The following is a 144,179-nucleotide window of genomic DNA, read 5'->3' on the forward strand; positions in this document are numbered from 1 at the left end:
ACAGCCACTAGAGGATAGTAGAACTGATCCTTTTATACCTGAACTGGCTCAATCTATAACTGATTCGGAAGGTGTTGTTCCCCAAAAATCAGTCGCTGCAGAATCTATACCTTCTTTGGCACCGGAAATATTTTACGGACCTGATGGTCTACCTCTTCCACCTGGTTTGATTGCTATAGAAGGGATTGTGGAGGATCCACCATCTAGTACTCCATCGCAATTCGAAGTTAGGATCACTCTATATCCTTCTTCATCAGAAATTACTCTACCGTTATCAGAAGTTCCTGTAGAATCGCTAGGAAATCTTTTGGATAGACTAGATATGTCTGAACAACCGTCGACATCTAGGACTGTGTCATCTGACATAGCAGCGGCAGAACTTCCTGCTGCCACTCCAACAATGTTCGTCGGCGTACCATTTGTCGCAACTAGCTCTCAATCACTGGATGGAATCCATCCAGGGGCTGTTTCAACGGTATGGTCTGTTCCCATTTGTTCATCCGGAATAATATCTGGAATCTCTTATGTTGAGTCTCAGCAAATTGATCCTTCGCAATGTCAATTTGGGCAGTCCGGTCCTCAAAGGCAAATAATTCCCTTAAGCACCGGATTACCGCCGTATGGAGGGCAATATGCCCTTTCATTGTCTCCTCCGGGAGGTCAAACATACAAGAGTTCGCAACAGAATTCAGGTTATGCTGGAATTACATCCAGTGGTTGGATACCAATACTGCCTCAACAACCAAGAGTTGTATACTCAATGCAACAAAGTATGCATATGTCAAACATCCCCACTACACCAACTATTGTGACGGTGTCGCAAGTACAAGCGTTACCTGTTGTATGCCAACCTCAAATCTCTCAGGTCGCAATCCAACAACCCCTTGTCCCTGCGACACTACCACAATCGTTGATTAGTGGCTCCTTGATTGGAGTGACCCAGGCTCAAATGGGTACCATTACCCCTCATCTTGGTCAAACAGCCAGTATTGGGCAACATCACATGGTCTCACAACCATGGTTGGTGCAATATCAACAACCACAATTCCAACAAGTTTACCAAGGATCTGAGCACCAAGTCTTTGCAAGTAATGGGTAGCCGTATATTCAAAATGGTCAACATCAACCATTTCACAATGGTTATGCCCAACAACCTTACCAAAGTTATCAGCATCAAATGCACTATGCTGGTATGCAAAGACCCACTGCTCAGGAAATCCCATCTTATCCTGGGTATGCTTCGCTGAACCTGAACCAACAGTTGCCCTTCGTGGCAACTTTAGAGTTACCAGATTTAAATCGGCTAACAAATGATCCAATCGCTTACGCCCCTTGGTGGCTAGCGATTCCTCATAAACTTCCGTTAGATATTCCTAAATTTAATGGAAATCCGGGTGAAGACCCATCGAAACATGTGATGACCTTTCATCTATGGTGTTCATCCAACACCCTAAATGATGATTCGATTAGGCTTCGCCTTTTTCAGCGAATGTTAACTGGTTCGGCAGCAAAATGGTATATCGAATTGCCTAGAGCTTCTTTTCATAACTTCAGTACCCTAGCCACAACCTTTTTAACCCATTTTTAGTTACCCATAAGGTACGAAACGAGAACAGAGCTTCTTACCAATTTCAAGCAAACGACGGCCACTCACATATCCGATCATATTCATGAGTGGCGACGTCGCCGTAGAATGGTAAAAACGTATGTTCCCGATCAGCTATTGGCTGAATGATTTATTAAGTCATTGTTACCTTCTATTATAGAAGATGTGGCAAAGGGAGGAGTCATCACTGAAGAGCAAGTCATTGCTCGTGCTTAATATCTAGACTTGATTTATACTCAGTCTGGCACGCTCTATGATAAAATCCTCGATGCTCCCAGACCAAAATTTTCCATTCCTCCTCCTCCTAAATCAAACAAAGACTCTCATGTCGGCGATGGTGTGATTGGTACGACAAGCACGAAATCGACAAAGGCTACATCTAAAAAATCCCGTAAGATTTCTAGTCAAAATGCAAGTGAAGAACTTCTCACCTCGGAAGTAAATGCCATATCGACTGACAAAGGCAAAGAAACCAAGCAACCAGGAGGCAAGAAGAAAAACAAAGGGAAGAAGAAGAAACAGGAAGAGTTATCCCTTGAAAAATCTTCTGCAAACCCTTCTGGAGATAAGAAACCAAATTGTCCATGTCTTATATGTGATGAGGATCATTGGACAAGAGAGTGTCCATATAAAGCTGAGCTTAGAAAATTCTTCAAGAATTCGAAAACCTCGGCCGTATTGACTGATCTGTTTCCAAATCCAGGAAAAAATCTGGTTGCTAATGACAATGCTTCCCCATCCCAAGTGCTAATGTTGTCGGTTTCGAAGCAACAAAATGATGCTTTGATATCAACAAGGAATAAAGATTACGGGAATCCACAGATGTCGAACAACAAGGATAAGGATCAACCTAGTAGTTTGACAACAACTTTGACCAAAGTTGTGCCACCCATCATTCCTGAACTAACGATAAAGCCGCCAAAGGGAGTAGTACACAAATCGACATTTAATCCTCGTGCCAGAGCAGCACAGCATTATAATATAGTGGAAGATATGGCTCAATCGCCATCCGCTATGTCGACACTTGAGGTACTACAGAATTGCCCCTCTCAAAAGCAGGCTTTATTATCAGCAATAGGTGGGATTGACCCAACGGATTCCAATCTTGTGTCCTTTAATCACAAAGGATATGACACTCAGTTACCAGCTCAACTAGCTTTCCTCATTCAAGTCAAAGCCCTCAACAAAACTGTTCATCGAACAACTATTGATGAGGGGGCATCTACATGTATTATGTCGATGAGTTGCTGGAAAACTTTAGGATCTCCACCCTTGTCACGATCCTCGACGACATTAAAAGCATTTGATGGATGAACATACACCCCATACGGGATTTTAAGTAACTTTCAAGTCGAACTGGGGGGCAAAACAGTAGAAATAGATGTTGAAGTAATCAATGGAAACCTCGATTACAACATCCTACTGGGAAGGCCCTGGATATATGCTATGGCTACCATTGTGTTGACCTACTTCAGGAAGATTGCATTTCCTTTTCAAGGAGGAATTACAATCGTCGACCAACAAACATTTCTTCCCAATAGTTCCCAAGTTACGGGAAGCATTCCGATGATCCATGGAAGCCCTCATTCGCTTCAAAATATTGGAGTAGGCCTACTAAAAGACCCTATATTAATGGGGACTTTTTCCCTACCGCCTCCAATCAATCTGGCGGAAGTGGCCACAGTGGGAACCTGCAATATGATATCTTCTATTCAAAAGATCTCTAAAAACGATATTAACATGGATCATCTGCAGGTGTTGCCTCCAAGCCCAATGGAAATATTGTAGCAATCAATGTTTTCTGCATGGGAGGCAAACCCAAATCAACGCTCATCAAGCGTTTGGATAGATAGGTCTAAAGAATATGGTACCCCTTCAGATCCTTGGTCGCAAGTACACTCTACAGACGAAGGAATTGTTCAGTCAATGATAATTGACGAGGCACCATGGGAAGATTACCACCATAGTTCCCATCTTCCGGATTACCAAGAAGATACTTCTAGTGACCTTCATCATCCCTCAATTTTTGATTTTCTATCGAATACTGTAAACACGGTGGATTCCAAGCGAACCTTGTCCAATATTGAAGAGACTATCACCATAAATATCTCAACCAAAACAGATGTTGTAGAGAATATTCATGTCGGCAAATCTTGTTCTCCTTCAGAACTGGAAATATACAATGCTTTTTTTCGCGAGTTCAGAGATGTCTTTGCTTGGTCGTATGATGAAATGCCAGGCATTGACTCAAGCATAGTTGAACACGAAATTAAGATGTATCCAGATGTCAAACTGGTAAGATAGCAGCTACGGTAGGTGCACCCCAAGAAAGTCGCTGCCATCAAGGTAGAAGTTGAAAAACTTCTCAATGCTGGTTTTATTTACCTAGTTCCTCTAACCGATTGGGTATCGAATATTGTTCCTGTAATGAAAAAACAAGGAACAATTAGAGTGTACATTGATAGGGATGTAAATCAAGCTTGTCCGAAAGACAACTACCCTACACCCTTCATCGACCAGATAATTGATGAATGCACCTGGTGTGAAATATTTTCGTTTATGGATGGATTTTCGAGGTATAATCAAATAAATATCCGCCCACAGGACCAGTCAAAGACTGCATTTATTTGTCCATGGGGTACATTTGCATATCGCAAGCTACCCTTTGGTTTAAAGAACGTAGGGGCAACATTTCAGAGGGCAATGAATTATGCCTTCCATGACATCAAAAACATCATTCAACCATATCTTGATGATCTTCTGGCTCATTCACAAAAGCGGACCAATCATCCGCAACATTTGAGAGCGATATTTCTACGTTGCCAACACTACAAGATACAACTAAATCCACACAAATGTGTGTTCTGTGTCAGTTCTGGTATTTTACGTGGCTTTGTGGTCTCAAAGGACGGGATTCGTCTCGACCCATGTAAGGTTCAGGCAATCATTAATTTGCCTCCACCTTCAAATTTGCTTCAGATTCAAAAACTCCAAGGGAAAGCAAACTTTCTGAGGAGGTCCATTCCAAATTACGCCGAACTTGCTAAAGGTTATACTCGGCTATTGAAAAAAGAAGTACCCTTCGTCTGGGATCAGGTCGCGCAAGCTTCCTTTGATGCTTTAAAGGAATCCCTAATAAAAGCATCATTAATGTACGCTCTTGATTATCAAAAAGACTTTAACCTGTACCTGGCTACAGCGGATAGAACCATCGTAATGGTTTTAGTTCAAGAAGACAACGGAATTGAACATGTAACTCCACCTCGGCCGAGGGGCATGGGTATATCATAGTCACAGTAGACTATTTTACCAAATGGGCCAAGGCGATGCCTACATTAAACAACAACGGCGAAATGGATGCCCTCTTCTTTTTCAATCATGTAGTCTCTAGATTCGGCATTCCACAGGCCACAATCACAGATCATGGATCGCATTTTCACAATCACATGATGGTTGAATTGGTTGCCAAATTAGGGTTGTCCCATGACAGCTCTACTCCATATTATCCGCAAGCCAACGGACAAGTTGAGGCAATCAACAAGGTCCTAAAGCAGATGCTGCAAAGGATGATTGGAGTCCACAAAAGGAGTTGACACCTGATCCTGTACTCAGCCTTGTGGGAATACCGGACATCGGTGAGGAATGTGACTGGGTTTACACCCTTTTAATTAGTGTATGGCCTGGAAGCAATCTTACCGATTCAATGTGAAATCTCGTCCCTCAAACTCTCGGTCGATCCTCTCCCCGGAACTTCAGAAGAGGAGGCTCATTTCTTGGAACTAATCCAATTGGATGAAACCTGCCGTGATTCCACTTTGGCTAATGAAGCCCATAAGAAACGAGTCAAGGCGCAGTTCGACAAGAATGTCAAACCCCGTGTCTTCTCAGAAGGTGACCTGGTCTTACTTTATGACCAGGAATCTGATAAATTGGGAGCAGGTAAGTTCAAGTCCTTATGGATGGGCCCCTATATTGTTAAACGTGTATTAGCAAAAGGAGCCTACGAGTTAGTAGATTATGATGGGATTCCACTGGTGCAACCTTGCAATGGGTTGTACCTTAAGCGTTACTATGCTTGACTCAAGATAGTAACCCCTATGCTTTTGTTACATTTTTGTTTTCGCTAAGGGTAATTGTTTTGGTTAAGTGATCTACTTTTACGTTGTTGCAGATGTCAGACCTATTGGAATCATTCATTGGATATGCTGACGGAGCAAGTCGTAGTTTGCGGAACCTATCTTCTGCGGCCTGGGCCATCTTCGATCCAAGTGGCGAGTTAGTAAGTTTCAGAGGGGTATGTATTGGTCGGTCAACGAACAATATTGCTGAATACAGCACGTTGATAGAACTCCTCTCTGATGCCATTACGCATGGCATATGCCGACTCATCGTCAGGCTAGACTCACAACTCGTCATACTACAGCTCACTGGTATCTACTCCGTACGGAATCCAACTATCTATCGCATGTTCCTAAGGGTCAAGATTTTGGAAAGGAAGTTTGTTTCTATTCAATATCAGCATATTTCCAGAAACTTAAACACATTAACAGACTCATTGGCAAATTATGTGTTAGATAGACATTGCAACATTTATAAAAGAAGCATTTCATCAATATTTGCATCAAGATCACGTAACTCAACCAAAATAAAGCTTCGAAAACAAAAAAAAAATATATATATATATATATAACTGTTTATGGTTTATACATAATGTTCTGTAACCAGGACAAAATCGGTCAAAAGACCCAAAACTCAAAATGCTAGGGGGCACCCTAGTCTAATGATGCTGGTGATAGCAAGTCACCGCCTGTGCAATCATGCGTAAAAGCCTAGTCCATCGACTCGGCACGCCAGAAGTATGTCGCTGCAACCTCAGAGGCAGCTCCTTGGTCCTCACGTCTGGAATACCAAGAGTGAGGCCCTCGACCTGATCCTACAATTCTGAAAGAGTCTTGGCCACATCAAGGTCGCGAAGGATAGCTCTTCCCACAGCCTCTCCTGCTGGAGCGGCAGCTGGTACTCTCAGATGTACTACTGGCAGAACTGGTCCAATATCTACATGAGCACATGAGTTTTGATTAGTCCTGATAGAAGAAAGCATGAGAACATTATAAAAAGAAATGATGAACAAAGATATGGTCAGAGAATTTACCGATAACTCCCCACTGCTCACCGGTCGGCAGCACCAAATTCGGGTCACCCCAGAAATCCATACCAGAATATGGATACTCAGAAAAAACCATCTCCTGATGGTTGAACCACTTGAAGAAGGTATCAGAAAAGGAAACCTGGGACTGACCAGCATGTCGGGCCATAAGGTCGACCCATCTCTGCATCCGTGGCTCAGTCGGTGGAGGTAAACCAAGTGAAATGTACTGCGGCTGCATCAGTGGGATCTTTTCCAAGGCAAAGGTGGTCAAAATAGAACCATAGCCGAAGTTCTTCAATTTTTCGTTCTTTACCTTGGTCAGTTGTTCTTTTATCACGGGGAGTACCGCGTCACACCAGTTGAACACCTTGGGTTCAAGACATTCTAAGGCGTATTGCATGTAGGACTTGTTAGCCACGTGAAGAGCCACACTATTAGCCAGTCTAGCAAAAGTGAACAGAATGGTCCTCAAGGACCGGTCAGTGACATCTCGGATGTTGATCTTGCCATCCCTACTCGGCTGAGATCCCTCTTTGCAATACCGGCGAATATAATCTCTCACAGATTCGCCCCCACGGGCGGAACCTGATAATGAAAGAGGGGCATCGCGCCTCGATAAACCGGTCAAAAAATAGATGTCCACGGCAGTCAAGGGGATGGATTTGCCTCTAATCTGAAACACCTGGTTGGTAGGATCCCATGCATCGAGAATATATTGCAACAAGTTTATTTGTTGCCTCATGCTAGAGATGCGGAAAAACTTGAACAGGCCACAATTCCGCAGTGCATTTACAGTAACCGGATCATGTAAAGCAAGCATGTCCTCTTCTTCATGCTCGCGTTCTCGCCATTTAACAACCATTTTTACTCCGATGAATCTCTGCAAAACAAACAAGAGAAGAGTCAGGGTCCTAATTTGGCAAAAAACAGGCAAAAATTCCATGAGAAAATAGTGCAAAATTTCCCCTCTCGCTCCCATCGCACCTACAACAGTGTATTGGGTGAGATGCATACTGACTGGCCAATGGACAAGCCAGTATGCATCACACCTTTTGATATAGAAAGGGAGCAATGGAGCTAGGGTGAATTTTTCAAACCCCAAAGGCTCAGCAAAATGGGGAAACATGCATAGAATTCAAAAAGGAAGGAATGCAACTGAAGAGCTCAGGTTTAGCTCCTACTTGGTCCAAACGGCGCCAAGAATCGTCCACAAAATCTCCCGGAATCAGCTGGTAAAAATCAAGGGGGAAAAGCACCTCCAGAGCTCCAACAAACCAAATTTCAAATGAAATGGTAAAATGAGGGGTAAAAACCACTTTTAAATTACTTTTCACGTAATTCAAGTAAAATATTAGTGTTTTAACTCATTTTTAGAACATATATTGTTCATTTCTAATCGGTTTGATGAAGCAATTGAACAGGCGATACAACCTTTGAAGGAACAAAGTGATTAGTGGTAAAATTAAATCAATGACCATTATCACGAGCAGTTTTTATGCAGAATTCAAGCTCATTAAAAATTAAACATAAGCAATGAGCAAGTGTTTCACCCAGAGTTTAAGCTCATTAAAAAATGAACCAATTTCCGGTAAATAACCATTGTGAATGCATTATCATCAGCTTTTGAGCCCTGGTCGTGTTCTCATCATCACCTCCACTCTATTTTAGCCGATCATTCACCTCCATTTGATTGTTTACCCCTTTTGAGGAACAACTTCGAAAAGTGATACAGTTAGCCATCCTTGTGACACTACCGTGATTGGAAAATTCCAAACCTTACCTGGAATCAGCTGCTAGCTGAAATTATCACTCGTTCCTAAAAAACGAGTCTCCTTTAAGCTCTTTTCAACTAACTCGTAAAATATGAAAAGATTGTCAAGCGATTGGCCTCTCCAGCTCGTTAAAGCGACCAGAAGTGTTATCCCTCCTCTAGATCTTAATCTTTTTGGACCTGAGGGATTATTACACAAAAAGATCGAGCGCTTGTTTTGTTCGGCTCGTTAAAATTACTAAAAATTCATCCCTTTCGTATTATTTTATACTTTTTTGGACTTAAGGGATTATATGACGAAAAAGGATTATTGGAGTTTCATTTACGTCCCTTTCAGACTCTCTAAAATTGAAAAGGACTGAGTTATCTTTGTCATTAAACTCGTTAAAACCTAATAGCGACAAACTTGTCCATACAGACAAGAACGAGTTTCACTGTCGCTAAGCTCGTTAAAACATAGCGACGGGTTTGCCCGAAGGGCAAATTATAGAACAAGCATATGTTATCCTCCTCAAGCTTGACAAAAATAAAGACATATTGGTCAGCAATGACTAGGGAAAAATTGGGAAGAAAACTTGAAGAAACTTTATTGGTAGCAAGTCGCTCTTTAACATGACACTTTCACTCCACATCCGAATTGGGTTGGGTTGTTCCGTTCACCGGTCATATCACCATTGGTCCATCACACTATCCATATTTGGGGTTAACGCTACCAATCAATGTCAGTGTCACCGGTATGTTCAAGAGAAGTCTCTCAGAGAATTCACCTATGTCTCATCCGCTGCAATACATTCACGCTCCATTCTTTCATGACCGCCACCTTGAACCCTGTATCATCAGATCGTTTTCACCTCCAAAATTATTTACTCCATTCCGTGTCGTAGATGTGGGATTCATTAAGGCCCTCCTATGGTAGGTCACTTCTTGTCGACATCAGCTCATTATCCAAGAAGCCGACCCAGGAACAACCCTTTCAATACTTTGAAGCTTGCATGCCTCAATGGCAAGTTTCTCACTTCCAGCGACAGGTTTACATCAATGGCCTTCGACCGAAATATTTTACGTGGTGTTCGACGCCAAGTCCCTTTTTCACACCACGTGAATTGTACTATCGTACCTTGAGGGTCATCATCATTATCGATGATTCCTCTCGCGCCTGTTAACAGCTTACATCATTGGCTGGTAATCAGGCGATGTCTTTCCATGTTCGACTCCGGAACATCTTTCACATGGATTGACTTGTACTCCGAGTGAAGATTGAACGAGTTTGAAGACCCCGCATCTAGTTTCATCCATCTGGGCTGTGATATATTTAGGAAAATAAAGACATCAAATGTACATCATTGTCGAACAGATGATCATCCAAATCAAGGGATGATGGCTCTACCAGAATCATCAGTCTGCACACAGACGGTTGTCTGTCTTATGTACATGAAAATGAATTTATAAAGCTGAGCATGGGAATTCCCACCTCAACTAGATCATGAAAAATATTATGAAGATAATGTATTGTATTGTATCTTATTACAGGTCGCCTTCCAACTCGAAAAAACTTCAGATCCTCATGATAAAGCATTTCACCCGACATCAAAAGATTAACGACCTCATGCTTTATGGGGCAACTGTTATAGACATTTTTGGGAACTGCAACCCCAATCATACATGTCCATAAACCAAGGGCTCCTAAGTCCCTAAAAGTCTTGTTTCATACCCTAAAGGAACAAGGTCAGTTGATTACATCATCTCCCAGAAGTTCTCCACAGAAAACTGCTCAGAACTGGTCAAAGCTGGACCATACAGACTGCCCAATGCAGAAGGTGCGATGCATCCCACCTGCTCAAGTGTAAAAGGTACGATGCATACTGGATAGCCCTTCTGTAGGGTCTGATGAGCGAGAGTGGACAAATGGCAGAGATAGTTTGCAAAGTGGATCGACATGGAATCTTCTAGAAACTTCTCCTATGACACTTGCCTCTCTGAATTCGCCCAGGTATGAGTAAGAGATCATCAATCTCCAAGTGGAATCAAGAACTATTAGAGAGAGGACACTAATCAAAAACCGAGAAGCTGACTCACGCCCTGCAATTATCTATATATGGATCCCTCATCCCAGAGATCCGGAGGCTGGAATTTTGTATCTTGTAAGGAAGTTCTGTTGGTTTCTTGTTGGAGCATCATAGTGTTGGGTGATCTAAGCTTTTCATGAGGTGAAAGAAGGGCTTTCATGCTGGAGGATGATGCTGGGTCAGAACAATTGGTTGTAATCCTCTTTGCTATTCTTGATATTAATAAAGCTATTCAAGTTTTCCTCCATATTCTTGTATGTTTGATGATATATGCATTTGTGTGGTCAATATATATCTGGTCCTATATTGTTTATGATTGTAGATCTCTGTTCTTCGATAGTATTATGCTTCTTTGATTCCACAGGTGATCTTTGAAGTTGTGTTGATGAGAGAGGAGCGGCAAGGATCTGTCAGAAGAAGGGAGAGGAACCAAGCGCAAGACTGAGGTTGGTGTCCTTCATTCCCCTCTTATCTACTTCTCATAAAGGAAAACAAAAGTAGTTTTAGTTTGTTTGTTTCTAAGACAGCTACCAATCTTAGTGGGACTAGCAGCTCCGAGTGGACACTAGATTTCCCGATAACAGTTATACCTAGGCATCATGCATACACCCAAACAAGTTCTTCTTTATCACTTATGAAAGCCCCACCAAACTCAGTAGTCGACTATTTCCCTTAGATTCAACAAAGTGGAGATTCATAAAATGCATGGGATTAGGATCCTATTTATCTAGAATGGGACTTATAGGCTCTAAAGATCTTAAAAGTGAATGGATGTTGTTAGGATTGAGCTCGAAGCATTTGATAGTCATAACATATTGTGCATTACATTATCAATTTACTCTTGGCACGAAGTATAAAATATCATTTCATGTATGCCTTACATGATTCTACCCTATATTTCATCCACTACAAGGTGGGTGTTTCATAAGATACACTAGTTCCCTTGCTTCCAAAATTCCCATAGTAGGAAACCTAGAAATTTTTTCCATGTGATCTCGAGACTAGGGTTTGATAAGACATAGTGCTTCTAGTGTATGATAGTTTCAAACCATGTGATCTCCACTTAGTAAACATATATCATGACACATTTTGTCATGGGACATTAAAGAATACCCCTATTCTCACTATACATTGATCAAAGGCTCTCAAGGTCATTTTGTTTAAACTCATCCAAATACATCTTTCTAATAAAAAGGACCCCTATTTTTTATAGATATCTGCTATTTTTATTGAAAACATTTTTTATACCCCCTACTGCCTATAATACCCCGTACCCCTACATCTCCCCACCCAAATACCTCTAATATTTTGACTATATTTTTCACAATTTAGAATCCCACTTTATGAATATAGTCTTCCTTCTTCCAATTCAGGACTGTCTTTTTTCGCGATGTATACATATCCATGTTGGATTCCTACGACTTGTTTTTCTTCTTTTCCACTGTATCCATATCCGTGATAGATTTTTGTTGGAAGAGTTAGAAGCAGTGATTTCTGAGGTTTGCCTCTTCAGATATCCTTATAACAAATTTCCATTTTTAGGTTCAAAAGTAGCGATTTCTATGGTTTGGGCTCTTCAGATACCCTTATACTTACAAATTTTTGTTTACAGGCTCACACTGCCTATATGTTAATGCCTCAATGTTTCTAAGATAGAGGTTAGATCTATCCACAATATAGACTCAATAAGTCCAAGAAACACTCTTATTATAAGTCAAAATCTCCTCTAATATGCTCATGGTTTTGCTAATGTCTCCTCCCTTTTGATCATAATAATTATCATTGAGAGTAGCATGACACCCTCACTAGTTGTATCTCAGATTTGTGTAAATTTCTTTTTCTATTCTATATACTTATGAAATTATGATTGTTTAGACTACACGATGAGATTTTGATTGCTCCATGAACGATCCTTGGTGCTAGATACCATGTATCGGGAAATCAACCACGTCTCACAACCAGTTGAACAAGATTACAAAATCAAATGTCAGTATCAATGAACATACTAATTCTACCAATCACACTTCGGTAACATTCATATTTTTTTATCTATTTCTGTTTTTTGGTCTGTTGACATCTATTTCAAGCAACTGTTTCATGTTTTCCTTTTACTGTTTGTTATGTTTCATGAATTATCAAACCTGACCCAAGGGAGTTGTATGCTTTCCATAGGTAGGTTAGTGGAATATGATAAACAAGGTAATGACTATCTTCTCTTAAAGGTAATTTCCCTATACGACATCGATATGTGTTCTTCAATAGGAAAATAGCCTATGCATAAACTTTGTAATATTGAAATCTTTTATTGTTTGTAATTTCTTAGCTAACATTTTCATAGCATGAGATGAAACATAAAATGGTCAATGGTGGCACAGTTAACCATTGCACTTGTATCGACTTCCCATGTGACATTCAAGAAAGTGTTTCTCTTGGATTTTGTCATGAGCTAGCTAAAATGTGGGAAATCTCTAGCATGGTAGGAATATGTCGGCCTAGTTGACCTTTCATATTCCTTTTAGAGGTTGTAACAAGAAATGCATTTTATCCTATGATGTATATAAAACCTAGGAAAAAATACTCCTAATATCTGTTATTGCTTTATTCCTTCTCCTGGTTGCAGGTATTCAATCTTGAACCTGTTATTTCGATCTACATGGCATGACCTGACCAGGTTGAAAGCTCTCAAAGTTGTATACAAATATGCAATGAAAAACTGAGAGGCAAGGAATTGGAGCTCCTCATAGTCATTCAAGTCGACAACAATGGATCTTTGTATGGTCAATATTTTATTCTTTCTCGAGGATTACGTAACTTTGATCATGTAGAAGTGGATTTTACATGGAATTCAATCATGTACAATTTATGTAATATCTGAGTATGTTATTCTATTAATATTTTTATCATTTTTATGAAACCTTGAGAGTCACCTTTAGTTATTACACTTACATTTATTTCTCTGGAAGGGTTGAGAAGCCTAAATTTGAGAGAAATTAACTCGGTGACATTATTGTTATTTATACCTAGGCATCATGCATTCACCCAAAGAAATTCTTTCTTATCCCTTATGAAAGCCCCACCAAAGTCAATAGTCTAGTATTTCCCTTAGATTCACCAAAGTGGAGATTCATAAAATGCATGGGATTAGGCTCCTCTTTATCTAGAATGGGACTTGTAGGCTCTAAATATCTTAGAAGTGAAAGGGTGTTGTTAGGCTTCAGCTCGAAGCATTCGATAGTTATAACATATTGTGCATTACATTATCAATTTACTCTTGGCACAAAGTGTAAAATATCATTTCATGTATGTCTTGCATGATCCTACCCTATATTCCATCCACTATAAGGTGGGTGTTTCATAAGATACGTTGGTTCCCTTGCTTCCAAAATTCCCATAGTAGGAAACATAGAAAAGTTTTCCATGTGATCTCGAGAATAGGGTTTAATAAGACATAATGCTTCTAGTTTACTATAGTTTCAAACCATGGGATCTCCACTTAGTAAACATATAACATGACACATTTTGTCACGGGACATTAAATAATACCCATATTCTCACTATATATTGATCAAGGGCTCTGAAGGTCATTTTGTTTAAAATCATCCAAATACATCTTTTTAATAAAAATAACCCCTATTTTTTTATAGATATATGCTATTTTTATTGAAAATATTTTTGTATACCCCCTAATACCTATAATACCCCCTCCCCCTACACCCCCGACCCAAATACCTCTAATATTTTGACTATATTTTTCACAATTTAGAATCCCACTTTATGAATATAGTCTTCCTTCTTCTAATTTAGGACTATCTTTTTTCGCGATGTATCCATATCCATGACAGATTCCTATGACTTCTTTTCCTACTTTTGTTCTGTATCCATCTCCGTGACAGATTTTCGTTGGAAGAGTCAGAACCAATGATTTTTGAGGTTTGCCTCTTTGGATACCCTTATAACAGATTTCTGTTTTCAGGGTCAAAAGCAGTGATTTCTAAGGTTTGGGCTCTTCAGATACCCCTATACTTACAAATTTATGTTTTCATGCTCACACTGCCTTTATGTCAATGCCTCAATGTTTCTAAGATAGAGGATAGATCTGTCCACAATATTGACTGAATAAGTCTCAGAAACACTCTTATTATAAGTCAAAATCTCCTCTAATATGTTCATGGTTTTGCTAGTGTCTCGATTTTCTCATAATAATTGTCATTAAAAGCAACATCACACGCTCTCTAGTTGTATCTTAGATTTGTGTAAAATTTTTCTCTTCTAGATACTTATGAAATTATGATTGTTCCATGAAAAACCCTGGATTGTTTATACGATGCAATGAAATTCTGATTGCTCCATGAATAGTCCATGGTGCTAGATACCATGTACCACGAAATTAACCATGTCTGGCAAGCAGTTGAACAAGATTACAAAATCAAATGTCAGTATCAATGCACATACTGATCCTACCAATCACACTTAGGTAACATTCATATTTTTTTATCTATTTCTGTTTTTTGGTCTATTGACATCTATTTCAAGTAATTGTTTCATGTTTTCCTTTTACTGTTTGTTATGTTTCATGAATTATCATACATGACCCAAGGGATTTGTGTGCTTGCCACAGGTAGGTTAGTGGAACATGATGAATAGGGTAATGACTATCTTCTCTTAAAGATAATTTCCCTATACAACATAAATTATATATGTTCTTCAATAGGAAAATAGCTTATGTATAAACTTTGTACTATTGAAATCTTTTATTGTTTGTAATTTTTTAGCTAACATTTGCATAGCATGAGATGAAACAGAAAATGGTCAATGGAGGCATAGTTAACCATTGGGCTTGTATCAAGTTCCCATGGGATGTTCAAGAAAGTGTTTCTCTTGGATTTTGTCATGATTTGGCTAAAATGTTCAAAATCTTTGGCATGGTAGGAACATGTGGGCTTGGTTGACCTTTCATATTCATTATAGAGGTAGTAACATGATATGCAGTTTATCCTGGTTGGAGGTATTCAATCTTGAACCTGTTATTCCAATCTACATGGCACGACCTGACTAGGTTGAAAGCTCTTAAAATTGTATACAAATATGCAATGAAAAAACTCAGAGGTAGGGAATTGGATCTCCTCATAGTCATTCTAGTCGACAACAATGGACCTTTGTATGATCAATATTTTATTCTTTCTTGAGGATTCAGTAACTTTGATCATGTAGAAGTGGATTTTACATGGAATTCAATCATGTAAAATTTATGGAATATCTGAGTGTGTTATTCTAGTAATATGTTTATCATTTGTATGAAACCTTGAGAGTCACATTCAGTTATTACACTTACATTTATTTCTGTGGAAGGGTTGAGAATCCTAAATATGAGAGAAATTGACTAGGTGACATTATTGCTATTGATACCTAGGCAACATGCATACACCCAAAGAACTTATTATTTATCACTTATGAAAGCCCCAACAAAGTCAGTAGTCTACTATTTCCCTTAGATTCACCAAAGTGGAGATTCATGAAATGCATGCTATTAGGTCCTATTTATCTAGAATGGGACTTATAGGCTCTAAAGATCTTAGAAGTGAATGGGTGTTGTTAGGCTTGAGCTGAAATCATTGGATAGTTATAACATATTGTGCATTACATGATCAATTTAGTCTTGGCACAAAGAATAAAATATCATTTCATGTATGTATTGCATGATCCTACCCTATATTCCATCTACTACAAGGTGGGTGTTTCATAAGATACATTGTTTCCATTGCTTCCAAAATTCCCATAGTAGAAAACCTAGAAACTTTTGCCATGTGATTTCGAGAATAGGGTTCAATAAGACATAATGCTTCTAGTTTAATATAGTTTCCAACAATGGGATCTCCACTTAGTAAACATATATCATGACACATTTTGTCATGGGACATTAAAGAATACCCCTATTCTCACAATATATTGATCAAAGGCTCTCAAAGTCATTTTGTTTAATCTCATCAAAATACGTCTTTATAATAAAAAGGACCCCTATTTTTTATAGATATCCTCTATTTTTGTTGAAATTTTTTTCTTATACCCCCCAATACCTATAATACCCCCTACCCGTCCATCTCCCCACCCAAATACCTCTAATATTTTGACCATAATTTTCACAATTTAGAATCCCACTTTATGAATATAGTCTTCCTTCTCCCAATATAGGACTATCTTTTTCTCCACTGGATGCATATCCGTGACAAATTCTTGCGACTTCTTTTTCTTCTTTTGTGTTGTATCCATATCCGTGAAAGATTTCTGTTGGCAGAGTCAGAAGCAGTTATTTCTGAGGTTTGGCTCTTTGGATGCCCTTATAATAAATTTTTGTCTTCAGGGTAAAAAACAGTGATTTCTAAGGTTTGGGCTCTTTGGATACCCTTATACTTACAAATTTATGTTTGTAGGCTCACAATAATATTTTGACTCTATTTTTCACAATTTAGAATCCCACTTTATCATTGAATGTGGTAAGATATTGGTAAACAAGTTGAAGTTTGTGTCTTTCATACAAGCTAGGTTTGATTATGCCAAGCTACTTGAAGAGATTGTCCCAATTATCACATAAGGATGTCTTAAATTTACAAGCGTTAATGAGACTATCTACAATTTCCACTTTTTTGTGACAATGATGGCAAAAGAAAGGCCCTTGAGATCCTCCTTTCACAAAGTTAGCCTAGAATAAAAAATTTCTTCGAGCTAATGCTGACAAAAAAAGAGAGGATTTTGGACAGAGGGTTCACTTCCAATTTTTTACCCAAATACCATGTGGGAATCTTGTAAGTCTATTATTAGCTTGTAAGATTATTTAATAGTAAAATACCCACCTAACAAATATTCCCATTGATGTTTATGCATGATGTTATGAATTTTTATTTTTGTTGATGACAACTATTTCCATAATCAATCCGAGTGAAATTCCATCCTAGCAGGTGGCCTTTGATCCTTAGGTATCCATGAGAACCATTTCTCAAGGCCAATTTCATTCTAATAATGGAATCATTGTTTTCTCATGTGCATCAACATAGTATTTTGAATTGCTTATATATTTTATTTGTCCGTCAATATTGGAAATTGCTGCTAGGCATAATCCCAAAATAATGTTGTTAGTCCATCCCTAACATTTTGAAATCATTGTTCCTCTATAAGGTGTCTATTTTCACAATCTAAATTCCAAATTGGATAACTAGGTCTATTTCAATCCATTCTTAAAAGACCATGTTATCTAAGCTCTAACACACACTTTTTCTTCCATATCCTTGTCTGTAAGGAACCATGACCTTGAAGTTATTTCCACCAAGTTTTTTCACCAAGAATTGAGATTAATAAGTCAATATATTTTTGACCCAATCCTTTTACTAATTTAGAAAGGAAAATTCCATGATCCCATATAACTATTTCCTGTATTTTACTTATTTTTCCCCATCCCATAGGAAGGCATGTTGCAGATTGCAAATAGACTTTACAATGTGATTGAGCAATTCAAGGGAAGAAACAAATAGCGAAACAATGCTTGAAGAATAGCTTTCAATAGAATTAGTTAAGCTATCAAGTTAATAGAAAAAATTTCCTAGTTAGCTAGTTTGTTTTCAAGCTTTATGATAATATACTCCGAAGTAGTGATGCAAAGATAATTATCTACTAAAGTGCCTCCTCAATATATGAAGAGAGGGAATCTCTAATGAAACCATTTCATTATAGAAATGTTTAATTATATACCATGTTGAGTACTAAATTGGTGCTTGTATGATTGAAGATTCATAGGATATCATAAATTTATTTTTAAATTGTTGGAAGGCATTGAATTCACAAATAATAGGAACATCCATAAGAATGATATCATTGAAAATGTATTGTTGCAAGTTTGGAAGATTCACATAGAAATCTATCGCTATAGAAATTTCTATCATTGAAGATAACTATTAACCTAGATTCACCTAAAGAATTATGTATATTGAAGATATTGATGCAAGTTTGGAAATTCACCTACATAATTAACCAAGAAATTTCTATCATTGAAGAATGATACCATTGAAATCATATTTATGGAAGTTACATCACTATAGAATTTTACATGATGGATTGCTTTATTCACCTACATAATTAACCCATATTTAGTAGGAAATTAATTGTTATTGTGTTTTTTGTTCTATTAATTATTTGGATTAATGATTTGTGTCCATGTACCTATATACTATCTCATCTAAGATGGAAGTACTAAATCATATCATCATGAGTATTCTTCAGGATGGTTCTAATTATTGGGCCAAGAATTCGTTATTGAAGGAGCGTGTGATCAATGTTGTGGCGACTTTGCAAGAGGCCAGAGAGCTTGCAAAGAGTTGCAGAGAGATTTCATTTAGTGGGAAGCTTATGATGCAGAGTGACCTAGATGTGCTCGTCAACAAACTCAATTGTCATCTGCGTGATTTGGATATTCTCATAAAGAGAAGACTATTGAGGGAATCTAGTGATGGCTTCAAGGTGTCAAGTCCAGATTCCAGTAGGGATGCCCTAGTTTTTTTTGTCAAGGGTTTGTTTGCAAGGCTTAAGATTGGTAATACTGAACTCAAAAAATAGGCCTTGATTTCTCTTGTATAGTTTTTGGAGGAGGATGACATGAATATTCTGTTTGTGGTAGATGGAGGAGTGGATATTCTTTACTTGGTGCATTTTCTTGATTCACATAATGTTGCTATCAGAGAATATGCAGTTGTTGCAGTGTTGATTTTGGCATAGTTTGATGTCTTCAAGGCTTGTGTTGCTACAAAAAGTGTTGTGCCACCGTTGATTAGGTTGTTGGAATCTAGAACTTCTTTCTGCAGGGAGAAAGAAGTTGAGGCTCTACAAGGATTGACTATTGACCTTGAGGAGGAGAGTATTAATGGTGAGATGAATGTAATCTTAGGGATCTGTCATTGTAATGATGGTACCTACATAGATAGGGAGTATGCCTCTACAATTTCTACATTTGGTGGAATCTCAACTCTGGTTGAATTCTGTAGAAATGGGTATCAAGGGCAGGGTATTGCGTCAGAAGTGTTGAGGAACTTGGCCTTTGTGGAGGAAATAAGAGGTCTCATGGTAGAGGAAGGAGAAATTCCTATGTTGATAAATCTTGTGAATTATGGTAAAACCCTTTCAGAAATGTTTTCTACAAAATGTTTGCATATGTTGGGTGCCCTTCATGAAAGCTTGAGGTAGAAGATCTACAGAGAAGGTGGGGTTGAATCACTTGTTCTGTTTTTGGAAAAAGTCGAGAGTACCGAGGTCTGAGGCATTGAGATTTCCTTCCTATCTACCAATACTACCCATCCCATACTTGGCTTAGATGAGCTGAGCCCTAGAAGAGAGAAAGGTCAATAGGAGAGATGAAAATAACTCGGAGCAACTTCATGACTTCCTCACCTACTGTACCACTCCCTGGGCTGAAGAAACAAATACTTAAAACACCCTAAAACAGAGAATAATATGGAATCTATTACTCAGTATATAATACTTATGTAAGGGTTAGCAACACTATAGAATAAAGGTAGACTCTATAAGGAAGATAGAACTAGATTAGGAATATAAGCATTAAGAATTCTCTTATTATATCTTATCCTATACTAAAACTTAACTAATAATATATCACACTAATTAAGGATTAATATTTTCAATTTTTCATTATTTCATAAAACGAGACTCTTCTTGAAAAAAAATGATATTAGACTTAAACTTCACTCAGACTCTCTCATACTCTCTCCAGAAAAATATGATAGGAATTAGGGTAATTACTACTTTATAGGCCTCAGAGGGAACCAAAACCCTTAAAACAAGAAATCACCAACCTTTCACTCTTCATATCCACCTAGTTACTCTGAGAGCCAATAGTAACTAGCTGCTAGTTAATCTGGAATCCTCTAGGCTATTTCGCTAATCCTATTAGAGAGGCTAATCCTATACAGTGATCCAATACTTACTGCTTAAGACTCAGCAGGCTATTACAAGGTTAGTTTCCATGGAGAACTTACTCTAATACAAAGGAAAGTACAAAAGAAAGTTGAAGGCTAGTAGTACCTATTTGGGGCATAGACAAACTTACTCTTGTTGGGTTGTGTTATATTCTTTCCACGTAGTTAACAGGGGGTTTGAAGGGCACCCGTAACCCCACTTTATGGGGTCCAAGGCAGCGCCCCGGAAAATTTTGGTTTTGGACCCTATGTTAGGTTGGGTGGACCCACCTATGGTTTTGTGCATGATTTTCACACATGCTTTTTGGACGCGATGGTTTTTTGGTCCATGTTATTGGGCACGATCGTTTTCGGTCCATTGTATTGGACGTGATGGTTTTTGGTCCATGGTATTGGATGCTTCGGCATGTATAAATATGTATTGTAACATTGAAAGGAACATAATGAAAAATCAAGCTGGTAGTCTTGGTTTTGGGATCCAGTGGGAAAATCTCTCTGTATATGTGTTTTATGTGTTATGCTCTCACATTGTTTATTTTTCTATGTTTTAGAATTTGTATGTAGGTAATATCTGTACGGGGTTAAAACCTGCATTTGGTATCAGAGCTATTTTTGGCTTCAAGGGGACGCCTTTGTTGCTGAGGGGTTTCACTCGGGTCTGTGGTAGACCCTATTCAGTGGGAGATCTGCGAGATCAATTCTGGTGGTGAAAGAAGATGGCGAGTGGTGGAAAGATAGAGATCGAGAAATTTAATGGTTAGAGTTTTGAGTTGTGGAAACTCAAGATGGAGGATCTGTTGGTGGATAAAGATCAGTGGATCGCGGTAGATCTAGGTACTAAACCAACGAGAGTGACCGATGAAGAATGGAAGAAGCTGGATCGGAAGGCAAAGAGCACAATACAATTGTGTGTCTCAGATTCAGTATTGCTGAATGTATCAAGGGAAGCTACAACAAAGGCTTTGTGGGACAAGTTAGGGACTTTGTACCAATCTAAGTCTCTGGTGAATAAACTGTTCCTACGGAAAAAGTTGTATAACCTGAGGATGAAAGATGGAGACTCAGTGATAGAGCATCTGAATGCGTTTAATACTGTGGTAATTCAGTTAGAATTTGTTGATATTAAAATTTCATATGAAGATAAGTGCATCAGTTTGTTGTGTTCTCTACCAGATTCGTGGGATAGTCTGGTTATTGCAATAGATAGCAATGCAACTGCCTTGCATTTTGATGAAATAGTCTCATCCTTGCTGATGGAGGAGATGAGACGGAAAAATATGGCGATGAATGGTGATGCCTTGTCTGTACGAGGATAGTCTGAGAACAGAAACAAAAATAAGTCATCGAGTGGGAGATTTAAATCTAGAGGAAGATCTAAATCTCCAGGAAAACCTGTAAAGGTGGTGTGCTGGAAATGTGGAAAGGAAGGGCACTTCAAAAGAGACTGTAAATCTAAAGATCCTTATAAAGGAAAGGGATCTGATGATGCTCCTTCTACAGAGGTGAAAACCACCTCAGATGAAGGTGGGGATGTGTACTTGGCTTCTTCAAGTACACATGTAGATCATGAGGCATGGTTGATTAACTCAGGTGCATCCTTTCACTTCACTCCCCATAGAGAGTGGTTCTACGAGTATGAGAAATATGATGGTGGTGATGTCTTCTTGGGGGATGACAGGAAGGCTAGAATCATTGGTCACGGAAAACTAAAGTTGAAGTTGCAAGGTGAAAGGGTTAGAACACTACTAGGTGTTCTACATATTCCTGCATTGGCCAGAAATATAATTTCTATAAGCAAGCTGGATGACACAGGTGTAAAAACAGTGTTTGAGAAGGATACCTGCAAGATGGTTCGGGGAGCACTGGTATTGATGCAAGGAGTTTGGAATAGAACTCTGTACAAGCTGCAAGGTAGCACTATTGTTGATGGGTGCAATAGTTTTGTGGTTCCTAAAAGTGGAGTAGAAAATCTAGTCGTCTCTGGAGAGAGGACCATGCTGTGGCATCAAAGGCTTGGACATATTGGAGAGAAGGGCCTTCGAATACTTCATGGTAAATGTATGGTAGAAGGTATGAGTAATATCTCTCTGGATTTTGATTTCTGTGAAAATTGTGTATATGGGAAGCAGAATCGGGTGAGTTTCCCTTCTGGTAGTAAGAGGGCGAAACAGATATTAGAACTTGTGCAGAGTGATGTGTTTGGGCCTGTGAAGGTTCCATCACTGGGTAAGTCTATGTACTATGTATCATTTATAGATGACTTCTCAAGGAATACATGGATATATTTCCTTAAGAAGAAATCTGAAGTCTTTGACAGGTTTAAGGAATTTAAGGCTCTGGTGGAAAACCAGACAGAGAAGAAGATAAAGGTGCTGAGGACAGATAATGGTGGAGAGTTTTGTAGTAAGGAATTTGAAGAATTCTGTAAGAAGTGTGGTATAGCATGACAGAAGACTACTCCATATACACCTCAGCAAAATGGAGTTGCAGAAAGAATGAATAAGACGTTGATGGAAAGGGCAAGAAGCATGCTCAATGGTGCTGGGTTAGGACAGGAATTCTGGGCAGAGGCGGTGGATACTGCATGTTACCTGGTCAACAGGTCACCTTCATCAGTGTTGGAGGATAAGACTCCACAAGAGGTATGGACTGGTAAGAAACCCTCTCTTTCACATCTGAGGGTATTTGGATGTGATGCATATGTACATGTTCCAAAGGAGAAACGAACCAAGTTTGATAGTAAATCTGAAAAGTGCATCTTTATTGGGTATAAGGATGGTTTAAAGGGTTATAAGCTTTGGAACCCAGTCACACGGAAGGTTGTGTACAGCCGAGATGTGGTGTTCAGAGAGGTGAAAGATGTTATTAAACATGAAGTCTAATGAAGGAACCTGAGAAGATGGAGTTTGAGCTAAAGGAGGAAGAATCAGACTCTACAGCAGAGGAGGAATCAGAAGATGAAGAGCCACAAACTCCGGCTGTGAGAAGATCAGTTCAAGAAAGAAGGTAGCCTGAAAGGTATAGTCCATCTGCTTTCTGTTCAAATTTTGCTTTATCTATTACTGACGATGATACCATAACTGTGAAGGAAGCAGTAGATTCAGAGGATGGAAAACTATGGAAAGAGGCCATGGTTGATGAAATGGCATCTTTGCACAAAAATGAGGCTTGGGATTTGGTGGAGTTGTCGGCTAGAAGGAAACCCGTTGGTAGTAAATGGGTGTTCAAAAAGAAGAAAAATGCAGAAGGAAAAGTGGAGAAATACAAAGCTCGGTTGGTACCGAAAGGTTATTCCCTGGTGCCAAGAATTGATTTTGGTGATTTTTTTTCTCCTATTGCTAAGGTAACTTCTATTAGATTACTTTTATCTGTTGCTGCTGCTTTTGATTTTGAGGTAGAATAGATGGATGTGAAGACATAATTTCTTCACGGGGATCTAGAAGAGGAAATCTACATGAAACAACCTGAAGGCTTTGCGGTGAAGGGTAAGAAAGAACTGGTATGCAAGTTAAAGAAGTCTCTGTATGGGTTAAAACAATCACCAAGGATGTGGTATCAGAAATTTGATAAATTTATACGGGGACTTGGCTTCACTAGAAGCAAAGCAGATCATTGTGTGTATTTTAAATTAATTGGTGACTGTGTTATTTATCTTGTCTTGTATGTGGATGATATGTTACTGGTTGGAAATGACAAAGGAATTATCCAGGATTTGAAGACCCAATTGTCCTCCAAATTCGACATGAAAGATCTTGGTGCTGCAAACTATATTTTGGGCATGGAAATTAAAAGAGATCGGGAAAAGAGGAAGCTCTGGTTAAACTAGAGGAAGTATGTCGAGACAATATTGCAGAGGTTTAATATGCAGGATTGTAAACCGATGAAGGTTCCTATTCCTGTAGGTGTAAAGTTATCTATTGAACAGTGTCCCAAGACATAAGAAGAGGAAGAGGATATGTCCTATGTTCCATATGCAAGTGCAGTAGGTAGCCTGATGTATGCAATGGTTTGTACTAGACTAGACATTGCACATACAGTGGGAGTATTGAGTAGGTTTATGTCAAAACCAGGAAAGGAGCATTGGATAGCAGTGAAGTGGGTTTTCAGGTATTTGTGTGGCACTAGTGGTTATGGTTTGTGCTACCAAGGAAGACCAGGACTAGACAGAGTGTTGGATATTCATGGCTTTTTTGATGCAGGCTGGGCTAGAGATCTGGATCAGAAAAGATCTACAAGTGGGTATGTGTTTAACCTATTTGGAGGTGCAGTCAGTTGGATGAGTAAAAAACAATCTGTAGTGGCACTATGAACTACAGAGGCAGAATACATGGTGTAGAGTACTAAAAAAGGTATGTTTCTGATGATTATTTCAGTATCTTTTCAGTAGAACTTGTAAACCTTTTTGCATCATGAACTTGGAAAACGATAAAAAATTATAACAAAACATGTGAGATTAATATGCAAGACTAAAATGCTGACAATTGTCATTTCCTTATGCAGGAAGGAGTGAAAACGAGAAGTTGCCGTTCCAAAGGAAAGGACAAGGATGGGTTAATCGTTGTCCCTTTAACGGGAGACCGAATGCAAACACGACAAAGAAAATCAAAGAAAATCTGCCCAGAAAAGGGGGTGGAGATATCAACTCGGCGCAGGAGAGAAAAAAATGATTGAGGATTAACGGTTCGGCGAATCCCTCAGGATTGTTAAATTGGAAACTAGGGCCAAACTCCATGTGGATCGGCTTATTTATGGCAGCTGATATTTTTATTGGATCCCTCTCGTCGAGAGGTGTAGGATTGATCCAAAGATCATCCGATTTCGATAAGTATTTATGGAGATATGAATTTATTTTTTTTATGTAATTATTATCAAGCCGACCAGCCCTTATGTAGGCTCTAGAAGGCCAACCGACGTGTCTATTCATCATCCTCGTTGTGGTATAAATAGATGAGGATTTGATATCATTTACACACTTATTCTTGATGTGATCTCCTCTCCACGTCTTAGGTTTTTGGAAAAGGAGAGTCACAAAAGGAATATGCTGGCCTAGTTTGATGATGCCCTAATCTAACACACTTAGCCGCAGTAAGGAAGTTATTATTTCGCTGTTCATGATGGAGACCATTACACTGTTAATAGAGACACATATACAATGGAAAACAATGAGGATATTACGCTGTCCAGGAAGCAGTTTATACGCATGTCATGAAGGTCCCCATCCGCTGTAAGTGGAGACACCTTATCCACCGTAAATGAAGACACCATATACGCAGAAAAATGGAGATGTATTAGTTGCAGTCATCTATGAATTGGGCCAAGGTAACAAAGCCACAGTCATGATAACCTAGCCGCAGTAAGCAGCAGGAAGATGATCTACATACGCTGTAATGGGAGTCAATCATACGCTGTAATAAAGACATCTAAACCCAGCATGAAGACTCTATACGTTCCTAGTGACACAGTCTATACGTAGCCATAGACTGATCTATACGCAGCCATGGAATATGCGGCCTTGGAAACACTAAATCACAATCATGAACCTACGCAGTCATGAAGATGGATCCAATGCAGTAAACACACTGATATGAAGACTCATTCGCAGGTCATACGTAGATATGGAGACACTATTATACATTGGAAGACCTTATACGCTGCAATGGAAACCAAACGCACAACAATGGAAACATTCCCTAATTCATTGTCAATGGAGTCATATATATGCAGTTATAGAATCTATACACACATCGTGGACAGAATATACGTTGTCATTACACACAGCAATGGAAGCTCTTTATTCACAGCCGCAGTGATGAAGAGGAATCACTGTAAAGGCATGAAGCCGCAGAGAGCCACAGTCAGGCAAAGTCAGGCAAAGTCATAGTCAAATGGAGTTACAATCAAAGTCATGGAGCCGTAGTTAGTTTAGTCTCCTCGAATGCATTAAGGATCTAAAGCCTATCCATTCTCGGCATGGCAATCTTGATATGAGAAGGAGCTGTTCTGATTTCGGTGGCAGTCGTATAGCAGACTTGTTACAGTCTTGCTATTAGAATTCAATGAGAAGATCCTTGGCATATGTATCATCACTGCAATCAGATCTAGCTCAACATGTTTCGAAGAAGTGGCAAGGACAACATGATGATGAATGAGATCATGATGTATGGGCAACATAATGTAGATCATGGGCAGCATGATGTATGGGCTGCACAGTGATGCATGAGATCAAGAGCAGCATGATGATGCATGATGCAGCATGATGCAGTATGCAGTGGTGCAGCTTGAGAACCTGATGTAGGATGATGATAGGTGAAGGAGTCACCTTGGAGGATCAGTTGAAGTAGAATATCTTCAACTGATCTCATTGTTATAGGAGATGATCTATTGTTACCGGGAAAAGTGTCTATTTAGAACTACTCTATCCCACTAAGGTGTGGCAGCTGCCTTAGAAACAAACAGAGAAAACTACTTTTGTATTTCCTTTATGAATTAAAGATAGAGGGGGATAGAAAGAACTGACCTGTGTCTTGCGCTAATCCTTTGATCCAATCCCTCTCTTCTTTGACAGCTTCCAGCTACCTGCTCCCTTACTTGCCCAGCTTCACCAAGTACCTGTAAGATCACAGAAGAAGAAAACTATACAAAGACATGGATCTTTATTCATAAATAGCTTAGGATCAGATTTAAGCTAACCATACAAATGTAACAAGCATCAATGATACAAAAGCATGGAGGAAAAACTCAAATAGTTTTTATTGATATACAAGAAGATCCAGGAGGAGTTACAACCGATGATTCCTGACCCAGCATCAACCTCCCAGCAAAGAAGCCCCTCTTCACCTCCAACAAAGCATAAATCACCCAATACTCTGATATCTATCTCAAAACCAACAGCAATTCCTTGCAATGTCCAAAATTCCAGCCTCTAGATCTCTGGGATGAGGGATCCATATATAGATGTATGCAAGGAGGATGAGTTAGCTTGTGATTTGATTAGTGCCTTCTCTCTGTCATTTCTTGCTTCCACTTGGAGACTGAGAGCCTCTTACTCATCCTTGGTCGAATTCAGTGAGGCAAGTGTCATAGGAGAAGATTCTGGAAGCTTCCATTGTCTTTCCACCTCGTGGAATGGCACTGCCATTTGTCATTTCCCGCTAAACGCACCCTCATAGTGCATTTAGGTGCGTTGCAACGCACCTAGCTAGTGTATTTAGGTGCTATGCAACGCAGCTAGCCAGTGGAGCAGCTGAAATGATCCTGTTTTGACTTATTCTGAGCAGTTTCTGGTGGAGAACTTCTGGGAGAAGCTGTAATTTGTTGACCTTGTTCCTTTAGGGGTTAGAACAACACTTTTAGGGACTTAGGAGCCCTTGGTTTATGGACATTTCATGCTTGGAGCTGCAAGGCACAAAAATGTCTATAACATCTATGCTCAGATCTAGTCAAGTCAAAGTGTTGACTTCTGTTGTAAATGTACTCTCTCTCTCTTTCTCTGCTGAGCTTTGAAGATAAAAGAAGATTTGATCAAAGGGTTTCCCCATACATTGTGGGGTTTGTCCCTGGCTCACGCCATATCTTGTGTCCTCTTGTCTTGGCTTGTCTTCTCCGTTTTATATTTATGTTCTATCTGCAGTTTATCGTAATGCTGATGTGATTGCTAACTGTGAAAATTTAAATAAATTGCTCTAGCATAGAACATACCCAAAACTTAACATGGTATCGGAGCCGAGGTGAAGACAATGCCCAAGCAAGAGTGAAAGAGCAATCACCGAAGGCAGTTGGGACAATATAGAAGGATCAATGGATTCCTCATAATTCACCTAGGGTGAAGTCAAAGCAGAGAATGTTATCAAAATGGCGTAGCGGAAGATTCTGATGGTCCATCTTAAGATCACTTCATTGGGAAGTTCGGATCTAAGGGTGGAAGGAAAGGCGGATGCCTTGTTGAAATAAGTTCGGCCGTTATGCGAAGGAGTGTCCGAATGGCAGAGACACATCTCTTGATGAAGATAACAATCATTCTTGGGACATCTTCAATGATCAAAAGAATGACTGGCAATGCAGGTCATCAAGGAAATAGTCGACTCTTCCACGAAAGCAAGGAACCCCAAAATCTCTTTTATGTACCTGATCGAACCTGATGTCCATCTCGGAAATGGAAGTCAAAGGTTACAGGGTGGCACTTATCGATGGAAAGGTACGTGTTTGAAAATAGATCTTTTAAAGATGTTTTTGAGTTCAGGGTTGTATCAAGTTGCAGGAAGTCCACTGGGGACCATGTCCATTGACTCAGCACCAGAGGTCTGTGAGTCAGATGGTGACTAGGATGCCTGAATTCAAAAAGAAGCATGAAGGTACATGTACCGAAGGAAAATATTATAAGGGGACCATTCCCCTCATGCAGTAGGTTCACAGGTTTGGAACAACTCGAGGAGTTTGAGAATCATGATCAAGGAATCTCATGTGTACAGGTGGAAGAAAGCCCTCTATGGCTTGAAGAAAAACAACTCGGGCATAGTATGAGAGGATTGATAGTTATCTAATGCAGCTGAGATTCACTAGGAGTGAAACCAATCCAAACCTTTACTCGAAGGTTGTGGATGATAAACCTCTCGTACTGACACCTATGTTTGACAGGTGCAGACCCTCTCATTTATAGGAGACAGAGGGAGTTGGATTCCAAATGTGGGAAGATAAGCTGCAAGCTTGTGACTGCCTCGAGGATCTTAACTTTCAGAAGTTATATGGTAATGATGTCGGACCAGATTTGGGAAATGCCTCTGAGTTTCATAAACTCATTCGCGTTGATGTTCTTGGAGAACCTCTGTCCGGACATCTGTGTTGCAGTTAGCATGGTGAGCTCATATTTGGTTGAGCCTCACTAGATTGGTGCCAAGAATCTTCTAAGATATCTTCAGGGCACAATCTCTCATGAATTGAGATACACTACCGGAAATATGAAACCACATGATTATTCGAATGATGAGTGGGTAGGCAGTATGGAGGATCACTAGAGCACTTCTCAGTGTTGTTTCTCTTTGGAATTTGCCTCGATATCCTGGATGAGCAGGAAGCAGAAGTCGGTGACTCTGAGCACCACCAAGGCACAATACATTGTTGATAGTATGGCCTTCTGTGAGGCAGTCTGGTTTCTTAAGCTCTTCAGTGAGCTGTTTGTACATATGATGAATACCACTGTGATTCTCTGTGACAACCAGAGATGGGATTCGATTATTGAGGAATCCCGTATTTGACAATTGCTCCAGCAGATAGACATCAAATACTGCCTTATTTGGGATATGGTAAGTCGATGATCAAGGAGGCTCCATCGCACTGAGATGATGTATAGGACAGAGCCCTGAGGAAAGACCAAATTTGTGATTTTCCCGAACGACTTGGAGTCGTCAAGAGACCTTTGTAAAAGGGTCCTACATGTTGCATACATTGAGCTCTGGGAGCTTTTGGGGGCTTGCAGTTCTAATGGAGCAACATACGACCACAGGGTGACTCACCCTCCCCTGGTGGTGCGCACTAGAACAAGATGATTCGCTTTCTTGTGGGACAAGATGATTCGCTCTCTTGTGGGGCAAGATGGTTAGTTCTCCTGTGAGGCCTGGATTGATGTGTTCTCCATGGTGATTGTAGCTGGATTGATGTGTTCTCTTGTGAGGCCTGGATTGATGTGTTCTCCATGGCAGCCTGGATTGATGTGTTCTCCATGGCGATTGTAGCAGGATTGATGTGTTCTCCTGTGAGGACAGGATTGATTAAGTTCTCCTATCGAGGCATCCTACCCATGCAGTCTGGGACTCATGGGAAGTACCTCTCATCTGATCAATGAGCAGGGAAATGAAGTTAGGGACCATAGTAGTACCGATGGACGCATCGTTGTATCTACCGTACTCCCTACGCTAGGATTTCCTCCATTGATCTGTGATCAATGATACTGGTCTGGGACCAGTGGTAGGAGTTGTACATACTATGACGCTAACTTCGGGTCAGTTGAGACTGGTCTGGGACCAGTAGTACACTCTCTGAGCCTGTGATACTAGTCTAGGACCAGTGGTAGGAGTTGTACATACTATGACGCTGACTTTGGGTCGGTTGAGACTGGTCTGGGACCAGTGGTACACACTCTGAGTTTGACTTCGAGTCAGTGGAGAATGGTATGAGACATTCTCGATCAATTCTTCTTCTTCATAGTTCTGCAGAGCAGAGCTAGAGGAGCCAGCAGCGCTGAGCAGAGCTGAGCAGAGTAGAGCTAGCAGAGCAGAGCCAGCAGAGCTAACAGAGCTACCTGAGCAGAGTGGTTATGGTTTGTGCTACCAAGGAAGACTAGGACTGGACAGAGTGTTGGATATTCATGGCTTTGTTGATGCAGGCTGGGCTGGAGATCTGGATGAGAAAAGATCTACAAGTGGGTATGTGATTAACCTATTTGGAGGTGCAGTCAGTTGGATGAGTAAAAAACAATCTGTAGTGGCACTATGAACTACAGAGGCAGAATACATGGTGTGGAGTACTAAAAAAGGTATGTTTTTGATGATTATTTCAGTATCTTTTCAGTAGAACTTGTAAAACGTTTTGCATCATGAACTTGGAAAACGATAAAAAATTATAACAAAACATGTGAGATTAATATGCAAGACTAAAACGCTGACAATTGTCATTTCCTTATGCAGGAAGGAGTGAAAACGAGAAGTTGCCGTTCCAAAGGAAAGGACAAGGATGGGTTAACCGTTGTCCCTTTAATGGGAGACCGAATGCAAACACGACAAAGAAAATCAAAGAAAATCGGCCCAGAAAAGGGGGTGGAGATATCAGCTCGGCGCAGGAGAGAAAAAAATGATTGAGGATTAACGGTTCAGCGAATCCCTCAGGATTGTTAAATTGGCAACTAGGGCCAAACTCCATGTGGGTCGGCTTATTTATGGCAGCTGATATTTTTATTGGATCCCTCTCATCGAGAGGTGTAGGATTGATCCAAAGATCATCCGATTCCGATAAGTATTTATGGAGATATGAATTTATTTTGTTTATGTAATTATTATCAAGCCGACCAGCCCTTATGTAGGCTCTAGAAGCCCAACCGACGTGTCTATTCATCATCCTCGTTGTGGTATAAATAGATGAGGATTTGATATCATTTACACACTTATTCTTGATGTGATCTCCTCTCCACGTCTTGGGTTTTTGGAAAAGGAGAGTCACAAAAGGAATATGCTGGCCTAGTTTGATGATGCCCTAATCCAACACACTTAGCCGCAGTAAGGAAGTTATTATTTCGCTGTTCATGATGGAGACTATTACACTATTAATAGAGACACATATACAGTGGCAAACAATGAGGATATTACGCTGTCTAGGAAGCAGTTTATACGCAGGTCATGAAGGTCCCCATCCGCTGTAAGTGGAGACACCTTATCCACCGTAAATGAAGACACCATATACGCAGACAAATGGAGATGTATTAGTTGCAGTCATCTATGAATTGGGCCAAGGTAACAAAGCCACAGTCATGATAACCTAGCCACAGTAAGCAGCAGGAAGATGATCTACATACGCTGTAATGGGAGTCAATCATACGCTATAATAAAGACATCTAAACACAGCATGAAGACTCTATACGTTCCTAGTGACACAGTCTATACGCAGCCATGGACTGATCTATACGCAGCCATGGAATATGCGGCCTTGGAAACACTGAATCGCAATCATGAACCAACGCAGTCATGAAGATGGATCCAACGCAGTAAACACGCTGTTATGAAGACTCATTCGCAGGTCATACGTAGATATGGAGACACTATTATACATTGGAAGACCTTATACGCTGCAATGGAAACCAAACACACAACAATGGAAACATTCCCTAATTCATTGTCAATGGAGTCATATATATGCAGTTATAGAATCTATACACACATCGTGGATAGACTATACGTTGTCATTACACTCAGCAATGGAAGCTCTTTATTCACAGCCGCAGTGATGAAGAGGAATCACTGTAAAGGCATGAAGCCGCAGAGAGCCGTAGTCAGGCAAAGTCAGGCAAAGTCATAGTCAAATGGAGTTACAATCAAAGTCATGGAGCCGTAGTGAGTTCAGTCTCCTCAAATGCATTAAGGATCTAAAGCCTATCCATTCTTGGCATGGCAATCTTGATATGAGAAGGAGCTGTTCTGATTTCGGTGGTAGTCATATAGTAGACTTGTTAATAGTCTTGTTATTAGAATTCAATGAGAAGATCCTTGGCATACGTATCATCACTGCAATTAGATCTAGCTCAACATGTTTCGAAGAAGTGGCAAGGACAACATGATGTATGGGCAACATAATGTAGATCATGGGCAGCATGATGTATGGGCTGCACAGCGATGCATGAGATCAAGAGCAGCATGATGATGCATGATGCAGCATGATGCAGTATGCAGTGGTGCAGCTTGATAACCTGATGGAGGATGATGATAGGTGAAGGAGTCACCTTAGAGGATCAGTTGAAGCAGAATGTCTTCAACTGATCTCATTGCTATAGGAGATGATCTATGCTCAGATCTAGTCAAGTCAAAGTGTTGACTTCTATTGTAAATGTACTCTCTCTCTCTTTCTCTGCTGAACTTTGAAGATAAAAGAAGATTTGATCAAAGGGTTTCCCCATACATTGTGGGGTTTGTCACTGGCTCACGCCATATCTTGTGTCCTCTTGTCTTGGCTTGTCTTCTGCGTTTTATATTTATGTTCTATCTGCAGTTTATCGTAATGCTGATGTGATTGATAACTGTGAAAATTTAAATAAATTGCTCTAGCATAGAACATACCCAAAACTTAACAAGGATACATGATCTTGAGGGATCATTGTTTAATCTATTTTTGCACTTAGAAATCTCTGCCGTCACCCTTATAAAAGGGACAGCACTGTTAGCTCAAAGAGAGAGTTAGACATGATTATGTTTTTATGTAATTTCTGTTAAGATCAAAACTTTGACCATCGAGTCTCGATAAGAACTGGTTTATTGTAATTTTGCTTTATGCATTAATACAAATTTGGTGATTACTTCATCTTTGAGTCTGGATTAACTTCAAGCGGTGTACCCCTGGAGGCTAAGGGCCCGGCCCTGGAGGACACTTGCTCCTATATTATTACGTTTGGTTTATGCGTGGTTTGCTTATCGACGTTATTTGGTAATCTGATGCGTTTTATAAGTTTACATCACAAGCTCTGTTATGTTTAATTCATTAAAGTTTCTACAGACAGAACTATTGTATTGACTCTGCATCATATTACTGTTCTTTTAAGAGTTGATCTAATATTGCTAGTCTTAAGAGAATACTGTCACTATTCCATTACAGAGCTTTTGTGCTGTGCACCTATTTATTAATGTTAACGAATTCATCTTGGGAATTATGTTCTTTACGATTGTTGGATTTATGAGCAATGCTGTTCTATTTTGAAACGCGGTCGTATTCTTTCTAACTGAGATTGATACTTGGATCAGATTACTATTTAAGTGTGTTGTGTGCGTATATGGTTTTCTAGCGTTGTTCCATAATTTATCCGTAATCAGTGTTGTTCCATTAGTGTGTGCTTTTTAATTCACCCTTAAGAGTGAAGATTACTATTTGATTACGATTAGTGCATTTGATCTGATAGATTAAGATTGTTGCTACTTGCGAGACTTAGTTGCTGTTCGATTTATTAGCTGTTGTTCCATTTCAGATTTGCTGTTCTATTTCAGACTTGTTGTTCGATTTCTTAATTTCTATTCCATTTCTCATCTTCCGTTCCATTTATTGGTGTTGGTGTGAAGAACGATCGCAAGCTGTAGTGAGCATTGGCATTTACTGTCCGGCTCCCAGACCTACGATCTGTTCTCTGATTTCCTTTTCCATCAGTTTCCAAAGGGATGGGTTATTGCTACTGAACCCTTGACTGATAAGTTACTTAGTCTTTTGAATGTGTGATTTGATCTTTTGAAGTAGTTAAGCTGTAGACAAGCATCCGTTTACTCTTGTATTTCTGAACCTATACTACCAGCATTACTCTGACAAATGATATCCTCAGACTGAGACACTCTTTGAAATAACCAAACGTTCTTGGATTGACATATTAATGTGAGGTACTTAGAGGTGAAAGAGACCCTTTTTATAGCTCTACATTTTGGTGCCGTTGCCGAGGAAAGAGTGTAGCCATTTGTTCTTTTTTTAGAGTAGTGTACGAACCTGCTAGGGAAGAGTTGGATTTTAAAAACGGAAGGTAAGAACCTACATACGGAGTATGTAAAAGCCCTGCTCCTCTGTCCGCTTTCCTGCAGATTTGCTGCTGTTTTGTTTGAATAGAATTTAGTAGTTAATTTGAGTGCATGACTAAGCAGAAAAAACACCAAACCTCTAACCAATCCAGAAAAAGCAAAGGGGCCAGTGACCCTTGGCCGAACGACCTTCATAGACGAAATATACAAGAAAGCAGAATCTCAGCCATTAGTAGGACCCAGGAAAATCATTTCTAAACAACCTACTAATTCCCTTCAGGCCACAGGATCACCATCTGTAGCCTTTGCTGAGGTGCATAGTCAAACTGAAGAGCAGGACTTTCAAGAAATTGAAAATTCTACTCCAGAACTATTGCAGGAAGGGAATTTCAGCAATCTTTGTGAAGGAGAAGGAGAGACAGGGGAAATTGAGGAACCAAGATCTCCTATTGGAAAAATTCAGCCATTAAACAGCCCAGACAAGGGAAGTGTTGCAAAAATCATTGTTGGAGAAACTCAATCTCCTCAGACATTAGGCATTCTCATTATCCCAGATAAAGGAAGTGATATTAAAACTGTCCTTGTTAAAGCCATTCCCTCTCAACCTAGGAATACCCTCCTAGATAACCCAGAAGGTTATTGGCATATATTCGACCCAATGGCTCAAAACCAGCCAAACACTCAAACCTCTACATTACAATACCCTATAGTGGATTCTGCAGCAAATGTGCCTATGAAAGCAATCCCTCTTCAACATATCCCTACATTCTATGGTCTTACATCAAAAGATCCGGATGCATTTTTATTTGAATTTGATGTATTGTGCAGGGGATATGATTACACCACCGACCCCCGGAAACTAAAACTATTTCCCTCTACATTAAAAGGGGTTGCTTTAAGATGGTTTATGGGATTAGGTGGTGGGGTTATAAATAGCTGGGATCAAATGAAAGAATCTTTTCTAAAAAAATATCAGGATTATTGCAGGTCTAGAGAACTGAAGGATGAAATATTCCAGATGACAGCTAGACCAAATGAAACATTAGAGGAGTATGTGGAACGTTTTCAGTATAATCATCAGAGATCTCCCTATGCATCACTACCTTTACCTGATAATGTGTTAAAAACAACATTAATAAGGGGCATGAAGGAACAATGGATTGAAACATTAAACATTATGGGAAATGGAGATATCTATCAAGAAAAATTTGCTGACATTATTGATTTATGTATCAGGAGCTCTAGAGGTAGCACAAGAGTAAACTGAGAGAACATGATTGGTTTGTAAGAGATAATAAAATGTCGATAGAAGGAGTAACACGTGTAGAAATTGGAAATTTATTGGAAAATTTTAAAACTGATATACTAGGGACACTAACTACACAGCTTGATATTTTGTAGGCCAAACATAAGCAAATGGAGGCAGAACAGAATTTGGCAATCTTCTGTCCCCGATGCAGGAAAAAGCATAGTCACAAGGAGTGTCCACTGGATACAGTCCAAACATGCGCCATCTGTACAAAAGATCACCTTACGGAGAGCTACCCCTCACTTCCTGGATTGAAAGCGGTATATAAGGAAGTGGAAGAAGAACCAGAATCGGTGTATTTGCTCAACCAGCGCCGTCAGTGGCAGCCGAGACAATCTGGTATGTTTCCAGACCCAACTTCTTCTTTTCAGCCTCCACAGTATAATGCTCAACAATATAATACGTGGAAAAGCCAATCCCAACCCTCGTTTCCAAACTGGTCACCACAGTTGTTTCCTTCTTCAAACCCGTGGTTGAATCAGGCAAGCCAATCTGGTTGGCCAAATTTTCCTTATACTCCACCATATTGGCAAGGTAGCTCATATCCTCCACAATGGACTCCTCCTACTTCACAAAGTTCAGCCTGGTAGAAAAACTAGCAGAGACCGATGCATCAGCCAGTAGGAACCATTCTGCTCCCTCAACATACACTACCAGCCTTATAACAAAATCCCCAGTCTAATCTGAGAACGCAACTCCCAGCCCAACCCAACCCCAATCCAAACAACAGACCGGTTCAATCTGTCCAAATCATAGAAACACCTGAGATAGGAACCGATCTGAGGGAGTGTAATGATCTTCAGTTAAGATTTGGGTGTGTTATTGAAACCGAGGGAGATAAGACAGTTCAGGTTGAAGATCAGTTACCCAGAGAGCATATGTCACAACAACAGGATGTGCATAAACAACAAGCTCACAATCAAACAACCACATCCTCTCCTCCGTTCCCAGAACGATTAGTCATACCTCGACCGATACAATATCCTGATTTTGACATTCTGGGAGAATTACAAAATCTGTACATAAAAATTCCATTCCTCCAAGCCATTCAAGACATCCCGATATACGCAAAAACTATCAAAGAATTGTGCATAAAGAAATCAAGGAGGAATATAACAAATAATCCAAGAGTCCAAGTAGTCGGCACTCTATCTGACTTATTATCAGGAAAAGAAACACCCATTAAATATGAAGACCCAGGAAATCCAATAGTCACTGTGAAAATTTATGATCAGACCCTTCCCAATGCCTTAATTGATCTAGGGGCTGCAATCAATATCTTAACAACCACTACTTGCCAAAAGCTAGGCATTACATCTGTAGAACCCACCTCTACCTTGCTAGAATTGGCTGACCGATCTGTGGTTAGGCCAGAGGGTACTCTACATGATGTCATGGTCTCTGTTGATTCCTGGGAATATCCAACCGATTTCCTGATAATAAATCCCAAAACTCGACTTGATGGACATCCATTGATTTTAGGAAGACCTTTGCTTGCCACTGTCGATGCTTATATCGGCTATCGGCAAGGAAATATGACCATAACCAAAGGACCAAATGTCAAGAACTTAGTTCTATATTCTCCAGTGCAGCCAAGTGTCACAATAATCAAAACTAATATACATCCTATATCATACCTTACTGATAACATTAGATCTCCATTAACTATACAAGAGGCACTTGATTTCAAAGATCAAACAGAAGACGATGCCATTAATAATTTCATTAGTCAAACAGAACTCACATCCAGCACACAATGTCATATGATAAGAGCAGCATTTGATAATGAATTAGAAGAAGATCTGCTGAAAGATACACATGATCAAACAATACATGTTACCTCTGTTGCAAACAGTAAAGTTGTGAAAATTGAACCGGGAAAAACCTTAAAATTTAATGCCAACCTCACACCCGAACAAGAAATGAAGCTCATCCATTTGTTAAGGAAATATAAAGAAGCATTTGCATGGGACTACCCTGATATGAAAGCAATTGACCCCCAATTATGTACACACCACACTTATACAGAAAAAGATGCGAGACCTGTTCGGCAACCTCAAAGAAGACTTAATCCTCATCTAAAAGATGTGGTAAACGCTGAACTTCAAAAACTTTTATATGTCAATTTCATCTATCCTATATCTGATAGTAAATGGGCCTCTCCGCTTGTGGTGGTACCAAAAAAGAATGGGAAATGGAGAATCTGTGTGGACTACAGAGAGATAAATAAAGCAACACAAAAAGACCACTTCCCTCTCCCGTTCATCGACCAAGTATTAGACACTTTGGCAGGAAAGAAATTCTTTTCTTTCCTGGATGGCTTCAGTGGATACAATCAGATTCAGATTGCCCCTGAAGACCAAGACAAAACTACTTTTACTTGTCCTTAGGGAACATTTTCCTACCAAGTCTTACCTTTTGGCTTATGTAATGCTCCTGCCACATTCCAAATGGCTATCCTTAGCATTTTCGCAGATTTAATAAATGAAGGAATCGAAGTATACATGGATGACTTTACACCATACGGAGATGATTTCGATCCTGCATTGGATACCCTAGAAAACGTTCTACAACGCTGCATTGCTACCAGGCTTTGTTTAAGCCATGAAAAATGCTATATGATGATGACTGAAGGACTTGTCCTAGGACATTATATTTCAAGAGCTGGCATTCAGGTAGACGCGGCCAAAATCCAAATAATTTTGCTTATTCCCACTCCTACCACTCAAACAGAGGTACACAGTTTTCTTGGATTTTTTGGTTATTACAAGAGGTTTATAGAACATTATTCGCATATTGCTGCACCTTTGTATGCACTAACTGGTAACTTTGATATTCTTTGGACAGAAAAGTGTGAACGTGCTTTCGAGGATCTAAAGAAACTTGTATCCACAGCCCCAGTCCTTCGAGGACCAAATTGGGATTTTCCATTTCAGATATCATCTGATGCCTCAGATACAACCATTGGAGAGGTCCTTGGGCAAGAAGAGGATAAAAAACCATGTGCAATTTATTACATCAACAAAAATTTATCCCCTGCTGAATTAAATTACATTGTTACTTAAAAAGAATTCCTAGCTGTAATACATGCTGTCAATAAGTTTAGACATTACATTACTGGATATCCTGTTATCTTGTATACAGATCATTCTGCCATAAAATATTTGGCAAAAAAGCATGTCACAAATGGCAGAATAACTAGATGACTGATTCTATTGCAGGAATTTGATATCACAATCAAGGATCGACCTGGCAAAGAAAATCCTGTAGCCGATTTTCTCTCAAGAATGCCAAAGCCAATCGATGCAGCAGCAGTTGAAGATCAATTTTTGGACGAGCATCTGTTTGCTGTTGCTATTCAAACACCCTGGTACGCTGATGTTGCCAATTACCTAGCAGTAGGTAAACTGCCGAAACATCTAACCCCTAATGAGTGGAAACAGATTGTTCAGAAGAGTGCTTGATTCTCGTGGATTGGGGGCTATTTGTTTCACACATGGGCAAACATGCATATCAGGAGATGCGTTCGAGAAGATGAAATCTTTGACATTTTAAAAGGTTGTCATGATGGACCATGTGGTGGACATTTCGCTGAGCGCAAAACTGGACATAAAGTGCTGCAGACAGGGTATTATTGGCCCACGATTTTCAAAGATGCAAAGAAATTTGTCCAAGCCTGTGACAGTTGCTAGCGAGCAGGACGCCCTGGTCAGTCTGATGAGATGCCTCTGAAACCACAGTTAGTCATTGAACCATTCGAGCGATGGGCTCTTGATTTTGTTGGACCTATTAACCCATCATCAAACCAGAAAACATATATTTTGGTGGCAATAGAATATGTCACCAAGTGGGTTGAAGCAGAAGCATTGCCTAGAGCTACAGAGGACTCTGTCATACAGTTCCTGTTCCATCTATTTGTACGTTATGGCCTTCCAAGAGAAATAATTATAGATGGTGGACCACAGTTTGCTGGGAACAGAATAGCTGCAACACTCAACAACTATCATGTCCAGCATAAAATCACTACTCCATACCACCCACAGGCAAATGGGCAGGTAGAAAGCAACAATAAGATAATAGAATAATTCCTAACAAAAACCATTGCGTCACATAGAGGTGATTGGGCTGCCAGACTACCTAAAGGAAATTGATCTTCAACTGCTACTGCATCGATTGGCTTTGGCATTCTTGAAATCCAAACATTATGGACAACACATGAAGTTGGCTTAGATCTAACCGAGGCACAGATTAATCGATTGCAGAAGATCAATGAGTTGGAAGAAATTAGGCTTTCTGCACTTCAAAATACTGCCCTGATCCAACAGTAGCGAGCTAAATGGCATGATGCTCTCATAAAAAATAAAGTCTTCGACGAGGGAGACTGGGCTCTTTTGTATGACTCCAGGTTTCAGGACTTCCCTGGGAAACTCCAGACTCGTTGGCTGGGACCATACGAAATCCAGAAGGTACATGACAATGGGACCCTTACTCTAATCACTATTGACGGTTCTGGATATACCTTCGAGGCAAATGGCCGCCGAGTTCGTCTCTATCGCAAACCACTCACTCGGGAGTCCTTCTGCCAGCAGCTACACCGAGATTCTGATATGGAGATTTTGGGGGAGGAAGAGAAGTCTTCCTCACCTATAATTTATTAAGGAATTCATTTCTTTTTACAGTTTGTACATAAGCTCTTTTTCTTTGAATCATTTGTACATATTTTTGAATTAATGTTTTGCTGTCATTTTTTTGCTGTTCCGTTTTCAAAAGAACAACATTTTCCTTCGGCTATTCCTTTTTCAAAAATAACAAATCCCGTTGGATCAGTCGTCATCTCGCTGTAATTTGGATCTTTTTCTTTATTTTTCTGTGTTCTGCTGTTCATTTTCCAAAGGAACAACATTTTCGATTTTTGCCATTCCTTCTCCAAAGGAATGGCATCTGTGTGTTCTGCTGTTCCTTTTCCAAAGGAACGGCATTTGCTTGTTCTGTTGTTCCTTTTCTAAAGGAACAGCATTTCGATTTCTGTTGTTCCTTTTTCAAAGGAACGGCATATTTGCTTGTTCTGCTGTTCCTTTTCCAAAGGAACAACATTTTCGATTTCTGCTATTCCTTTTCCAAAGGAATGGAATTTTTGCATGTTTTTATGTTCCTTTTCCAAAGGAACAACATTTTTTATTTCTGTTGTTCGTTTTCCAAAGGAAAGGCATTTTTGCGTCTTTTGCTGTTCCTTTTTCAAAGGAACAGCATTTTTGGTTGCTGCTGTTCCTTTTTCAAAAGGAACGGCATTTCCGTGTGTTTGCTATCCCTTTCCCAAAGGAACAACATTTTTCTTTGATTTCTATTGTTCCTTTTTCAAAGGAACGACATTGGAATGTTCTGCTATTCCTTTTCCAAAGGAACAACATCTGTGTGTTCTGTTGTTCCTTTTTCAAAGGAACGGCATTTTCTGCTATTTGTGGTCTTTTGTTGTTCCTTTTTCCAAAAGGAACACCACTAGCATGCTTTTGCTCTCCTTGAGAAATAGCTTGTTCCTTTTGCTGATCTAAATTGAGGATGCTTATTGCTTCTGTTCTTTCAAGTATTTTAGAATACAGCTATGCACTTATGCAATGGATACAAAATCACAACATACTGAAATCAGCAAATCATAAATCGCTATCTTTATAAGGCTCTGCATTGGTAAGAGGACAAAAGGAAGGACACACTTATTTATCATCCTTTGCTGTCATTATTTTACTAATTCTGCTCTGATTGGTTATCTTTATCATGCTGATCCCTTTTAATCCTCCTTGATTATTATTTAGGAATAAGAGCAAAGGGTTTATATCTTCCTATTGAGATGCTAAGACTTCTTCCACCATTCCTACTCTTAAGGAGTGTTGAACCACCCTTTGTGTATAAATAGGGAAAGTACTTTATGAAAAAGAAAGAAAAAAGAGCAAACATGACTTATAAGTTGTCAAATGCAGGATAGGGGGTCTCATTAAGAGCCAGCCTACCATGATCATGAGGACGAAAGTGAAGTGGCATTCCCACTATGGCCACCACACCAGGGATATGGTCCAAAAGGTATATCAAATGAACAACCCTTGGAACAGGAGGTCTCATCACGAGTCGGCCTGCCCACTTTTCGCTCCTTCCTCGTGAATGGCATTATGACTAACTGGTCACCAAGCCAGCATAATGGCCTACATTTTGACATCACACAACATTCCCTAAGCATACACAAAGGATCATGGTTCCATGGGTGAAATAAACAACTCTGCCAAGGTTATGGACACCTGTCGGCAGCAGAGCACTGTTAATGGTATTGAAGTCACATTATTTACACCAATAGATAGCTATTAACACCCTTCTGTTTCTTATACCTTAGTAATCAATCATATATTATTTCCCAAACTATATAATGCACGTACATATATTATCACCAATCATGACAGAACAGTTGACAATGACCGCATAAGCTTCCGTATCTACGGTAGATGTCCTATCCCCCAGTCTCACATCATATCACATCAGTTTCTCACGTAGAACTGGTTTAAAGTAATTTTGCTTTATGCATTAATACAAATTTGGCGATTACTTCATCTCTGAGTCTGGATTAACTTCAAGCAGTGTACCCCTAGAGGCTAAGGGCCTGGCCCTGGAGGACACTTGCTCCTATATTATTACGTTTGGTTTATGCGTGGTTTGCTTATTGACGTTATTTGGTAATCTGATGTGTTTTATAAGTTTACATCACAAGCTCTATTATGTTTAATTCATTAAAGTTTCTACAGATAGAACTATTGTATTGACTCTACATCATATTAATGTTCTTTTAAGAGTTGATCTAATATTGCTAGTCTTAACATAATACTGTTACTATTCCATTACAGAGCTTTTGTGCTGTGCACCTGTTTATTAATGTTACAGAATTCATCTTGGGAATTATGTTCTTTACGATTGTTGGATTTATGAGTAATGCTGTTCTATTTTGAAACGCAGTCGTATTCTTTCTAACTGAGATTGATACTTGGATCAGATTACCATTTAAGTGTGCTATGTGCGTATATGGTTTTCCAGCGCTGTTCCATAATTTATCTGTAATCAGTACTGTTCCATTAGTGTGTGCTGTTCAATTCGCCCTTAAGAGTGAAGATTACCATTTGATTACGATTAGTGCATTTGATCTGATAGATTAAGATTATTGCTGCTTGCAGGACTTAGTTGCTGTTGGATTTATTAGTCGTTGTTCCATTTCAGATTTGCTATTCTATTTTAGACTTGCTGTTCGATTTCTTAATTGCTGTTCCATTTCTCATCTGCCGTTCCATTTATTGGTGTTGGTGTGAAGAACGATTGCAAGCTATAGTGAGCATTGGCATTTATTTTCCGGCTCCCAGACCTACGATCTGTTCTCTGATTTCCTTTTCCATCAGTTTCCAAAGGGATGGGTTATTGCTACTGAACCCTTGACTATTAAGTTACTTAGTCTTTTGAATATGTGATTTGATCTTTTGAAGTAGTTAAGCTATAAACAAGCATCCGTTTACTCTTGTATTTCTGAACCTATACTACCAGCATTACTCTGACAAATGATATCCTCAAACTGAGACACTCTTTGAAATAACCAAACGTTCCTGGATTGACATATTAATGTGAGGTAATTAGAGGTGAAAGAGACCCTTTTTATAGCTCTACATTTTGGCGCCGTTGCCGGGGAAAGAGTGTAGCCATTTGTTCTTTTTTCAGAGTAGTGTACGAACCTGCTAGGGAAGAATTGGATTTTAAAAACGGAAGGTAAGAACCTATGTACGGAGCATGTAAAATCCCTGCTCCTCTGTCCGCTTTACTGCAGATTTGCTGTTGTTTTGTTTGAATAGAATTTAGTAGTTAATTTGAGTGCATGACTAAGCAGAAAAAACCAGAAAAAATACCAAACCTCTACCCAAGCCAGAAAAAGCTAAGGGGCCGGTGACCCTTGGCCGAACGACCTTCATAGACGAAATCTACAAGAAAGCAGAATCTCAGCCATCAGTAGGACCCAGGAAAATCATTTCTAAACAGCCTACTAATTCCCTTCAGGCTGAGGTGCATAATCAAACTGAAGAGCAGGACTTTCAGGAAATTGAAAATTCTACTCCAGAACTATTGCAGGAAGGGAATTTCAGCAATCTTTGTGAAGGAGAAGGAGAGACAGGGGAAACTGAGGAACCAAGATCTCCTATTGGAACAACTCAGCCATTAAACAACCTAGACAAGGGAAGTTTTGCAAAAATCATTGTTGGAGAAACTCAATCTCCTCAGACATCAAGCATTCTCATTATCCCAGATAAAGGAAGTGTTATTAAAACTGTCCCTGTTAAAGCCATTCCCTCTCAACCTAGGAATACCCTCCTAGATATCCCAGAAGGTTATTGGCATATATTCGACCCAATGGCTCAAAACCAGCCAAACACTCAAACCTCTACATTACAATACCCCATAGTGGATTCTGCAGCAAATGCGCCTATGAAAGCAATCCCTCTTCAACATATCCCTACATTCCACGGTCTTACATCAGAAGATCCGGATGCATTTTTATTTGAATTTGATGTACTGTGCAGGGGATATGATTACACCACCGACCCCCAGAAACTGAAACTATTTCCCTCTACATTAAAAGGGGCTGCTTTAAGATGGTTTATGGGATTAGGTGGCGGGGTTATAAATAACTAGGATCAAATGAAAGAATCTTTTCTAAAAAAATATCAAGATTATTACAGGTCTAGAGAGCTGAAGAATGAAATATTCCAGATGACAGCTAGACCAAATGAAACATTAGAGGAGTATGTGGAACGTTTTCAGTATAATCTTTAGAGATCTCCCTATGCATCACTACCTTTACCTGATAATGTGTTAAAAACAACATTAATAAGGGGCATGAAGGAACAATGGATTGACACATTAAACATTATGGGAAAATGAGATATCTATCAAGAAAATTTTGCTGACATTATTGATTTATGTATCAGGAGCTCGAGAGGCAGCACAAGAGTAAAACCGGTAGAACATGATCGGTTTGTAAGAGATAATAAAATGTCGACAAAAGGAGTAACACGTGTAGAAATTGGAAATTTATTGGAAAATTTTAAAACTGATATACTAGGGACACTAACTACATAGCTTGATATTTTGCAGGCCAAACAGAAGCAAATGGAGGCAGAACAGAATTTGGCAATCTTCTGTCCCCGATGCACGAAAAAGCATAGTCACAAGGAGTGTCCACTAGATACAGTCCAAACATGCGCCATCTGTACAAAAGATCACCTTACGGAGAGTTGCCCCTCACTTCCTAGATTGAAAGCGGTATATAAGGAAGCGGAAGAAGAACCAGAATCGGTGTATTTGCTCAACCAGTGCCGTCAGTGGCAGCCGAGACAATCTGGTATGTTTCCAGACCCAACTTCTTCTTTTCAGCCTCCACAGTATAATGCTCAACAATATAATACATGGCAAAGCCAATCCCAACCCCCATTTCCAAACTGGTCACCACAGTCGTTTCCTTCTTCAAACCCGTGGTTGAATCAGGCAAGCCAATCTGGTTGGCCGAATTTTCCTTATACTCCACCATATTGGCAAGGTAACTCATATCCTCCATAATGGACTCATCCTACTTCACAAAGTTCAGCATGGCAGACAAACTGGTAGAGACCGATGCATCAGCCAGTAGGAACCATTCCGCTCCCTCAACCTACACTGCCAGCCTTAGAAAAAAATCCCCAGTCTAATCTGAGAATGCAACTCCCAGCCCAACCCAACCCCAATCTAAACAACAGATTAGTTCAATATGTCCAAATCATAGAAACACCTGAGATAGGAACCAATCTGAGGGAGTGTAATGATCTTCAGTTAAGATCTGGGCGTGTTATTGAAACCGAGGGAGATAAGACAGTTCAGGTTGAAGATCAGTTACCCAGAGAACATCTGTCACAACAAGAGGATGTGCATAAACAACAAGCTCAAAATCAAATAACCACATCCTCTCCGTCGTTCCCAGAATGATTAGTCATACCTCAACCGATACAATATCTTGATTTTGACATTCTGGGAGAATTACAAAATCTGTACATAAAAATTCCATTCCTCCAAGCCATTCAAGACATCCCGATATATGCAAAAACTATCAAAGAATTGTGCATAAAGAAATCAAGGAGGAATATAACAAATAATCCAAGAGTCCAAGTAGTCGGCACTCTATCTGACTTATTATCAGGAAAAGAGACACCCATTAAATACGAAGACCCAGGAAATCCAATAGTCACTGTGAAAATTTATGATCAGACCCTTCCCAATGCCTTAGTTGATCTAGGGGCTGCAATCACTATCTTAACAACCACTACTTTCCAAAAGCTAGGCATTACATTTGTAGAACCCACCTCTACCTTGCTAGAATTGGCTGACCGATCTGTGGTTAGACCGAAGGGTACTCTACATGATGTCATGGTCTCTGTTGATTCCTGGGAATATCCAACTGATTTCCTGATAATAAATCCCGAAACCCGACTTGATGGACATTCATTGATTTTAGGAAGACCTTGGCTTGCCACTGCCGATGCTTATATCGGTTGCCGGCAAGGAAATATGACCATAACCAGAGGACCAAATATCAAGAACTTAGTTCTATATCCTCCAGCGCAGCCAAGTGTCACAATAATCAAAACTAATAGACACCATGTATCATACCTTACTAATAACATTAGATCTCCTTTAACTATACAAGAGGCACTTGATTTCAAAGATCAAACAGAAGATGATGCCATTAATAATTTCATTAGTCAAACAAAAATCATATCCCGCACACAATGTCATATGATAAAAGCAGCATTTGATAATGAATTAGAAGAAGATCCGCTGAAAGATGCACATGATCAAACAATACCTGTTACCTCTATTGCAAACAGTAAAGTTGTGGAAATTGAACCGGGCAAAACCTTAAAAATTAATGCCAACCTCACACCCAAACAAGAAATGAAGCTCATCCATTTGTCAAGGAAATATAAAGAAGCATTTGCATGGGACTACCCTGATATGAAAGGAATTGACCCCCAATTATGTACACACCACATTTATACAGAAAAAGATGCAAGACCTGTTTGGCAACCTCAAATAAGACTTAATTCTCATCTAAAAGATGTGGTAAAAGCTGAACTTCAAAAACTTTAAGATGTCAATTTCATCTATCCTATATCTGATAGTAAATGGGTCTCTCTGCTTGTGGTGGTACCAAAAAAGAATGGGAAATGAAGAATCTGTGTGGACTACAGAGAGCTAAATAAAGCAACACAAAAAGACCACTTCCCTCTCCCATTCATCGACCAAGTATTAGACACTTTGGCAGGAAAGAAATTCTTTTCTTTCCTGGATGGCTTCAGTGGATACAATCAGATTCAAATTACCTCTGAAGACCAAGACAAAGCTACTTTTACTTGTCCTTGGGGAACATTTGCCTACCGAGTCTTACCTTTTGGTTTATGTAATGCTCCTGCCACATTCCAAAGGGCTATCCTTAGCATTTTTGCAGATTTAATAAATGAAGGACTCGAAGTATACATGGATGACTTTACACCATACGGAGATGATTTCGATCCAGCATTGGATACCCTAGAAAAAGTTCTACAATGCTGCATTGTTACCAGGCTTTGTTTAAGCCATGAAAAATGCTATATGATGATGACTGAAGGACTTATCCTAGGACATTATATTTCAACAGCTGGCATTCAGGTAGACCTGGCCAAAATCCAAATAATTTTGCTTATTCCCACTCCTACCACTCAAACAGAGGTACGCAGTTTTCTTGGATTTTCTGGTTATTACAGGAGGTTTATAGAACATTATTCGCATATTGCTGCACCTTTGTACGCACTAACTGGTAACGTTGATTTTCTTTGGACCGAAAAGTGTGAACGTGCTTTCAAGGATCTGAAGAAACTCGTATCCACAGCCCTAGTCCTTCGAGGACCAAATTGGGATTTGCCATTTCAAATATCATTTGATGCCTCAGATACAGCCATTGGAGCAGTCCTTGGGCAGGAAGAGGATAAAAAACCATATGCAATTTATTACATCAGCAAAAATTTATCCCCTGCTGAATTAAATTACACTGTTACTTAAAAAGAATTCCTAGCTGTAATACATGCTGTCAATAAGTTTAGACATTACATTACTGGATATCCTGTTATCTTGTATACAGATCATTTTGCCATAAAATATTTAGCAAACAAGCCTGTCACAAATGGCAGAATAACTAGATGGCTGATTCTATTGCAGGAATTTGATATCACAATCAAGGATCGACCTGGCAAAGAAAATCCTGTAGCCGATTTTCTCTCAAGAATGCCAAAGCCAATCGATGCAGCAGCAGTTGAAGATCAATTTCTAGACGAGCATCTATTTGCTGTTGCTGTTCAAACACCTTGGTATGCTGATGTTGCCAATTACCTAGCAGTAGGTAAACTACCAAAACATCTAACCCCTAATGAGCGGAAACAGATTGTTCAGAAGAGTGCTCGATTCTCGTGGATTGGGGGCTATTTGTTTCACACAGGGGCAGACATGCATATCAGGAGATGCGTTCAAGAAGATGAAATCTTTGACATTTTAAAAGCCTGTCATGATGGACCATGTGGTGGACATTTCGCTGAGCGTAGAACTGGACATAAAGTGCTGCAGACAGGGTATTATTGGCCCACGATTTTCAAAGATGCAAAGAAATTTGTCCAAGCCTGTGACAGTTGCCAGCGAGCAGGACGCCCTGGTCAGTCTGATGAGATGCCTCTAAAACCATAGTTAGTCATTGAACCATTCAAGCGATGGGCTCTTGATTTCGTTGGACCTATTAACCCATCATCAAACTAGAAAACATATATTTTGGTGGCAACAGAATATGTCACCAAGTGGGTTGAAGCAGAAGCATTGCCTAGAGCTACAGAGGACTCTGTCATACAGTTCCTGTTCCATCTATTTGTACGTTATGGCCTTCCAAGAGAAATAATTACAGACGGTGGACCACAGTTTGCAAGGAACAGAATCTCTACAACACTCAACAATTATCATGTCCAGCATAAAATCACTACTCCATACCACCCACAGGCAAATGGGCAGGTAGAAAGCAACAATAAGATAATAGAATCAATCCTAACAAAAACCATTACGTCACATAGACGTGATTGGGCTGCCAGACTACCTGAAGCACTGTGGGCTTACAGAACAACATGGAGAAGCACCACTGGTTACTCACCTTATCAGTTAGTGTTTGGAAAACAACCCATTTTTCCCATAGAATTCGAAATCCAAACATTACGGACAGCACAGGAAGTTGGCTTAGATATAACCAAGGAACATATTAATCGATTGCAGCAGATCAATGAGTTGGATGAAATTAGGCTCTCTGCACTTCAAAATACTGCCCTGATCCAACAGCAGCGAGCTAAATGGGTGACACTATCATCAAAAATAAAGTCTTCCACGAGGGAGACTGGGCTCTTTTGTATGACTCCAGGTTTCAGGACTTCCCCGGGAAACTCCAGACTCGTTGTCTGGGACCATAAGAAATCCAGAAGGTACATGACAATGGGACCCTTACTCTAATCACTATTGACAGTTCTGGATATACCTTCAAGGCAAATGGCCACCGAGTTCGTCTCTATCGCAAACCACTCACTTGGGAGTCCTTCTACCAGCAGCTACGCCGAGATTCTGATATGGAGATTTTGGGGGAGGAAGAGAAGTCTTCCTCACCTGTAATTCATTAAGGAATTCATTTCTTTTTACAGTTTGTACATAAGTTCTTTTTCTTTGAATCATTTTTGTACATATTTTTGAATTAATGTTTTGCTGTCATTTTTTTGCTGTTCCTTTTTCAAAAGAACAACATTTTCTTCCGGCTGTTCCTTTTTCAAAGATAACAAATCCCGTTGGATCAGCCATCATCTCATTGTAATTTGGATCTTTTTCTTTATTTTTTTGTGTTCTGCTGTTCCTTTTCCAAAGGAACAACATTTTCGATTTTTGTTGTTCCTTCTCCAAAGGAATGGCATCTGTGTGTTCTGTTGTTCCTTTTCCAAAGGAACGACATTTGCTTGTTCTGCTGTTCCTTTTCTAAAGGAACAGCGTTTCGATTTCTGCTGTTCCTTTTTCAAAGGAACGCCATATTTGCTTGTTCTGCTGTTCCTTTTCCAAAGGAACATCATTTTCGATTTCTGTTGTTCCTTTTCCAAAGGAACGACATTTTTGCATGTTTTGTTGTTCCTTTTCCAAAGGAACAACATTTTTTATTTCTGCTGTTCCTTTTCCAAAGGAACGACATTTTTGCGTCTTTTGTTGTTCCTTTTTTAAAGGAACAGCATTTTTGGTTGCTGTTGTTCCTTTTTCAAAAGGAACGGCATTTCCGTGTGTTTGCTGTTCCTTTTCCAAAGGAACAACATTTTTTTTTTTTTTTCTGTTGTTCCTTTTTCAAAGGAACGGCATTGGAATGTTCTGTTGTTCCTTTTCCAAAGGAACAACATCTGTGTGTTCTGTTGTTCCTTTTTCAAAGGAACGACATTTTCTGCTATTTGTGGTCTTTTGTTGTTCCTTTTTCCAAAAGGAACACCACTTGCATGCTTTTGCTCTCCTTGTGAAACAGCTTGTTCCTTTTGCTGATCTAAATTGAGGATGCTTATTGCTCCTGTTCTTTCAAGTCTTTTAGAATACAGCTATGCACTTATGCAGTGGATACAAAATCACAACATACTGAAATCAGAAAATCATAAATCACTATCTTTATAAGGCTCTGCATTGGTAAGAGGACAAAAGGAAGGACACACTTATTTATCATCTTTTGCTATCATTATTTTACTAATTCTGCTCTGATTGGTTATCCTTATCATGTTGATCCCTTTTAATCGTCCTTGATTATTATTTAGGAATAAGAGCAAAGGGTCTATATCTTCCTATTGAGATGTTAAGACTTCTTCCACCATTCCTACTCTTAAGGAGTGTTGAACCACCCTTTGTGTATAAATAGGGAAAGTACTTTATGAAAAAGAAAGAAAAAAGAGCAAACATGACTTATAAGTTGTCAAATGCAAGATAGGGGGAGCCAGCCTACCATGATCATGAGGACGAAAGCGAAGTGGCATTCCCACTATGGCCAGCACACCAGGGATATGGTCCAAAAGGTATATCAAATGAACAACCCTTGGAACAGGAGGTCTCATCACGAGCTGGCCTGCCCACTTTTCGCTCCTTCCTCGTGAATGGCATTATGACTAACTGGTCACCAAGCCAGCATAATGGCCTACATTTTGACATCACACAACATTCCCTAAGCATACACAAAGGATCATGGATCCATGGGTGAAATAAACAACTCTGCCAAGGTTATGGACACCTGTCGGCAACAGAGCACTGTTAATGGTATTGAAGTCACATTATTTACACCAATAGGTAGCTATTAACACCCTTCTGTTTCTTATACCTTAGTAATCAATCATATATTATTTCCCGAACTATATAATGCATGTACATCTATTATCACCAATCATGACAGAACATTTGACAATAACCACATAAGATTCCGTATCTATGGCAGATGTCCTATCCCCCATCCTCGCATCATATCACAGCAGTTTCTCACATATTAAGCGATCCAACTCTACGCCTCGATTTCGGTAATTCGCTGCTTTTGTAAACATGGCATATTACCATATGCTGTTCCTTTATGACTCTGATTCAGAATGGGTGCTGCTCCTTTATTTGATGGCTGGGACAGCCTATCACATTGCGGGGGGGAGGATAATCTCATCATTCCCTGGATTACGTGTCAGCTCACTATTCGGGAAGTTGTGTACTGGGGTATAGCAAGGTTCAACCGTATATTGTTTTTTAACTTTTTCTGCACGACTTGCTGTTCATAAGCCATTTCTATTGTATACTCTGTAGCATTTGAACAAGTCTTGTGTCTGTTAGCCTCTCTGTGTTTCAAAAGCATGAACAACTGTCGTTCCATTAAGAGTTTACAGCGAAACTATGGGAGGAAGATCGATCTGGAGGGAACCGCAGGTGTTGACAGTCTTCGCTGCTGCCCGGGAAATCCTGGCAAGAGTAGGGTGGCTGACTTATCTCAACCGCTTGCAGGAGTCTAACGAGACGGTGGCAATTGAATTCTTGCAGAATTTGTAGGAGGATCACTCCACAGTGAGGGGGAGACATATAGCAGTCACCGATGATATAATCGCAGAAGTCTCAGGACTACCAGCCACCAGACCTGTATGGACGCTAAAAAAGGAGAGATTGCAGCAGATTATAGAAATCTTCCGGGACGAAGGCCAGAGCCTGGAAATTAGAGGAAAGGGAGTTTTGCCAGCAACGCTACGAGAGCCCTGGGCAGAATTGGCAAAGACTGTTCAAAGCTACATCACTTGTGAAGGCAGAAAAGACGTGGTAAGACCACGACATCTTAAACTCTTAGCTATACTAAAGCAGAAATGCTCTGTAAATTTACCTACATTTTTGAATTCGTTACTTCATGACGTTGCACGGAGCATAAAAAAGGCATAACATGTAGAGTCAGTTGTTAGTCATCATGGGTTGATTCGGTTAATTGTCAGTCATAGCCTCACCCAGCAGCAGAGCAGCTGGGAAGAGCTAGTTGCCATGGTAGATGGGGGGTTGACAGCACCATCCCCAAAACGCAAGCATGCCACCAATACACCAGAGAGTCCAGAAAAACACAGAGAATTAGCAAAACAGAAACATGCCACCAGTACATCCGAGCGTCCAGAAAAACGCAAGGAATTGGCAAAGCGTAAGCATGCCACCAGTACACTCGAACGGCCAGAAAAACGCAGGAAACCGGTCCGGTTAGCACGGATACGAGGGAGGCTAGAGAAGCTCCAGGAAAAAACCAGCCGGTCGATAGAAATTGAAGATGAGCAACCCTCACGGCCAGAAGAAGAGGCTGAGTAATCTGAAGAAGAAGAGAAAGAAGGGGCCGAGCAATCCGAAGAGGAAAATGAAGAAGGAGTCGAGAATTCTGAAACAGAAGCCGAGAAATCCGAGCAGGAGGAGGAAATGGAATAGCAGGAAGGTAGTCCATTGCAGGACCCTGTGGGAGAAGATGAATTGGCCGAAGTGTTGGCCAATATGGGTGAATATGGCCAACCTTCCAATCCATCAGACCTCCATGACAAACCCCAGGAGGAAAATACACCCGAAGAACCACATGCAAAGGAGGCAGAAGAAGAGAATCTGCCTGTTCATGATAAAGAGACGATAGGAGATACTGAACAGGAACAATCCGTTCCTAACCAGAAGACACCCGAAGAAATTCTGGAGGAAGCAGGGGCAGAAAGAGAAGTTGCCCAAGAAATGACAGAACCAGTTAGGGTTCCTGCCCCAGAACAGCCAGAGCAGAACAATGAAGAAACACCCCAGAAGGAAGATCCGGGACTAGTCACAGTCCAGGCCACAGTGAACAGCCTGTTGTTCCTTCTAAGGAAATTTTGGAAATCAAAGAACTGCGAAAGGAACAACAGAGATTATTGAATATAATAGTCTAGCTCCACCAGCAGATTAGGATCCTGAAAGCAAGGCAAAGGGTAAAAATGACTTCAGGAAGGAAAAATGTGACCACTCCAGCAAAACCCCTCAAGGAAAAAAGGCGGAAGACCAGAATCCATCCTGCTGTTCAAAACCCCGACAAAAATCAGGCTGCTGTTCCAAATGATGCTGAAGAACAGACTGTTGTTCCAATTGAAAAGGAACAGCAATAGACTAATATTCACGTTAAAATAGAAATAGATGACATGATGACCTGTGATAAGGGAATTCAGATGGAGGCACCACTTTCAGGAGTGATAAGGGTTATGAACTCAAAGCAACGCAATAGGAAAGTTCAGGTAAAACTCCCGGCCTCCACTACCGCATGGAAAAGAGATCCAAAAACAGTAACCCTGTGAAAGGGGTTGAAGCAAGCTCAGCAAGAAGCAGAAAAGCTTAGAGAGCTAACGGTCCCTCACAAAAAATATGAAGAGCTATAGCAGCAGCTTAGGAACGTCAATCAATCTGAAAGCCAGGCTTTTGAAGGTTGGCGTAAGGAACAAGAAAAAGTCGCAAAGGTAACTCGTAGACTAGATATCGTTATCAAGCAGATGGATACCTTGTGTTCTTTATACAATGACGTCTTAGCATGTAGAGCCCCTGCCAAGAATTATGCCCTGTTTTTACTGGAACGGTATTTGCAATTAAAAATAAAAGCTGTTAAAGTAGGTGCTGCCATACAAATTAACACTGTCGATGATTTTATAGACTGCTGTAAGCACTACGGGGTAAAAGTCCAGAGACTGTTGTGTGAGTTCTATTTACATAACCTTGTATTAGACCAGGAGACCGAGCTGAACCCTGGCCCTTTTGTTGGAGACATCCAATTGCAGGCGTTCATCTCATTTGGGGTTGATCAGATTAAATGGCTTAAAGCCTATAATACTTTCAAGAGGCAAGAAAATGGCTTAGATTTGTCGGTAAGGGCTGAGCCTAGGAACCCAGTACAGTTGTGGAAAGCACATAGAAACTTCATGAAGACTCCGAGTGTAACTGAAGCATTGGGACCCATGCATGAGGCACTCATTCGACAAGGATCAGAATACTTTCTTTCTATCAAAGACCTTGCCATTGATGCAGCTAAGTTTCGGTATCAAATCTCTAATCCAAATATCCAACTCAGGGAACCGTTTAAGTATGAGAATTTTAAATTAGCTGCCAACGCTTGCACCTCTATGGCGAAATCATTTTGAGGGCAAGGCCATCCTGGTTAGGATATAGGTTCCGGAGTCCAATTATTTGGCACCCTGCACCCGGATACCAAGCCCTGTATGAGATGCACGAGGGTCAGACAGGCCATTTCTTTGACTACCTAGTTACTCATCATGGTTGTAGGCCTCCACATGAGATTCCATCTCCAGCCTATTCTCTCACTGCCTTGCATGTCAACTACAACGTTTTCATGAGGGCATGAAACAGGGTAAGCAGGGGGGTGTGTGGAGTACTAAAAAAGGTATGTTTTTGATGATTATTTCAGTATCTTTTCAGTAGAACTTGTAAACCTTTTTGCATCATGAACTTGGAAAACGATAAAGAATTATAAAAAAACATGTGAGATTAATATGCAAGACTAAAATGCTGACAATTGTCATTTCCTTATGCAGGAAGGAGTGAAAACGAGAAGTTGTCGTTCCAAAGGAAAGGACAAGGATGGGTTAACCGTTGTCCCTTTGACGGGAGACCGAATGCAAAGACGATAAAGCAAATCAAAGAAAATCGACCCAGAAAAGGGGGTGGAGATATCAGCTCGGTGCAGGAGAGAAAAGAAATGATTGAGGATTAATGGTTCGGCGAATCCCTCAGGATCCTTGATCCTGAGGGATCGTTGTTTTATCTATTTTTTCACTTAGACATCTCCACCATCACCCTTATAAAAGGCACAGCACTGTTAGCTCGAGGAGAGAGTTAGACATGATTATGTTTTTATGTAATTTTTGTTAAGATCAAAACTTTGATCATCGAGTCTCGATAAGAACTGGTTTTTTGTAATTTTGCTTTATGCATTAATACAAATTTGGCGATTACTTCATCTCTGAGTCTGGATTAACTTCAAGCGGTGTACCCCTGGAGGCTAAGGGCCCGGCCCTGGAGGACACTTGCTCCTGTATTATTACGTTTGGTTTATGCGTGGTTTGCTTATCGACGTTATTTGGTAATCTGATGTGTTTTATAAGTTTACATCACAAGCTCTGTTATGTTTAATTCATTAAAGTTTCTACATACAGAACTATTGTATTGACTCTACATCATATTACTGTTCTTTTAAGAGTTGATCTAATATTGCTAGTCTTAACAGAATACTGTTACTATTCCATTACAGAGCTTTTGTGCTGTGCACCTGTTTATTAATGTTACGGAATTCATCTTGGGAATTATGTTCTTTACGATTGTTGGATTTATGAGCAATGCTGTTCTATTTTGAAACACAGTCGTATTCTTTCCAACTGAGATTGATGCTTGGATCAGATTACTATTTAAGTGTGTTGTGTGCGTATATGGTTTTCCAGTGTTGTTCCATAATTTATCCGTAATCAGTGTTGTTCCATTAGTGTGTGCTGTTCAATTCGCCCTTAAGAGTGAAGATTACCATTTGATTACGATTAGTGCATTTGATCTGATAGATTAAGATTGTTGCTGCTTGCGAGACTTAGTTGTTGTTCGATTTATTAGCTATTGTTCCATTTTAGATTTGTTGTTCTATTTCAGACTTGTTGTTCGATTTCTTAATTGCTGTTTCATTTCTCATATGCCGTTCCATTTATTGGTGTTGGTTTGAAGAACGATCACAAGCTATAGTGAGCATTGGCATTTACTGTCCGGCTCCCAGACCTATGATCTATTCTCTGATTTCCTTTTCCATCAGTTTCCAAAGGGATGGGTTATTGCTACTGAACCCTTGACTGATAAGTTACTTAGTCTTTTGAATGTGTGATTTGATCTTTTGAAGTAGTTAAGCTGTAGACAAGCATCCGTTTACTCTTGTATTTCTGAACCTATACTACCAGCATTACTCTAACAAATAATATCCTCAGACTGAGACACTCTTTGAAATAACCAAATGTTCTTGGATTGACATATTAATGTGAGGTAATTAGAGGTGAAAGAGACCCTTTTTATAGATCTACACATGGCAGCCACTCATGCAAGCAAGGAAGTAGTTTGGTTTCACAGATTGTGTTCAAGTATGGGGTTAGTATAGGAAGCTATAAGGATAGACTGTGACAGCCAAAGTGCAATTTTCTTGGCAAAGAACCCTGCATATCGTTCAAAGGCAAAGCACATTGATGTTCAGTATCACTTTGTGAGGGATATAATAGAAGAGAAAAAGGTGTTGCTAGTAAAGGTGGACACTTTGAAGAATACTGCAGATGCATTGACAAAATCTGTGAGCTCTGAGAATTTCTCCTGGTGTAGAGAAACAATGGGCGTTTCAGGGCTAGAAAAATGACTAAGCTCTCCCGTGGCCCCTATGGAAAGAAAACAACAAGTGGGAGAATGTTGGGTTGTGTTATATTCTTTCCATGTAGTTAACAGGGGGTTTGAAGGGCACTCGTAAGCCCACTTTGTGGGGTCCGGGGCAGCGCCCTAGAAAAGTTTGGTTTTGGACCTTATGTTAGGTTAGGCAGACCCACCTATGGTTTTGTGCATGATTTTCGCACATGTTTTTTTTGGATGCGATGGTTTTTCGGTCCATGGTATTGGATGCGATGGTTTTCAGTCCATGGTATTGGATGCTTCGGCATGTATAAATATGTATTGTAACATTGAAAGGAACATAATGAAAAATCAAGCTAGTAGTCCCGGTTTTGGGATCTAGTGGGAAAATCTTTGTGTATATGTGTTTTATGTGTTATGCTCTCGCATTGTTTATTTTTCTGTGTTTTAGAATTTGTATGCAGGTAATATTTGTATGGGGTTAAAACCTACAACTCTAAGGACTAACATAAGTGTATCTTATGAAGTTCACACTCTAAGTCTCAAGTGCTAGTTCATACTGCTAAAGAAAATTTGATTGGTACGTAAATTCAAAGAAAACCTTCTCATTGCTAATTTTATATAACTTCTAGGGAATTCCAATAGCCCATAGTATTTAGTCCCCATCTAATTATACCCCTTATTTAAATAGTCCTTTGGCATATTAGTACCCAGCCATATTCCATAATAGGGGATCCTAGAGTCGATCCCAATAGTCAATGCCAAGAAGAAATAAATGTTGGTACTCAATGTTGGTACTTGATGCGAGGAGTTGATGTCTTTATTTCCTCTTTTGATCTTTCCTTTCTCCCTCTTCCTTCCCCTGATCCAAAAACTCATGTCTAAGTGAAATGGAGGAAATCAAAAAGGTTAAAAAAGGTAATAGCTATAAAATTGCATTATCAGAAACCTTCATTTTGAAAGAAAAATCAAACATTAAGTAAAGCTCCCTATGAACTGGACTAGCTTAAGGCTTAGCCCTATGGGAGATTGTAGTTCTGTTCAAGCCTACCATAAGTTCTCCATAGAGTGCAAGAAAAGCAGTCAGTTCCATAGCCTTAGTTCCAATTCAAATTTATTTTGAGTAAATTCCTATGGGAGACTAAGTAGGTTATTACAAGGCTATTTTACATGGAGAACTTACTCTAATACAAAGGAAAGTACAAAAGAAACTTGAAGGCTAGTAGTACGTATTTGGGGCATTGACAACCTTACTCTAAGGACTAACAGAAGTGTATCTTATGACTTTCACACTCTAAGTCTCAAGTGCTAGTTCATACTAATAAAGAAAATTTGATTGGTACATAAATTCAAAGAAAATCTTATCACTGCTAATCTTATATAAATTCTAGGGCATTCCAATAGCTAATAGTATTTAGTCCAAATCTAAGTATACCCCTTATTCTAATAATCCTTTGGCATAGTAGTACCCCAACCATATTCCAGAATAGGCGATCCCAGAGTCAATCCCAATAGTAAATGCAGCCGATGCCAAGAAGAAATAGATGATGGTACTTAATGCTGGTACTTGATGCGAGGAGTTGATGTCTTTATTTCCTCTTTTTGATCTTTCCTTTCCCTATCTTCCTTCCCCCTGATCCAACAACTCTTGTCTAAGTGGAATGGATGAAATATAAAAGGTAGAAAAAGGTAATAGCTATAAAATGACATTATCAAAAACCTGCATTTCGAAATAAAAATCAAACATTAAGTAGAGCTCCCTATGAACTGGACTAGCTTGGAGACCGTAGTTTCGTTCAAGCCTATTGTAAGTTCTCCATAGACTGAAAAAAAATCACTCAATTCCGTAGCCTTAGTTCCAATTCAAATTGATTTTGAGTAAATGCCTATGGGAAACTCTAATATTCTATAATCCGGTGGAAGTATACGTGAAGCCATATATACGTTAAATCGTTAGAAAGATAATAAAATTTGGTTGGACAAGATGACAAGTAACAATTATGATGACAAATAACAATTATGGTAAGACTAGTTATCTTTATCTAAGCCTTACTCTCATTGTTGTTCTCTTAGATTAACTAAGAATTTAACTAAGCATAGTGAAATCAATCTATTGTTCTAGTAGTTCTAGCTAGTAAAACCTATATTCTCTATTTGATAGCAGTAGGGTTAATGTGAACATGAGTGCATAAGAAATAAACATAAGTGCAGAAGATAAAGATAAGTTCTATCTTGATATTTATTCTAAACAATAGTAGTGTTAACATGAACATGAGTGCAGAAGAAATAAACATAAGTATATAAGATAAATATAAGTTCTATCTAGATTTCTATTCTAAACCTCAACCTAGGGAACTCGCATGTTTGGGGAACTGAACTCAGATTCTTTCTCTAATACTGACCTTAATAATCTAAGGACACATCAAATTGAAGAATATAATTGTAGCATCATTGAAACATCATTACATTATGAAATACATCATTAAGAGACATGGCATCATAAGATACTAACTGTTGTATGGTATATTTATCGATAGTCATGGAAGATTTTTCCCGCCCATTTTGTTTGGTGCATTGTGCCAGCCATCGGTTATTTTTTGTTTGTATTTTTGTTGGAGTTTTTGTGTTTATTGTGTAGCAGTGCATTATTTTCATTTTGTTGATAACTTGCTTTCCTAATATTTTGTTTTGAATAGTGCTTTAACAAAAAAATTCCTTATGTAAATATTAAGTGACCTTTGGAATTATTACACAGGGTTTATGGTTGCATTTGAATTCTTTGCATGATATATTCAATTTTGAGGTTTGGGTTAGTGATTTAAAAAAAAATTCCTTCTGTCAATATTTAAGTGACCTTCGGAATTATTGTGTAGGGTTTATGATTGCATTTGAATTCTTTGCATGATCTATTCAATTTTGAGGTTTGGGTTAGTAAACTATGTTATTTTTATTATTTTCGAATGTTTATTGGAATTTTGCTCCAAAATCTTTGATATCCTGATTTGAATTATTGGCTGTTAGAATTCTTTTTTTATATGCCCTTTTCGCCATATTTCCAGAAGGCATTGAAGCTATTGCCTATAAGTTTATGTGATTGATTGGATTAATATAATGATTATCCAATGATATTAATTAGGGGAAATTTAATTAAACTCTATGCTATAGTCTACTAGGCTTTAGGGAATCATAAGAAATTAAACAAATGTGAATTTATAGTTATTGACTGGTTTTTCCTTGGTTTCAGGTCAGGAATCTACATCTACACCGATTAGAATAGTTCATTACCTCTTCCTCAATTGGAGTGCCCGAAACTTCCGTGCAATATTGCTTAATAACAACTAGGTGCATTTTATGCTCATGAGCAGGTTTACACAGATTAGAGAATGCTAAATAAATACTTCATTGGTGATTGTCGAATTATGAAAGCCAATAATGGAGGAGATAACTTTGTAGGTCACCAATAACTTGAGAATTGGCCTATATCATGTTACCATGGCCTTTGTCAATTTTCCATCTTTTGTAAAATCTTCATCAAGACAGGGTTGCCAATCAATTGTATATTCTAATGCATATTCATTCTTACAATTTTTTGTTATCAAGGAAGCTAATTCCAATTATACAAGGGCATGAATCCAATTTTCTACCATTTAATTTGATTCAAACTTTTGGATTTATATGTTAGAGAGTGAACTCTCTTGTAGTATAGAGAAATTCTTTTGTCCTCATAATATGTCATCAAATGAAGTTCCAACTGAGGATCTTGCATGTTCAAATTCAATGACATGAATGTATTTTCAACAAATATAAGTGTGTTGCCTTATTATTTTCAAGGTTGCTTTCTAGAATTGTTAAGTTTTGGAAATTGTTTTTTCATTTAGATTTAAAATGACTTTGCTATTAGCTTTATAAAAAAATGGAATTTATTCTTTCTTTTTTTCCATAAGATATTTTAAATTGGAATTTATTCTTTCTTTTTTTTCCATAAAGAACATATATTTAAGGTAATTAAAATCACTATTTGGGAACTTTAAATGTTGAAACCACCTTAAAATAACATTTCAAATGATTTTGTTTATTTTTTCTAAATATTTTTTCATATTGTCTCTAGAGAGATAATAGTTGGAATTATGGACATATAGTCTTTATAGAGACAGTATGCTTTTAATCTTAGCTATTGTCTCTAAAGAGACAAAAATGTAATGGTCTCTAAAGAGACAAAAATGAAAATGTATCTACAAAGTCAAATGAAATTGTTTCTAGAGAGACAAATGAAATTGTCTCCTAAGAGACAATAATACCTATGTCTTTATAGAGACAATAGTAATATAGGTTTTATATTGTCTTTATAGAGACAATTCTTAAGACAATCATTTTGAGACACTAATTTTGAGACACCCACTTAAAGACAATATTTAAGACAATACACAAGTTTCTTTTGGTCTCAAGTTAAGTCAATTGACTCTAAAATTGTCTTAAAACCCCCCACATGTAGTAGTGAAGTTTCTCAAGTTGTTGAAGAAATGCACAATGGTAAAGCTCTTGGCCTAGATGGTTTTACCATTGACTTCTTTAAAGCCTATTGGGTGGTGGTTAAATAAGATGTTTTTGAAGTTCTTGTAGACTCTCATTATATCTCTATTGTTCTTAAGGTGGTAAATTCCACGTTTGTAACTATAATCCTGAAGGAGGAGGCAACTAGCGCTCCACAAAAATTTAACCCGATAGCCCTGTGTAATGCAATGTACAAGATCATCTCAAAATTTGTAGGTAACCACCTAAAATTGGTTTTTGCTATGTTGATTTCAAAAGAGTACTAGTATGGCTTTGTCGAAGGTAGGAAAATATTGGACAATGCTACCCATGCCCATGAGATACATCATTCCCTCAAAAGTATGGGAAATGAAGGAATGATAATTTCACTATACCTATCTACGACATGTGATAAGGTCTATTGGGGATATACTGAAGCACTTTTAAAGGCTTTTGGTTTTGAACATATTTGGATTATATGGATCATATCCTTGGGGACCTCTACTACTTTTTTTGATTTTAGTTAATTGTGATCTTGCTAAACCCTTTTTCCTTTCTCAAGGGATTTGTCAAGGGGAACCTATGTCTCCTTTTTTGTTTGTTCTAATGATGGAAGGTATAGGTAGGGCTATCAAGGTTGCTACAAGGGAGGGGGATATTAGGGGCCTTCAACCACATGAAGTATTCCCATCTACAATGCATCAACAATTTGTACATGACACCATGTTACATGGCATTCCCACAGTAAAAGAGGCTAAAACATTCAAGGCCATCTTGGACACTTTTGTGGAAGCCTTAGCTATGGAGATCAACCAATCGAAATCCATGATTTTCTTCTTTAATACTCATTTTGTTATACAAAGGAATTTGATAACTATCTTAGGGTTCTAGAGTAAGACTCTTCCTTCAAAATATCTAGGTATCCCTCTCACAACCAAGGCTTGGAAGACAACAAATTTGGAGAAGATTATGTCTAAATTGGAGGATAGAGTTAAACATTGGACTTATAGAGCCCTGAACTTAGCCAGAAGTTTTGACTTAACTAAATTAGTGTTACAAGCAATCCTGAGATACATGTTATGAGTATTCCCAAATCCTGAAGGAATCCTACAAAAGATAAGGGAGATCCAAAGGAATTTCTTATGAAAAGGGGCTGAAGACAAGAGGAAATGGGCATTAGCATCCTGAGAGAAGGTATGTAAACCAAATTTCCTCTAGGTGAACACTATTTACAAGATCTAAAGACTATCAATAGAACATGCAGACCTAAACTATGGTGGCATTGGTTAAAGGAAGGTACATCACCCTCGGCTAGTATGTTATGAAAGGAAAAATATGCCAAAAATTGGCACACAAGACCTCATCTGTACAACAATTAAGGGATCAAAAATATGGAATTAAGATTGGGCCAATAGGAAACTATATAGAAGCACTACTTTTGGGAAATTAGAAATGTGAGAATAATGTTGTTCTCAAAGGATTCCTAGCAGCACAACTTATCCTGAACAAAGAAGAGAGATGCCCAATTCAGTTGGAAACTCAGAGACAAGGACAAACAGAGGTATACCAGTATTGGGAACATGAAACACAGGATACTAAATGGAGAATATGGAACCCTAATATATTTTTGGGTCTTAATCAGAATGGTGTAATGTTCCTAGAACTAATGGTGGAATTAAGCAAGAGAGGAATCCTTTATGCATAAGACAACGAACATTTGTGGTTGAGAAAAAAGGAAGCCAGAGAATCGAACCTTAAAGAGGCTAGATCCTATATTTAAGGTCATCACAGTAGGGAAATAGACTTAGTGTGGAGAATGATATGTATGTCGCCTCAATGGCCCAAGATCAAAACCTTCCTTTGGTTGGTTCTACATTAGAAGCTTTTGACACGGGAAAATTTGGTCAAAAGAGGTTTTATTGGGGCTTCTTCGTGCTACATTTGTGAATGCATGAAAAGGATCAAGGTGTCTAACGAGCATCTCCCACCATAGGAGGAAAGAGTTTTAAGAATATTAAATTAGGAGAATCCTCATTGGAACTTAACTTGGGTGAGAGGACCTCAGATACAGATGGGCTTTACCATTTGGGTTCTTCTCCCAAGTGGTTCTTCAACCTAAATTTCGATGGGGCTTCAAAAGGAAAACCAGGGGATGTAGGAGTAGGAGGAGTTATCATAGATTGTACGGGGCGAATATTTAGGGTGTTATTCAACAACCTTGGGAATAATTCAAAAAATGATGTAGAATTCCACACCCTCGACCAGGGGCTGGAAATTCTATTGTGAGAAAGATTGTTCAACGTTATAGTTGAGGGGGATTTGATGATTTCCATTCAAGAAACGAGGAGGATAAAATGTGGCACTTTCGTAAAGAAGGTAACAAAGAATTGGCATCTAGCACAACTAACCCAATGGATTCAAAAAGACCTATTTGTATTAGTGGCAGTTGAATTTAGTTTGGTTCAGAGATTTGCATATGTGGTGGGGGACAGATTGGCCAATGAAGGGGCTACTAGCTAACAATCAAATGAGGATGTGGCATGGTCATCAATCTAGGAGGGTTAATTGAAATAAGGTTTCCAGAAGTTAGCTGAAAATGACAACTCATCGGTAGATGGAATGGAATCCAATGAAGTAGTGGGAATGGTTCAGACAAAGAACCATCTGATAACATGATCAACTACTACATGCATTATGAAAGGAAAGGGGGTATCAAAAATAGGCAAGGGGATGGACATGTAGACTAGTTACATGGAAAAGGTGGAAATCGAAGGTAGTGACATTATGAAAACTCAAACCAATATAGATTACAAGGTTGGAGATAAATGATGAAGGGTAGTATGAGAAGTGGAATGGTACCATGCATGCAAGGGATATGTGTAAGGATCGACGAGAGGATTTGATGACCTTGTCAAATCTCCAAGTAGTGGTGAATGAAGGCATAGACTAGTAGAGGTTCACACGAGGTGGTGATCTCATTACAGGTAGATCAGGCCTGAGCAGTACAACACTGAGAGATACTATGGAAATTACCAAAACACATGGAATGCAGAGCACTCAAGCCATCAGGGTTTTAAATCCATGGGTTGATGCCCTTTCTATCATGTTGTGTCTGGACTCTATGCATTTCAGGAGTAACAAGGGGGTGGAAAGGATAAAGTTTAGGTGTGAGATGATAGTTGTTGTATTAGATTGGATGATGGGAATTATTAAATATTCAGCTGAGAGGCCTAAAGTGGAGGAAGAGGGAGAGGGGAGCTGTAAACTTACTCGTATGGAGACGGTTGAAAGGGAGGTGGTGTATTCATTCCATACAACTGTTCCACCAAGAGGGAAAGAGGCAGTAGAGTTTTGGGAAATGGAATTCTATAAGGGACGTCAGTCTATGGTCGATAGTTGAATATAGGAGGAAGTAGAGTAGAATATAGAGACGGGCACTACAAGAACTAGGGAGACTTTGTATCACCGAACTCTAGAGATAACATAGCACATTAAAAATTTAATGGGCAAGTTGCAACCTGTTAGGGATGAAGAGAGGGAGAAAACCTAGGAGAACACTTTGAATCAATTGAAGGCAATTCATCAGAGGATTGGAGGGGTGGAGATGATGCTCAGAATGCTAGTAGATATCAGAAAACTTCAACAAGGTTGAATTGAGAACCTGCATGATATGTTATGTATCTATCTACAATATGCCCATAATATGAACATCACTTTGGGGAATGCAAAGGGCAAACCAATGCATCTCAGGAAATTAAAGGCATGAGCATCAGGAGCTTTAGGCTTATCTTCAATGCTAGCTCCTACGAATGCAATGCCCCAATAAGAAAGTAGCTAAATGAGGTCTTGGAACAATACATCTCGAGTGATAGGGTTTAATTTGTTAGTATGGTATTTAGAGATATGTTTTAGCATGGAGGGAGTCAATTTTTTTGTTAATTGTAAGTTTGGTAATGCTAGTTATCATCATGACATACCTAACAATAGTAATAGTAGTAATAGGAAGCTTTATGTACAGAGCATTATACAGAAGAACTTAATGGCTAAATTTCATAAAGGATGTATCAAAACAATTTATTTTTGCAACTAGACTGGTTTCCAGTCTCGTAGACCTGTTGCTATTTTGTATTTTGACATGTTGAAGTAATATAAATTTCTAGTGTTCACTTAGAAAAGAAAATATCCATTGATGTTTGCATTTATAATATTTTATCAAAAGAAATATATTAAACATAAACAATGATAATATCAAATGCTAAGCATCACTTATTTATACAAAATAAGATGACATTATTTTTTCTTAATATTTTGTTATGTTGTATATCTATCTTCAAATCATGTTGAACGTGCACCTAATCACTATAGGAACAAAACCAATAAAGATTTGATATAGTAATACATAGTAATACATATTGAAAGATGTGATATAGTATTTTCATATCTATAATACATATTGAAAATTAAGTATACATAAATAAAATTCAAGAATGGAGTTTAATTAGTTTGATATAAAATATTGGGGCGGAAAAAAATAATATTATTTCAATGAATGAATAAAAGAAATAAATAAATAATAATGAATTTTTTTATTTTTTTTAATTTAATTTTTATTAATAAGGTTATAAGAGTTTTTTTTTAAAGTATGGTTTCCAATAATTTTAGTAAAATTTTAAGTAAAAATAAATGAGATGTAAAATTAAAAAATATGTTAAAACAAAAAATAAATTTTTTTCATATAATTTTAAAAGGATATATATATAATTTATGACCTTTTATAAAAAGAAAAATATTTAAATATAATAAAAAGATTTATATTATTTATAATATAAATTTAAAAAAGATGAATCGTATAACTTAAAAAAAAACACTCTCAAGTAATCCTTAAATAAAAATTTGAACTAATAAAATCATTCCATAAAATTTACAAGTGGTGAAAAGTGTTTTGCCTCTCCCAATATAGAGCATCCACAAACTTGGGGTAACTGCAACAGCGGAATATAACACAATATACCATACGTGAAATTTATTTTACATGTTAAGCATTAAATTCGAACTCTGAAATTTATTTTACATGTTAAGTATTAAATTCAAGCTATGCTTACTTGAGGTAAGCAATACATAATTCAAATACGAAAAATCTTAACAAACTGAAATTTCATAGAGCAAGGATGACATATATGCACTTGGTGGATAGAATTTCTATTTTGAAATTGAATAATTTTAACAAACAAAAATGTCATAGAACAGGGATGACCACAGATGCTTTCTACGGATTTTAGTGGTCTTCTCCTCGATTATATCGGTATATTTTACAGGAACCCCCAAGGAAGGGACGATAGTGGGATAAATCATAATAGACATCATCTCTCTGAATACATGCAATAAATTTAGTCTTCGAAAGTAGCCATGGTGTGTGTTCCGACTTGCATATACCCTCATTCAAGTAACACTAGAAATATCTTTCGCATAGCAAATCTATTCTATCATTAAACTTCTCAATCATGGCTAGTACTTTCAAGAATTATGGGTCTCTATTTAACTAGAAATATTTAAAAAATGCCATAATAATATTTAGCACTACAAAATAAATATTGAACCACCTAGTGCTCCCTTAGTGAAAAAACATGCATAAAGGTTTGTGACCAAATGCCCTAAATGTGATATGTTTTCCGCTCGTCAGTTGTGCCTCGTGTTGATGATGAAACTGACACCCTAGTTGTGCAGGGCTCACAAAGTGTCACTTTCTGTCAACTCAATGTTGTTTCCATTATCACCTCAGCAAGAAATCCTCTCATTTTGGATTAATTATTGATTACTAGGGGTGTCCCAAAGCACAAATTTATGGGGTCTTTTATGTGACTAGATCCCTAGCATTTAAAACCATCTTTAGATTGGATGGTTTAGCATCTTGATGATCTCTGTCCTATTGACGACAAGTTTTGTATTCATTATTGCTTTCATTGCAACACCTCTAGTAGATATTGATGGTGTTCATGAGGCTATTTCTAGTTGTGATAAGGGGATTAGGGGCTCCCTTATCACAACCCATGATCCTTAATGTGTTTAATCGGTTAGCCAATGGGGCCCAAGCGTATAGTTGTAGGGGCATTGGGACCAAATTTTGGGGTTCATAACACTGGTAAAAGTTGAATGGCATGACCAAAAATGTTGTGGGGGGGTATGTTATGGTGTATTGAATGGGGCAAGGGGACACAAGGGTAGCATGGATGGTATAAATCAGAGGTAAAATCCTGGTTCACTAAGATCTATAATCCTAGCATTAGAGAATGAGAAGGGGGCTTAGGACTTAATTTTGTAGGGTCTAGGGGACCTATAGTCAAGGTAGCAAGAGAAATCAATAGGGGAACCCCCAATAGTGGTGATAACATGATTAGGAGTCAAACTATCACAAATCATAAGCCCTTAACCCATAACACCTAAATTCCCTATCCCCTTAACTCCCAATCCATAATCCCTTAACAACTACACTAAAAAATCATAACCCATAAACCCCTTGGCTCATTATTTCTTAAGACACTAACCCCTAACTGATAATCCATGAACCAATTCCTAAGACATAACTCCTTATCCTCTTAACCTGTGACCCTTAACACCTAACCCTTCACCTCCTAAACACCTTAACTGCTAAGCCCTTAATGACTAACACATAAATCCCCTAATTCTTAAGTCATTAACCTCTAAACTCAATTGTGTCAATGTAGAATAATATACATAACAGAAAATAAAAATGATTTTATCCACATCAATGCTTGAAATAGCCTTAAATTAGTCATGAGTGGTGAGCTAGTGGGTGAATGTGGGGCACTATTAAAGATACATTCATGTTTAAATTCCTTTTACATTGTGAGGTTGTTCTCCAATAGGGTTGAAGCATCATCACAAGGAAGCATGACACACTTTTGTGAGGGAGGTATTAAAGTTGTAACAAAATTCAAGTGATTTATATCTCCAATGTAAATGATATCATTTTATGTTTGTGTTAGGTTATTAGAGAGGTTATTTATAGAAAATACATTCAATGTACTTAGACTTCATCTTTTTAGGGCCTCTACTCTAACATGGATTTTTACCAGGAACAATTCATGCAAATGAAAGGGGCCCTTTTTGTTTAACCACATATACACAAGAGCACTGGATGGTTCCCTTCAAATCCCCCTTGGTGTGTTCAAAGCGGGTTTACCTTTGCATCGAGTTGAAATTAATCATAATGACCTTCCTCTTCTTAATAACATCTGCTAGCTTTTCCATAGACACGAAATAATAGAATTAAAGGATCACTGCATTTGTAGATGAGGGAAGTGTTGTGGCCCCTTGATCAGTAAAAGAATTGACTTTGGTTGGGAAAATTGATTGTATTCCAAGTACAGTTGGAGGTTTCTTAGGTGACTATCAAAGAAGAGCCCTAAGTCCTATACTTGTGAAGGAAAACAAGACTGGTTAAAGGGTAGGTGTATTGGGAGTAAGGATGTGCAAACTTTCAAGGGATAAAGTAGTCATCAAGTGCGCTAGCCAACTAGCCTTAGTTCACAGTATTGTAGAGGATTGAGTTAGTGAGAAAAAGGGTCGCCACCATATCCCTAGACTTGTCATGTTGGAGAAGCAGTATGGAAAATGTGGGAATACCAAAGAGTTGTTCACAAAGAGAGTTACGAGTAGCTGATCAAAGACCCTAAGTGTTGTATACCTTGAAGGAAAAAGAAGGAAGCTAACAGGAAAATCTTGTTGACATGAGTTTAGTATCCTAAAAGATTTAAGTTCATTGATAGAGGCAGATTGAGGAGTTCCAGAATAAGAGGCAATATGACTTGCTAGATGTGTTCAGGACATGTGGACTAAAAGGGTTGTGTGCGGCGAACATCAACAAGTAGGTCAAGTGTTGTCTTGTTCAAGCTAGATTCACTGTCAAAGGAGTAACACCAATCCCTAGTTTTATTCCTTGTATCAATGTGATTGTAAAGGGACATTATCCCTAGTACAGGAGCTCTAGCCTTTTCTATTAAAGTTTGTAATATAATAAAGAAGGGTTTGAAAAAGTTACAAATTTACATCTGCACTAGTTTATTCACCGATGTGCATAGATTTATTTGTGCAAGGTATATGTGTTGTGGCACTTAAGAGTGTTTGCATCAAATATTTTAAGACCAAACCCATATTCTCATGTGTCATGGAAATTCAACATATGCCTTATTTACCTAAGAACTGCCTGTAACTCATCTTAGGCTACTCATGTCTAATCTCAAATCATCCCACTTAACAAGTTACCAAGTCAAGGCTTATCACATCCAACTGTGGTCATAAAACAACTAACCAACACAGTTTACATCTTGACATGCCATAACACCTGGCATGTATTAGACTTCCTTGGCACTATCTGGCATGCACTAGAATCCCCTACATTGCTTGGCATGTTTTCACACTCCCAAGCACACCCTAGCACTTCCTGACATCCCTTGGTATTTTAGCATACCTTGCCACTGCCTAGAATATAAACTTACCACTCTCTCCATAAAAAACCTAGAACTCACTGACACTCCCTATCACACACTCTTATTCATTCATTTCCATGCACCTTGACCTAGTGCTTCCTTGTGTTTGCTTGACACTCCTTAACACTCCCTAGAATGAACTAGCACACCGTCGCACCTGACACATCTTGGCATGTAGCCCTAGCACTCTATCATTCCTTGACACTACCTAACATACCTTGTAACTCTCTCCTTAGCACACCTACAACTTGTTGACACTCCCGGTCACAAACTCTTATTCATTCATTTCCATGCATTTTTACCTAGTTGTCCCTTGTGTTTCCCTAGCACTCCTTGGCATGTGTTGGTATGCCTTAGACCCAGGACATCTTGGCATGTCGCCCTGGCCTCTACCATGCCTTAACGCTGCTAACATACCTTTTCACTCCCTCCTGAGCACATCGGGAATTCACTAACACTTCCAATCACAAACTCTTATTTGTTCATTTCCATGCATTTTGACATAGTGCTTGCTTGTGCTTAAATCGAACTCCCAACTAACACTTCCTTGCATGCTGTTGCAAATCTTAGCCGCATGCCTGTTGGCTTAGGTGGTCTTGGCCTAGGTTTAGAGTTAGTTGCGCCAACCAACAAATCCCTACACTACTGGCCCTTTCAGCAACAACCCGCGTAGTGCAGGATGTAGTCTCACCCGAAGCAGTGTGGGGGGATGGTAGAACCAAGTTTCTGCATCCAAAGACTAGTGTGATGTCTCTTAGCACCTCATATCGGTCTTCACGCAGATCGATAAACTCTTAGGGCATGTTATTGCAACCCTTTTAAGAAACCTTCAAACCTTCCCGAATGTCAACGATCAGTCTTTGTGGACCACTAAAAATTGTTCTGTCTATTTATGCGCATCAGGGAGTAGTCCTAAATTAGTGTTCATGCAAATTTACTTAAGTTATTAGTAAACATCAGAGAATTCATTATAGTTTTCGCAGAAATACATAAACGTGTTTTGCATACATCGTTAACCCTTATTCAAGATAATCGCACAACATATGATCAATATTCCATAAAACACATTATTAATAGACATCATATAGATTTAACTAAAATAGAGATAAAACATATATTCACAAGAATTCTTTGGTAACTGTCTTTGTTGATCTTCAATTCAGGAGTACAAACTCAAAACTACCCTACGCACTCAGTTGCAAGGGTCTGTGCACTCAGCTGCGGTCTCTACCTAGGCCTATGAGCACTCAGCTGTAGAGCGGTTCTTCTCCTATCTAACCCACTTTTCTTCACTATCCTCCTCTTCTATTCACCCATATCTTATCAATCTATTGAATCCCTGCCTTAGACTCTCTAAAACACACCTATTTATAGCCTTTTTCATACAATTCCATAGTCTGTGGACCATGGATGGATCTCAAAACTCACTCATGATTTACATAAAACAAGGGGCTAAACCCCTTTGATTCGTAATCATGTACGCTCTCCACATCCATAAATCGTTGAGACTTTACATTAATTACAAAAATGTACCAAAACTTATGTTATCTTAACCACAAAACTAACCTAGGGGACACCCATCCCAACAAGCCTCAACCAAAAAGATCATGACTCACCATTAAGTGAATCTACTGGTGTGGTGATCTTACTGTGAAGATTCCCCAACTCCACTTGGATCACTTCGACTTCGGCAATGCTCTGCATTGATACCTGCTTGACTTCCTCAACCAGTTTCTCCATGGACGGTCCTTCTACAACCAACCTCATCATCTGTTATGTCTTCTGCAAGCCTTTAAGCATATCCTAGATAGTAGTCGTGACTTGATAGGCTTCCTCTAACCATGGCTGCAACTTGGCCTTTAACAAGGCCTCCTTCTTCTGTGCTTCCTCCACCTGTGCTAGGAGCTGCTTTCCCTCCTGTAATTTGGCAAGGCACTATGCTGGTACAATTGAGCGCACAGTTTCCCTGACTTCATCATATTTCCACTACAACTCCCTTACCTTTGTATTTAGCGTCTGCAGGTTCAGATCCTCCTACAGATTGGTCACTAACTCCATTGCTTGTTCGAACAATGTCATACAATCCACAATGGTGGCATCCAAGGTAGCCATTTCTTTCGTTATCACGGATCTGCGCTGCTCCTCGACCTCAGGAGGAGTCATGGGCTGTAACTTTAACTGTAGCTATGTAATCTTCATGTTGAGCTCAAACTAGATTCGGCTAACCTTTGCTTTAGCTTCGCGCACACCAGCGGCTAATTTTCTGATCTTTGCTTCTGGTTGTGCATCCTCTGGGGTGTGGAGCTCAGGAACTGTCTTGCATGCCTCTAACACTACTGACTCCAGTTGTGAACTATGCGCCTGTAGCATCTCCTTTCCTTCAAAACTTGGATCCTTTTAGCGAACAATTGCTGATTATTCACGTTAATTTCACTGATTGCATTGAGTGCTCAGTTTTCTCTAATCCAAAGCTCCTCCACGACTCCCTGTAGTAATGCACGAAATGACTCAAGTGATATCGTAGCAAGGTTCAGTCCCATTTTTTTAACTTTTTCAAGGAGTATGCATTGTTCATCGATTTTGGCGTGAACTAAGCCTTCAGACAAGGGGATGACTCTCACATCCTAAGCCCATGCCATCACCTTCTCTGCATCTTCCTTCTTTTTCTACGTTGCCAGGTTACGTGCAGCGTGCTTAGCTGCCTCCTTCCTTTTCTGTGCGACAGAACTTTTGGCACTCGTACTTCGTCCAATAGCTAAGTCTGATGGGGCATGCCACTCAGCAGGCCATCTCGCTACCACCTCCTGCACATTCATTTCCATCACCAAATATGGCAAGTCATGCAATTTTTGCACTGCATCATTTCGTGCCTGGATATATACCCTATGGAATTCAACCTTGAATGTCGCGTAGGCTAAAAGCTACGTGAACAAGGTTAGGGACAACCTCAAATGCTTATTGATGGCCATGTGGAGATTCATTTCCATAAGAACCCAAAAAATCTTTGTCTTTGTAATCCATTTGACATCCTTCATAGACCATAAGGAAGCGAATTGTGCTACTTCTAGCAATCCTTCCTCGAGTGGAGGAAATTGGCTATCCTCTAGAAATTCTCATGAAACAAGCATAATTGACAGTAATAGCCAAGCGTAGTGAAATGAATTGGATTTTTCCCGCACCTTGCGGAAGTTGGCTAAGAACTCCTGGCACAAGTACTTGGCCCAATTTAATTGTACACCTTTCATGCACTGCGTAGCAAGGGAAACCATTGGCGCCAGAACTTCATCCATGTGACACTTTCTCATCAACTTCCCTACTAAAAACTGGGTAGCCAATTTAACTACCAGGTCTATTATAGACATGATTGAATACCCTCGCCACTTCTTCACGAGGTCGTAATCTGTCTTCATTCTTTCTGCAAGGTATTTTTCCCTAGTGTTTCCTTCAAACTCCTTAGCCGGGTTCAGGCCTTCGTAAGGCAAGTCCGTGATCCTATCAATAATCATGTCTATAATGGGTATAAGCCCTCCTAGCTAGAGACAGCCATCATGCACCAATGTGAGAAGATGGCACATACAAATTATGTTGATGGGGGTGCGGTGGTAATGTGGAACCCATAGAAAATTGAGAAACCCTGATTTCTCCACATCATGGACCCATTCCTCCATTTCCAGTGTTGTAACGCTTGTTTCTTCATAATAAACCCTGCGCATATACTAATCCATCACCAAATGTGGAAATTTAGTGTGGTCTGCGAGGTCCCAATCCTCCATTTTCAGTAGCGGGACCCTAGCGAGCTAAGGGCCTTCAAAAGGGACCTACTCAATTAGCAGGGGTGTGGATATTGTAAATTTCTGAGCATCCAGGTCCTTCGTGACCTTTTATTTTCCCTTCCGCGGAGGTATATACTATGATAGCCTTGTTATGGGTTCCGCTCCTTCAACATCAATATCCTCTGTCCCCTGGGCTCCTTCCGCCTCCAGGTCCAACACTTTTGCTGGCTTCTTATCTTTCTTGTACAACTATGTCGAGATATGCTTCCTTGGGGATGCACTTACCTGCACCAAATTTTGCTACTTTTCCTTTGCTGCAGGTTGCTTCTCTTTCACTGTTGGTCGTTTGTCTTTTTCCATTGTCTTTTTTGGCCTGGGAGACCTTGGCATAGTGGGCACCACAAGCGTCGCTTCGACACTTGATACTTCTAGCCCTGGAGCATCGGACACAGCTGCTTCCAAACTCAAGGATTCGGTGGCATTGGTGGCAATCATTCTCTCCATAAACAACTCACGGGCTTCAGGAGAAATGTTTGTGTGTGATAGGAATTCTTCCCAAATAGCTCAACTCATAGGCAAGAGGCAGCAATTCTCACTAACTATTCTAAGAGCGCAAAGTGTTCTCTGTTGGACTAGCATGCATAATTTACAAGGGGTTTTGAATTCAAATACGATCATTCCCCCTAATTTCTGATAATTAATGTTGTTTTGGTGGTAGATCTTTAAATATTTTTTCCTTAAATGCCGCCATCCCACTCCTCTTAACCGTCTTCTTACTGTCAAGTCATGAACAGTGACTCCAATGGTCACTTTCCTGTCTTGTTACATGGTACCTTTCCCCATGATGCAATTTCTGTGCATAGCTTCATAGGTGGCCTCTTTGTCACTTTCTGCATAGTCTTCTTGCTGCATTGTCCTCCAAAATGGGCATTGTAGCTCATAGTCCTGCTCTCCCTTGCAACTTCTTGGAGCACTAAGACTATCCTGCTGTCATATAGTCATTGCGTAGGATCCCTTGTATACAACTTCAATCTGCTCCCATTCACTCTTCCCGGGGAAGGTTCCCCATTTAGCTTCATGAGCTGAACTGTTCCTCCATCTGTAATTTCTTCGATAATATATGGTCCTAGCCAATGCATCTAGAATTTTCCCAGAAACTTGGTGAATTTACTATCATATAACAGGACAATATCATTTACCTTGAAAGTGCAAAGCTTGATATGGATATCATGCCATGCTTTTTCACATTCCTTCTAGTCTTGTTGATGAAATCTTGCAAAAATCGATCCTCTTCAAGCTCCATCAGCTGCACGAGTCATTCCTCCAAGGCCTCATGATCTGCCATACCTGTGAGAGCTGTTATGCATAGGCTAGACATAATATACTCCATCGGCATTACATCTTCAACCCCATATACCAACCTGAATAGAATTTTCCCTCTCAGCTTCTTACGAGTAGTCCTATAAGCCCATAGTATTGATGGTAAACACACTTCCTAGTCATTTCACTGCGTGTTGCAGATCGTCGTCAGTGCGTGCTCCAAAATCTTGTTTAAGGCTTCAACAGTTCCATTGGTTTGTGGGTGATATGGTTTACTCTTCTGATGGTAGACCTAAAATTATTTGGTCAACGCGCTAATCGTTTCATTCAAAAAGTGCATACCTCTGTCACTCTTCAACAATTTCAGGCAACCAAATCTGGTTAAGACATATTAAAAAAAAACTTAGCTATCATAGCCCCTGTACAAGCCTTAAATGGTTGTGCATCCACCCATCTGGTTAGATATTCTGTCACAGTGATGATATAGCACACACCTGTCTTCTTTCCCAGGGGCTAAATTGGCCTAACAAAATTAATCACCCATTTCTAAAATGGCTGCAAGGATACTTGATGATGTAATGTAAATTCATCCCTTCGTGATGGTCATCCAATTCTTTGACATGCATTGCATGACTTACAATATGCTTTGGAATCCTTGTGCAAGGTAGGCCACCATAGACTGGCTTGCAAAATCTTTTGCACCGTTTCCTTGCCTGCATAATGACCTCCCGTAGCTCCTCCATGAGCTTCAACAAGGATGTTATTCTGCTCAAAATTTGGCACATATCTTCGCAATATTTCATCTGCACCCATCTTATACAGATGTCTTACAATAACTGAAATTTTTTTCACGTGCACTACTAATTCCTTCTTTTGTTTACTGGTATATCATTCTGGTGCTATCCTCGTAGTCAAGAAGTGAATAATGTCTGCAAAATGATTGTCTGCTACGCGGACTGCAAAGAGATGTGCATCTGGAAACCCTTCCTCTAGATTAGTAGGTTCCTCGCTGCTATCGGTCCGTGACAGATGGTTAGGTCCTGCATTTAACCTCCTTGGCTTCACAATGACTTCAAATTCATACTCCTAGAATAATAGCAACCATATGAAGATCTTCCCCCAAACACAGGCTTGTTGACCAAGTATTTCAAGTCAGAATGAACCATGTACATCTTGAAATGCCCTCCTAACAGATAGTGCCTGAATTTATGCAGCGTGTACACCATGGCCTATCCTTCGTGCTCAATCGTTGAATAATTCTTCTCAAGCTTTGATAATTTCCTGCTTGCGAAGGCTCTAGGATGGTCCTTTTCTCCTTTGCCGGCCTACATTAGCACTGCACCCAACCCAATGCAAGAGGCATCCACATGTACGTGAAACTTCTTTTTCGAATCTGGGAATACCAAGATCGGCACAGTGACCACCTTTTCTTTTAATACATCTAGGTTGTGCTGAAATTATTTGTCCCAACAGAATGGTGCATCCTTCTTCAGCAGTTTCTCCATGGGCACGATAATTTGAGCATAAGCTTTGATAAATTTTCTCTAATATCCCATGTGTCCCAACATCGTGCATAGCTGCTTAACGTTCCTTGGGGCCTCCAAATTCATAATTACTGCAATCTTTGCAGGGTCCACCATAAATCCTTTTTTGCACACCACATGACCCAGCAAGATCCCAAAGGGAACATAGAATATACATTTCTTCACATTCAACATGATCTAGTATCTGTGACACATATCCAACCTCAGGTGCAGACTTGTTACATGGCACTTTACTAGTCCGAACATTGTCCAGTCATCAAAGTATACTTACAGTAACTTATGAATGAACTCTTTGAACGATGTGATGACTACGCAAGAAAATATCGCAGGTGCATTCTTAAGTCTAAATGGCATCACAGTATAACGAAAACAACCCCACTCCATTGCGAAGGTCATTTTGCTCCTATCCTTGGTTGCTATTTTAATTTGATGATACCCAAAGAAGCCATCAGTAAAGGAGTAGGCCTCTTTCCCTCCAACATTCTCTAATACTTCATTAGTAAACGACATTGGGAATGATTCATGGACACATGCATCATTAAGCTTCCGCAGATCTATGCAAATCCTTATCTCACCTTTCTACTTCTTCTCTTAAACCACCATCAGGCTCACCCAATCAGATTCTTCGACAGGTTCTATAATTCCTGCCCCCAATATCTTATCCAGCTCTAGGCGAACCTTTTACTTGTATTTAGGATTAAGGCGATATGGCCTCTGTTTAATAGGCCTCACGTCCGGCTTAAGAGTGATCTTCTTAACGCCCAAATCACCAACTATGACTTTCAAATCCAACAAATTGGTAGGGAATAGATCCTGGTATTCGCGGAGTAAGTCAACAACTTTATCCACGGTATCATCGTCCCAGTAATCTCCAATCTTGGCAAACTTTAGTTCTTATTCAATACCAATGCTTACTTGCTTTATCTTCAACGACGTGGTGATATCCGAGTTATCTATTTGTGGGCCTTCGACTTCGCGATGCCATTTTGCCTTAGGAATATTAATTTTCCTTGGCCTTCATCTTCCTCTTCAACGATTACATTATAGCATTCCAGTGCGTAGCGCAACTGGGTACTCCAATCTGGTTGGATCCATTCCATAGGTTCTTGTGGCAATCTAAAGATAACTACCTTAATCTCTTGTAGAGCTTCATCGATGCCTGTGAATCCATCTTCAAAGTTGAATGTCAATAAGAACCCTTCCTTCAATATATCCCAGTCCGTGGTGCCATGGAGGAGCTCTGTTTCTAGATACCAGTTCATGGGAATTGTATCCAAAGTATGGCGAAATATGTGTACCCATTATGGTTGCAGCTCTATTCCCCATGCTTTAGTCCATTTTCTTAGGTGATCCCACAAATCATCCCTTCCGTTATATTTCACAGTCAATCTAGTGTTAGGATGCCCAAACCGTAACCTCATCATCCTTCTGTAATCTCGCTATCCCTCAAAGCTATCCTTACGCATACCCCACCATTGTGCGGGCGTAGCGCCCAGTGCTAAATATAAAAATTGGAAGTTGTGATCCTCAGGGACTTCATGATCAAATGAATCCAAAAACATATCTACGTTAGTTAAACCATCATAATAGGGTAGATTACTTACCTCCCACGAAACACAGTGCAATGACTTTGTCATGATATCCCATCACAATGTGGATACTTCATGCAAACAATTCTGCTAATGCTCCAACTCTTCGTATGAACCAGAGGTGTAGGAACTCTCTCGGTCCCATGCAATTTGTCCATATGCCATCAGATTGATCCAATCCTAGTCCCACACTATTATTTTGTAAATCTAATCCTGTTCATCATCACTTTCTTCATAGTCGTAGACTAGTTCAGTATAGCGCACCCCTTCTGCAGGGTCCAACAGTACTATAACTTGAAGCAATTTCCTTTCAAACGACATTGTCCTCTTCTTTAGATTGATGACCCCATTCATATCAATGGGGCAATTGATTCCTAGGAGCGTAGGGTATGGATTACTGTCATTGACGATCTCTATCACCTCAAAGTCAGCCATTGCGCTCGCACCTTATATATCAACAGTTACTGCATATAATAGTCCCATAGGGATGATTTTATTCTAGTTCGCCATTCTGAGTTGAATTGGAGATCACTGCAGCATAGGTCTCCCCATTATTTCCCATGTTTGTTTTGGTAGTACGTTCGAATCGGACCACAGATCCAAGATGAGCTTGTCCATCTCATAATCTCCTATCTGCATAGTGAGCCTCATCTAATGCCTTGTTCATGCCTTATCTTTGCTAATTTTTCTCACCACCCGGTGTCCATCAGTGACCTTCTCCTTTTTAGTGCATTTGTTTATTAACTGTTGTAGTCCTTCCATAGCTTTGCTATCGCGCAACACTTTTATGCAGGTCTCCAAAAATGTAGTGAGTACAAATGTGTTATACGAATTTATACCTATAGATAAGTACATCTTCCATAAGTGGGTAGTTTCACTTAGAACAATAGAAGTAAAGAATCTTAATATTTCCCTACGATAGATATCTAAGATCAAGGAACCCACTTGTGATCCTTTGCTTCCTTTGATCTCCTATGAATTGCTCCCGTTGCTCCCGCCCAAATTGATTTCGCTTAATGGGTACGTGTCAACATAAACAGAAGACGACAACAATCAAAGCATATGATCTATCTACTATAAACAAATGGAATCAACAACATTTGAACATACATTCATCATAGATACAAACAAGATTATGGGAAAAGGAGCAAACAACTTTATTGATTGATAGAATGAGGAGTTACACCCAAAGTAGTTTGATCCCGTGTCACTCATCCAACTTAGTTCCAAACCCTCATCACACCAATAGCACATCAATCCAGCAACATAACATTGCTTGAAAATGATTTCAAGTCTCAAACCAATAATATTTCTCTACAATCTTCAAATTCCAACCCCCTTGATCACTAAGAGGAGTGGTCAATTTATAGGGAAATGCAAGTGGTTTTTTCATAAATTGGGCATTGAATGGTTTTCCATAATTGGAGTTAGTTTCCCTGCAACAAGGGATGAGAGGATAGAGGGCTAATTGATCCATATCCTATCCAAAGTTGAGCTTATAGGATGGGATAAGAGCTGGGATCCTTCTAGAATGCTCTAGAATGAAGGAATATTCCTAGAACCTTATGCAAATTTCACTCATTCTCGGATAGCGTAGGTGTAAGTGGGCGTAAGTGCACTGCAGTGCAGGCCTAAATGGGCCTACCTGCTCTGCAGCGCAGTTGCCCCTGACCAAGGCTGTGCTGGTGTCCCAAGGAGGCATTTCAGCAGGGTTTCAAGCTAGGAAACTTTCATGGATGGAAGCATTCAATGTGATGACTTGTCTAGGGCATGTAGCAACTGAATTAGGGTTTGATGAACCCTAATAGTATTGATTTGATTGTTAAGAGTGAGATGCCAAAATAGACCTGTAATAGCTACCCCCTAAAGCATGAAGTCGAAAATGATAATGTTGAGTGATATTCTTTATGATGTGATGAGGAGGATCTGAAGCGGATGGTGACTTACATCAATGACAATACATAATATCATGATATTTTTTATTTTTTCATGAATTGCTGAGGGAAGGCATACCCATGCTCAACATATAAACTTTTCATTACATGCACATGAATCAGATAGTTGTCTATAGATATAGACCCATGATAGGATAACCATCTGTGTCAATCCATCCTATAGATGATTTAGTACTCTCCTGAAATCATAGCCCGGATGGATGAAACTAGATCCGAGGTCTTCTATCTCATCCAATCATTTGCTCAAGTATGAGTCTAACCATGTGAATATGTGATCTGAAGTCGAACATGGGAAAACACCATCTGATTACCAACCAATGATGTAAGTCGTTAACAGACACGAGAGAAATCACCGATAATGATAATGATTCTCAAGGTACTACAGTGCATTCTGTATGGTGTGAATAGATGTCTTGATGTCAAACACCATAAAAAGTATTTTGGTCAAAGGCCTGTGATGTCAACCTATCGCCGGAAGCAAAAAACTTTCCATTGATGTATGAAAGCCTCGAGATACTGGAAGGGTGTTTCTAAGTCAACTTCCTGGATAATGTGTTGATGTTGATAATAAGCGACCCATCGCAGGAGGGCCTTGATGTATCCCCCATCAATGACACAAAACGAGTGTAATGATTTTGAAGACAGAATGAGGCTGACGACACAATGTTTGAGAATGGCGGTCATGAAAATGAAGGTTTATGAGTATTGCAAAGGATGAAGTTTACTGAGTGACTTCTCTTGAACATGTCGGCAACACTGAATGAATTGCCAGCATTGACCCAAAACCAAACTGATGGATGGTGTGATAGACAATAGTTATGATAACCATCAAGCAGATAACCCAACCCAAATAGTCACAGAGATGAAGTGAAAGTGTCATGTTTAAGAGCGACTTTCTATCATAAAGTGATTTACCCCTTTTCCCATTTTCCCTAGTCATTGCTGACCAGTACCTCTTTATTTTTTAACATGCTTGAGGAGGATAACATATGGTTGTTGTATAATTCCACCCTTTGAGTGAATCGATCACTATGTGATGTTTTAACGAGTCTAGCAAAGGTGAAACTCGGTCTTGTCATGATGGACAAGTTTGTTGCTATTTGATGTTTTAACGAGTTTAACGACAATGAGAACTCGGTCCTTTAATGTTTAGAGAGTTTGAAGAGGGACAAAAATAAAAATCCACAAGTTCTTTTTTGTAAATTTGTCTCTCAAGTTCAAAAAAGCGTAAAAATAATACAAGAGAGAACCTATTGACCATGTTCGATCAACGTATTCCTTTTTTGTAAGCAATCTATCTCAGTTCGGAAAAGGGTTAAACTTATACCGAGTACATGTTGTTTCCAATCCGTTTACGAGCTGAAAAGGACAAGTGCTTAGAAATATTTTCATATTTCCCGAGTCTGAAAAGAGCTTAAAGTGGACTCTAGTGGGGTTCCTTTTTCAATGTTTAACAGATCTCGAAAAAGAGAAAATTATGCTCTGTGGTCAAAAGTACAATTTGTGATCATGCATGTCAAATTTACTATGTCAGCTGTAAACCTACACAAAGAACCACCAAATGGATTAAACATACCTATTTCATTGGTAAAAATAGGTAAAAAGTATAGTTCATTCATTTAATGAACATGAAATAACCATAAAACAAGAATTTACAAAGTCATTTTTACCATTTGATATTTACCATTAAGTTTTTGTGCCTTGAACCAGGTTTTTACCTCGAACTTCAGCAGCTGATTGCGAGAGACTCTATGGATCATTCTTCATGCTGTTAGGTCCAGGTAGGAGATCTACCTCTTTCTTTCATTTAAGGTCATTATTTTTCAATTCTAGGCAAATGTTTTAGGGTTTTGGGGTTCCTAGGGAAAATATACCTAGCCCTGGGATCAACACGCCCTTGTACATTGAAAAAATGCACCGCAGTGCAGTCAAGCAGAAGGGGAACTGCTATGCATCACATTGTCTCAAGACCAGGGGTGCGCTGGGTGCAATTTAGAAATTTGTTTCTTCATTTTTACCCAAAATCTCTTCAATTTTTGGCATGAAATGAATCCTAGCTAAGCCTATGGTGTGATTTCAGACTTTGATCAGATTAGAATGGCTATCACTTGGCGTGAAAGAGGACATGAAGAACAGGATATGGTTGCCCTAAATGATCCTGGTACTATTGAGGCCCTCGAAGATTGTGGGTTACTCAAATATTTCAGGTTGTCTGGGATGAGGCAAAATTTAGAACTATTGAAGTTCTTGGTTCATTCATGGGATCTAGCGGAATAGGATTTTCACATAGGGGACAAAGCACTACCTATACTGATCGAAAATATTTACTTTCTTACAGGATTATTGAGATGTGGTGCCCCCATTTCTCTTTCAAGTTCTGCCCATGGGGGTGAATCAGTGAGGGACTGCATTTGACAATTATGTTTGCCAAGTACACAGCCTAGCAAATATGGGAAGATAAACATTAGGGATGTTCGTGATTTTCCCTTGCGAACAATCCTCTTTACTATCGCAAAGTTGGCAGGTAGTGCAACACTTCATTTGGCGAATAGATCATACATGCAGTATGCGCTTGAGTGTCTTGAGCCAACTATATTCAATTGGTGTGAGGAAGTACTCTCTTTGATGAAAGAGCAGCTAACCAAAGTAAAGAGCGGTAAGATGAAATTTTTTGGCTATGGTTCGATCTTGATTGCTTTTACTTTGGAGAGAATTCCATTGATGCAACCTCAGCATGTGTCATTGAGTTTAACTAGTCCTAGAGATCCACGGATGCAAATATGGGTTGAGTTGATGGCTAGACATGCTAGTTAGTCATCAATCTCATTTCCTACTACATTCTTTAGTTGGCTTCATCGACACAATATTGTCATCCAAGAGCATCCATATGCAGGGATGGATTTTCAGAATGTCTTTCCAAGAGATGAACTCTAAGGAACATATGATCAATAATTGGATTTCGGATGGTATAGACATTCATAAGTTGTAGTACGACAAGTTGTGAGTCTAGCCTAATGATGATTCGACGAATTCCAAGTGGAATGGAATCAGAGAGGAGTTCAATCAACGCACTTTACTCAGCGATATTTTTCGTAGATCAACTGATATAAATGCCTTGAAAACTCACTAACTCGCCACTTGGAGCAAATATGGCCCATGATGTAGAAGATAGGTTCTGCATACTACGACTAGCACCATCGGCATAACCAGCAAATGGTTCCAAAGATTCCAACATTTGTAGCAAATTCAAAGCAGATTACTAACCACATAAAAACTCTAAAAGTCACACTGTGACTCACTCACGCAATCAAAGCATATATACAGTGTTTTTACTATGCACAATCAAGCATAGTAACATTTAAGATACAACCCGTTTAAGGGCAACGACAATGGAATTCCATCATAATCAACTAACTCATAAGGACCTTTTGCCAAAACACATGTGACAATGTTGGGGCCCATCCATAGTGGTTCAAATTATCCTACTCCTAATTTATCAGCTTCCTGATCATAAAGCAAGACCAAGTCTCCTTTTGAGAATATGCAAGGCTTGAAATTGCCATCATATTGTGCCTTAATTGATTTCTTATGTGCTTCGTTGGCCAATGTGGCTTCACGATAGGTTTCATCTAGATGGATGAGTTCTAAGAAACATGCTTCCTCATTAGAAGTTTGAGGTAATAGTCAATTGCGAGTTTGTGAGTTTTAATGATGAAATTTCACATTGTATCGACAAGATTTCCTCAAGACCATACACCAATTGGAAGGGTGTGAATCCAGATCTGTTTCTTACCAAGGTTCAGTAAGACCACAAGGCTAAGTACAAGATCAAATGCTAGTTTCATTTGTGAACTCCTATCATTCGTTGAAGCATTTGATTAAGGACTTTATTGATGGCTTCAACTTGTCCATTAGCCTGTGGATAATAAGCAGTAGAACTAGCATGTGAAAGTCCTAACTTGGTAGTTAATGCAGTCATAATGTGATTGCGAAAATGTGAACCACGACATGTAACTATAGCATGTGGTACACCGAACTGTGCAACCACATGTTTGAAGAAAAAACATGCAGTTGTCTCACCGCTATTGTTTAATGTAGGCATCGCCTTGGCCCATTTTGTAAAATAGTGAACGGCGACAATAATATACCGATGACCCCCGGCCGGGTGAGGGTTAGTGTCATGAATTCAATGCCCCATTTTGCAAATGGTCCAATAGCGATGACAAGATGCAGTGGTGGAGGTGGTAATCAAGCTTTAGGGTAAAAATTTTGGCATGCATGACAAATTATGACAGCAGTAATGAAATCGTTAAATATGGTAGGCCAGAAGTAACTAGCACAAAGAATCTTATGTGTGGCAGCCTAACCAAATAAATGTCCACCACAAGCACCAAAATGACAATCATTTAAAACTTTTTCGGCTTCCTCATGTGTGAGGATCTCCGTAAAATCGTATCGATACCGCGACGGTAAAGGGTGTCGCCAATGATCAGATAATATTTGGCTTCATATCAAATACATAATTGTTGTGAGTGAGAGGTATCGGTCTGGAAAGTTTGGGTTTGGAGATAGATCAGTATATCTCCATATCAAGGGACAGACGACGAGATTAGAAACAAAGGCTCATCTAGAATTGATGGTTCCGTTGTTGAGTCGATGGCAGTAGAGGGAAAGTCGCAAAGAAGCTCGGTAAAAACTAGAGATTTCTTTGACTTGGATTTGATGAATTCCAAATCAAATTCCTACAAAATGACGATCCATTTTGAATATTTCCCCCCAACAATTGACGTAACAAGATGTATGTCATAGGGTTGCAATTCGAAATGACAGTGGTCTTTCAGAGCAGGATGTAATGGTGAAATATCTGTACAACTTGAACGGTAGCCAAAGATAACTTCTGAACATAAGAATACTTAACTTCTGTATCATTGAGATTACAACTCAAATAATATATTGGATATTCAATCCCATCTTCTTCTTGGACTAAAACCATAGCAATGGTTGTATTTGCAGTGACAAGATACAAGAATTAGTTGTTTTGATAATTAGGGGAATACATTAATGACGCTCTGATCAGGTTAACTTTGAGATCATCAAAGGAAGCTTGCACAACCTGGTCCTAATGGAAGGGAATTCCCTTTTTCAAAAGACGAGTAAATCCTTTAGCAATTTCAACATAGTTGGGAATGAATCTCCTTAGAAATTTAGCCTTCCATTGGAGTCTTTGTAACTGAAGTGAATTGGAAGGTGGAGGCAGATCAAGAATTACCTTAACATTTAAGGGGTCAAGTTGAATTCCTTCTTTAGACACTATGAAACCAAGAAAATGACTAGAACCAACACAAAACACACATTTATGTGGATTGAGTCGAATTTTGTAGTGTTGACACCGTAAAAATATGGCTCTCAAACGTTGCGGGTGATCAACCCATTTCCATGAATGAGCAGGTAAGAAGTCTAGATAGGGTTGAACAATGTATTTGATGTCATGGAAGGCATAATTCATTGCCCTCTGAAAAGTTTCCCTAGTGTTCTTCAAACCAAAAGGGAGTTTCCTATATGCGAATGTGCCCTAGGGACATATAAATGAAGTTTTAGATTGGTCCTCTGGGCGGATATTGATATTATAGCCAGAATATCCATCCACAAATGAAAATATTTCACATCTGATACATTCATCAGTTATCTGGTCAATAAAGGGTGTGGGATAGTTGTCTTTTGGACAAGCATGATTAACATCCTTATAATTAACACACACTCGTATTGTCCCTTGTTTCTTCATGACAGGAACAATATTGGAAACCCAATTGGTAAGAGGAACAGGGTATATAAAACTAGCATGCAAAAGTTTTTCAACTTTTTCTTTTATGGCAGTAGCTTTCTTCAAATGAACAGGATGGAGGCGCTGTTGTACCAGCTTGACATCAAGATACATTTTAACCTTGTGTTCAACTATACTAGAATCAATACCTAGCATTTACTCATATGACCAAGAAAATATATCATGGAATTCACGAAAATAGCATGGTAAGTTTCAAGTTCTGATGGAGAACAAGATTTGTCAACATGAATGTTTTCTACAATTGTAGGTTTGGTCGAAATATTGATAGAAATGATTTCTTCGATATTTGATAAGTTTTGTTTGGAATCGACTCTGTCTATAAATACAGAATTCGAAAGGAAATCAATAATTGAAGGGTGATTTAGTTCATTTGGAATATCTTCTATGTGATGTAGAAGATGGGATCGATGATGATAATCTTCCCATGGTTCTTCCTCTATCATCATTGATTGGATGATTCCTTCATCAGTAGGAAATTTACATGAAAAAGGATCAGAGGAAGTACCATATTCTAATGAAAGATAAACCCATACAATCGATGAAGATGGATTTGGATTTGCCACACAAGATGAAAATATTGAATGCTATGCAAGCTCAATTGGGCTTAGCGGCATGGTTTCATTGCGCGTATCAACTTCAGAATTATTGGCAATCTTCCACAAGTCAGATGAAGTGGAAGATATCATGTTACAAGTCTCAACTTTTGCAACTTCCGCATTTGTGATGGCGACGGTAGTGAAAAGGTGCCCATTAGGGAAGAATCTTTGAAGAGACCTACTACAATGTTCTGAAGAGATAGCTGGGGTCTATGAACTAATGGAACGCTTCCAGTTTCCTGTGAACTAAAGGTGAAGAAGGCGAGTTGATCAATTACTGTGATTCCGCCTTTGTGAGGGAAAGCGATCATATGAAAGTATGTCGAAACCACAGTAGCCATAGCATAAACCCATGGTCTTCCTAGTAAAATATTGTAGTCAAGGGGTCCGTCAATGACCTCAAGTTCAATAGTTACAGTTTTCCCCCCTAGCTCAATATGCAGGTTACTTAAAATTCCACAAGGTGTATAAGTGTGACCGTCAAAACCTTTTAACGTCGTAGGTGATCGTGACAAAGGCGGTGATCCAAGTGTTTTCTAGAAATTCATTGACATGATACAAGTAGATGCACCTTCATCAACAATGGTTTAGTGAATGAGTTTATTTAAAGCATTTACTTGGATAAAGAATGCTAATTGTGATGGTAACTATGGCGTATATCCTGCATGGTTAAAAACCACAAGATTGGAATCCATTGGATCAATTCCACCAATTGCTGACAATAAAGCCTACTTTTGGGAGGGATAATTTTGAAACAACTCAAGCATCGACATAGCAGAAGGTGACTGAGCCAAATCTTCTACTATGTTATAATTTTGCGCTGCTCGAGTTCGAGGGTTGAATGTAGATTTATGAACAACTCCCTTAGGTGGTTTTATTGTTAACTCTAGTGCAATGGGTGGTGGAATGGAGTCATACAAAGTCGAAGTCGAAGTATTTGGTTAATCTATAGCTTGGTTATTCGATGCCAACAGTGCATTGTCGTAATATTTACTTTGTGTATTCACAAAAACATTAGCCTTTGGCTTAGTGGTAGTTAGCATAAGCACTTGTGAAGTGAAAGCATGATCTCTAGCAACCAAATGAGTCTCTGGGTTTGGAAAAGGGTCTGTCAACATGGTGGATGTACTAAAAGTCTTAGGAAGTTTCGAGACTTCAGAGCAGTGAGGAAAATCTAGCGTAAAGTTCTCATCCTTACAAATTAAACATGGGTAATGAGGTTTCCTAGCCAGAGAAGAGGAATCAGATGATTTCTCTTGAGGGGGAGAATTTTGTTTCTTTTTGGTTTTCCCGTTTTCTTGCTTCCAGGTTACCTCTCATTTTTACCTTTGTTAGATGACATGACATTTATTTCGGAAGAAAGTGTATTATCAGGTGCATTAGAAGTTTGATTTGAAATAACAAGTGTTTGAATAGATGGTCTACTTCCTATTTGTGTGCTTGAAGAACCAGTCACACTATCACCAACATGAGAGTCCTTACTAGATGGAGGTGGTGGAATAGTAAAAGCTGGTCTGGATGCATTTGGAATCTTATCATAGAGCATGCCAAACTGGGTGTAAATCAAGTCTAAGTATTGGGCATGAGAAATTACTTGCTCTTAGGTAATAGCTCATCGTTTAGCCACATCCTCGGTGACAGATGGAAACAAGGATTTAATAAATCACTCAGCTAAAAGCTGAGTAAGAACAAAAATTTTGACCATTCGACGACGACGACGCCACTCATGAATATGTTCAGAAATGTGAGTAGCAGTGGTTTGTTTAAAGTTGGTCAACAGTTCCGTTCTAGTTTCATATCTCATGGTTAATTGGAGGTGGGTTAAAACTGTAGTGGCTAAGGATGTGAAGTTGTCAAATGAAGCTCGTGGTAATTCAATGTACCATTTTGCAGCTAGACCAATAAGCGTTTGCTGGAAAAGACGTAGTATTACTAAATCATCATTTTGGGAGTTGGATGAACACCATAAATGAAAAGTCATAACATGATTGGATGGATCTTCTCTAGGGTTTCCATTTAACTTAGGAATATTAGAAGGCAATTTGTGTGGAATCACCAGCCACCAAGGTGCATAAATAATGGGATCATTAGTAAGCCGATTTAAATCTGGTAGTTCAAGTGTTGCGACAAAATGTAATTGTGGGTTTAGGTTGGGTTGAGCGTAAGTAGGGTAAGATGGAATTTCTTGGGAAGTAGGCCTTTGCATACTAGCATAAGGAATCTGCTGTTGGTAACCTTGATAGGGGTAGTTTTGTTGAGAATATTCAGTATAAGGTGGTTGTTGGGCACCGGGATAAATTTGTTGTTGTCCAAACCTAGCATAGGCTTGTTGACTAGGACCTGGGTAAGATTTATGTTGACCAAACTCATCATAGGCTTGTTGACCAAGTCTAGGATAAGGTTGGTACTATAGAAATTGCTTTTGTTGATATTGTGGCTGCCATGGTTGTTGATGTAACGATTGTTTCCCACCAATGTAAGTTTGACCAGGTTGTGAATAAATTAGAGTAGTATAAGCTTGAGTCATTCCAGTTAATGGTACACTGGCCTGAGGTTGTTGGATTCCAGATGAAAATGGTGGTTGTAAAATGGCCTGAGAAGACTGAGTCTATAGACCTAAAACTTGAGGGTAAGAGGTTGAAGGACCAACTTGCAAACGTTGAGATTCAATCAACTGATTTTGCACCTATGGTAAAGTCGTAACAATAGACATAGTAGGTATGGTTGAAACAGGTTGCATTGGTTGAATGAGCATTATTGGATGCCATTAACAAGCAATCATTCCATAATAAGTTGGACCTAAAGATGACAATATACTACCATATGATGGCCCCCCAGAAAATGGAGCATAAGAAGATTGGGAATATTGTTCTCCATATGGAGGTAATCCAATGTAAATTGGATACATTGGATGGTAACCAGATGGACCAGATTGATATTGACTTGATGGATCAAATTGTTCAGTATCTGTAAGTGAAGAACCAGGTAAAATTCTGATGGATGACATGGGTTAAGAACATGGACTAGAAGCAACACCGGAGTGAGTTCTAGATAATGATTGGTAACCTCATGGGATGGATGGACCACCATACAGATGTGGCTCAGGTGCTGTGGTAAACATCGAAGAAGTAGTGATAGTAGATTCTGCCGCAACTGTAACAGATGATACAATTTGGGATGTTGGTTCAGCCATAGTCAAATGACCCAATAAATTTCCTAATGAGTCTATGGGAGTTTGAAAGTAAACAGGATCAAAAGGAGCAGTTAACTGAGGATAAGTAGGATAAAGATAAATCCCTGGTCCAAAACGAGTTGGAGTTATGGGTGAAGTTTATTCTTCAGATTCCTCTTCAATTGCAATCAGATCAGGTGGAAGGATTTCACTGTCGGGTCCGTAATAAATTTCTGGTGTTTGACTCTGCAGTAAAGGAGAAGTCTCAATAGTTACAGATGTCCGAGGATAAACTGGTCGATCATATTTTAGTACGGGAACAATTTATGATTGTTCAACTTCGAGATCCAAGTGTTCTGGTAAAAGAAAAACGGGTTTAGGATAAACTTCTTGAACAACCTCTGGTTGAACTGTGATAGGTTAAGGATTAAATTCTGGTTGAACAGATTTAGGTTCAGAAGTAATTTTTTGTTGAATAACTTTGGGTTGAGGATCAAATTCTTGTTGGACAACTTCAATTACCATTTCACTAAGTTCACTTTTAGTGTCCTCAGGTAATTGTAAAGGTTCCACATCAATAGCAGATAAACCATTAAAAGTAGGAGTAACTAGAATCATGGTACATACCTATATAGGTGACTCTGGTAAATCAGATGAATAAGTAGAGGTTTGTGATGTACTAGACTCAATTAAATGAGACAACTTTTGTCTACTAGGTGTAGCTTCAGGCGGTAAAGGCGGTTTACTCGCTTTCCTACATGAACAATGAGGTAAAGGTTGATTTTCCTCCATGATTGTTGATTGATTTTATTACAAAAAGAAATAAATAAAAATAGGGTAATCTAGGAAAAAGGATTACCAAGCAACCATGAACTACAATATACTACCTCAGTAAACCAAGGACTTAACATACGTGTAGGAAATCTCCCCGAATGTTGTGTTTTGTGTATCACAGTGTACAAGGCGGCTGACTCGGTTACCTATGGATGGATAGCGACCTAATGTAGTCCTCCCAAATATACCTGAAAGTATGTGGAGGCCCAATCTGTGTTAGCGTTGTCTAATGCGAAACCGCATAGTGAGTGCATTCCTTTATACTTTTCGTACTATAACACCATCCTATATACCCGAAGGTATGTGGACGAGCTATGATATACTTACGTATGTGGAATGATGTATCACACTTGAAATGTATCACAGACAATTAGTGACAACTGCTATGTTTAATGATGCCAGAACACGTCTCTAGCCTAGACCTCTAAATGTTATTCGTTAAGTTACAATGCTCTATTAGGTTAATTGACATAACTTTTAGTTGATCTTGTTTAAAAGTTTGCCTTTCAGGCTCACCACGTGAAGTTCCTGAAACTCCTAGAATGCAACTAAGATGAGAAACATTCTTTTTCATTTGATTTGAACAATGAAAACCATAACTAAAAGGGATAGAGCAATCAGAATCTTTAAACAAAGAGCCTAAAGCACATCTAAAGCAACTTTCCATATACCATTCCTATTAGCACACACAAACTTCAAAATGCATAATGCATGTTTTTCTTTTCATTTCTTTAATGTTTAGATGAACATAATGAAACTAAATGCACAAATGATCAACAAGTGCTTTTCACAAGAAACGAAGACTTTACGACAATTTCTTTCTCAAAGAAATGAAGACTTTACGACACTTCTTTTTCAGAAAAGACTAATCGATGTAAGATAACTTTGAAAATGAATTGATAATGACAAAGAAATCCCTTAAGAAACACTAGAAAATCAAGGTCAAAGTAGAGCTAGGAGAGGAAATTCAAATTGATTTCAGAACCATAGAAAACTTTGATCTTTCAGCAAAAAACAACAAAAGAAAATTTGGAAAAAATCAAGCAAAAGATGAGTTTCTTAGCTTGAGAGGGATCAGCACAGCCTTGAGCGGGAGACAGTGCACTCCAGTGCATTGTCTCTAAGCTAAGGCTGCTCTATATCACACTATGTCAAGACCAACACTGTGCTGGTGCCAGAGAGCCCAATCAGGAGACATTCAAGCACACCTTTTTTACTAAAAACACTTCAAAATGACTGAAAAGAGATCAATGAAGTCAAGTAAAGTTTACCAGGTTGTAATATGATGAGGGTAAACTACCAGGAATGATGGTTGTTCCCTAGTATGGTCGCCAATTTTTTATACAGAATTTATAGCTACAAATAAGTACATCTTCCCTAAATGGGTAGTTTCACTTAGAACAACAGAAGTAAATATGTTTAATCTTTCCCTACGATAGATAGATGAGATCAAGGAACCTACTTGTGATCCTTCGCTTCCTTTGATCTCCTTTGAATTTCTCTTGTCGCTCACGCCCAAACTGAATTCACTCAATCGGTATCTGTCAACGTAAACAAAAGACAACAATAATGAAAGTATATGATCTATCTACTATAAACAAATGGAATCAACAACATTTGAACATACAATCATCATAGATATAGACAAGAGTATGGGAAAAGGAGCAAACAACTTTATTTATTGATATAAGGAGGAGTTACACCCAAAGTGGATTGATCCCGTCTCACTCATCCAGCTTAGTTCCAAACCATCATCACACCAATAACACATTAATCCAATAGCATAACATTACTTGACAATGATTTCAAGTCTCAACCCAACAATATTTCTCTATAATCTTCAAATTATATCTCCCTTGATCACTAAGATGAGTGGTGAATTTATAGGGAAATACAAATGGTTTTGTCATAAATTGGGCATTGGATGGTTTTCCATAATTGGAGTTAGTTTCCATGGAGCAATGGATGAGAGGTTAGAGGGTTAATTGATTCATAGCCTATTGAAAGTCGAGCTTATAGGATGGGATAAGAGCTGGGATCCCTCTAGAATGCTCTAGAATCAAGGAATATTCCTAGAACCCTATGCAAATTTCAGTCATTCTCGCCCAGCGCAGGTGTAAGTGGGCCTAAGTGCACTACAGTGCAGGCGTGTGTGGGCCTACCTGCTCTGCAACACAGTTACCCCTTACAAAGGCTGCATTGGTGTCCCAAGGAGGAATTTCATCAGGGTTTCAAGCTAGGAAACTTTCATGGATGGAAGCATTCAATGTGATGACTTGTCTAGGGAATGTAGCAACTGAATTAGGGTTTGATGAGCCCTAATAGTACTAATTTGATCATCGAGAGTGATGTGCCCAAATAGACTTGTAACAAGATGGATCAACCTCTAAAGACACGGTGGTTTCGTGCACCTTGTCCTGGTTTCTTGAGGTGGACGCCACAGTGAAGGTTTTCTTGGCCTCCATAAATGTTTCCTTAGCGTGATTTATATCAACTACAACTTCCTTCTCTGGAGCCTTGCGGACCCATCCATCCTCTTCAATATGTTTACCTTTATCCTCGCTAGTCGTTATTCCTCTCCTTAGCACTATATTCACACTTTGACCCTCCTCGCAGGGCTCAACTCTCATCATTTGCAAGTTCTGCATAGGCTGCGGCGGCTGCGATTTCTTCTCTTGCATTTTAGCTATCAGCACTAGGCATTCTTCTATTGTATGGTCAAACTGAGCGCAATATTGACATGACAGGCGTCTCTGATTTTGGAACTCTCGCGTGTAATGCCCTGGCTTTCCACAGTTGTAGCAGATAATCTGACTGCGACCTCTACCAGGTCCTCTTCCCCCTTGGCAAGTGTCCTCGACCTTGATAACCTCTGCATGCTCCTCCGGTGCCCTAATCTAGAGGCCAAGTTTTTTCTTGCTTTTAGTATGTAGGTGTTATTTCCATCATCATCTCATAGCTATGATAGTGGCACTCGTTGTTGCCCACCAATTTAAAGAACTCACAGAACAACTGCTAGGGTGTCTAGAAAAACTTTTGAAGTAAATGATAATTATCCATCTCATGTTTTCTAATAACTTTGAAAATAGCGCACCATAGCACAACCCCCTCGCTCGGCCCTGCTGGAGCTTCTAGCTTCAAGGGAATTAGTCCCCCTCTATAATATAATTTGAGTACACAGGACAATGCTCTTTATCGTGCCCCTGGCTCTTGCACTTTAGACACCAAACCCTACGTTATCAGCTTTACAACACTTCGTGGTGAGGTCTATACCACTCCTTCATCGTCACTTCAAGGAGGTCCGATTAACGGACTATATTCTGGACCTGATCTCTCTCGACTTATAAAGAGTCCTCCGCTTCGCATAGCTCCGAACATCAAGGAAATTGCATAACCTGTTTTTCACATAACAATAGCTTAATCCAAGTATTCAATGATATTAAATACTTACCTCGCAGTCCTTTGAAAAATCGTCACTCTCCTTTGCTATAGTTGATTGAGGTATCAACTGCAAATTCTGTAACAAATCCTCCTAGAATCTAATCGATACAATGATCAACAACCTGCGCAAAAGAAGGTCTCATGTATATTTTTATACATATATCTATTCAACCACTCATCCCTTGACAGACACGGATTCATGTTTTCTTGCACTGCGAACCCTGAATTTTCCAATCCAACCACTTTTCAATTTCTTTCTTTGTCAGATTCCAATTATGCAACATCACACCTCTTTCAAGTAGATCCCAATTTCAGTAATGGAACCATTTGTTGGCTTAAGGGGTCCTCACCCAAGTTCAGAGTTAGTTGCGCCAACCAACAAATACCTACACTATTGGCCCTTTAGGCAACAACCCGTGTTGCATACACTGCAATCTCACTCGAAGCAGTATGGGGGGATGGTAGAACCAAGTTTATACATCTAGAGACTAGTGTGATGTCTTTTAGTGCCTCGGATCTACCTTCGTGCATATTGATAAACTCTTAGGGAATGTTACTGCAACCCTATTAAACAACCTTCAAACCTTCGCGAATGTCTACGATCAATCTTTGCGGACCTCTAACAATCATTCTATCTATTGACACACATCAATGAGTAATCCTAAACTAGGGTTCACGCAGATTTACTTAAGTTATTAGTAAACATCAAAGAATTCATCAGAGTTCTCACGAAAATACATAAACGTGTTTTTCATACATCATTAACCCTTATTCAAGATAATCATGCAACATATTATCAATATTCCATAAACACATTATTCATAGATATCTTATAGCTTTAACTGAAACAGAGATAAAATAGATATATGGAATAATTCTTCAGTAACTGTCTTTATTGATCTTCAATTCAAGAGTGCAGACTCAAAACTACCCTGTGCACTCAGCTACATGGGTCTGCGCACTCAACTGTGGACTCTACCCCGACCTCTCTGCAGTCAGCTACAAAGCCTTTCTTCTGCTATCTAACCCACTTCACTTCGCTATCAATCCTTTTCTATTGACCCATTCCTTATCAATCTATTCAATCTCTGCCTTAGACTCTCTAAGACACACCGATTATATCCTTTTTCATACAATGCCATGGTCCGTGGACCATAGATGGATCTCAAAACCGACTCATGATTTATATAAAACAAGGGGTTAAACCCCTTTGACTCCTAATCATCTATGCGCTACACATCCACAAATCACGGAGACTTTACATTCATTACAAAAATGTACCAAAACTTGGGTTATATTAACTCCAAAATGAACCTAGGGGACCCCATCCCAGCAATGCCACCTTAGCACTCTAGAATTCCTTAGCACTTCCAAGCATGTCTTGTCATTCCTCCTTAACACACTTGGAACTCGCTAACACTCCCTGTTACACACTGTTATGCATTCATTTCCATGCATTACGACTAGTGATCCCTTGTGTTTCCCTAACATTCCCTAACACTCATTGGCACACATTGACACACCTTAGCACTTGGCACATCTTTGCATGATTTCCTAGCACTCTATCATGCCTTGGCACTTCCTAGCATACATTTTCACTACCTCCTTAGCACAGCTAGAACCTACTAACACTCCCTATCACATACTCTTATTCATTTATTTCCATGCAATTGAAACTAGTCCTTCCTTGTGTTTCCCTATCACTACCTAGCATGCGTTGGCACCACACCCTAACACCTAACACATATTGGCATGCCTTATCACTTGGCATGTCATGTCACGCATAACATGCCTTGGAACTATCTAGCATGTGTTATCACTTCCTGGCATTCCCCGCACAACTTGGCACTCCCTACTTGTTATGCCCTCATAGATAGCCTTACTTTTTTTGTGACTTGGGAACCCAAACAAGTCATTGAAAAAATAGTGTTGTGCCTAGCCCAAACTCTCCCTTTTTTTGAAACTAATTTTTCAATTCCCTTATTGTAATCGTAGGCTTACATCCTACAAGTCCTATCCTAAAATTCTCCTAAGACACTTCATCCTTGGAACACCTGGAATTCGCTGACACTCTTATTCGTTCGTTTCCTTGCACTGTGACCTACTTCTCCCTTGTGATGCTCTGACACTCCCCAAAACTCCTCGCATGCATTGAGACTGTTTGGCATGTGTTAGTATGCCTTTTCATTCTTGGCATGGCCTAACACTCCTTAGTTATCATGCCCTCCTGACTACACTTATATTTTTTAGACTTGGGAACCCAACCAAGTCCTGCCTCAACTACAACAACTTGACCAAGTTACACTTAATAAAACATTATGCCTTATTCACCTAATAACTCATCTTAGGATACTCATGTCCAATATTAACTCATCCCACTTAACAACTTACCAAGTCAAGTCTCACGTCTAATTGTGCCCATAAAACAAATAAGAAACATAGTTTACATCTTGGCATGCAATAAAACCTGGCTACTCCGGATCTTGGAGGGAGGACCCCCAAGATCTAAAAGATTGAAATGGATCTTGTGGGGGAGGCCCCCAAGATCTAAAGAATTGCAATGCTAGAAAGAAAATGACAGAAGACACAGTAAATAAAAACAAAAATAATTTTTTTATTAAAACAGATAACTATAAAGGCTACATTGTGGCAGACCATCTCCCTTTTACAAAATGTGACTTGTTACTTATAGTCTTTTTTAGTACAATACCACGGGTCAATTCCATGGGTGAACGAATACCATGGGCGGATGTCACAGTACCACGGGTCAATTCCATAGGTGAATGAATACCATGGGTGGCTGTCACAATACCATGGGTGAATGAATACCATGGGTGGATGTCACTTACAATACCATGGGTAAATTCCATGGGTGGATGAATAACATGGGTGGATGAATACCATGGGTTGATGCCATTTTCTATTCAGATCACTGGCACATCTAACAATCCCTTGGCACTATGTGGTACATGTTAGCATCCCCTACATTCCTTCGCATGATTTGGCACTCCCTATCACACCCTACCACTCCTTGACATGCCCTAGAACTCTAGCGTGCCTTGCAACTGCCTAGCATATAACTTTGTCACTCCCTCCTTAACACACTTGGAACTCGACAACACTCTCTATCACACACTCTTATTGGGTCATTTCCATGAATTTTGAACTAGTTATCCCTATTGTTTCTGTGGCACTCCCTAACACTCCCTGGAACACATTGGCACACCCTGGCACTTGGCACATCTTGGCATGTCACCTTGACACTCTAGAATTCTTTGGCACTACCTATCATACCTTGTTACTCCCTCCTTAGCACACCTAAAACTCACTAACACTCCATTTCACACACTCTTATTCATTCATTTCCATTCATTTTAAACCAATGCTCCCTTGTGTTTTCGTGGCACTCTATAACACTCCCTAGCATGCATTGACATACCCTAGCACCTGGCACATCTTAGAATGTTTCCCTTGCCTCTAGCATGCCTTAGCACTATCAGGTGACAAGTTTATCAATTTTCCTGATAAAATAATCTATGGTGTTGATTACCTTGGAATTCACAAATGCAGAGTGGTTGCATGCATGCATAGTTTTAGAGGGTGCATTCTATGTGGACACATGTATTTGACTTGGTTTGATGCCTATTTGTGGTGGTGCATCCCCTTAAAGAGAATTATTTGGGGCATATTACTACTATTTTTGGATGGGAGCTAATTGTTAGGAAGGGCTAGTTTCCACATGTGGTCCACCACAAATTTAGGAGGGATCTAATTACTCCATCACTATAATATTTGTTTGACTTGTCATGGAGTAAGTTAAAATATAACATTTTGTTGTATAAGAGAAGAGATTTACTTTATAAGGTGATCTCCCTTGCCATTATAATGGTGGAGAATTTGTGGATGAAGGAGGTCTCCCCTTGGGCTACATTTTATTTGAATTTGTCAATCTTAACATAAGATTGGAGGTATCATTATATCACATGAGACGCTTAATTGTTGCATGAATTTAATGTTTTTGGATAGTTGTAGGAATCTCTTGCAAAGAATACGCTGTGAAGGCTTTATAATGGGGAATTTATCATTTGGATGGAAATATTGTATGGGGGTTGTCCTTCTCATTTTCTTTTCTTTTTTTAATATTTTCATATATTAATTCATTTTTTTGAACCATGGGAATTGGTAACTCATTATAATGACCTAGGCTACGCTTCAGATTAAACCAACTGGATGCACTAAAACCTTAGAGTATATTCAACAACCCAGAAGCCATGTATGCTAATAACTTGTGACTTAGCAAGGGCTAAGGTGTCTCAAAGCACACTTGAGTGCACCTCTATTTGAGGGGTATCTACCCTTACAACTTTATCACAATGGGCTAGAGTCTCATTGGGGATTTGAAATAGGGCGGGGAGAGTGCAAAACCTACCCTTCCTATCATATTGTCAATCCAACTCGATGTTATCTATAATAATTTCTCACTATCAAAGAAATTTTTATTGTAATTAATATATCATTGTAGGGCAACATGTCCTCCAACTTGTTCAAGAGTATTACTAATTGGACTCTCCAAGACTCACTGCCATAACTATTTTTGATATTATCAATTTTTATTTTGGCATGTTATTTGCAAACCTCTCCTCCTTAATTATTCACCAAACAACCCTTTTTAGATTGATATCCTTGACTCTATTTTCCCTAGATTTGGTGGACATTATTTTTGTGATTTTTCTTCATCTTTCACTTTCCATACCACTCAGTATTCCATTATTCTACTACTACACATTTTGTTAAGACTCACTCTTCAAAATTCAACTCGTGCCTCCACTCGACAACTATAGTAATATTATCATTAGAGATGTCTCGCTCAAGTTGGACAATATTCAAGTAGAAGTGTGTGTAAGAATTATTGTGGTTACTATAGGTAACCTTCGTAAGTGCACAAAACAACCCCTTAATGCTTAGGAATTTACATTATATAAGGGTACTAGATTGTTGTAATAGATACAATTAACCTTCCTTAAGCAAACATATACCCACATAGTATATGTCTTCAAACAAAAACATATTAAACATTCCCAAAGCCATGTGACATGCTAAACTAATAATATGCATTATACACAAAATGCACACATAGAAAAACTTGTACTTTATATATTAGATATATTTACGCAAGAAGAGTCTAAATTTTTTATATTTTTTATTTTTTTTTAAGAAATTATCATTTATGTCCAATTCTATTTATAATTCGAATAATCTTTGTAAATTTTAACTCAAATTTTTAAAAAACCAATAGAAAAATACACTTAAAAATATTAAAAACATAAAACATTTAAACACATATAACCCTGGATTGAGGCAATGTGTTTCTCATGTCTATTTTACCAGAGACAACTATATACTACATATTAGGACATAGCAGTTATAGCCTCACCCAGAGCAAACCCATCTCATAGTTCTAGATTGGCTTTCTGGCTGGTAGATGTAATTTCCCATTTCCTTGTTCTGTCTCTTCTTTTTGTGTTGGTTTTCTACAAATCCTTTGTTTTTTAGTTCAAGTTTTATTCTAGGGTTTGGTCTTTCCATATTGCAAGTTTTAAATTGCAAAGATGCATGAGATCCTACAGTACATTCACGGCGAGCAATGTGGCAACCTGATCAGTGCCAAGTTTTGGGAAGTTGTTTGTGATGAGCAAGAGATCAGTCCCACTAGGAGATACCACGGCACTTCTGATCTACAACTCAAAAGGGTTAATGTTTACTACAATGAGGCGAGTTGTGTTAGATTTGTGCCCCATGTTGTGCTCATAGATCTTGAGCCTGGGACCATGGACAGCGTGAAGACCAGGCCTTATGGCCAGGTCTTCAAGCCTAATAACTTCGTCTTTCTCCAGTTCGAGGCTCATCGATTTTGTGTTGGATGTCGTCTGGAATGAGGCATAAAATTGTGATAGTCTCAAAAGGTTTCAAGTGTGTCATTCTTTGGGGGGAGGTATTGGATCTGCGATGGGAACCCTTTTGATCTCCAAGATTAGGGAGGAGTACCCTGATAGAATTAGGCTTACCTTCTCTGTTTTCCCTTCTACAAAAGTGTTTGACACAATGGTGGAGCCTTACAGTGCCACGCTCTCTGTGCATTAGTTGGTGGAGAATGCAGACAAGTGTATGGTACTAGACAATGAGCCCCTTTACAACATTTGCTTTAGGAATCTCAAGCTCACAATTCCTAGCTTCAGTGATTTGAATCATCTGATATCTGCAAAAATGAGTGGAGTCACTTGCTACCTAAGGTTTCCTAGTGAGCTTAACTCAGATCTAAGGAAAGTGGTAGTGAATTTGATCCCATTCCCCCATCTTCACTTCTTTATGATGGTATTTCCCCACTGACAACACGTTGTTCACAACAATACATAGCCCACACCGCTCTAGAACTAACACAACAAATGTGGGATTATAAGAACATGATGTATGTTGCAGATCCACATCATGACAAGTACCTAAATGCATTCACCATGTTCAGAGGCAATATGAGCACCAAAGAGCTGGATGAACATATGATGAATGTTCAAAACAAGAATTCCTCCTACTTTGTGGAGTGGATCCCCAATAATGTGAAGTCCATTGCATGTGATATCCCACCAAAAGGCCTGCCCATGTCATCCACATTCATTGGGAACTCAACATCCATTCAAGAGGTGTTCAGGAGAGTGAGCGAGCAGTTCACTACCATATTTAGGAGGAAGCCTTATTGCATTGGTAGACTGGTGAAGGCATGGATGAGATGGAATTCACTGAAGCAGAGAGAAACATGAATGATTTGGTGATTGAATACATGCAATATCAGGATTCTAGTGCAGAGGATGATGAATACTATGATGATGAAGAATCAGCTTAGGAAAGCTAGGGAAAAAGCTTACGCAATTCCATCGATAACTGCTAGTTGTTTCAATGCTTAATAGTTGTTTATTTGTGGATTTAATTTGCATTTCTTGTTCTTTCATGGTCTTGTTTGTTCTCATTGAAGGTTTTGGAATTGCAGAAAATTTGTATACAAATCCTACATTGTGTTCTCGGTTTTGTTGATCATATTGAAATATTGAAATATTGAGAAGATGTAACTCCCTGCCAAAATTATATGCGAAATTCAATCATATGTTATATGTTACATGATTATGGTGTTGAATGGTTTTGTAAGACTATAATATGTTTCTGGGATTTGTAAACTGGAAAGACAACAATTCTCTACAAATTCAAACTAGGGGAGCACGTGAGAACAATGCCCACTATAGGATTCAATATAGAGATTGTAATGTTTGAGAATCTGAGCTTCATTGTTTGTGACGTAAGGGGACAGGATAAAATATGCTATCTATGGAGACAGTATATTGTCAGTGCCCACGTATATTCCAAAGTTTTTTCTGTTATTATTGGAAGTTGGCTCTCGACTTCTATTTTATGAAGTTTGTTTCTTTAATCCATGTCTATATATGATGGATTCATTTAGTAAATTCATGATATAGCATTGTATTCATGATATAGAATTGTTGGATTCATTAGATAAATTTATGACATCAGATTCTTTGTTTGGGGGATTTTATAATGTGTATATGTTGGATTCATTTGTAAAATCTATGGATTTTTTTCGTTTGTGGGATTCAATGGATAAATTTATGTTTGTTTGTGGACATCAACTTTCATAATAATACATACTCTATAGATATCATCATATATATTTTTTCAGATTCACTCAACAAATCTCATATATTATATGATTGTTGTTTTGTATATAGATGTTAAAATTTATAGATACATAGATATTTGTTTTTATGTAGATTGTAGATTTTTTGTATCTAAGAGATATGAAGTAAAGTTGATAGTCAACTTTTCTTATATTACCAAAATGTTCAATTTTTTTTATAATAACATTTTTCATGATTCTTTTGTTTTACAGTGTACTGTTATCTCAAGCTATGTGAAAATAAGCACTCCAAGTATGAGAGCAGTTAGGTAAAAGGGTGTTTGAAAGAAGTGGAGAAAACTCTGAATGAATCCATAGTCCACTTTTAGTGTTAGGATGCGATTTTATCTTGTGGCTTTGTTTTTTTCATGTCAATATTGTTCTTACTTATGCATTCATAATGAGATCATGATGTTTTTCATATTTGTTTTTGTTCTTTGCTGCCAATTGGAGCACATTGGACTGTGAATTCTATTTGAGCCAATGTTAATTGCCATCTCTTCTTTTTCTTTTATCGTAGAGTCTTTTGGTGTATCCTAGAGTTTTTAAATTGACCATTTTACTTCAAATTTTGATGTATTTTCATGTATGTTTTATTAATTTCGATGTATCTTATAACATTGACATGAAATCAAAACCACAGTGTTGGAAAAAATTTGGTAACTCCAAGGAGGTTTATTATTGGTGTGATAGGCTTGGAGTTTGTCTTGTTTGCTGGCATGATTTTGAATTATTATGAGTGGAAACTGTCCTAAAAGTACATGATTGTTTAACAAGAAGATGATATATGTTGGGATGCATTTGTTGTGTTTCAACAGATTTCAGTTTGTCTTTGAATATCCAAAATCCAATACATTTTTTGGTTGCTTGATTGTTTTATTTTTGGTTTGCTAAGTGGTTTGGGCCCTGAGATGACTGCATGCTTTGGCTCAAGAAAATGTGACCTTGGGGCATAAAAGTAGTAAGTGTGACTCAAGAAAAGGCAAGGATTTATACTTGTTAAAGAGAAACTCCTTTCATGAGTTGTATTGTTGTTATTTTAGGTTTTTTTATTTCATGGACTTTATATAAATTTCAGCTCAATATGTGTACTAAATTGTATGCTTTTGGAGACTAATATAATATTGTGCTTGTTGCACAGTTTGAGTTTGGCTTCTCAACATTGCCTTTGTGTCCAATTTTTTATTCAATCATGGCTTTCATTCGTTCACTTCAAGCAGAAGATATGACAATGATATCTAATCCCAAAAAGGTAAAGAATAATTGTTGTTTGATGATTTCATGCCTCACAATATCAACTTTAAAATCTTTCCAACATGCTGATTGTGCCTTGAGTGTGTTGGATTTATCACATATAAACATGTTGATTGTGCCTTGAGTGTGTTGGAAGAAAATGTCAAGATGATTGATGGTAGAATGAATGCCTGTAATCTGGTTGTTTTTGGGCAGCAACAATCGTACTTTAACCAACTGCTTCAACACCCCATACAACCAGTTAATCCCTTTCAACACCAATAACACCATCTTCCACCCATGGTACCTATCTAGCCAATACAAACAGCTAATCTCTTTCAACCAGCTACAACGGATCCTAACTTAAGAAGGGTCTATGAGAGTAATGTTCCTGAACACATGCAACGAGCTAGAATGACTAATTGTTTCTCTCGTTACTGATACATTAAGGAAGGCCCTGGTGGTTGACAGAAAAATAGGTAAGTCGAAAGGATGCTCCCTTATTCTGTAAAAAACAATTGAAGCAACAAATTGAATCCTAAAAGACCTTGTTAAATCAATAGACGGGCATCAACGTTTTTGTAAATTAGCTTTTGAATGGAAAAAGTAGAAAGTCACAGCAAACCAGGGCCAAGTTGTTCTGGATTTGAAGGATAAAGGTGATGTAAATCACGTTTCACAATATGCTAGATTGGTCATGGGCCAGTCAACCCGCTACTTATTGGTCATCAGAATATTGTGAACCCAACATCAGTAACGGTTACCAGTCTAAATCCATAAGGATTAAGTGATGCAACATTGCCAAGTTTGTCTATAGACCTTGTTACAATAAACTTCCCTTATTCATTAAACTCTTCAGAACTGTTGGACTTCGGCTGCCGACTTTTTCTCCAAGGAAAAACTTCTGGTGACGCATCACTAGGTGTAGGCAATTGCTGTCTTGGTCCATATGGATCCTATGGATATGGAAGTCACTCACTATGGGATTTATTCAAGTTCATCTGTTTCCCAAACTGCTCCATATGATGGAGCAAGTCATTTCACCCTTACATCTCATTAAAATAAACTCCCAGGGACATCTCCACCATCAAGAGTTCTAACTAGCATGTGTTCCTACTACACATCCTAGGTTTTTGATCATTATTGTTCTTCTTCTCCCATTTGTTTTAGTTCGTTTTCAATTGTATTTATATATATTTGAAATATTTGTTTTTATCTTTTGTCTTCCACTATATGTCAAACACCACTTATGAATCTACGAGCATTTTTCTTTGGATCTCCTTTATGATTTTTCTTCTAACTTCTTTCTCTGGCAATTGATGAGAATAAGTTTGGAGAAATGTTGGAAAAATAACCCATTTGTAGCATTTTCTGTCTTGTTCTTAGTTTATTATCGCTACGTTTTAAAAGGTACATTTTGTAATAATCAAATACCTTAGCTTCTTGCTCTAGGGGATGTGATGAGAATAAGCATAAGTTATTGTGGTAATTGAGGATACTAATTGGTATTAAGTATGGAGTTAAAGTGAGGTTGGCCAAATAATAGAGAAAATATGTGTTATAATTATGGTGTATGATTACTATATGTGAGGGAAATTGTAGGCAAGATGTCATGGCATAAAGGGCACTTGGTTTACAGGGTACATTTTAGCTTGTGTTCCATATTCATAATCTATTATCTTAACTTATTTTACTACTAAATTACTAGTTGTTGTTAAGATATGTGCAAATAAGCATTCCAAAAAATATTGAATTGTATGAGAGCGGTTAGGTAAAAGGGTGTTCGCAAGAAGTGGAGAAAACTCAGAATGACTTCGTAGTCCATCTTTAGTGTTAGGTTGTGATTTTATCTTGTGGCTTTGTTATTTTCATTTCAATATTTTTCATACTTATGAATTCATAATGATATCAGAATGTTTTGCATATCTCTTTCTATTCTTTGCCTCCAATTGAAGCTCATCTCAGCGTGGATTCTATTTGAGCCAATGCTGATCACAATCTTTTTATTTTATTTTATTGTAGATTTTTTGTGGTATATGCTAGAGTTTTCAAATTGACTATTTTACTTCAACTTCTGACGTATTTGCATGTATTTTTTATTATTTTGGTTGTATCTTATAACATTTGTTAAGAAACCAGCTCACAAAAAGATAGAAAAGATAGATCAACGCCTTAGAATTCAGCCTCTTCGAGGGGGCAACCTCCTTTACATTACACAAAATGAATGATTCTTTGATGATTCAAATGACAAAACCTCCTTTCTATATATAGGAGTCTAAGGAGCCACAATATAACCCAGTCGACCTAACCATAATAATATAAAGCGACAAAAATAACAATAGAGGGATTCTATGGGGCACAGTAATAACAATATGGGGACAATAGGGGCACAAAAATATTAGTAAGGGATACAACTACAATAGTAATGGGGTAATAACTAGTATTATAGGGACCTAACATGCCCCTCTCGTTCAAAAAAGTGTTTTCGTCAATGCTTGACTAGTTCTGGATGCTTCTGTATAAAATTCTTATCCTCCCATGTGGAATCTTCAGGGGATAAGTTCTTCCACTTGATGAGATACTCCAAAATTGATCGATTTCGTAGCTGTCGAGTTCTTGTTTATGTGACTGCTTCTAGTTCCAATATAATTTTTGCTTCCTCCTCAAGTTCTGGCAATATTGTTTGAACTGGGAGCTTGTCACCTATAACCTTCTTTAAACATGAAACATGGAAAACTAGGTGCACTCGAGAAGCTGCATGAAGCTCCAATTTGTACGCCATAGTACCAATCTTTTGCAACACCTTGTACGGACCATAATACTTTGGTGATAATTTATTATCCTTCTTAGCTTTCTTGAGGGACATTTGTTTATATGGTTGTAGCCGTAGGAATACCCAATCACCTACATCAAAACTTCTTTCGCTACGATGTTGATCTGCCTGTTGTTTCATTCTATTCTGTGCCAACACGAGGTTATCCTTTAAGAGTTGGAGGAATTGTTGTTGATGCTCGATGTGATGTTCCACTGCTTGAACCTTAGAATTTTCTCTTAAATATGATGTGATGGATGGTGGCTGATATCCATAAAGTGCCATAAATGGGGTCATTTTTGTTGATGTATGGAAGGAAGTATTATATCACCATTCAGCCAGAGGCAACCATTTGACCCATTGTGTCTGTTTATCAAATACAAAGCAACGAAGATATCCTTCCAAACATTTGTTTACTATCTCAGTTTTCCCATCAGATTGAGGATGATAAGATGAGCTATGAGCTAACTGAGTACCGAGTCAAGAAAATAATTATGTCCAAAAATTTCTAGTGAAAATGGGATCTCTGTCACTTACAACAATCTTTGGGTTTCCATGTAGCTTTTGAACTATTTCCATAAATGCAGTAGAAACTGTACTAGCTTTAAATGGATGTGATAATGCACAAAAGTGTGCATACTTGGTAAGTCTGTCAACTACTACCATGATGACACTCTTTCCCTCATACTTGGGTAAACCTGTGATAAATCCATTGAAACCTCCTCCCAACGTTGGCTTGGAATCGATAAAGGTTGTAATAGACCCGGGGTCTTAATTGTTTCAACTTTATTTTGTTGGCAAACCAAACATTCCGCCACAAACTTTTGAATATCCGATTTAAGGCTATCCCAAAAAAATTCCTTCTTAACCCTATGGTAAGTTTTTAAAAATCCTGAGTGCCCTCCCAAGGGAGAAGTGTGCAATTCCATAAGAGTCTTTTGTTTAAGTTGGGAATTCTTACAAAGGTGTAAGCGATCTTTGTACCATAACAAATCATTTTGCTAGCTAAATGTATCAGATATACTGGAATCTTGTTGTAACTTTCGAATAAGTGCCCACACTTCTTCATCATTCTTCCATTCCTCCCTTGCTTTGTTTATCCAATCTAGTTGGATAATAGAAATGGCGCAGAACAATGCTTCCACATCCTCATCCTTTCTTGAGTGTGCATCTACCACCACATTTTGCTTCCCTTATTTGTAGATTATTTCAAAGTGATAACCCAACATCTTTGTAACCCACTTTTGTTTCTCTTCAGAGGATAATCTTTGTTCTAAAAAGTATTTAAGGCTATCATGATCCATTTTTACCTTGAAGTGTCTTCCCATTAGGTAGGGTCACCATTTCTTAAGTGCATGTAGTATTTCCAACATTTCCTTCTCATAAATAGCTTTGTGTAAAAACTTTCCCTTGATTGGACGATTTTCAAAAGAAATGGGTCTTTCATCTTGCATTAAAACAACACCAATTCCATTTCCTGAAGCATCACATTCCACAGTAAAGGTTTTTGTGAAGTCCAGTCTAGCTAAGACCGGTGCTGGGCACATTGCCTCTTTAAGATGTTCGAAGGCCTTTTTTGCTTCTGGAGTCCATGAAAATGCATCTCTCTTCAATAATGTTGTTAGAGGTGCTGCTATTCTCCCATAATTCTTAACAAACTTGCGATAATACCCTGTCAACTAGAGAAATCCTTGTAGATGCTTTATGGATGTGGGGATTTTTCATTCCTTAATGGCTTTAATTTTGCTAGGGTCTACCTTAACTCATTCATGAGATACAATATGACCCAGATATTCTACCTCTTGTACCCCAAAGAAACATTTGGATCCTTTTGCATATAATTGTTTCTCCTCCAATAGTTGTAGCACCCTGTCAACATGTTCAACATGATCCTTCCAAGACTTGCTATAGATTAGTATATCATCAAAAAATACTAACACAAATTTTCTAAGGAAGGGTTTGAAAATGGAATTCATCAAACCTTGAAATGTAGAAGGTGCATTGGTAAGGCCAAAAGGCATGACCAAAAATTCATAATGACCCTCATGAGTTCTAAATGCTATTTTCGGAATGTATTCAGTCTTCATTCTGATTTGATGATATCCTCAATGAAGATCCAACTTGGTGAAGTAAATTGATCCATGCATTTCATCCAGTAATTCATCAATGACAGGAATCAGAAACTTATCTTTAATAGTGAGCTTGTTGAGCTCCCTATAATCTAGACACATGCGCCATGATCCACCCTTCTTGTGCACCAATACTACTGGAGCAGAGAAAGAACTTTGACTAGGTTGAATTATACTAGCCTCTAGCATTTCTGCAACCATACATTCAATTTCACTCTTTTGGGCATAGGGATATATGTACGGCCTGATGCTTGGAGGAACACTTCCTGGAATCAGATGAATAGCATGATCATGATCAAAAATAGGTGGGAGACCTTTGCGAGTCTCAAATACCTTGGAATGATTGTCCAAGACATTTTGGAGATCTGGAGAAATAGATGATTTCGATGTGGAAACATCTAGTGAAGATAATTATGCAATTACACCTCTTTGTATCTTTTTTAGAAGCTTTGTCATACCATTAGAGCTAATTATCTTTCCTAGTTTCCCTGCAATACCCCTTAATTCAACTTCCTTTCCTTCCACAGAAAATTTCATGAAAAGTTCTTGAAAATTAAAAGCTATTGTACCCAAGGATTGTAACCATTAGACTCCTAGTACAACATCAACACCTCCCACTAGAATGGAAAGCATTGAGCTAGTCAATACATATTCTCCCATGGATAGCTTGATATTATGGCACTTTCCAGAGCAATTTATTGTTCCTCCATTTGCAATCATCACTTGACACTCTGGTGCTAGATATAGGAAGCAATTCAATTCTTTTGCTACCTTACAATGAATAAAATTGTGGGTACTTCCTGAATCAATAAACACTATTACCTTTTTCTTCCTAATTTGTCCTTCTATCTTGATGGTTTGAGGAGTGGTAATTCCAGCCAATGCATTACAAGATATGGTCAGATTCATTTCTTCTTTATCTAGGCTTTGTTTGTTAGCTCCCTATAATACTAGTGATTACCCCATTACTATTACAGTTGTATCCCTTATTAATATTGTTGTGCCCCTATTGTCCCCATATTGTTACTACTTTGCCCCATAGAATCCCTTTATTGTTATTTTTGTGGCTTTATATTATTATTGTTAGGTCAGCTGGATTATATTGTGACTCCTTAGACTCCTATATATAGAAAGGAGGTTTTGTCATTTGAATCATCCAAGAATTGTTCATTTGTGTAATGTAAAGGAGGTTGCTCCCTCGAAGAGGCTGAATTCTAAGGCATTCAACTATGTTTTCTATCTTTTTGTGAGCTGGTTTCATAACATGTCAGAGCATTGGATTCTAGGGTTTCGCTGCTCCAAATAGGTCATCGTGGCATTTTCACTATAACTTCTTTTCTGCGACGTTTCAGAAGCTAAAGAAAAACCCAATTGAGACGAAATCGCACTGAATCTTGGGTCGGAATTTCAGATATTTTCGCGCTATATTTACGGAGATATGATCTGAGGAAGTTGGTATTTTTGCAGACTCCTGAATTGCATTCCAAACAGGTGACTTGGGTAAAATCGTCATAATTTTCTCTCTGAGCATCAAATTGAAATTTCGTAAGAAGGTACAGAAAGAGGACGGAAAATAGTTTCTTGTATATTTTTCAGAGCAAAAGGTCAAAACACTGACTCGTGGCACGTCGTACAAGTTCGCTCTACTAAACTAGTCTATAATCAGGTCACTGTGGGAGATTTGGCATAACTCTTCCCTGGAGAATCCAATTTGGATCAGACTAGCGGCATTAGAAAGAGGACACAGAGGGCTACTGTAGGTCGCAATTTCAAAACTGGATGATCTGAAATTACAAAGATATGTCAGATTAGATATCAAGCTCCTAAAAAGTTAAAAAAGATGTGTAGTTTTTTTTATTTTTGCATAAGCTTGGTTTGAAAAATTAGTTTGAAGGAATTCAAAGGGCACAGTAAAGCATTATTATAAATAATTGATGCCTTGAGGAAAGAAAATGAAAACACCTAGTAAGCAACCTAAAAGCTCTAGCATGACTCATGAAGAAGAGGAAGAAATCCAACATGATATATCAAAATTACGAGACCAAGTGCAACAAGTGTCACTTGCACAAAAAGGAATAGAATCTAAGATGGATGGTTTAAAGAAAGATGTAGAAGCTAAGATGGATGATTTAAAGAAAGGCGTAGAAGCTAAGATCGATTGTTTAAAGAAAGGCGTAGAAGCTAAGATGATTGACGTGGAAGCTAAGATGGACGATTTGAAGACAAACATGGAAGATTTGAAGACAGGCATGGAAGATTTGAAGACAGATTTAACAAAGTTTCTACAAGAAATGCTTACTAATGGTGAAAGGGTAGTAAAGGAAACTCATGATGAGAACAAAAGAAATGTTAATCATGATTTCATAGACTCTAATGTTGGATCAAAGACCCACCATATTCCAAAAATCGACATGAGGAAGTTTGATGGCAAGGATCCCGCAACACGGATATTATAGATGGAGAAATTTTTCGATCTCAATAATGTGCAAAACACACAAAAGGTACGTATTGCAACTTTATATTTGGAACCAAATCATTTTGTATGGTATCAATGGCTTTGCTCTCGTAAACAAATTATCACTTGGGCAGTTTTTACGGAAGAATTGACAGCATGTTATGAGGATACAAAAAGAAACAATTTTTTTAGCCAATTGATAAGTCTCAAACAAAAGGGTTCAATAATGAAGCACATTGAGGAGTTCCAAAAATTGAACATCAGGGTAAAAAATATTCTAGAGGAGCATAGGATTGATGTGTTGATAGGGACTTTAAAGGATAATATCCAACATGATGTTCACCTTTGGGAACCTGATTCATTAGAGAAGGCATTCAGGTTAGCAAGAAAAATGGAAAGAAAAATTATGGCAACCAGGAAGCATACCACACACAACTACAAAGATGGAAGTGTTGCTGCCCCTAGTCTTCCACAACCTATCAGGTTGACAGCACAACAATTGGAAGAAAAAAGAGCAGAAGGGCTTTGTTATAGTTGTGATAGCAAATGCACTAAAGGTCATAAGTGTGTGGAGAAGAAATTATTCTACATAGATTGTGAAGAGGAAGAAGAAAAGGAGCAAGAAAGGTCAAAAGAAGAGGATATACTCCAGGAACAAAGCCTAGATAAAGAAGAAATTAATCTGACCATATCTTGTAATGCATTGGCTGGAATTACCACTCCTCAAACCATCAAGATAGAAGTACAAATCAAGAAGAAAAAGGTAATAGTGTTGATTGATTCAGGAAGTACCCACAATTTTATTCATTGTAAGATAGCAAAAGAATTGAATTGCTTCCTATATCCAGCACTAGAGTGTCAAGTGATGATTGCAAATGGAGGAACGATAAATTGCTCTAGAAAGTGCCATAATATCAAGCTATCCATGGGAGAATATGTATTGACTGGCCCAATGCTTTCCATTCCAATGGGAAGTGTTGATGTTGTACTCGGAGTCCAATGGCTACAATCCTCGGGTACAATAGATTTTAATTTTCAAGAACTTTTCATGAAATTTTCTGCGGAAGGAAGGGAAGTTGAATTAAGGGGTATTGTAGGGAAACCGGGAAAGATAATCAGCTCTAACGGTATGAAAAAGCTTCTAAAAAGGCAACAAAGAGGTGTAATTGCACAATTATGTTCGCTATATGTTTCCACATCAGAATCATCTATTTCTCTAGATCTCCAAAAAGTCTTGGACAACCATTCCAAGGTATTTGAGACTCCTAAAGGTCTCCCACCTATTTGTGATCATGATCATTCTATTCATCTGATTCCAGGAAGTGTTCCTCCAAACATCAGGCCGTACAGATATCCCTATGCCCCAAAGAGTGAAATTGAACGTATGGTTGCAGAAATGCTAGAGGCTGGTATAATTCAACCTAGTCAAAGTTCCTTCTCTGCTCCAGTAGTATTGGTGCACAAGAAAGATGGATCATGGCGCATGTGTCCAGATTATAGGGAGCTCAACAAGCTCACTATTAAAGATAAGTTGCCCATTCCTGTCATTGATGAATTACTGGATGAATTGCATGGATCAATTTAATTCACCAAGTTGGATCTTCGTTCAGGATATCATCAAATCATAATGAAGACTGAAGACATTCCGAAAACAACATTTAGAACTCATGAGGGTCATTATGAAGTTTTTTTTCATGCCTTTTGGCCTTACCAATGCACCTTCTACATTTCAATGTTTGATGAATTCCATTTTCAAAACCTTCCTTAGAAAATTTGTGTTAGTACTTTTTGATGATATACTAATCTACAACAAGTCTTGGAAGAATCATGTTGAACATGTTGACAGGGTGCTACAACTATTGGAGGAGAAACAATTATATGCAAAAAGATCCAAATGTTTCTTTGGAGTACAAGAGGTGGAATATATGGGTCATATTGTATCTCATGAAGGAGTTAAGGTAGACCCTAGCAAAATTAAAGCCATTAAGGAATGGAAAATCCCCACATCCATAAAGCATCTACGAGGATTTCTCGGGTTGACAGGGTATTATTGCAAGTTTGTTAAGAATTATGGGAGAATAGCAGCACCTCTAACAACATTATTGAAGAAAGATGCATTTTCATGGACTCCAGAAGCAACAAAGGCCTTCGAACATCTTAAAGAGGTAATGTGCCAAGCACCGGTCTTAGCTACAACAGACTTCACAAAAACCTTTATTATGGAATGTGATGCTTCAAGAAATGGAATTGGTGTTGTTTTAATGCAAGACGAAAGACCCATTGCTTTTGAAAGTCATCCAATCAAGGGAAAGTTTTTACACAAAGCTATTTATGAGAAGGAAATGTTGGTAATACTACATGCACTTAAGAAATGGCGACCCTATCTAATGGGAAGACACTTCAAGGTAAACATTGATCATGATAGCCTTAAATATTTTTTAGAACAAAGATTATCCTCTGAAGAGCAACAAAAGTGGGTCACAAAGATGTTGGGTTATGGCTTTGAAATCATCTACAAAAAAGGGAAGCAAAATGTGGTGGCAGATGCACTCTCAAGAAAGGATGAGGATGCGGAAGCATTTTTGTGCGCCATTTCTATTATCCAACTAGATTGGATAAACGAAGGAAGGGAGGAATGGAAGAATGATGAAGAAGTGTGGGCACTTATTCGAAAGTTACAACAAGATTCCAGTGCATCTAATACATTTAGCTGGTAAAATGATTTGTTATGGTACAAAGATCGCTTATACCTCTGTAAGAATTCCCAACTCAAACAAAATATTATTATGTAATTGCACACTTCTCCCTTAGGAGGGCACTCAGGACTTTTAGAAACTTACCACAGGGTTAAGAAGGAATTATTTTGGGATGGCCTTAAATCAAATATTCAAAAGTTCATGGCATAATGTTTGGTTTGCCAACAAAATAAAGTGGAAACAATTAAGACCCCGGGTCTATTATAACCTTTATCCATTCCAAGCCAACATTGGGAGGAGGTTTCAATGGATTTTATCACAGGTTTACCCAAGTCTGAGGGAAAGAGTGTCATCATGGTGGTAGTTGACAGACTTACCAAGTATGCACACTTTTGTGCATTGTCACATCCATTTAAAGCCAATACAGTTTCTACTGCATTTATGGAAATAATTCAAAAGCTACATGGAAATCCAAAGATTATTGTAAGTGACAGAGATCCCATTTTCACTAGAAATTTTTGGACAAAATTATTTTCTTGTCTTGGTACTCAGTTAGCTCATAGCTCATCTTATCATCCTTAATCTGATGGGAAAACTGAGATAGTAAACAAATGTTTGGAAGGATATCTTCATTGCTTTGTATCTGATAAACAGACATAATGGGTCAAATGGTTGCCTCTGCCTGAATGGTGGTATAACACTTCCTTCCATACAACGACAAAAATGACCCCATTTATGGCACTTTATGGATATCAGCCACCATCCATCACATCATATTTAAGAGAAAATTCTAAGGTTCAAGCAGTGGAACATCACATAGAACATCAACAACAATTCCTCCAACTCTTAAAGGATAACCTCGTGTTGGCACAGAATAGAATGAAACAACAGGTAGATCAACATCGCAGCAAAAGAAGTTTTGATGTAGGTGATTGAGTATTCCTACAGCTATAACCATATAAACAAATTTCCCTCAAGCAAGCTAAGACGGATAATAAATTATCACCAAAGTATTATGGTCTGTACAAGGTGTTGCAAAATATTGGTACAATGGCATACAAATTGGAGCTTCCTGCAGCTTCTCGAGTGCACCCAGTTTTCCATGTTTCATGTTTAAAGAAGGTTATAGGCGACATGCTCCCAGTTCAAACAATATTGCCAGAACTTGACGAGGAAGGAAAAATTATATTGGAACTGGAAGGATTCATAGAAACAAGAACTCGACAGCTACAAAATCGATCAATTTCGAAGTATCTCATCAAGTGGAAGAACTTATCCACTAAAGATTCCACATGGGAGGAAGAGAATTTTATACAAAAGCATCTAGAACTACTCAAGCATTGAGGACAACACTTTTTTGAAGGAGAGGGGCATGTTAGGTCCCTATAATACTAGTGATTACCCCATTACTATTGTAGTTGTATCCCTTATTAATATTGTTGTGCCCCTATTGTCCCCATATTGTGACTATTGTGCCCCATAGAATCCCTCTATTCCTATTTTTGTGGCTTTATATTATTATTGTTAGCTCGGCTGGGTTATATTGTGACTCCTTAGACTCCTATATATAGAAAGGAGGTTTTTTCATTTGAATCATCCAAGAATTGTTCATTTGTGTAATGTAAAGGAGGTTTCCCCCTCAAAGAGGCTGAATTCTAAGGCGTTTAACTATCTTTTCTATATTTTTGTGAGCTGGTTTCATAAAATTGTTCCTGGAGTATATCCTCTTCTTTTGACCTTTCTTGCTCCTTTTCTTCTTCCTCTTCACAATCTATGTAGAATAATTTCTTCTCAGCACACTTATGACCTTTATTGTATTTGCTATCACAACTGTAACAAAGCCCTTTTGCTCTTTTTTCTTCCAATTGTTGTGGTGTCAACCTTATAGGTTGTGGAAGGCTAGGGCCAACAACACTTTCATCTTTATAGTTATGAGTGGTATGCTTCCTGGTTGCCATAATTTTGCTTTCCATTTTTATTGCTAACCTAAATGCCTTTTCTAATGAATTAGGTTCCCAAAGGCCAACTTCATGTTGGATATTATCCTTTAAAGTCCCTATGAACACATCAATCCTATGCTCCTCTGGAATATTTTTTATCCTTATGTTCAATTTTTGGAACTCCTCGATGTGCTCCATTATTGAACCCTTTTGTTTGAGACTTATCAATTGGCTAAAAAAAGTGTTGCTTTTTGTATCCTCATAATGTGCTATCAATTATTCCCTAAAAATTGCCCAAGTGATAATTTGTTTACAAGAGCAAAGCCATTGATACCATACAAACTGATTTGGTTCCAAATATAAAGTTGCAATACGTACCTTTTGTGTGTTTTGCACATTATTGAGATCGAAAAATTGCTCCATCTGTAATATCCATGTTGCGAGATCCTTGCCATCAAACTTCCTCATATCGATTTTTGGAATATGGTGGGTCTTCGATCCAACATTAGAGTCTATGGAATCATGATTAACATTTCTTTTGTTCTCATCATGAGTTTCCTTTACTACCCTTTCACCATTAGTGACCATTTCTTGTAGCAACTTATTCAATTTTATCTTCAATTCTTCCATCTTATCATCCATGCCATCCATCTTAGCATCCATGCCATTCATCTTAGCTTCCATGCCATTTATATTAGCTTCTGTTAGCTTTTGTGAGAGTGACATTTGTTGCACTTGGTCTTGTAATTTTGATATATCATGTAGCATTTCTTCCTCTTCTTCATGAGTCATGCTAGAGATTTCAGGTTGCTTACTAGGTGTTTGCATTTTCTTTCATTGGGGCATCAGTTACCGATAATAATGCTCTACTATGCCCTTTGAATTCCTTCAAAATAACTTTTCAAACCAAGCTTAAGCAAAAAATTAAAAAAATCTACACACCTTTTTTTCACTTTGTAGGAGCTCAATATTGCCTCTGATGTATCTCTGTAATTTCAAGGCATCCAGTTCTAAAATTGCGATCTATAGTAGCCCTCTGTTTCCTCTTTCCAATGCGACCAGTTTTATCCAAATTGGATTCTCCAAGGAAGAGTTATGCCAAATCTCCCACAGTGACCTGATTATAGACTGGTTTAGTAGAGCAAACTTGTACGACGTGCCACGTGTCCCTGTTTCTACCTTTGGCTCTAAAAAATATATACAAGAAACTAAAGTCCATCCTATTTCTGTACCTTCTTACGAAATTTCAATCTGATGCTTAGAGAGAAAGTTATGCCGATTTCCCCAGGTCACCTGTTTGGAATGTAATTCAAGAGTCTGCAAAAAGACCAACTTGCTCAGATCATATCTCTGCAAATATAGTGCGAAAAGCTCTGAAATTTGGAACTGAGTTTCAATGTGATTTCCTCTCAAATGGGTTTTTTTTTTCACTTTTGAAACGTCGCAGAAAAAAAGTTATAGAGAAAATGCCATGATGACCTATTTGGAGCAGCGAAACCCTAGAATCCAAAGCTCAGATATCAAATGTTATGAAACCAGCTCACAAAAAGATTGAAAAGATAGATCAACGCCTTAGAATTCAGCCTCTTCGAGGGGGAAACCTACTTTACATTACACAAAATGAATGATTCTTTGATGATTCAAATGACAAAACTTCCTTTCTATATATAGGAGTCTAAGGAGTCATAATATAACCTAGCCGACCTAACAATAATAATATAACGACACAAAAATAACAATAGAGGGATTCTATGGGGCACAGTAATAACAATATGGGGACAATAGGGGCGCAACAATATTAATAAGGGATACAACTACAATACTAATGGGGTAATCACTAGTATTATACGGACCTAACAACATTGACTTGAAATCAAAACGAGAGTGTTGGACAAGATTTGGTAACTCCAAGCAGGTTTATTCTTGGTGTGATAGGCCTATTTCTTTTTTTGTTTGTTGGCATGATTTTTAATGATTATGAGTGGAAAGTGTCCTAAAAGCACATTATTTTTTAACAAAGAGAGGATATATGTTGGGATGCATTTGTTGTGTTTCAACATATTTCAGTTTGTCTTTGCATATCCAAAATCCAATACATTTTTTGGCTGCTTGATTATTTTATTTTTTATTTGCTAATTGGTTTGGGCCCTAAGATGACTACATTCTTTGGCTCAAGAAAATGTGACCCTAGGTTATAAAAGTAGTAAGTGTGACTCAATAAAAGGCAAGGATTCATATTTATTAGTCAAATCTCCTTTCATGAGTTGTATTGTTGTTATTTTAGGTTTTGTTATTTCATGGACTTTATATAAATTTTAGCTTGATATGTGTACTAAATTGTATACTTTTTTAGACTAATATAATATTCTACTTTTTGCAAAGTTTGAGTTTGGCTTCTCAACATTGCCTCTGTTTCCATTTTTTTGTTCAGTCATGGCTTTTATTCTCCACTTCAAGCAAAAAATATGACAATGATATCTAAGCCCAAAAAGGTAAAGAATAATTGTTGTTAGATGATTTCATTCTTCGCAATATCAACTTTCAAATCTTTCTAATATTTAGTGGTATTCCTTATGTATTGCTTGTCACTGCAGTCATATACTGTTTCCCCCTGTAGTTTTGAAAGTTGAGGAAAATTCAAGGGCCACATCATCATCATCATAATCTCTTCGTGAAACACCCCAACCACTGGCTTCAGTTAAAAATGTTTACAACCCTAATATTCTGATAAAATATAGCAACTTTTGTGGGCTCCCTTCCATTAAACCCTAGTCCCATTCCATAGAAGAACACAAAAGGTTGTTGTTGTAAAGAAAGGGGGTTATCCTATTGTTTTATCTTTGGTTTTCCACACAAAGAAGGTTGTTTTTGGAAAGAAAGGGAGTTATCCTATTGTTTTATCTTTGTTTTTCCTTTCCTTATAAACTTGATTTTTACTATCTTATAGTTCTATTTATGGAAACTCTTATAGGAAGGGTTCTAAATTTTGAACAATCGACATATGCATTCTAGCAACAATTGTAGTAGAAGAATCCCAAAAAAAGTCTTACAAGAGGGAAAACAAAACTAAATGACCTTTCATTGTTGTGATTTTATTCTATTGAGCTTATTGTGCTTCCTATCTGGAGGTTCTTGTAGATCATTGCAATCTTATAGTCATTCATGTAACTAATTCTGTTGAAATAATTATTCTTCTTGTAGAAAATTGACAAGTTAAATGGAATGTAGACATGGTTGAGAAAAAAAGGTGGTGAAAATGAAATGGATCAACACCGAGAATATAATCATAACCTTTAGTCATGTGTTGTCTTTAGCTTTCCTTTCACTTTACTTAATGAACTCTTTGGTTAAACTCTATTTTTCTCGTTTATCCTTGATTGCTGATGTGACATTGTGTCATATTTTCGATGAATATGATTGATTGTCTCATATGACTATGATATCTTTGCCAATTATGAGAACATTAATATAATTTCTTCATGTCAGTTCTTACGCGTAAGAGATGAGCCCCATAGTGAATAATGGCGTGATTTCTACTATGTACAATGTTGCATTTTATATGTTGAAGTTGCTACATGACTACATGTAGGGTTTCCTATGGAGGTATAGGGTACCATGCATAAGTTGAGATACTCCATTTTTTTTTTTTGTTAAGTATAAGTCATGCCTCTAGGATATTCTATTTAAAATTTGAAGGCTTGGATATGAAATTTTCAATACTTGTATCTTTTCCTCAATCATATAGCCTCCCTATAGAACTAATTAAACCTGCAAAATTTTCTTGTTGGTGAACAATTAGATGGAAATTCTTCTTGAGTGGATATGGTTTAATGAAAAGTTATTAAAAATGAACAAGGATGAATGTGGAATGGAAAGAAAATAGAATGATATGGAAGTGAAAATGAAAACTTGTAATGATGAGATAACTATGGTAATGTATGGAATGGTATAGTTTTGCTACAAAGTGAAAATAAGTGATTTGATGTCCTTACAATGATTTTTTTTTTAAATTTATTTATATCCTTGTACTTTATACTAATGTGATTTATGCTTCTCTATTTCAAGTTTGTGCACCGTTTATGTTAATATAATATGTTAAGTGCTAAAGAAATTATAGTAGTTATTTATTTATTTATTATGGAGTGTACGTGTCATTTTTTTTGTGTATCCTGGTGTGCAATACGAATATTAGCCAAAATTCTGTACTTACAATTTTAACATATGTTTATTGGTTACATTTCATGATCATTGTTATTGATTGTTGTATTTTGACATATTGAATTAATTAATAATGAGAAGCACTGCCAAGTAGTTTTCTAGACCCCATAGCTATTAGGATTCAAGCATGTAACTCATTAGTCATAATTGCATCACGAATATTCATTTTTTTTTACTTTTTGGCATGTAAACCAGTCACAACAGATTTACATGATTCACAAGGTGAGAAATCAATATTTTATGTAATTGCATATTTTAGGTTTGATAATTATAGGTCATTTATAAGTTATAAACGTCTTCAAAGTTAAGATTCTGATTAATTATTCAATTAACAATATTTAGTATCTTATACGTAATTATTTTTCCTTCTACCCACTTTTCATAACTTCCATAACCATTAGGTAGGGACCTAAAACTTCGATGCTATTTTGTTTCTTTAGTAAGAGATTTTCCAAGACTTTACAAAGTTTTATAATTTATTTAAAGTTGTAGAATTTACAATATATAAAGTTTGAAGGTGTAATTTTTTAAAGTCTAATTTTTTAAAGGGTGCTAGCTCAATGGAAGTGCACCTTCTTTGCAAGAAGAAGGTTGGTGGTTTAATTCCATCATTCCCTGATATTGATATGAAATGACAATGATTAGTTTTTGGTGATGAAGGCTCTTTTGACCTTCATATCTTGGTGAGGGTCAAAAAATGTCACCATAAGGTTATTGGTGATGAAGGCTCTTTTGACCATCACCAATAACCTTATGGTGACATTTTTTGACCCTCACCAAGATATGAAATGGTGACGGTCAAAGAGCGCCACCATATATATGTATCAATAGTAACGATGATGAAAGGTCCATCACCATAAATTGTTGTTATTCATATGAAATGGTGACAATCAATGAACGTCACCATATATATGAATTAATAGTGACATCCATGAAAATTCCATCACAATAAGTCATTGTTATTCATATGAAATGGTAACAGTCACTATCCGTCATTATAATCATTATTCGTGATGGACCTTGAATGTCACCACAACACCTGCACCTTTGGTGATGTTCATTTTTTTGGTGACGGATTCTAAGATCTATCACCATTGCTCATTTGAAATGGTGATGGTCCCTATCCATCATTATAAATAATTATTGATGAGGGACCTTGAATGTCACCACAACACTTATACTTTTGGCAACGCCACCTTTGATGACATTTAGTTTTTGGTGATGAAGGTTCTTTTGACAATCACCAATGAGCTTATGGTGACATTTTTCGACCCTCACTAATGACATTTTTTCTTGTAATGAAAGAATATATCAGAAATAGAAACAACACTTCAAACCTCATGAACTCCCCCTGAGCACAAGCATCTCTAAAAATGATTTTTTTTTTTTTTTAATTAAAACTTTCCAATTTGGCTGCATAATTAAGGATTTGCATGCAACTCAAGTTGCAACCATATGCTCCCCCTGAGACCATGAGGCCTCAATTTTTTATGGGAGTTCCTTGCTGCGCTTTTCTCCTCCAAACATGCATATGTTGATCCTCCTTTTTCTTGTGTAGTTGGCCTTGCATACTCTTCCTCCTTTGATTGAATCTCCTATAGCACATGGGAAACTTATAGTCCTTGGCCTTATGGACACTATTTTCACACATAAAACATCTAATGTGACAAATCAGTTGAGGGATATATTGATATCTTATTCTAATATGATTTCTACTCCTTGCATGTGTTGTACAATCAATAACCCTATGGAAAAAATCATTGCATGAGAAATAATAACCATAAAAAGGATTGTTACACCTGATGAATGGAGATATTCTTTGCATGCATGCTTCACATTACTTCTCCTTTGACTGCTTCCTTTGATGAGAATGCATGATCTCGCGACTACTGCATATTGATACTATATGTCCACTTACTCCACAATTAAAACATCTCCCAATTTTATTCTTCTACGTTGGCCTTCTTTGGTTTTTCTTCTGCCTCTTGCATGGATGTTTATTCTCCTTTTTTTCATTGTTAATAGTTGCACCAACAATACCTTATTTTCTTACATAGGCTTGGGCATTGGATTTCAACCTCTCTAATTCCTTGCAAAAATTGCTTCATTATTCAAATTTTGGCACTCATCCTCTAGCTCTTTGTATTCCTTCCTCATTCCTTTTTATATTCTTCTTCCTTCTTCCAGTTGAGTTTTCAGATCCAAAATTTCTTCTTTGAAGGCACACTCCTTTTCTTCAAAAAATTGCATAAGCGTTCGATCACCTTTATTTTCAGCAGTGAGCCTTTTGATATCCACTTCTAGGGCCACTATATTTGATTTCTCTTCATATTTGTTGTTGATCTCTTCTTGTTGTCCCTCTAGATTGTTTCTTGATACATCACTACTATCAATAGGGATTTCATCTTCATCTTGTGAAGAGGCTTGATTCACCACTGTAACATCTGTTGAATCATTCCTATTTTTCTCCATCTCAAAAATATGAAATTTTCCTCTAAGATACAAACTTTGAAATCGATCCAAGATCACTTTTGTCGTCTCAGAGTGTCTCACATATATGTAATCATATTTTCAAATACTATTCAAAATGATCATTTTAGCCTTATCATTAAGGTCATTTCTAACTCCATACTCTACTGATAGCAAAATATTTTCATCAAGAGATATAAAATATGAATCCAATTTCATCCTCCAAGTTGCAAATTTATGTTCATGAAGTATTGGAACTCATTTTTGATCCATTTTGAAAAAGTTGCAAAAATCTACCAAAACTCCGAGATCCACTCTCCAACGATCAAGGTGCAACCGAGAGCCCTACTCTGATTCCAATTATTGGAAACTATATCACTACTGAGGTGGGGGCGGGGTGGGGGGTGAATCAATAGTGAATGCACTTATAGACATTTACACTTCATCTCCAATTGATTATTATTTAAACCATGCTTAAAATAAAACACAAGAAAGGATTAGAGCATCAAACACAAGTAGAACCATGCAATAATTCAACACAAGAGAACACAAGTATTTATGGTGGAAAACCATTCTTCAGGAAAAAAAGTCTGCCCTTGATGTTGTTGCACTGCTGAAATATTTTATTATGTCAAGAAAAATCTTTACATAGAGATTCAACTGGATACTATCAAATGGAGACTCTTTCTCATGCAGATATATGGACAACCATCAAATGGAAGCCACCACAACCAACGATCTTCTCCCAGTTACTCTAAAACTATCAATTGGCTCTACAAACTTCTATATTTAGGAAGCCACCACGAAAAATGATCCTTGCTGATTTTCTTTTGAACTATCCAACTACCATTGGATTGAAAAACCTACTCACTTATATTTAATTTGTCAAAGTCCACGAACTCCACTTCTCTATGTGGTTCTAATTTCATACATTTACATACTGGAACGAAGAACTAATAAACATTAGAAGTATAAAAACATACAATCAAAAACCAAATATGCATCACAATCTAATCAACGCTGCATAAGATAATATATAGAATACTTCAACAAAACCCTCTCTGAAAGAAATAAAACTACTTACAAATAATTTGTGCACACAACCAACAAACTAGTGAATAAAAAATATCCTACCAAACACCAACACTATCTACAATCAATCTCTACTTCATCTCCTCAATCTCTGCTCAAAATGTTTGCCAAAGAATGCTTTGGTTATCTACTGCAACACCTACAAATAGCTTCAGAAAATATGACCATACAACCTTACACAACTTTCACACTCTTCTCCACTCTCACTCTCACCCAACATAGAGAGAAACAACCAAACCATCTTTGAGCTCTCCCCCTTATATAGATTAGTTGAGCTTCTCAACTCAATAATTATGAAGAACCACTAAGCTCCACAAAATTTGTTCATATGCTTGATTTGATCCAAATTCAACTCCTTGAATTGATCAAGCCACTCACACCACTATCCTTTTGATATTTTTAGCTTTAATCACATTCTAGAATCTCCATTACCTTTTCCAACCATATGCTAAAAAGTTCTCATAAAGTACATCACCATTATACAAAAATTAGCTGAGATGTGTGAGGAATCCAGAACATGTTTCGTGTTTTCCTTTGGTCACACACACAAGCCTTTGAAAATTCAACTGGCTTCATGCACATGCCTATCTCCCAGTGACTAGACCCTCTCAGTTCCATGTTATAACACCCTCCTCCCAAATCTACCCAAGAAACCATCTAGTTGAGGTAAACATGTTACGAGAGGCTACTATGATATGATTCAACCTCCTAGGTGACCTTAAGGAAATGGAATTGATAAAAACACAACACAAAAACCTCCCTCGGGTGCTTCATAAGCCCTGGGAACTAATCCACCACTCCAAGTGCCCAACCCTTGAGTTAATGTAGCTATGAAATGAATTAAACGCAAATTTACTCCCATCACAAGGCATGCATGCGACTATTGTAGGTTTCAACCCCATACAGAAATTACCTGCATACGAATTCTAAAACACAGAAAATAAACAATGTGAGAGAATAACACATAAAACACATATACACAGAGATTCTCCCCTCGATCCCAAAACTGGGACTACCAGCTTGATTTTTCATTATGTTCCTTTCAATGTTAAATACATATTTATGCATGCCGAAGCATCCAATACCATGGACAGAAAACCATCGCGTCGAATACCATGGACCAAAAACCATCGTGTCCAAAAAACATGTGTGAAAATCATGCACAAAACCATAGGTGGGTCCGCCTAACCTAACATAGGGTTCAAAACCAAAATTTTCCGGGGCGCTACCCCGGACCCCATAAAGTGGGGTTACGGGTGCCCTTCAAACCCCCTGTTAACTACATGGAAAGAATATAACATAACCCAACATTCTCCCACTTGTTGTTTTCTTTCCGCAGGGAGCCACAAGAGAGCTTAGTCATTTTCCAAGCCCTGAAATGCCCATTGTCTCTCTATACCAAGAGAACTTCTCAGAGCTCGCAGATTTTGTCAATGCATTTGCAGTATTCTTCAAAGTGTCCACCTTTAGTAGCAACACCTTTTTGTATTCTATCATATCCCTCACGAAGTGATACTGAACATCAATGCGCTTTGTCTTTGAATGATATGCAGGGTTCTTTGCCAAGAAAATTGCACTTTAGCTGTCACATTATATCCTTATAGCTTCCTGTACTAACCCCATACTTGAACACAATCTCTGCAACCAAACTGCTTCCTTGCTTGCATGAGTGGCTGCAATGTATTCTACCTCTATCATTGATAGTGCCACTACAGATTGTTTCTTACTCATCCAACTTACTCCACCTCCAAATAGGTTAAACACATACCCACTTGTAGATTTTCTCTGATCTAGATCTCCAGCCCAGTCTGCATCAACAAAGCCACGAATATCCAACACTCTGTCCAATCCTAGTCTTCCTTGGTAGCACAGACCATAATCACTAGTGCCACATAAATACCTGAAAACCCGCTTCACTGCTGTCCAATGCTCCTTTCCTGGTTTTGACATAAACCTGCTCAATACTCCCACTGCATGTGCAATGTCTGGTCTAATATAGACCATTGCATACATCAGGCTACCCACTACACTTGCATATGGAACACGGGACATGTCCTCTTCCTCTTCTTGTGTCTTGGGACATTTTTCAATAGATAACCTCACACCTACAGGAATAGGAACCTTCACAGGTTTATTATCCTGCATATTAAACCTCTGTAGTATTGTCTCGACATACTTCCTCTGGTTTAACCAGAGCTTCCTCTTTGCCCAATCTCTTCTAATTTCCATGCTCAACATATAGTTTGCAACACCAAGATCTTTCATGTCGAATTTGGAGGACAATTGGGTCTTTAAATCCTGGATAATTTCTTTGTCATTTCCAACGAGCAATATATCATCCACATACAAGACCAGATAAATAACACGGTCACCAATTAATTTAAAATACACACAGTGATCTGCTTTGCTTCTAGTGAAGCCAAGTCCCCATATAAATGTATCAAATTTCTGATACCACATCCTTGGTGACTATTTTAACCCATACAAAGACTTCTTTAACTTGCATACCAGTTCTTTCTTACCCTTCGCTGTAAAGCCTTCAGGTTGCTTCATGTAGATTTCCTCTTCCAGATCTCCATGAAGAAACATTGTCTTCACATCCATCTGTTCTACCTCAAAATCAAAAGCAACAGCAATATAAAAGTAATCTAATAGAAGTTAGCTTGGCAAAAGGAGAAAAAATATCACCAAAATCAATTCCCGGCACCTAGGAATAACCTTTTGCTACCAACTGAGCTCTATATTTCTCCACCTTTCCTTCTGCATTTGTCTTCTTCTTGAACACCCATTTGTTGCCAATGGGTTTCCTTCTAGCCGGCAACTCCACTAGATCCCAAGCCTCATTTGTGTGCAAAGATGCCATTTCATCAACCATGGCCTCTTTCTAGAGTTTTCCATCCTCTGAATCCACTGCTTCCTTCACAGTTCTGGGATCATCATCAGTAACGAACAAAGAAAAATTTGAACAGAAAGCAGATGGACTATACCTTTTTGGCTATCTTCTTTCTCGAACTGATCTTCTCACAGTCAGAGTTTGTGGCTCTTCATCTTCTGATTCCTCCTCTGTTGTAGAGTCTGATTCTTCCTCCTTTAGATGAAATTCTATCTTCTTAGGTTCCTTTGGTTGGACTTCATGTTTAATAACATCTTTCACCTCTCTGAACACCACATCCCGGCTGTACACAACCTTCCTTGTTACTGGGTTCCAAAGCTTATAACCCTTTAAACCATCCTTATACCCAATAAAGATGCATTTTTTAGATTTACTATCCAACTTGGTTCTTTTCTCCTTTGGAACATGTACATATGCATCACATCTAAATACCCTCAGATGTGAAAGAGAGGGTTTCTTACCAGTCCATACCTCTTGTGGAGTCTTATCCTCCAACGATGATGAAGGTGATCTGTTTACCAGGTAACATGCTGTCTCCACCGCCTTTGCCCAGAATTCCTATCCTAACCTAGCACCACTGAGCATGCTTCCTGCCCTTTCCATCAACGTCTTGTTCATTCTTTCTGCAACTCCATTTTGCTGAGGTGTATATGGAGTAGTCTTCTGTTGTGCTATACCACACTTCTTACAGTATTCTTCAAATTCCTTACTGCAAAACTCTCCACCGTTATCTGCCCTTAGCACCTTTATCTTCTTCTCTGTTTGGTTTTCCACCATAGCCTTAACTTCTTTAAACCTGTCCAAGACTTTAGATTTCTTCTTAAGGAAATATATCCATGTATTCCTTGAGAAGTCATCTATAAATGATACATAGTACACAGACTTACCTAGTGGTGGAACCTTCACAAGTCCAAACACATCACTTTGCACAAGCTCTAATATCTGTTTCGCCCTCTTACTAGCAGAGGGGAAACTCACCCGATTCTGCTTCCCATATACACAATTTTCACGGAAATCAAAATCCAAAGAGCTATTACTCATACCTTCTACCATACCTTTACCATGAATTATTCGAAGGCCCTTCTCTCCAATATGTCCAAGCCTTTGATGCCACAACATGGTCTTTTCTCCAGAGACCACTAGATTTTCTACTCTACTTCCAGGAACCACAGAACTATTGCACCCGTCAATAACCGTGCTACCTTGCAGCTTGTACAGAGTTCCAATCCGAACTCCCCGCATCAATACCAGTGCTCCCCGAACCATCTTGCAGGTATCCTTCTCAAACACTGTTTTTGCACCTGCATCATCCAGCTTGCTAACATAAATCAGATTTCTGGCTAATTCAGGAATATGCAGAACACCCGGAAGTGTTCTAACCCTTCCACCTTGCAGCTTCAACTTTACTTTTCCACGACCAATGATTCTAGCCTTCCTGTCATCCCCCAAGAAGACATCACCACCATCATATTTCTCATACTCGCAGAACCACTCTCTATGGGGAGTGAAGTGAAAGGATGCACCTGAGTCAATTAACCATGCCTCATGATCTACATGTGTACTTGAAGAAGCCAAGTACACATCCCCACCTTCATCTGAGGTGGTTTTCGACTCTACAGAAGGAGAATCATCAGATCCCTTTCCTTTATCAGGAGCTTTAGATTTACAGTCCCTTTTGTAGTGCCCTTCCTTTCCGCATTTCCAGCACACCACCTTTACAGTTTTCCTGGAGATTTAGATCTCCCTCTAGATTTAGATCTCCCACGTGATGACTTATTTTTGTTTCTGTTCTGGGACCGTCCTCGTACAGATAAGGCTTCACCCTTCTGGCTCTCTATGTTTTTACGTCTCATCTCCTTCATCAGCAAGGATGAGACTATTTCATCAAACTTTAAGGCAGTTGCATTGCTACCTATTGCAATAACTAGACTATCCCACGAATCTGGTAGAGAACACAACAAACTGATGCACTTATCTTCATTTGAAATTTTAATATCAACAGATAATAATTGACTTACCATAGTATTAAATCCGTTCAGATGTTCTGTCATCGAGTCTCCATCTTTCATCCTCAGGTTATACAGCTTTTTTCGCAGGAACAATTTATTCACCAGAGACTTAGATTGGTACAAATTCCCTAACTTGTCCCACAAAGCATTTACCGTAGCTTCCCCTAATACATTCAGTAATACTGAATCTGAGACACACAATCATATTGTGCTCTTTGCCTTTCGATCCAACTTCTTCCATTCTTCATCGGACGCTCCCATTTGTTTAGTACCGGAGCTATTGCGATCCACTAATCTTTATCCACCAACAGATCCTCCATCTTGAGTTTCCACAACTCAAAACTTTGACCATTAAATTTCTCGATCTCTATCTTTCCACTACTCGCCATCTTCTTTTACCACTAGAATTGATCTCGCAGATCTCCCATTGAACATGGTCTACCACAGGCCCGAGCAAAACCCCTCAGCAACAAAGGTGTCCCCTTGAAGCCAAAACAGCTCTGATACCAAATGTAGGTTTCAACCCCATACAGAAATTACCTGCATATGAATTCTAAAACACAGAAAATAAACAATGCGAGAGCATAACACATAAAACACATATACACAAAAATTTTCCCCTGTATCCAAAAACTGGGACTACCAGCTTGATTTTTCATTATGTTCCTTTCAATGTTAAATACATATTTATACATGCCAAAGCATCCAATACCATGGAATGAAAACCATCGCGTCGAATACCATGTACCAAAAACCATCGCGTCCAAAAAACATGTGCGAAAGACATGAACAAAACCATAGGTGGGTCCGCCCAACCTAACATAGGGCCCAAAACCAAAATTTTCTGGGGCGCTACCCCGGACCCCATAAAGTGGGGTTACGGGTGCCCTTCAAACCCCCTGTTAACTATGTGGAAAGAATATAACACAACCCAACAACTGTAACCCTATATTCGCTTTCACATGCTTGCCTTCCAGCGACCAAAGATCCAATTTGTCAGTGTTATGCGAGGGACTCCGGGATTTAGGCCACTTTTTCAGGCCCAGAGCCTATTTCAGTACCCATAATTGAACCATCTCTTCAAATAAGTAAAATAACATGGAAATGACAATACCAAAGAAAATACATGTTCAATACCTTGACGAGACCCCTACTAGCCATAGCAGACATTTTGTAAAACACTTAGTAAATATGCAACATACAGGTGTAAATAAGAGATCTAAGAATATGAGTCTGATACTTATCATATATTCGTTATGAAGCATTGCTTCCTTATAACATTAACTTCCAATTCATCCATTGGGTCATAGATACATTAATCATTCAATAACAAGTAAGAACATGATGAGAGTCACTCATGGTTGCTGTCATAAAACTTGTAAATAAGAAGCATAATAAGGACATCAATACCAATGAAATCACTTTTATATAAACTACATATAGTCCATCATAATTCTCATAGAGATACAATGAGAAATAACCTTTCATTAATTATGAAAAATCCAAACCCGGGATGGGACTTCGACATTCCACCCGACTATAGAAGGGCTGAGCCAAATCCCTCTTCAGCCATTCACCCTTATGCCATACTCCAAGCGTGAATGTGGGACCTCACAGAACACATCAATCAAGACCCATCCAGTGCTTCTAGAGGCCATTCACCTCAACCAATCAAACAATGATTCCACCTCATGCCCAAACATCACCAAAACCATCATTCAATTGGTCTCTATCCTAGCTTTCTAGGGCTATAAAGTGTCTGTTCCAACCCGACTCCCAATACTAGTAACTCAACCCGTAGATACCATTGGGCTCCATAGTGTTTGTCCAACCAAGCCTTCTTGGACTATTAATTCAACCCACAACATTTTTCAGGCTCCTAGAGTGCTTTTCCAACCAAGGCTTCAAAGACTAGTAACTCAACCCACCAAGGGCTTCTAGAGCGTTTTTCCAACCAATCCTTCTAGGACTACTAACACAACCCAAGTTGTTACATGGCTTCGAGAGGGTTTGTCCAGCTAGGGCTTCCAGGACTAGTAACTCAAACCAAGTCATTACAGGGCTTCCAGAGCATTTGTCCAACCAAGGTTTCTAGGAACTAATAACTCAACCCAAGCTAAAGGAAACATCAGAACGAATTAAAACAAGTGCTGAAAGTAAACCCACAATCACCATGGCTATCTAGGAAATGGAAAGGCTAGGAAAACTATCAATCCAAGAAATTCTCCATGCCAGTGATAGATCATAACCAAGAAACCACTTGTATGTGCCATGCATGCTAAAACTAGTGAGGAAAAGATACATGTAACTCAGTACCTGCAAGAAAAACTATTGTAGTTGTTGATGTTGATTCTTGCTTGTGCTTTCCCACTCTTCCTTTGCCTTCTTTCTCCTAAAATCCAAGTATGCCACACCCTCCAAGGTGCTCCAAGAAAACTCTAAGTCTCCAAGAATATGAGAGAGAGAAAAGAATAGAAGAGAGCTCCACCAAAACGTATCAAAATCTTACCCACTAATCCTCAGAAGCCTTTTTATCAATGAGGCCTCTATTTTCTTCATTTTCCATTATTTTCCTTCATTTTCCTCCTCAGATGCAACCTGAAACCTTTCACCTTCCTTTTCTCCTAATTTAATTTATTTTCATAAATAAAATGCCAATTAATGCCTCATGCCTTTCCAAATCCTTAGCCATTGCCTTTGCAATTTACTTAGCCATAATAGACCAAATCAACACCCACTAGGATGTTTACCCACCATTAAACTTGTAATACGTATCTCATCACTATGGCCTTATATATTTTTACATGGATTTTTAACCAAGGCTATTACAGAACCCTCGCCCATTGGGGAACACCATCCTCAGTGTTCAATTACACCTATAACAAACAATACTAATGAAAACAAAACATATTACCCATGGAGCTTTATAACATAGCTCATTGTAGTATTTACAATGACCACTGCTGAAACAGGATAAACATACCATTTACTGGAGATTTATAATACAAATCATTATGGATTTACAATAATAAAGAGATATACTCTTACACATTTTCTTCAACTAGCAGATAACCATAATGTCTATGGAGCTTTATAAACTAACTCAATAGAGTATTTACAATAAAACACACATATACACATATGTACATTTTGTTAGCTAGCAAATAAAAGAATACGATGCCTCCATCCACAACAAGGGAATCTAGAGGCTCACACCTCCACCCTCAAGTAATATCAAGATTCACTTCCTTCCCAAGAAGTCCAGAATCCACTGGAAAGTCGAATATGCATCCAATGTCTAACGCTATAATCCCGCACCACTTGTCCTCTTAGTGAGTGGTTATTGACTCATTGTTCCAGGGTGCACTCCCAATGTACATCTGATTCCATCTAGAAATGGTCATGGCTAGAAAAAATATATCCCCGAACTTCCCTTCTCTGCTACACAGTCCCTCAAGAAATCTGCTCAACTTCTTTCGTGCAGTCACTCACCTTCCAAGTTCCACTCACATCCCCATCTCGGGTAGTCCATCTCTTGGCAATGCTTCCTCGCATAGGAAGATAAAAAAATGAAGGAATATCCCTACCTCAAACCCATCATACTAGTCATAACATGCTCGTGAAAATCAATGGACACTATTGGGTATTAGTGTCCCACAATGACCCTGTTCCTGAATGCTTTACTAGCATACTGCTGCATTTTCCAATTCCTTTTGTTGTTGAAAATTCTTGCAGTTGATTTCGATCACCCAGCCGAGCATTAGATTTAAAATAATTTTAAATAAATTCACATCATACCTCATCGGTATCTCGTCAATAAGATACATTTGCAATCATGTTCACTTCCTATCACAAAAAGTCAAACTAGCATATTTGACCAAATCAACATGTATAAGAATATTGCACTAGGTTAGCTCAAAACATAACCATGAAAATCATAAATACCATGTAACCATCATAAACCAAAATAATAAATCACATGCATAATAAAACTGAAATAATATATTGATACTTATGCTTTAATCGTTCGTTACTTCTGCCTTTTTTCTTATTTTGTACGCACACAGGATCGGTTGCCACACCTGAGAAACACCCAATGCCTTCTTCTCAACTAGATGCACCTATACATAGTGTGAATCACACACATACAACCATGCATGAGATATAACTCCATTCCATAAATGCACCTACACCTGACATACAACACATACAACTACACCCAGTGTATACAATACAATACATATGCCTACACCCAGTGCATAACACAATACATACACCTACACCTGGCGTACAACACAACACAATGCATCTATACTTGATGTACGACACCAAACAATAAATGCATGTACATAATGCACATACATAGTACCACATGCCCTCAACACATCATGTATGACATTCACACAATACTGCAAGTGCACTAGTACCATATGTACAACATGTACATAGTACCACTTGTACGCCTTACCACCTGCACAATGTGTGCACAAAATAACATGTACATGGCGCCACCTACACAATGTGTACACAATTCTACATGTACACTACAGCACTTGTACAATGTGTACACAATACCACATGTACATAGTACCACATCCATGACATGTACGTGACACCACATGTACACAATGCCACATGCACGACATGTATGCAGCACCACCTGCACATAACCGCCACTTGTACAACATGTACACAGCACCACATGCACACATCACAACTTGTACAATCGTGCACACCACACCATATGTACATAGAACCAAATGTACAACATGTATGCAACACCATATGTTTATAGCACTGCATATCCAACATGTACATAACATCCTCTCTACACAACACCACATATCCAACATGCGTAGAGCACCATATGCATACAACACCTGATATCTCTCATGCACATAGTACAATATGTACACAACACCATATATCCAACATGTACATAGCACCATACATACCTAGAACTGAATATGCAACATTCATACAATATTATCTGTACTAACACCCTGTACATAATATTGCATAAACAACATGTACACACACTACATATGCACAATACTACATGCACACAATCATCACAGATCCAACATGTACAACATATACAACATATGCACAACAATAATACCACACATCTAAAAAGCACATTGTCCTTACCAAGAAACCTTGCTTCGAGTGTCTTATTCATTCTTACCCTAGCATGTTGCAGACCACACTGCTTTCATTTCACTAATGTATCCCTTGGTATAACATGTCCATAGAATAGACATAATATAATCACATAATATCAACTCATAAACACGTGATATTGACCTCATATATTTTTCATGACTACTCTTTCCAATTGATCCCTCATAAGGCCAGGAACCTCTTCATGTCATTTTCCTGCGTAAGAAATCATTCCTCCACTAGAACGATTCCTTTTGACCCTGTCAAATAGTGACATAGATACATGGACACATACATACACATACATAAAAATTAGCATAAAACAATCATCATCATGTCAGACAATGACATACATACATGTAAACATATATAAACATTAACATCATCAAGACCATAACATAATTGCTCGATATCAAGGTCAATGTTAAGAGAAACTCCTTTATTCATGCACAATGATGAGCCCCAAATTTGGTAACTTGTTGGGCTCATTTGGCCTAATTATCCTTGTTCAGTGCTTGTTCAATCCTTCATTTTTCATAGCTTATGCATTATTTTTCAGTATGTTTATGTCATTTGTACGAATAAGGGTAGTCACTCTTCCTAGGTGGCTAACACGTGCTCATTTCAGGTTTTTTTGACACATGTTGGAGCAAAACCGAGCAATCATGGGCTAGAAGACAGCCAAGCTTGAGGTGAGGATTCATAGGGGGGTTGTCTAGGGCATTAAATAGCCCTCCCTCGGGATCTTCACCCCCAACTCCGAGCTCCAAAGGCCACCAAAACCGGATCTAGAAGGCAACCAAGAAGATTTTGGAAAAGGGACTGTCTACTAACAGTTGGACAGCTAAGTCCCCCAGATTTAAGAGGCCTGCTAGGGCCCTCATGGTGTATAAATGATAAGGCCTCAGCCTTCGAAAAGGACTTTTGAAACCATTGCATATTTTGCACTACAATGCTTTTAGCTTTACTTTGTTCTCTTGTAGCCATTTTGGCATAACTCTTGACTTATGACTATTTTTTGATAATGAGAAGCAGTTTGATTTTATATCAACTCTGAGTTTTCTATAGGAGCCATAGCTCTCAGGGTTGGGCCCAACCTGAGAGCCTAGGGCTTCCTTTTTGTACTGTTACCTTTCCCTTATGCATCGTTGTTTTCCTTTTATGCATTTGAAACATATCTCTGTTGGGCAGACTTAGTTGTGTTAGTTAAATAGGTCACTATTTATGAATAGAATTGCTTCAGATGTTTAAAATAGATTGGTAGGATAATAACAAGAAAAAGCTCCAAGAAAAGGGTCAACAACACTCTCGGTTTCACCTCATCCTTATTGAATCAGGGGCTGGAATTGAAGAAACAGTGTTGTCCCAACAAAAACACTAGTTTGCCTGACCATGCAATCCTTAGTGTACTGTTTTCATTTGCAGAAGTTAGTTATGGGTTCAGATCTCTGAAATGTTTCTTTGCATGATTGATGTACATGGTTTCCTTTCCAAATAAAGTTGTTGTTCATTCGTTTTATTGACAGTTAGATTAGATTAGCTAGGACTTTGATTATTTGTAAGACTTTGTTGATTCGGTTAAATGTACACCATGCAGGGCATCTCTACCACTCTCTCATCCACCTAAACTTCATCAGAGCCATCTGCTTCATCTCCTAGCTAGGTTCCTTGTCTCACATCTTTCCTCTTGCCCACGTAACTCTACCTTCTTGCTCAATCATTGTCTTAGCCTTCTTTAAGCCAAGTCAGCCTTCTACACCTTCTCACCACTCCATCCACCAGTTCCTGGGTCACTCCAGACCCCTATCCTACCTCCCTATCCATTCATGCATCGTCCCTCACTCACCCATCATCTAAAATCCACTTTTTAAACATCCTATAGAAATTTCTGAACATCCTGTAGAAATCTCTGAACATCCTGTAGAACCCCTGCAGACTTCCTGTAGAAGCTCCCAAATGAGGTTTCTTGATAGCCAAACTTTGTGAAACTCTCTGGAAGGGTGTTAGGGACTCCTTAGACCCTCTCTGAACCTTCCCAACCTTTTCCAAGCATTTCTCCTCCTTGATTCACCCCTCCACAGTAAAAAGCCTGTTAAAAGCACATGCATGATAATTCTAATAACTCATTCAAAAATACCAAAAGATGTTTTCTTCAGATAGAGGTAGTCTAGACACATGTATTTTACCTTCATAGAAGTAATGGCATCTATTTCAGTAGTTTGCATTCTCTCCTTTGCATCAGTAGGATTAGCTGGTAGAATTAGGGTTTGCTAGGGTTTGTGTTTTCTTTTTGCTTTCCAGTTTCTTTCTGCAAGTAGATCAGCCTTCTTTAAGCTAGCTTTCGCCCATCAGTTAAAAAGATTCTTCTCAGAGCTCATAGAAGTTGGCTTAAGACCCTAGCGGACTTGTGCCAGCTGACCAAGTGACAGCTGCGGCAAGAGCTAGTACTTGTGCATACAGCACCGTCGCTTCCAAGTTTTCTACGAACTACCGAGTTGATAAAAGTAAAGACGAGAGTCCCAGGAGTTGTAGCATTATTGCTGCAATACTGGAGCCCACCATATTTTTGGCGTCGTTGCCGGGGAAGCGTCAGAGTATTTGTGATTGCTACTTTTCTTCTATTTTCCTACTCTAACCTTCTGCTAAGTAGTTTATTTCATTTCCAATTCTGCAATTTCATTTCTGCAAAAGTAAAATAGACATTTCATGCTTTCATAGATTAGCCTTTCAATTCTGCAAGCGTAAACTAGAATATCAATTTTTGCAAGTGTAGTCTAGCATTTCATTCTAGCAATTTGATTTCAGCAAAGTAGATTAGTCCTTTCCTGCTTTCATTTCAATTCCGCATTTTCATTTCTGCAAGTTAGATTGTAGTTAGTTGCAATTCCATCTGTTTCAGTTTTGTAGGTACAAGCAGAAAAAAGAAAAAGCAACCAAAAATCTTTCCATTTCATGCCTCATAGGAACAGAGATAAAACTGGAAAATTCCTACCCAACACCCCCACCACCTCACTGAGTCACCCTTCTCTCTTCTTTGGTGACAGTGATCCAGAAGAGCCTATAGGTGAACCTCCAGAGATATACGAAGATCCTATAGCAGAAGAAGAGTTAGAGAACATTCCTTTTGAGGCCATGGCTGAAAACAGAAATGATAGAGAAGATGAGAGAATAGAAGGTGCCTTTCCCATCTGAGAGACCAACGGGGACATGAAAATGAAAAACATAAGTCCCTTAGCCTTACCTCACTTTCATGGATTGACCACTGAAGACCCTGATACCTTCCTATTTGAGTTTGTTGTCCTTTGCCGAACTTATGACTATGTAGAAGATGAGCAAAAGTTGAAACTCTTTCCTTCTACCCTCAAGGATGCAACACTACGCTGGTTCATGGGGTTACCTGGAAACAGTATCACTACTTGGGCTCAGATGCAGCAAGCCTTTAACAACAAATACCGGGACTACTGTAGGTCAAAAGAAACAAAGGGGGAGGTCTTTTGGATGACCATGCGTAATGGTGAGTCTTTAGAAGACTATGAGGAAAGGTTCCAACTCAGTTATAAACGGGCCAGGTGCACACTTGACCCTGAATCTCTGAAGCTGGTTCTGCTTAGAGGAGTTCCTGAAGACCTTCTAGATACCCTCAACACGATAGCTGGAGGGGACATTTACCAACTACCTTATGAAGACATAAAGACTGTGTTCAGAAACCATTCTAGGGCAGCCTGAAAAAAAGGTTGGGGGAATCCACTTTCAGCTAATACTACCCTCTCCAAATATGAGTTTGCCAATTAGATGGAAGACCTTAAAAGTGAGATGAGACAGACCCTCGCCATGCAACTTGATACCTTCCGAATCCAAGAAAAGAAAGAGGAAGCTGAGAGGGCTTTGGCCATCTTTTGTCCCAGATGTACGAGGAAGCACCCTAAGAACGAGTGTCCATTGCACTCAGTAGAGGTATGTTTCGTTTGTGAGGAGGACCACCCCACAAACCAGTGCCCAACCTTACCCGGATTCAAAGCCATGTACCAAGGGACTGAGGCACCCACTAAACCTCTCTACTTCCTCAACCAAAGGAGGCCGCATGGACCTAGACCTTACCAGCAGGGGATGCAAGGGACATCCGAAGCTTATTATGGCCCCAACCAAACTGCTCATATACCTTCTTGGGCCCCCCCCTGCACATCCTTCCTGGTCCGTACCTCCTCCTTGGTCTTATCCACCAAAATACCATACTCAACCCGCTACTCATTTGTTTCACTCACATACCCAGCCACAGCCTCAGTGGAATGCACCTCAACCGGGGTGGAGGCCCCAATACAACTCTCCTCCCGCCATTTTGCCTCCACCACTAGCTCAACCACAACCATTACCTCCTGCTCCTCCAAGACAACCCTAGATGCCTGCTCAACCGAACCCGAACCCCAACAACCGACAGGCCCAGCAGGTATACACTGGGGAGACAACATGTCCTACCTATGCTGTGGAGATCCAGGAGATCAACCTGCAATCCCGGAAGACCCTTCCAGATCACCAACCTCCTGCCCCAGAGGATGAGGAAGAGCAACAGGAAAGTGAACCCAAAGCCATTCCACCCTTTCCTGAGCGGCTAACAATAACTACACAACCAAACCCAGAGGAGACTGAACTTCTGGGGGAACTAAAACAGTTGTGTGTGAAAATACCACTTCTCCAGGCCATAAAAGATGTACCAATATAAAACAAATTGATTAAGGAGAAGTGTTTTAGGCACCCAGGTAGGCGAAAGAAAGATGCCTCCACTATCAATGTCATAGGACAATTGTCTGATCTTATGTTGGGGAAAGTAATCTGTCCAAAGTATTTGGACCCTGGGAGTCCTATAGTTTATGTCCACATCAATGGCACCATAATCCCCCACACTTTGATTGATCTAGGGGCTACCATTAATGTGATGACCAGGGACACTATGCTTAAACTCAACCTTCAGAGTTCCCTTAGGAAGACCTCGACAGTACTGCAGCTAGCAGACCGCTCCACCGTGACTCTTGAAGGGATTGTGGAAGATGTCTTGGTCTCTGTTGATTCTTTGGGGTACCCGGTAGACTTCTTGGTCCTTCAGCCAAAGGCAAAGCTCACTGGATATCCCCTCATTTTGGGAAGGCCTTGGTTAGCTACCGCAGATGCTTACATCAACTATCGAGCTGGAAGCATGACCATCAAGAATGGGCCTATGTCTAAACAGTTAGTCCTATACCCTCCTGCTGAACCTCTACTAGAACATGACTTACCTCTCTGGTTGGAAGAAGCGGATGAGGACGAGGTCTACTCTGCACCATTGTGCACGGTAGAAACCACCAGGGGAGGTCCTCAAACTGAGGATGATTTGATTGAGAATTTGATTCAAAATCCTCCTCCCAGTGCACCGTCCTTAGAGGAGTTGGTGGAAGATACCCAAGCTAGTGATTTAGTGGACCTTTGTGTGACTGATCCAACCTCTCCCAGAGTTAAGAGTGTGGAGTTTGGCCCTGAAAGAACTTTAAAGATCAGCTGCTCTCTATCTCTCTCTCAGCAAAAGGAGCTATGTAGTCTGTTGAACCGCCATTTGGAGGCTTTTGCCTGGAGCTATAAGGAAATGAAAGGAGTCCATCCTTCGGTCTGTACCCATCACATCTACATCAAAGAAGATTGTAAACCAGTCAGGCAGCCTCAGAGGAGAATGAATCCAGCCCTCAAGGACATCATTAAAGAGGAATTGCAAAAATTGTTGGATGTAGGATTCATCTACCCTATCTCCGATAGTGAGTGGGTTTCACCTCTAGTGCTTGTGCCCAAAAAGAACGGGAAGTGGAGAATTTGTGTAGATTACCGAGAACTTAACAAAGCCACTAAGAAAGACCATTTCCCTTTGCCTTTCATAGATCAGGTGTTGGATGGATTGGCAGGGAAGAAGTTCTTCTCTTTCCTAGATGGGTTCAGTGGGTATAACCAGATCCAAATCAGCCCGGAGGACCAAGATAAGACCACCTTCACTTGTCCATGGGGTACCTTTGCCTATCGATTCCTTCCTTTTGGGCTATGCAACGCTCCTGCCACTTTCCAGAGGACAGTATTGAGCATATTTGCTGAGCTGGTTCATGATTCGGTGGAAATCTACATGGACGACTTTACTCCTTATGGGTCTAATTTCCAAGAAGCCTTGTCCAACCTGGGAAAATTCTTAAACAAGTGCATAGAGATGAACCTGTCCCTCAGTCCTGAAAAATGTGAATTCCTGATGACTAAAGGGACCGTGCTAGGTCATACCATCTCTCGGCAAGGATTGCAGGTGGATCCTAACAAAATTGCTATCATCCAAAAGGTTCCACCTCCTCAGAAGGTGAGAGATGTTCGGAGTTTTCTAGGCTTAGCAGGATATTATAGAAGATTCATCAAAGATTTCAGTAAGCTAGCCTCGCCATTGTTTGGCCTCTTAGGAAAAGATGTTGAGTTTAAATGGACTGACGACTATCAAGGGGCTCTGAATGAGTTGAAAGAGAAGTTAGTGTCCGCCCCGATCTTGAGAGGCCCAAACTGGGCCCTACCTTTCCACATCCACACTGATGCCTCGAACAGAGCCATAGGGGCAGCCTTAGGACAAGTTGAGGAGAAACTTCCATATGCCATATACTTTGTCAGCAAAAACCTGTCCAAGGTAGAAATGAACTATACTGTAACCGAGAAAGAGTTCCTGGCTGTAGTCCATTCTCTGAACAAGTTCCGACACTACATCACCGGTTATCAAACATTTGTACATACTGATCATGCTGTGATTAGATTTTTAATGAATAAGCCTGATGTTAATGCTTGTGTCATTAGATGGTTACTTTTGTTGCAGCAATTTGATTTGACTATTGTCGACAAGCCAGGTAAGGAAAATGTTGTTGCTGATTTCTTGTCTAGATTGGATTTTCCTGCAGGCGAAGAAGGAACATTGGATGACCAGATGCCAGATGAACATCTATTTGCTATCTCAGTACTCTCTCCATGGTTTGCTGATATAGCAAATTACTTGGTCTCAGCACAGTTCCCTCCGCATCTATCCTCAAAGGAAAAGAGCAGAATTATGAGGAAGAGTGCCCCATTCACTTGGATCGGGGGCAACTTGTTCAAACTTGGCCCAGATCAGATCTTGAGGTGTTGTCTTAGGGAGGAGGAATTCTTTGACATCCTCCTAACCTGTCATGATGGACCTTGTGGAGGCCACTTTGCAGCAAAAAGGACTGCTTTCAAGATTCTGCAGGCAGGCTACTATTGGCCTACCCTTCATCAAGGTGTCAGAAGATACATCAGCCAGTGTGACCGATGTCAAAGGATGGGGAAACCGACTCCAAGAGATGAAATGCCTCTCCAACCTCAAGTGACCTTCGAGCCATTTGAGAAGTGGGGCATGGATTTTGTGGGTCCTATCAACGCTCCTTCAAAGCAAAGGTCTTACATCATTGTGTGCACAGACTATCTGACCAAGTGGGCAGAAACAAAAGCAATCAAAGCAGCAACAGAAGAGAAGGTGGCTGAGTTTTTAAGAGAAAATATCTTCTACAAGTTTGGCTACCCAAGAGAGTTAGTCACCGATCAAGGAAGCCAGTTCACCTCCAACGTGATTGAAGACTTGCTGGGTCATCACAAGATCAAGCATAGGACTTCCACCCCATATCATCCTCAAGCAAATGGGCAGGTGGAAGTCACTAATAGAGCATTGGAAGGAATTTTGACTAAGGTGGTGAGCAGCAGCAGAAAGGATTGGGCAGATCGCCTGGTTGAGGCCACCAGGGCCTACAACACCACTTGGAAGACTACAACCAGTTTCACACCTTATGAGCTGGTCTACGGGAAGAAAGCTTTGTTGTCCATAGAGTTCGAGTACAATACATTAAGGGTGGCAGCTCAGCTGGACCTAGATCTCAACCATGCTCAACGTGAAAGATTATTGTAGCTGAATGGGTTAGATGAAAAAATAATGCAGGCCCTCCTCCACTCAGAAGTAGTTCAACTTCAGAGGAAGATATGGCATGACCGGCACCGTAATGAAAAGCAATTCCAGCTGGGAGATTGGGCACTGCTGTATGACTCCAGATACAAGGATTTCAAGGGGAAGCTGAGGACAAGATGGTTAGGACCATATACAGTGGAGAAATGCAATGACAATGGTTCAGTCCTCATTAGGACCATTGATGAAGAAGCCATCCCCATGCTCGTCAATGGGCATCGACTGAAAATCTACAAGAAACCCCTTTCAAGGCAGGAATTCATTGAAACTGTGGAAAAATCAATGCTGGTAATAGAGCAGGGTTCTGCCTCTATTTCGGCCACGCCTTGATCATCATCATCAAAAGAATAATAAAGGGAATAAAAAAGATCCCTGGGTGAAAACCTCGCTGAGGCGCCCAGGGCAGGCAGTGAGGGTGAAAACCTCAGTGAGGCGCCCCTGCTGTCTCTCAGAAAATAAAAAGGTTGAATAAAAAGAACCTTGGGTGAAAACCTCTTTGAGGCACCCATGAAAGATAGTGGGGGTGAAAACCTCATGGAGGCGCCCCTGCTGTCTTTCAAAAAAAAAAAAAAAAAATGAAAAAAGAAGAAAAGAAAAAAACAGGTCTAATCTCTGGAAATTGTTGCAGGTTGGAGGAACACAATGTAGAAAGGAGGCCTCTCAACTCAAGGACAAGGGTCCCTACCAAGCTACCAGGCAACCTCACATACACTCCCTCCATGAACACTCATTTTTTCCAAGGTTTGGACACAAACTGGTCATGGTTTAGCCTTCTAGAGGAAGCTACAGGACTTTCTACAGGAAGTTCTGTATTCCTACAGGAAACATCCTGTAGAGCCTTTGGGCGGGCCAGGATCGATTTTGGAGAAGGATTTGAAGCTTGAAGTCCATTGAGGAGGCATGCAACCACTCTTTTCTTCTATCCTCCACTTGTTTCACCTCCTTTCACCACCATTGCTGCCATCTGGTCAAATATACCTGCACAGTCATACCAAAACCCTGTTTTCTTAGACAAAAATTTGCTTTTTTCAAGTGGAAAATAAAGCATGCAGAGGCCTGCACACTTTACCTGTCAAGGCACCCTCAGGACCCTTCATCCCTGAACGCAACTTTGTTTGTTTCAGCATGCACCCCAGGAGGAGAAACGGCTACAGGATGTCCTACAAGAATCTTGTAGCAGCTGATCCGGCTGGAGCACATACCATGGAGACACCAGCAGCTCATTAAGCCAGTGCATGTAGCATTCACCACCAGGAAATCGGGTCTCAAGGTCTCGTAGCCAGCAGCAGCCAATGAAGAGGAGCTCTGGCACCCGTGCATGAAGCAGCAGCAAGCAGATCCAGCATTCCTCATCCCGAAACCTGAAAAAACCACGTCCACGGCCGCACAGGTAAGTGCCTAACCTTATTTCGTCAAATTACATAAGCTATACTCTAAATGCGCATGACTGTGAGAATGGATGGATTGAACAAGTCTGGTAGCCATTCAACTGGCCACCACAACCAGTCAAACAGCCTTGTAGGATCCGAATGGGTTTGGTTATGCCAAAAAGACGGGCAGTTGACATGTGGGAAGTGTTTAGTCGGGGAGAATCGGCAGTATGATAGAAATGGCGGCGGTGAATGTAGATGAAAGGAGTCGGCGGTTAGAGACACGCTGAGGAATGATGGCTATGACGTCGGCTAATGGATCAGCCTGGACAGCTCACCCCCACGCCATGAATTTCGTAGAAATTCAAAATTGGCCGGTTGAATAACTTATGATACACTGCAGTCATTTACACTCACAACCATTTTGCAGCCGAGTACGCATCCTCCTCCTCTGCAAGTTGTTAGCCCGAGTTCTCGGTCTGTTCCAACGTCCTGCTGCTGCTCAGACTCATCTGGAACCACCGTAACATCCTCTAGAAGCCGTGCACGATTTCTATAGGAAGCTGCGCTACAGGAAACCCAGCATTCAAAGAAGCTTGGACTGTTCACGTCGAGGGCGGAAATTCTCAGTGAGGTAGGCCTGAACATAACTTTCCCATGCAAATAATTCAAAAGGTGGTGAATTCGACGTGTTGAGGGGGTAGCGAAAATGTGAATGCAAGTCTGTCTATGAATTCAAAAGCTGTTTTCTTATCGCTGCCTGAAATTATCTTTGTAGTCTGCATGCGAGATTTTCTCCGGGGTCTTGAATTAAAATCTCTCCTGTAGAAAAATTGAGACACTGTCAAGGCTCACCGGTGAAAATTGTGAATTTTATCTGACTGTGCACATAACGGAGACGTAGCTCTGCGCTCTGTGTAGAGAAATCCCAAAGTCCATCTTCTGTACACGAGCAGGCAAGTTCAAAACAACAAAAACAGAGTTTTTTACCATGCCGGGAGGGTTCATTAGAAAAGAACCTTCGGACTCCAAGAAATTACGGGAAACCCCTGAGGTGGTGGACTTGTTTTCCCATGCATGCTGGATGTCATTTTGTGACAAGCTTCAAGGTCACGATGACGAAATTACAGAAGAATTCCTAAGGTCCTTAAAGCCGGAGTCAAAGACATTGGCCGTTGTCAACTTCAGAGGATTAACCCTCAGACTCACCCCACAGCTCATTAGCAGAGTAACTGATCTACCGATGGGGGTACCCTGGGATAAGGAGGAGAGAAAATTGGGTCAGAAAGCTAAAAAAGAGATCTTCTTGCTAGAGGAACAATTTTCAGAGGACAAGAATGGAGTTCGAAGAACTAGCCTACAACCGTTCTGGAGTGAAGTCAGCCTCCAAATTATGAAGTATATTACGTGAGGGGTGATTTAGCATCGTGTATGGCTATCATTTCCGGTTGCTTACATAACTCAGGCACCAAATGGACCTACCCTTAGAACAAAAATTGAGCATTCCTTACTTCCTCCTGCAATCCATGATTGAGTGTCCCACCAAACTGAGAGAGGGGACGCCAGACCAGCTGGCCCATCATGGACTTATCAAGCTCCTCGTGGAACATGCACTCCATAATTACACTGTCCCTCTCTCCTGGGAAGTTTTTCGAAATATGTCTAAGGATGATGACATCCGAATTTTGGCC

General features: G+C 38.9%; 1 pseudogene; it reads left to right on the plus strand.

The window, feature by feature from the left end:
- The first annotated feature begins 18,821 nt into the window (after window positions 1–18,821).
- On the plus strand, window positions 18,822–101,161 carry LOC149266400 (tubulin beta-5 chain-like; annotated as a pseudogene).
- Window positions 101,162–144,179: the final 43,018 nt, after the last annotated feature.

The sequence above is a fragment of the Pinus tabuliformis genome, chromosome 6 (assembly GCF_031772625.1).
Source record: "Pinus tabuliformis cultivar Carrire ecotype Pingquan chromosome 6, CPIR1, whole genome shotgun sequence".
NCBI lineage: Eukaryota > Viridiplantae > Streptophyta > Pinopsida > Pinales > Pinaceae > Pinus > Pinus tabuliformis.